Source organism: Sceloporus occidentalis, unplaced genomic scaffold (assembly GCF_023333645.1).
Source record: "Sceloporus occidentalis isolate IW3139 unplaced genomic scaffold, rSceOcc1.0.p SCAF_4, whole genome shotgun sequence".
NCBI classification, from domain to species: domain Eukaryota; kingdom Metazoa; phylum Chordata; class Lepidosauria; order Squamata; family Phrynosomatidae; genus Sceloporus; species Sceloporus occidentalis.
The window spans coordinates 118,941,975-119,084,572 of NW_028316984.1; the positions used below are offsets into that span (position 1 = coordinate 118,941,975).

The 142,598-nt window shown below is 40.5% G+C and overlaps 1 protein-coding gene across 4 annotated transcripts; it reads right to left on the bottom strand.

Moving 5' to 3' along the window:
- Positions 1-938: 938 nt before the first annotated feature.
- PRMT3 (protein arginine methyltransferase 3) lies at positions 939-81,790 on the bottom strand. Of its 4 annotated transcripts, none has more exons than XM_089521362.1 (15): positions 80,322-81,790; positions 77,693-77,775; positions 76,140-76,189; positions 73,893-73,995; positions 71,914-72,067; positions 69,860-70,001; positions 65,762-65,827; positions 59,606-59,727; positions 51,941-52,040; positions 40,709-40,787; positions 30,421-30,608; positions 26,601-26,687; positions 14,142-14,192; positions 13,859-13,946; positions 939-2,006 (listed from the first exon to the last, which is right to left on the bottom strand). In XM_089521362.1, exons 1-15 carry the CDS (start codon positions 80,363-80,365, stop codon positions 1,897-1,899), a joined length of 1,467 nt encoding a protein of 488 aa, XP_089377488.1. In that variant the 5' UTR covers positions 80,366-81,790; the 3' UTR covers positions 939-1,896. The 4 variants fall into 4 exon arrangements, with proteins under 4 accessions (XP_089377488.1, XP_089377489.1, XP_089377490.1 ...); XM_089521363.1 differs by having other exon boundaries at positions 79,603-81,789; XM_089521364.1 differs by lacking the exon at positions 80,322-81,790 and adding an exon at positions 79,004-79,571.
- Between the last annotated feature and the right edge of the window lie 60,808 nt (positions 81,791-142,598).

Here is a 142,598-nt window from a genome sequence, read left to right on the forward strand (position 1 = left end):
TGTTAGCATCATTTGTAAGAGTTTATTAAAAGAATCTCCTTTTATCATGGACTGACTGGGAAAGGGTTGGTAAAGATCTCTGATGGAAGGCAAGTTGTGAAAGTGGTATATGTAGCAACTGTTAGCCAGAAATCTCTAAGCGTCCTCTACCCCAAAAGAGCAACCCCTGAGGCACGTGAAAATATACTTTTTAAGCACTCTTGACAGAAGGTAAAATTATATATGATGACTGAAATGAAATGCAGAATTAACTACATTTTAAATTGTTAATTCCCAAAATACCTGAACAGCATCATGGAGATATGAAAGGGAGGAATAGTGCTCTGCCTATGAAAAAGTCAACTCAATCAGTTTTCAAAGATTGAGCTAATCAGCATAAAATCAGAGATACAATTGATAAGCAGTGGATCACTCTCCACTTATTTTTAATTTTCATTCTACTTTTAAAATTGTATTAACAGTTTCAGTAAATGAATTGTCTTGGTTCAGTTCACAATCATTACCTGCTCATCCTGAACAGATCCTGTGTACTATATTGTCTGTATTGTCAGAGGAAGAGGACATATAATATTGTAGGGAGCTTTGAAGAACACAGAATCAATAGAAATAATACAAAACAGCTCAACTGAATGCCCTGAAACTCAGAAAATTAAAGAAAAGGAGAAAGTGATAGGTGGTTGGCTGGGTGAAAGAACTGGCCCATCATCAGATGGGCCAGGGACAGACATATCTTGTAATGGAACTGGCTCCAGGTCCTAAATACTGAATTGGATCTAGTGAAAAATCTATGCTGTTCCATTTCCCTAATGTACCTCATTGACTGAGGGACTCAACTGAACAGGATCGGCTGATCCAATTTTGGGACATTCTCCCACATGCACCTCAACTCTCTATGATACTATCTAGCACATTCAGCATGTCCCCATGACCACTAGATAAGGATTTTCCAATTATATTTAATTGTTTACAGTTTTAAAGTACAACCATCTTCAGAGTCAATTTTGCTTAGTATATAAAGGATATATAACATCAACATTCTCTGTTTTTAACATCATGTGTGAAAAATTAGAGGACAATCGCCAGCTGAAGGCTCAATGATAATATGACAGTTTCAAAGTCAAGTGGCATACTAAATTCACTATGTCAAAATACAAATTCGTTGTACTTATAAAAATACATTAGGAAAAGCATACATTTTGCCCAGCAATAACTAAGGGCGATCAAACCCAAAGGTTTTATAACACATAAATCCATTAAGATTTCTTGTACTCTCAAGAGTAAAATCTAGAGTTTGCCTTCTGCAAATGGATAGGATCCTTTCACTGACAAGAACATTTCTGATCTAGTGGAAGAACTTCACTAGTGGAATAGGGCAAGAGGTGAATCTGATGCTCCCCACAAACCTTTGGCAAATGGAGAGCCCCCCCCCCCCCCGGAACGGTGGGGAACAGGGGACTGTATGGCACAAGGAGAAACTGATGAAAATCTCCTGTCACCTGCCTTGTTTCACAAGAAAACAAAAATTTTCAGTCACAGAATGCTACCATTAGCAGAAGCAAACTATGCATCCAACCCACTTTTCCTAAATACTTAGCTATTCTGAGTTGCAGAATTCATTAAAGCATTTTTAGAAGTTAGACTAGTATTACATAATGACTTCTACAAAATACTGTGCATATTTGATTAGATGTAATTCCGGCTCGTTCACTGGAGCATCTTCATTTTCTTCTCTGGCTGTAGGAAATAGCTGGACCATGAAGCAGAATAAACCCATCCAAGAGACTTATGAATACTATCATTTTCACAAAATTGAAGCAAATAACCATAATTTTTATACAGAGAGAGCAACCTGAAATTAATTTAAGAATTCATCTTAAAGCCAATCACGGAACATCTTCACTGAATACTGTATGTCTGTTTCACATTTTTAATTGAAAGTGTTACAATAAGTGAACGTGGATCTTTCCTGTTTTTGTGGAGTGTAATCCTTCCTTTCAGTTCTTCACCTACAAGAACACACAAATACAGGAATGGTTAGATATAGTTAGATTTGTATTCACATCAGCACCTTTTACAGTGAACCAACTTGCTATAACATATTTAAGAAATCATGACTCACAGACCATTTGTGAGTACTTTGCAATATTCTCTATCTCTTAAATGGGAAAAGTAGCAGGTAAGGTGAAAGCTGGCAGTGAAGAAAGCTGATAGGATGACTTTCAATTCATTTGAAATGTGGTGCTGAAGAAGAGTTGTACAGGTACCATGGACTGCTAAAAAGACAAATAAATAGGTCCTAGAGCAAATCAAATGAACTCCCCCTAGAAGCCAAGATGACTAAACTGGGAAAGTCATACTTTGGCTATATCATGAGAAGACATGACTCAGTAGAAAAGACAATGCTTGGTGAGGTAGAAGGCAGTAGGAAAGAGGAAGGCTGCATTACAAATGAATGGACACAATCAAGGAAGCCACAGCCCTGAGTCTGTAAGATCTAAGTGGGGCTATGGATGATAGGGTGACTTGGAGGTCTTTCATTCTCAGGGTAACTATAGGTCAAAGTCAGTTTGACAGCAGCTAACAGCAGTAAAAGGTGAATCACCAGAAAGTCTGGAGAAGTCATTCCACTTTCTGCTTTTCAGACTGAAATCCAGATTCAAATTGCTCCAAAAAGAAAAAAGATTCCCTCTAAAAGGGAATCCATACACTGATGCCAGGTTATAAGGTTGGTTAATTGTTGTCTAGGGCTTCCACTTGAAGCAATACCATTGTTTTGCTGGAAACACAGTAGATACTTCTTAGTTCTTAAAACAGTAAGCATAGTTGGCAAATTGCTACAATGATAAATGTAGAGGAATAGAAGACAAGTACAAAAAAGGGAAGAATGAGAGACCTATTCTACAAGATTCGAGAAATCAAGGGAAAGTTCAAACTAAGGACTGGGACGCTCTATGACAACAAAAATAATCCGGGAAGGAATAAAAAGACAATGTATGCAATACACAGAAGAGTTATATAAAAGCAATGACAATATGAAAGACACATGGAACGAAGAGCCATATGAAGATGAGCCTCAGATTCTAAAAGCTGGGGAGAAAGCTGCAATAAAGGAAATGGGGAAAAAACAGACTCCAGGAACAGATGATAGTACAATAGAACTGTTGCAATCCACATTGACAGAGTCAAATCTAGTGGTAACCAACATATGTAACAGATATGGAAAACAAAACGATGGCTAATAGATTGGAAGCAATTAATATACATCCCCATTCACAAAAAAAGAAATACAAGAGACTGCAGCAACTACAGAACCATAACACTAATCTCTCATGCAAGCAAAATCATGCTCAAAATTCTGCAACATAGGCTCTAACCATTCATGGAGAGAGAAATCCCAGAGGTCCAAGCAGGGGTCAGGAAAGGAAGAGGTACCAGGGATCACATTGAAAATATATGATGGCTAATGGAGCGTAGCATGGAGTTCCAGAAGAAAATCAGCATGTGCTTCATAGACTATAACAAAGCCTTTGACTGCATAGATCATGAAAGGCTATAGAACGCCCTTAAAGACATTGGAGTGCCAACACATCTGATAGTCCTAATGAGGAATCTGTACTCAGGACAAGAGGCTACTGTCAGGACAGAACACGGAGAAACAGAATGGTTCCCAAATGGCAAAGGAGTCAGACAAGGCTGCATTCTATCACCCTACCTATTCAACTTATATGCAGAACATATTGTAAGGAAAGCAGGCTTTGACATGGAAGAGGGAGGAGTGAAAGGAAGAAATATCAACAATCTGAGATATGCTGATGACACTATCAGAGAACCCCACAGACCTGGAACAACTACAAAGGAAGATCAAAGAAGAAAGTGCAAAGTAAGGCATACTGTAGAACATAAATAAAACAAAAATAATGATCACAGAGAACTTACACACATTCAGACTAGACAATGAGGAAATAGAAATAGTAAAAGAGTTCTCATATCTGGGATCAAACATCAGAACGGGGACTGCAGCCAGGAAATCCGAAGAAGAATAAGAATGGGGAGGGTGGCTATTAAAGAACTAGAAAAGATTCTAAAATGCAAAGACATACAACTAAGCACAAAAGTCAGAATTATATGAGCCATTGTATTCCCTATCACCATGTATGGATGTGAGAGCTGGACAGTCAAGAAAAATAGGTGGAAAACCAACTCATTTGAGATGTGGTGCTGTAGAAGAGTGCTGAGGATGACATGGATGGCCAAAAGGATCAACAAATGGGTCCTAGAGCAGATCAAGCCAGAAATATCCCTAGAAGCCAAGATGGCAAGACTTAGACTGTCATATTTTGGACACATCATGAGAAGGCATGAATCATTGGAAAAGACAATAATGTTAGGAAAGGTGGAGGGAAGTAAAAAGAGAAGAAGGCTACATGTTAGATGGATGGACTTTATTAAAGAGACCATAAATATGAGTGTGCAGGAGCTAGCAGAACTGTAGAGGACAGAGGGACCTGGAGATGTCTCATCCATAGAGACCCCAGCCATGGGTTGAGATCAACGTGAAGGCAGTTAACAACAAAAACAACAAAGTCTTAAAATAGAACAGACAGCTATAAAACTGTTTGGTATGCTCTCTCTCTCATTCTCTCTCTCTCTCTCTCTCTCTCTCTCTCTCTATATATATATATATATATGGTCACTCTATATCTGACAGTGGAAAAAAACCTTACTGGTGTAACAACCCAAATAAGATATATTTATGTCTCTAAAAAATTGCCCATGCAGATTACATTGAAGATTTATAATTGTATCTTGTTTAACTGCATGAAAATAAAAATGAAGTGAACTTCCTATCCAAACAGTCCTAGTGATAAATATCTTGAGGCTCCAAAAAAGAACATTTCTATATCTATCTACTACAGTTTTCATTAAGGACAGCCTTCAGTTATTTATAACCAAGTTAATTGCATTAAGCGAACCAGATAATCAGTTTAATTCATTGTCATGAGGCAGTTCTTTGCCTCTTTTTCAGCCCAATGGGCCACATTAAATCTTCTTTTGTGCACAGCCATTTCTGTAGCCAAAGTAAGGCAATGGCTGTGTGATCATATGAGAGAGAGAGAAGGATCAGACCAATTAATCAATGCCATGTAGATATAAAATGACTGATGTGCTTTCAACACCTCTCCTGCTCTCTATGATGCAGAGAACACTTCCCGTGGCTGAGCAGCATCAACTGATGCTCAATAAGATGAAAGCAAGGCACAAGTCAATGCCATGGTTTGATCAAGACTGAATTCATTATCATCCTTACTGCAGAATTGTTAGTCTTTCCTTGGATCTGTCCTTTCCTTGTTTTGCCTAGTAAAAAGTCAAGCGCAGAACATGCTGTTACTGTGGCAAAATGAAAAGGGTGCCAATTTCTAATTAGCAGCTGGGGGCAGGCGAGCAAGGAGGGTTGCCTTCAAAAGTAATGCTGTGTGACTGAGCACATTACATAGCATTTTTTGCTCATTTATTACTGAGCCTCTTGCTCAAACAGAAGTGTTTCACACAGTGCATGACTGCAGTGATAAAAGACAATTATTGGGAAAGAAAAAGAAAATAAAACTGCCTTTGTTGTAGTGTACTGTATCTATGATGCGACCACACTTGGAATACCATCTACAGCATTCTGGTCACTAGTGCTCAAAAAGATTCTTGTAGAGCTGGGAAAGGGGACGGAAAAGGGCAACTAAAAGGCTCAAGGGGCATGAACACCTCCCTTGTGAGGAGAGGAGACAATGTGTGGGGCTACAACGTAGCTTAAAGCAAAGGTAAGAACAGTGGGCTGAACAAAAAGAGGCATGATGTGGAAAAAAATGGTTAGGGTTAATTTTTCTTCCTTTGTCAACATTTTAGAGCCTGAGATCATCCAATGAAGCTGAGTGATGGAGAATTCAGGACAAATAAAGGAAAGCAGTTCTTCACAAAATGCATAGCTAAACTACTTAATTTCCTTCTATAAAATGTTGTGATGGTCACCAACTTGGGAAACTTTAAAAGGCAATTAGACAAATCCATGGGAAATCAGTTGGCTACTACCCAGAACAGCTACATATTACATTAACTTTCAGAGAAATGAGTTTCTATATACCGATTTCTGGAAAACACAAACAGGAATGTATTATTGTATTCGTGGCTGCTTGTGGGCTAACTACAGCGACTTAGCTGGTCATCATGAGAAAAGAAAGATAAATTAGTTACATCTTTGGACCAATATAGTACAGGACTCATGTCTATGGTGGCTTCATGGCAAACAATTATGTTGCTGACCAATGTTTACATTGCTAATAAGAAACATGAGAAGCTGTTCATATAAGAACGGGATACGCAAGATAGAACAAAATGGAACCATCAACAGCAATGATTTATTGTATCTAGACCAAACAAAAATAATTCATAAGAACTACTATGTATCTGAAAAGTCTACTCATGGGAGTACACAGCAGCCAACATTTTATAATATTGGAAATATTGTTAGGGATCTAAGAGAATCCCTACTGTCCTCTTGAAACAAATTGTTTCTCATGATGTCCTTTTCAAATGACAAATCCCTTGAACAAAAAGGGACTGTGGGAAAAACTGTTATGAAGCAGCAAAAGAATCAACCATCCAAAAACAAGCATCCATGAAAAGACAGAAATGATAATTCAATAACCTGATGTTAGGTCACGTGAACTGACCCTTCAGTTAATATCTTGAGACACTTTGTACTACTTGTACTTTTCAATACTGAACATCAGATTAAAAACTAGCTGCTCATTTCTAAACATATTATTACATTATTATTGTAAACATACAACAAGGCAGTAGCTTTCTAGAAAATCCCCCAAAACATTTGCCCCTTTAAAAATAACCTTAGTTGCACAGTTCTGCTCTGTACAACCTTGCAAGTCACTCTGGAAAACAATAAACATTTTATTTTCACTGCAAGGCATTATCAAGAACATAAAACACAACCATGTGCTGTTTTATTGCTAATGGGTTTTTCTTTGTGTGTAGATCTGTACTTCAACCTAATGCTTTTTTTCTCCTTTGGAGTAAGCCAGTATGAACTCTTTTTAAAAGATTATTTCTAGACAAGTAAGATTTATTTAACAATGAGCTGGAATCTCAATCTATTTGCAAACTCAGATGGTCATTAGCATGTCCTTTGTATTTACTGAACAAAAGAAAACAGAAAGCAAGATTCTTCAAGTGTGTACTAGACTTAAAATTTAAAGACAGTGCTTGAATTAGAAACCCACAGAGTATTCATGAAGCAGCTGTGGAAATCTCGGGCATGTCTGTGACTCAAAAAACATACAGTGGGCCCTTGGTGTCCATGGATGATCAAGTCCCACTTTCATAAAATGGTAAAATCAAGATTTGCTTTTTGGAACACACACACACACACACACACACACACACACACACACACAATATTTTCAAGCCATGGATGATTGAATTCATGGATAAAAAATCTGTGGATATGGGGGGAGGGGACCTGTATTCCCAAAATGCCTTTCAGCGTGGATGTTTTACTTTGTCCATTAAATAATAGCTGAATGTTTCCTCTGCCATTTAGTAATGCAGCAACGTATTACAGTACAAGTCAATGGAGCACAGACAGCATTCTGTTGTACCTCATTCTCCATCACTGTCCTATTTTGAAGCATCACTCATTCACATCAGTTACTATCACTCCAGTTAGAAGAATCTTCCTTTGTCAAATACAGGCCATATTAGTGCTTCAATTGAGTTCAATGGGATTTAACTTCCTAGTAAGTGCCATTATGATTAATCTTAATAAGTAGTCACTTTATTGCACAGTAAAGTCATCTTGCAGTAGCACAGTAATTATACTTTTGAGAGAGGAGTATTGTGGTTTGTTGTTGTGTACCTTCAAATTGCTTCCGACTTATGAAACTGAGAGTGTGTGACTTGCCCAAAAACCATCCAGTGGATTTCCATGGTCAAGTGGGGATTCCAACACTGATCTCCAGACTTGTAGTCCAATGCTCAAAGCACTACACCACACTGGCTCCACTTGAGGAGGGAAATATCCTCTTAAATTGAAAACATTGCATATTGGATTGTTCAGCATTGCAACTGATACCATATAAATAATGGATCAGAAAGTGTCAGATAACTATCTATCTATTTATTTATTTATTTATACTATAGCTTAAGAATAAAACCTTCGCAAGAGTTGCTATATTTTGAAATCCTGATGGAGAGTCCAGTTCTGAAGACTCTCTACATAATGAATTTGATCTAGAAAAACTTCTTTTTTTGTGAAGCTAAAGGGATCCATTCATTTATAGAAAAGCTCCTTCCATGCATGGAATGGGCTTTGATCCAATGGACACTGATCCTTCACAAAAGGAAGTGAGGCAGGTTTTCCTTTAGCGTTCCTTCAGCTTTCTGGAGGATTTGGCTGGGGCACAGGGAAATTGAGAAGTGAAATACAGTTTTCCTTCACTTCTGTTTATGATAATTCAGAACTCCCAGATGTACTCACAGACCTCTAAATCTAACACAGAATAAGTGAACAATGTTCCTTAACTTTGTAGAATGTCTGAACATTTCATTTTCAAAGAACTGTAAGTTAGAACAGACAAGAATTATTAAATATGTCAGTATATAATTTTGTCCAATTATACCATCTGTTACATGCAACAGCACTGGGAAGATTTCCTGAAATATTACTGGAATTCTCTGTAACTAATACTTTTCCTCTCTCTCCTACTGCAATTACCAATTTTTTATACTATCACACTTCTCTTGTATCAAATGACAACTGGAAGTTACTGATAACTCTCCATTTACTGCTATTATTTGGTAGCTGTCCAAGGAACTGAAGCTGTAATGAAAATAGTAAAAGGTAGTACTAATACTCCCTAAAGAATCTGTTCGCTACTACAGTAGAGAATGGAGATTACAAAAATATGTAAATTAGAATAAAATTCTGGATGATCTTACATTCTCAGTGTAAAGCCTACAGCTAAAAGAGGAGTTGTTTCCACCCCTCATACTGAGGTGTCCATTTATGCAAGTTTTTCCATGAAAAATAAATCTATACTTGTGGAAAGCTAGTACCTCAGAGAGGCTATGCCTGACAGGATAGCTTTCCATGTTCAGAATAAACATGACAATATTCAAACTTGTTTGATAAGCTGCTAAAGTGAAAATAAAACCAAATTATACTTGCCTAGAAATGACATCTCTTTGATCAGTTCTCAATTCCCTCTTTCTTCAGAAGGCTTCAACTTCACTTTGTGTCAGCCTTTCAGAAATATGTAATGTAATCTTCTACCCTCATGTTATTTTAAATCAAATTTGTAAGATAATAACAACATATTTGTAGTCCAACATTAAACCAGGACTGGGGAGTAGGAGTAAGAGGGTAAGAGAGTAAGAGGTTTTTACAGGAGTAGGACTAGGAATAACATTAAGAAAAAAGATCTTACTCCAGAGTAGGACAAGGACTAACCCCAAAATCACCACTACTCCCCAGTCTTGCATTAAACACTTCTCTTTCTTGGAAAACCTCTATGTATGTAGGACAGATAGATCCTTAACAGGAAACAGAAAGACCTAAATCTAACTACCAATCTCAACTAGAATGAACCCACTGAATCAATAAGATTTACATAGGTACTTATTTACCACTCAGAAATCAATTCAACAGGTCTATTAAATTTGGGACAAGCAACCTGCTTTAGGCTACAGCTGTCACCATTTTTAGTGAGCTCATTTTCTGCATCTAATTACTCCAATTACTATTTGATATATTTTTGTAACCACATTGCCAGATATTGAGAGCTGTTGGATTTCTATTGCAGTATATGGCATGGATTCCATGTAACTAGGCTTGCCATATCCCGCCTGGGGGCGGGACTTTCCCGGTTTGGGGCGGGTCCACATGGTCCCGCCCCGGTTTGGCCCCGCCCCCAGGACACCCCCCTCCCAGCGAGGACCTGGAGGCTGGGGCTTGGGAGAAACTGTCCCCAGGCCCCTTTGGAGGCCTTGGAAGTGGCTCCGCGATCGCGGAGCACTCCTCCAAGGCCTCTGGGGCTTGGGAGAAGCTCTCCCCAGGCCCCAGGGAGGCCTTGGAACCTTCTGCACGGTTCCCGCCCGCCTAGCTCTGCCCCCATTCAAGGTCCCGGTTTGGGCTCCCCTCAGGCCCTGCCTTCCTCTCCTGTGTGCTGGGAGGTGGTGGACTGCTCAGCTCCTCAGTCCCCATTGGCCAGATTCACAATAAGGGGGAGGAGCTGCAGCCTGCAGCAGTCTATTCAGGCCCCTGCAGCACTCGCGCGCACAATTTAAACCTAGGAGAGAGAAGGAGCGGGGAGTGAGAGACACAGAAGAAAGAAGGAGAGAGGAGCAGAGCAGCAGCAGAGGAAACAGGAGGACGGAGTGGAGGCAAGAGCAGAGGAGGCAGAAGAAAGAAAGAGCAGAGAAGATGGAGAGCAGAGAGGAGACGGAAGGAAGAAGGAGCAGAGAGAGGAGGAGACACAGAAGAAAGAAGGATTAGAGAATAAGGAGAGCCCAGAGCAGAGGAGGCAGAAGAAGGTGGGCTGGGCTGAGGGGTGGCTGGCCCTGGGTCTTGCTGCCACTCGGCAGCCTCTGTTGAGGGTAGGGGAGGGGCCCATTCCCACCGAGGAACGCCACCATTTCAGGCTTTCTAAGCCTCTGCTCAGACTAAATCAAGCTGTGGCAACGTGGAAAATCTGGTCTGGATGGGGCAGGGACTGTTGCTTTAAATGCTCATGGCTGCAGGGATGTGGGGAATCTGGTTTGGATGGGGCAGGGACTGTTGCTTTAAATGCTCATGGCTGCAGGGATGTGGGGAATCTGGTCTGGATGGGGCAGGGACTGTTGCTTTAAATGCTCATGGCTGCAGGGATGTGGGGAATCTGGTCTGGATGGGGCAGGGACTGTTGCTTTAAATGATGATACCTTTATAGCACCAACCAAAATGCACAAAACATATGATGCAAGCTTTCAAAGCGCCACTGACTTCTTCATCAGGCAAAAGTGTTAAAAATCCAACAGGAGAAACAAAGAAATGATGTTGTTGGAATCATAGGCCTATATTATGTGAAGATAATGTTAGTTGTTCTTAGTGTAGATGGTAGAGACAGAGGGATAGCCAGAGGCCTTTCCTCCTTTTTTGCTAAATCTGAAACTGAGAGCCAGTCCACTTCCACTACTTGTTAAATCACCTTGCTATGTTAAATATGCATAGCCATGTTAAACCATGTTAAGAGTTAAACCCAAAGAGTTTGGTTATGCAATAAGCTTCTGAAATATGCAAGAGGCCATGTTAAATAAAGCCATGTTCAATGCCCAAATGTGCTGTCGTGTGTGTTTTGGAATGGAGGTTGGGGGTGTTTGGCCAGAAAGGGAAGTACATTTCTGCTATCTGTCTAGAAATAATGCCAAAATGTCCTCCATTTTGATCATGCCTAAGAAACATGCATTTATAGTAAAAAAAAAAAAATTAAATCAGCAATTTTTTTCGCGTGTCCTCCATTATTAAAAATGTGCCCTACATTTGAAAATTTTGTCCTACATTTGTCCTACATTTGTCCCGGTTTGGAGGTCCTGACTTATGGCAACCCTACATGTAACTGACAGAACACTCTTTAAATTACCAGTCAAAGTACTCAATGTTCAGGCCTGAAAATATAATACACTACAATGTTACTCAAATGCCAGGGTCCCAGTAGGGAACCCACAATTAATATTCAACTGAGAAATTTTATCAGTTCAACACTTTGCCATGAAGAAACAGTCAAAGCACTTCCAAAAGAGGAAACCACCATGCTCCAAGGCACATCCCACTGTTGAACATCTCTTACTGTGAAGAAATTCTTCCTAATGTTCAAGTGGAAGTCTCTTTTCCTCCATGTTCTAGCTCTCGGAGCAGCAGAAAACAAGCTTAAACCATCTTCTACATGGCATCCATTCAAATATTTAAATGTGGCTATCATGTCCCCTCTTAACTTTCTTTTCCCCAGGCTAAACATATCCAGCTGTTACCATTTGGCCTGCACTTCTTTGGAATATTCAAGTTCATCTGTATCCTTCCTGAACTGTGGTGCCCAGAACTATACACAGTATTCCAGGTGAGGTCTGACCAAAGCAGAATAGAATGACACTATTACTTCCCCTAATGTAGACACTATACTACATCAGCCTGGAATCTCACGGCCCTTTTTTTAGCTGCCAGATCACACTGTAGAACAGACTCATGTTTAGCTTGTGGTCCACTAAGACTCCAAGATCCCTTTCATATCTACTGTTGTCAAGGAAGTGTCACCCATCTTATATTGTGCATTTCATTTTTTTCTGACAAAGCGTAGTGTCTTATATTTCTCCTTGCTGAAATTTACTTTGTTAAGTTTTGGCCCAATTCTCTACTCTGTTAAGCTCATTCTGATTTCAGATCCTGTCCTCAATAGTATTGGCAAACCCTCTTAATTTGGTGTCATTTGCAAATTCAATAAGCATACCCTCTATTCGTTTATGTAAGTCACTCATGAAAATGTTGAATAGCACTAGGCTCCGGACAAAATCCTGTGGCACCCCGCTAGTCACTACTCTTCAGGATGGAGGCACTGGTGAACATCCTTTGAGTTTGGTAGGTCAAGCAATTACAAATCCACCAAACTTACTGAAATCAAAATATGCTACATTATAATTTACATATTTTTACATTTTAATATTATAATTGTCATATTCACACTATCTCAGCCACCCATGTAGAATCAACCTATATTTGTCAGTTTGCTTTATAATATACTATATTGGTTTTTGCATTTCTACCTGGATAATTTGTTTTATATTTGCACTGCATTAATTTTACATTTGTATTGCTTTATATTTATATTACTCCTTCCTTGCCCTACATGTTTGAATACATGTATTTTAGACCATACACATTTGACAAAGTTGGCTATTTTTGGTTATTGTTTTATCATACACATCAGTGGTATAACAATAACTATAATAAATAATTTCAGCTAAAGCAGCCTTGGAAAAAGATTTTATTCAAATTTCTTTTTGCCTCAAAATGCCCTTTTGGGGTGTGGGGCATTTCTTCAGCATGAGGGGAGGGTGGGGTGGAACATTTTAGACCCAGGAGTAGCCTTTATTTTATTTTCATTTTGTTTTTAAAAAGCAACTAAACATGAAATCAATTCCTGTGGTTAAGAAAGAACTCTCCTGGGACTAAAATTTCCTGGGAGGCCTAAAATCATGGCAAATATGTCCCCCAAAGTTTATAGAGGGCTTGTGGTTTTGTTTTTTAGGGAGGAATGGCCTTGCATGGGATACTTGGAGGCTAATGTAAACCGATAGCCTCCTACAGTTGTCCACCCCGATTTACTCAATCAATAGCATTTTCTAGGCTATACACTTCAAGATGAGAAGTAGCTTAGAATATTTCTATGTAAGAAACCAGCACATGAGGGACACTTTTTAAAAAAGACATTGTTTTGAACACATCTGAACACATTGTTCTGCTTAACTATGGGCAGACGTAGATGGATGTAGGCAAAATGATACAAGAGGGTGAATGTTCAATCCTGCTTATGGTATAAAGGGGTAGAATCCTGTTAAGGTCATTGCATCAATTTTTTGAATATGGAGACAGTAATTTAAACCAAATTGGTATAGTCCAAAGAAGAAAAGAAATGCTGGTGATCAAAAGTATTTTTATCGTATATAGAAAATTCCAGGTATGTAGTTTTATCACTTGAAATAATTTTGAAGATATGTCTAGTGACAACTAGAAATACAGAAAATCTATTTATCTAAACAAATACTGTACCTTTTTCTACAGAAATGGGGTTTTCCAGAAAAAATGCTGTCTGTTTCCAGTGCGTTTTGGCACAAGAGGGACTAGTTGAAAACCATACCTGCAGTAACAGAATTCAGAAATCTGAGATGAAGTACAAGACGTAATAACATGCTACATTAATATACTAGACAAACACAAAGACATTAAATACCTGTAACAGCTGAAGTGGCTTATTCCCAAACACCTTAAGGCAAAAAGCTGACATAATACACTAGAACAATTAAGTAGAAGCATGTAACATTCAAGTACTCACTTGTTTGCTGCAATTCTTCTCAAAATATATATCAAAATATCCAGCAATTGCCTGGATTGAAAACAAAAACAGACAAAACCGGGAATGTCAGTAGTCTTCACACTTCCTGGCCAAGATAAGAGAAAGGTCTTTTGATCATCTGACAGGATTCCTCCCCCCCCCCCTTCATTCCCACAAGTCTCATCTGTGTCTTCCCTTGCCTCATCCTGCTAACAAAAGGCCCCATACAGACAGGCCAAAATAAAGCTGCTTCGGGCCACTTTGTAGGTATGCAGTTTAAATGGTGCATGCATCCTAAGAGGCCGGACACCATGCCAAAGTCACAATCCAGTCCTAAGGACTGGAGCGCAGCTTTGGTGCAGCTTCCGGACTTTTAGGACACATGCATCATTTAAACAGTATACCTCCAAAGTGGCCCGAAGCAGCTTTATTTTGGCCTGTCTGTATGGGGCCAAAAGTCACTCTTTTGGCAGAAAGGTCTACACCACTTAGTTCTATAACCCACGATCTAGGACATTTAAAATATTTTTGAGGTCATTGACATGAAAGTTGGAATAACCATTTAATTAGCACCACATATGGCATAATCAGATGTGTTCAAAACAAATAAAGACAATATTCCTATACCCTGTATATAAAGACTGAAGCAAATGTTCCTCAAGGACCAAAGAATACTCAGATTTAAAACAATAAATATTTTTTTCAGTTAAAGTAGGTGTTGGCAATGTGTGCCCCATGGGCCACATGTGGCCTCTATGACCCATAAGACTCTGGAGCCACTACTGCAAAGTGGAGAGAAACCTGATACTTTAAACAGCTAATTCAGCTTTCTGTGCCTTGGCCACAACAAGCCAAGCAGCAAATAAATGTTATGCAAATTCAATCCCTCTCCTTACATCTTCCTCACTCACTCCAGTCCCTGGTGGAAACACTCCCATACTCTTCTTCAATCACCCATTCCCCCTTCAGTCCTGGCTTAAAATCTCCATGGAAATGCTGCCAGTCCCATCCCCTCCTTCAATTTTCCCCATTCACTCCAATCCTGGCTTAAATTCTCATCCCTTGCTTGCAAACACTTTAGTCCTGGTTTAAAATCTCATACCACATTGGCAAGTGTTTTCCATCCCCCTCAGCCAGTCCTCATATAAATGAATGTCAAAATCTGTGGATGCTCAAGTCTCATTAAATACAATGGCATAGCAGAATGGTATCCTTTACATAAAATGGCAAAAAAACAAGGTTTGATTTTTGGAAATTATATTTTTAAAATTATTTTCAAGCCATGGATGGTTGAGTCCGTGTATAAAGAATCTATGGATATACATAGCTAACAGTGTGTGTGTGTGTGTGTGTGTGTGTGTGTGTCTGTGTGTGTGTAGTAAATTAAAGTTTTTTAAAAAAAGGTTTGGACCCCAAGTCGTTCCAGATGCTTCAACTTATATGCCTCCCACCTCATTGCAGTTACCCACCCCTGAATTAAGTAATGTCTTTGAATTCCTATTACTACCATGACAGTGATGTTCAATTAGTTTCAAAGTTATGAAAAACAGGAAGCTGCAATTCATATATTTTTCAGAACCAAAGCATAAAGAACATTTACAAAGCAAAAGAAAAATATTTGTTCAAGGCATGTTTGTCTACTTACTTCTAAGAACTTTCACCTCTAATACACAGAACTATACTGAAGCAAGCTATTTCAGAGCTGCCACACTGCTACCCTCACAAACTCCATAGCACAGTTGATGTGCATTCATGTGGCCTCTAGAATTTTTTTTCCTTGCATTCCTCCACCCAATGTCTCTAAAGACACCAGGCCAATTGTCTGAAACTGGAGAAAAGCCACTTCCGCAACAATGATGGATATGGTCAGAACATTGCCAACTCACTATCCTGACAAAGAAAAACTATTCCTTAGACTGGTTTTATTCTTAGGCACTTCTTGACTAATTTTGAGGCAACTTGTGGAGTCCACCAGGAGAGCACAGAAGGAAATTGGCTCATGTGCCCTCTGCAGTTGCCAAGCCCTAATGTATGTGTGTGTGCGCGCACATGCACACACACTAATCTTTCTTCAAAGAGTCATGACTAGAAGGCAACATAAGGCTGGTAGCCATGGCATAATACAGACATGGCTTTCATACAGAAACCAGCTTCTACATGAGAAGTGCATTTTCTTGGTCTTTCCCCATGAAAGAACATGTACAGAAGACTGCTTGTGAAGATGCATGTCAAGGTTCCTTTCCAATAAAAGGTCATCTGTGTTTTCTTATAAAAATTGAACTTTTGTTTCTTTCTTTTAAATATTTAACTCTCCTTCATCCAATAGATTCTACACACAGCAGCCATTAAAATTATTTAAACAAAACAGATTCAATAAATCAATATTGTTTACTATTTTTATAGACTGACAAACAACAAGAAACTACAAAGTTGCTTGTACTCCTTGAGCATAACTCTTAAAAATGTGAACGCAAATAGAAAAGTCTTTAGCCTGTATCTCAAAGTATTATAACATCATATGTAGCTCTTCAGGAGGACTCTTCAGAAAATGAGGTGAAGGGGGAGGGGTAGTTCACAAAAAGCCAGTTCATGTATGCCCACTTTGTTTTAGATACACTCCCTGTCACTCATAAATCATGGCAAGAAGAGTGATCTGGCTCTATCCATCAACTGAAGAAAGTTTTTGTTTGAATGCTTCCCCCCTCCCCTTTCCAGTCCTTTCTCCTTTTGTGTCATAAAAGTTCTATCTTTCAATATACGTACACTGAAATGCTTGCTATTTATTATTTATTCATCAATTTCATTCACACCCAGGTTTTCCTCCCATGAGAAGATGCTAGGTATGCATGGCTCACCTCTTTTTAATGTTATCCTTAACAAGAGATCTCTGCTGTATGCCAGGTTGAAAGAATGTGACTGGTCTAATGTCAGCTAGTGAGTTACATGACTAGTAATAACAACCACCCACTCTTATTAGAAATTGTTACCACTAGTGTAAGAATGTATGTGCTTTCAAGTCTCCTGTTGACACCAAGAACTTCATAGAGTTTTCTCTAAGATAAAATTGGATCTGGATCGTTAGGGTTTTAGGCCCTTATTCTAACCTAAATTGTAAAACTCTTGGAGAAGCAGCTGCATACTTATTAAATGATAAAAGGAAATGCTACAACAAAATTTTACTCACATGGGCCACTTGTATCACAGGTGGGGTGGAAACCTCCTCATTTGTTACATCCTCCCCACCCTCCTCCTTTTTCTCCTCACCATGTATTTCCAGGCTCTCTTTCCCCACTTCATAGTTTCTCTGTATCTAAATCCCTGCTCAACTCAGCCTTTTTGTAACAAATGTAGTTGGAGTTGGATGGGTGAAGGATAGGTGAACTTCTCATCCTCTCCAAACAGAATTAAGTTTGGAGAATTTTAAAAAAGAAATCCCAGCTTATGTTTCATATTTTACCAGCTAATGCCGGACAAGTATGCTTAACATAAGATGGATATCTCTTATAAAATTGCATGTGTTGCTTTAATAATGTGAGGCCAACTGTTTGAATCTGAAAGAAAAAAAATATTATGAGGCTATGTATCTTCACCTACTTTCACACTATATAACTGAATAAACATATCTTTCTCCTCTGTTTAATCATCTGGTTTTTAAAACTGATGAACACATATTTTCCTCTGTAAAAGTCAGGAGCAAAACACAGCAATAAATAAACAATGTAGAATTAACTTGAATAGTTTAACATAGGCAATATCTGATGGTTAATATAGTTTGCTTTGTGCTTTGTCAAGTTTCTGGCTGGAACAGTTAATGGTTTAGTAATTCAAAGTACTTTAACTAAAGACGCTGAGAAAAGCTTACAGGTTGATACATATAAATATAACAATCCTTTACAATGTCTTGCACAGCAATAGTTAAGTCCTATTAATAAGAAATATGCAAAAAAAAATCCCATACCTAAGAACTAATTTGAGAAGAACTATTTGTTACCATCCTGCTTAAAACTCAGGGAGCATAATGAACCACTGGCATATTCACATATGGATGACAGAAGCAGCTAGCTTGAAAGTGGCAATTTGGCTGACAGATTCCCAGCCTACACTGTGGGCAATCAAAGGCCATTTTAATCATGAGGAGTTCAAACTGTGCTCAGACACCAACCAGCCTCTTGTGCTTTGGGTGAATGAGAAACTCCTTGTGTAAAGAGACATAGGATATCTCCTTACGAAAACTTGTAAAAAGCACCACTGATAGTACATCTATACCGGTGTACTGCTCTAAAACAATCCTGACCATTATTTAAGGTAACCTGGCTTTAAAGGTGATAACTAGCACTTTAAATGTGGTTCAGAAATAAATTGGAGGTTTGGATGCCATCACCCATAAAGAGCTGATAAGATTATGAAAAGGGCACAAGTTCAATTGCTTTATTGTCCCAGTTCACAGACATTTAGGGCTGATCTCCCTTGACCTCTTTTAATGTTTTTTTAAAAGGTGGGCATCTATATATATTGCACGCAGTGTGCAATTTTATTTTAAGTTTATTTCTGTGAGTTTTATACTGAATTTAAATTTATTTGTTCCACTTTTGAAGAGAACTGGGAATCAGGAAAAAATATATACTTGTTCTCCCTAACTTCAAGTCAGTGAGTTGGCACACCTCACTGTGTGTTCAATGAACTGGGTAAACCCAAGGCAGGGAATTTTTTTTTTTGGGGGGGGGGGAGTCTGAATTGTGCTGGGTGTCAGACACCTGGAGAGGATATGATCACAGTCCAAATTGGATAGGAGCATCCCACTACTAGCATGCACTTCCCGTGACATATTTGCCAAGACACACTCAAGTTGACACCCTGAACCAGAATCCCTCATGTTTTGATTTTGGAAGCTGCTGCTTTAAGGTTTCAGGAGTGCTTTCCTTGTCTCTGTGTGCCAGCGATAAAAAGCAAAAGATTTGCCTACTTGGGAACTGAGGCACAGTACAGACCGCCAAGAAACGGCAGCCTGCCGGCACCTGTTTTTACTCCGGAGCAACGGTGCAGCCCCCAAACTGCGTGCTGTCACTCTGGAATAAAAAGAACCTGGAAAAACCAGGTTATTTTTGTGCTGCCATAGTTACATCGCAAGTGTGCCAATGGTGCATTCGTGACGTAACTGGCATGGCGTGTGGACGCTATGCATCCATTACGTCATAATGGCAGTGCCCGTATGGACAGGACGCCACAATTATGCCGCCACTGCATACTAGGGTTAGGGACCGCACAGTTGCCGCACGGTCCCTAACCCTATTATCGGTGCCGGTATGCTGCTTGTTGGCACTGTGTACAGGGCCTCAGTTTGCTAACCACAACATCTCAAACTAGGAAGGCTATGAAATGGGTAAAGACTGAGGGAAGTGTTATCTCAATGAGCAGCAACCCAATGAGCAGTCTTTGCTTTCCTAGACAAATAAAACTTAGGGGAAAACTTTCTTAGCTGCAGATCATCAATGAAGTGGCAAGGGCTTTCAAGGAGAGGTGTATAACTTCAATGGATGCATCTGTGGGTCAAGAGACAAAAAGTTTCCCCCCCCCCATCCCTGCCCTATACCACTGGAATCCTTACTTTCACAGTTTTTCTTAAAAAGCACCAAAACAAAATGTGAACAGCATTTTCAGTTCTTTACTGGAAAGGTAGGAAGTATATATTTTGAAATATATTAAAGTCTATGCTATATATTATATTCTGTATTGCCAATTACTTTCACATCCCAACTGTGTACAATTAAAATCTTGTTGTTGTTTTTTAAACGAACTTTCTGCTTTAATTTCAAAATATTTTGTAATCTCCCTTGAATCCTAGATATAAAATAAGGCAAACCATTTTAAAAAAATATGTCCATACACTATAAACTGCAATGCAATCTAGCATTCATTAAGAATAATATGGCTATTTAGATGGTTCTACAAAATATGATGTTGCAAAGTATGTTAACTTGGATTGTATAACTAATTCTTATTATCTCTTAGTAATTGTCATAATGTTAAATACATTACACCTATGTCAATTTATAAGAGCTGAACCTCAAAGGAAATAAAAATGATATAAAACTGAATGATATCAAACTGGAAAACAGTTGGCTTTCATGAATTCATATGGAGATTTCTTATTTTTGCATACAGGATACTTTGCTTGTTTTTTTCTATGCTTATGGCCTGTGCTTTTCTCCTTCACTATCCCATTTCCTGACAGCACATCTACAGATCCCCAGAGTCATCTTCGTGATGGACTCCAGCATTTCTGCTCCAGTCATTTGAACATGTCTCCCTGAACAGTACCTGTCAGGAAACTGAAAGTGAACACAATGGGAATGATCATATGCAACTGAAGCTCTGGCCTGATAGGCACACTGAGGGGGGTGGGCACTTATATTAAAAAACACACTGCGGCAGAGTAATTATTGTGCCTTCTGTTCTCATCATCTCATCAACAGACAAATCCAGTGTATATGTAGAAGGGAAAGGGTTCGTTTTGAAATGTAGGCAAATAAAAAACAGCCAATAGGTTAATGAGATGTGAACACACACACACACACAAATTTCCTTTGCTCATAAACCACGTTGGCTACACAAGAGGAAAAATGGGGAGCACCAGAGCTGCAAATGTGATCATTAAACCTTTATATGGTTCTGTGAAATCAATTCACAGACCAAGCTGAAGCTGAAATATATAGGCTAGGCTACTTGGCTCAATCTAGAAACCCGTCCAAGTCGATTACAGGGAACATGTACATAATCACCATCAGTAGGCACAACACTGCCAATTTAAGGAGCTACAAACAAAAGATCAGGACGGGGGGGGGGGGGGGATCAGTATTATTTCTTATACAAGTCAAATATTTGCTGCTTTGTGAAACAGATTCTACTGCTAAACAGTTCTACTGCTAAAAAGGACATCACAAAATTTAGCACTTGGGAAAAAAATTCACTGCAAAGCCATGCAGTTTACTCAATAGTTGTCCTGTATTGCAGGGTTATTTTTTTTAAAATGACAAACTGAAGCACTAGTCATATCTGCTTCCAAATTTACCTCTGCCTCCTCTTAAAGAAAACACTTCTGTCTAACATGGTAAATCCCCAACTGATTTATACAAATGCATGAAAACAGTTAAAAGGAATCTGACCAATTCACTTAAAAGAAAGGAAATTAAAAGTTACCATCATTGCTATCAGCTGCAGGGAGCAATTTATCATTTTTGTTTCTCGTCAGTATCATGTTCCAGCAGCATGCAGCTAGAACAGATACAATTAGGCAGCTGGCCACAAAAGTAGGAGGATAATGTGCTTTTGATGGAGTTTATCCAACCATGGAGATGAAATGCTTGTAAGCCACACAGCAGAGGGAGGGAGAGACAGACGATCACTATGTTCCTACAGCACAAATACTATTTCAATTTTTAAAATGGTATTTATTAAATGAAAATAATTTGGCAAATCCTTTCTTCTCATGGGGGTTCCAAAGAAAATTTACTTTGCTTGTAGCACAATGTGGATCATATTATTTGAAGTGTGTCTTCTGACTAAAATATAAATTGCATTTATTTTCAATTTATGCTGCTGCAATTCCTATGACTAATGCAAAGTTGTCTCTCATCAGCTAAAACAGATATGCTTTTCATTCTTGGGGCCAACACTTAACATTGCACTCACTTCATTTTTATTTGTTCCATACAAGGGCTTGCAAAGAATAATGGAGGTGCAATCATTGGGAAATTCCACTCACTGAAATGCCAAAAAATGTGTGAGACTGCTGAGCTCTGGAGCTGGGTGCTTATCTAGTGCTGAAGACTACTGGAGATATTACCCAACTGTCTGATAGCACCAACTTCAATAGTGGTGTTTCTCAACCTTTTAAACCCCAATCCCTTTTTGGTGACAACAAAAACCTCATGCCTTCTGTGGGACTTTTTTCACACAACAATTATATTTCACATTTGAAATATAGCAACCAAAAATAAAAGAGCATTGGCAAATTTAGGGGAGGAAAGTAAGGTCTGGTGCTGAAGGAACAGCAGGTTTGATGAGGGTGCAGTGGTATCATTCATACACAACAAATTTTACATAGCAGCACAACTCAGAGATAAAGATCAAATTATGGTCATCGATTTACAGCACATTATTTTGTTGCGTTGCTGTGTGCCTTCAAGTCTTTTCTAACTTATGGCAACCGTAAGGCAAACCCATCATGGGGTTTTCTTGGGTGCCTACCTATGCCTTCCTCTGAGACTGAAAGAAAGTAGGACGAGCCCAGGGTCACTCAGTACATTTCCATGGCCAAGTGGGGATTCAAACCCTATTATTCAGTTGTAGTCCAATGCTCAAACCACTATACCATGCTGGCTCCCATACACTGATACCATTTAATGCAATTAAATATGTCCTAAGAGAGTAATGGACATATTTTTTCCTATTTCACAAATTAACAAGTTTTTTTTTCCAAACTGCACATGCCTTCCCTGAAATCTTTGTATGACAAAATCTGGTGGGATGCAGTTCTCTACTCATGCTGTAAGTGAATAGGAGCCAAAGCTATGAATGAAAACAGCACAATGTAATGTAAGAGGGATATACTCACATCTCCTTTATTTTGGTGTTTGGAGAGAAAACAGTGGGCAGCAGAGTGAACATTCTGCCTTGGGCCAACCCCAATCCCCCCCCCCCCCATTAACTGTAGGTTTTGGAGACTTTCAAGCAAGTTACCATATATACTTGATTATAAATTGACATCATGTATACATTCAGCAGATTTGGGGGCCAAAATTATGGATTTTGATATGAGTCACAAATAAGTTGAGGGTAAAACCTAGAGACATGTAATGAAGGATCTAAAGAACGAAGCAAAGAAAAACAATGGCAAATAACTTACAAAATTCCAGTGGCCATTACTGTTTGTGCTCACCCTAAAGGCTAGATGGATAAGGGTGTGTGTGTGTGTCAATGCTTCCAAGACAGATTACATACTTGCCTTTCACTAGAGCAGTGGTTCCCAACCTATGGGTCGGGACCCCTTTGAGGTCGAATGATCCTTTCAGGGGGGTCGCCTAAGACAACTTGAAAACACCTATTTAATTATGAAGTAGCAACAAAAATAATTTCATGGGTCTGGGTCGCCACAACATGAGGAACTGTATTAAAGGGTCGCGGCATTAGGAAGGTTGGGAACCACTGCACTAGATGATGGTTCTTTTTTTTATATATAAGCGTTAAAGTACAGTACTTCGCTGACCCATGAGTAAATCAACTCAGGTTTTGGGGGTTAATTTTTTGACTAAAATGTATAGACTTACACATGAGTGGGTACAGTAATTTATTCTCTCTTTTTCTCTTCTTCCAACTGACCTGAGAGGCAGTGAGCAGGTAGTGTGTTTTGTATGTGTTTGCATGTCTTCCTTTTACAAAAATCTGTTCACAAACAGTAGAATCACCATTAGTTTCTACTGGACTTTTAAAGAGATTTTTTCCAAAAAAAATTACAGTTCAATCATTTTTTGTGGGTTTTTCAGGCTATGTGGCCATGTCCTAGAAGAGTTTATTCCTGATGTTTCGCCAGCATCTGTGGCTGGCATCTTCAGAGTTCTATCCCATTCTATTTATTTGAATGATAATTTCCTACATCTTTGAAAGTTGGTACTAGGTCTAGGAACACAACATGGAAAGTTACATAACATGTAACATGTTAGCTCACTGCTAACCTCAGGAATAAATAAATGAATAAATAACCTCATCAGTAATTTTTGCTTACCTTTTTGTCTGATGCTGCTAAAAAGTATTTTACTTATAAACAAACAGTTTAATTTATATATTGCTTCATACTGAACTAACAGTGTCTAAGCGGTTTACAACTATAAGCTAATTGCCTCCAATAATCTGGGTACTCACTTTAGCGACCTGAGAAGGATGCAAGCCTGAATCAAGCTTGAGCCCCCTTAGCTGGGATTGAACTCACAACCTTATGGTTTTGAGTGAGTGGCTGCAGTACAGGCATTTTTTCACCAGTACACGGTGGTTTTGTTCAGGGATTCCTTGCAGAACTTTAGTAGTTTAATTTATTCATCAGTTTTGTTAGCTTAATCTAACAAAATATGACACAATATGAATTCAATATTTTTTCAGAATTTAGGCTGTTTCCCATTCAAAGAAACAGAAAAGCCATACACACATACCAAACAACTGAATTATTTCAAAGCTGATGAGAATGTCATGAAGAAGTGGACTCTCAGTATTACATGACTTTACATCACAGCTATTAAGGCTTTATGTTCTTTTCCTTTTTTTAAAGGTCATCTTCTCTGTTTTGGTACTCTTCTTCTTGTTGTTGTTTGACTACTTTGTTATTATTCTTGGTAACATGTTTGTATATGGAGAATTCCACCTTTGAAATAAACTGGGCCTGATCAATGTCTGTTTATGCACTATACGCATAGTACTGCATAATCTTTCAGGAAAGAAAAGGAACAAAAAAAGTATCTGTGAAGTATCTAATAAGTGACCACTGATGATCATATTCAACTATGTTTGCACCAAACAGTGTGAATATGAAAATATTACTTCAGATCATCCCAAGTCTATTGTCGTAGCTTACTTTTAGACCCACCCGGAGCAAGGTGCACACAGACACAACAATATGTATATTATCTGGAAGTACATCCCACCAGGTTCAAATGACCTTACTTCCAAGTATCTTTTCATAAGACTGCAGCCTTGATGTGATTTCTGCATCAGAAACAAGCCTGCCACCCTTGCATTAACCCCTGAACATTAAAAGATAAATATAGGGTGTACTCTCCAGTTAGCATGGAGGTGAGAATTGTGTGTTAATCCTGATTTTATTGAATTACAACTCCTAGCAGCCCCAGCTGGCATAACAGTGGTGAAGGATGTTCAGAGTTGCAGTTTAACAACATCTGAAGGACCACATAATTCTCACTTCTGATTCAGCACAAGATGCTGTCTAAAGATTTTCTGTGTTGAGCCACTATTCCACTGCCACTCATCTACAGTGTACTGTAAATTGGTAAAACACTGCATCTGATAGTGGAAGGCTTGGATGACTACTGCTTAACAATAAAATGAAAGAGAAATTTTAAGTGTCCAGACTATACACTCTTATTAAGAGGTAAACCCCATTGAAAAAGTAGACATACAGTCGTCCTTTCCCTTACACAGGGGATCCGTTCTGGAACCACCACACTGTGTAAGGGAAAAAACGTGGATGCTCAAGCGGGAGCACGCACCATTGTTTCCTTCTGTCACTTGGCTCCTTTCTTTCCGTGCAGCTTCCAGCATATGGAAGCTGGAAGCAGCGTATAACATGGGTGCACTGTATTTCTCAGTAAATATTAATACACTTGAGCTGTCTTCACAAGTAAAATCCACTTGCTCATTCCAACTAGAGCAGATCCACTGAATCAATGGGATTTATGTATTTGATAGCTTACTACTCAGCAATAGGATTTAGACCATAGACTTTCTTGTTCACATGTAACTTTTATTAGCTGTATTTTGTTTCAGGAAGAAAAAGCGACAAGGCAACAAGCAAGCATATGGCCTCCTATCTTAAACCAAATCAAAAATTCATATTTAAAAAAGTCAAGAAAAAATATGGCCAACCAAAGCCTTACACCTTTAAACCATCTTCAAAATCCCCAATACTAATAATGGACTTTACTGTTCATTTACTGCAAGGTTAGGCAGCCTGATATGATGGATGGACTGTCAGGCTCTAACTAAACTGCCATACTCTATCATAAAAGGAGTGGAAATTCTGGTCACAGGATGTCAATAATCTTACATGATGAAGTGTGTAATATTTGGTGATGTGACTTTGTTTTTGCAAAACACTACAAATCTTTGACTAAAAATTAATAACACCCAACCAAACATTTCAGCTCTATCACTACATTTGAGATTAGAGAAGAGAGGCAAATACATTTATCAGTCTTAAAATGAAGATGCAATCCACACTCCTAAATCTCAACTAAACAGAAAAATGAAGTATGGTTTTATGTAAAGACACTCAACATAGGCAAACTGTTTTGTTAAAAGAGTAGGTAAACAGGGTATAACTCCTATCAAATAAGATAAACATTCTTTCATATATACTTGGTGAAAACTGTTCAAAGGCTAACAAACCCAAAGAGGAAAAAAAACTTGTAACAGGTCAAAAACAAGGATGGGTAAAACAAACAAGAGAGAGAGAAGTTCTCGTTAGAAATATTATATATTGGTCAAAGATTGGAAACACTGCTGAAATGGCTGTCGGAGGTCAACAGCTGAGGCAGTGTGCGTATGTATCAAATTGTAATCCTGCAAACTGATAAGTGGAATTCATTTGCAAAGAGAAAGAAGCTTTTTATCCTAGACCAAAAAATTCCAAACTGAAGCATTAATCCCTAGAAATACTCCAATAAACATCATTACCGTACAAACAGAAGTCTTTGTCATTTTCAGGGTGAAGTCTGATGAAAAATCCAGTTCTGAAACTGATGTAGCATGGCAATCTATCCGCTGCAAGACAATGGAGAAAATCTCATGTGAGTTTAGGAAGCAAACAATTACATGGAAGCTATAGTTATGTACAATACTGCTTTTACAAGTTCTGTATTACTGATTTAAGACTTTCTGCTTGGCTCAAAAGAGAAAGAAACTGCTCTCCTGACTGTATGGAGAAATCTGAAAGAGCTGCTATCACATTACCATACTGACCCATAAATACGTCAACCTGGGATTTAGGGGTCAATTTTTGGGCATACATTTCTCAACTTATAGATGAGTATATATGGTAGTTGCTTAGAGAATTCTAGTGGAAATGTGGGCAACACATTAACATATAATGTTAAACATAAAAAGAATACAATAGGCAAGATCAATTAGCATGAAATTTCTTCTGCTCACTGAAAAGGATTTTAATCACTGTCCTAGCAGAAGCCTCTGGCCTCCACCAACAGCTGGAACAAGAGATTTTCAAGAGAGATGAAGGCCTGCAGCAAGTGAGCAGGTATTGGTGACCCCACTGTCCCTGCACATTCTGCTTATATAATCTCAACCAGCCCACTGACAAAAAAGTGTGATAATCATAATATGAAAATGGAATATGACACAATGGCACCAAACAATTATTAACTGTATTTGCCAAGATACAAAAGGTTGCTTCTGAGATGTCAAATGGAATGTGTTCCATATGGGGCACTTGAGGGTAAAAATGTCAGCATTATTTCAAAGGAAGAGTGCTATTATGTTAAAAGATGTAGAAAGAACATCCTCTGAGATCTTACAGAAGAAATAAAACAATAATTCTCAACTAGACTAGCACCAGAAGTTTGAGGGCTAACATGCGGAGTCTCTTATGTTTTGCAGTGCTGGCTGGGCTGAGGTACCCCTATAGTTGAGAACAACTGGTCTGGAGAAAAACATGAACAGGAGGAGGAGAAAGTGTGTTATAGTTCATAATATTTAAAACAGTCAAGACCAAACAGCTAACAATTTAACCTACTACCTAGGCATAAAGCAATGGAGATCAGTTATAGATGTAGAGACAACATTTACAGTTCTAATATTTAGTGCATGAAGGGCTCGTAACTGGAACAAATAGCTAGGGATCTAAATCCTTCTTTAGATGTTATAAAAAAAACCTGACCAGATATCCAATGCAAAATATTTTGGGGCACTTAAGATATCCTGCCTAATACTTGGACTATGAGTTCTCTTATGTTCTTTCAAGTAGACATTCTACTATTGTACAGATTTAGTTGTGTTCAAATTATGATTAGTAATTGCTCAATTTAAAGTATGAAAGTTCTATGGCAAAGTCACTACTTCTCATTAAAAACCCAATTCAGAAGGAAACCAACATTCTTGGTCATTGTGTGATTAATTAGGTACATTTTTATAATTTCCTAAATATTTTAAAGCCATCCATTTTACAGAACAGGAATTGATTTTTGGTTGTTTAGTTGTAGCTCACATTTTTAGTCAATTCATTCATTTGATTGCATGTTGTACAGGAAAACAGCTTTGCTCAAATGATAAAGATGATTTAGAAGCTTGCCTACTGATACTACTCAAGTATCTTTTTATTTTTCCTCCTTTCACTCTCTACCAGCAGAATGTAAAGTAACTGCTTTACAGGCAGGTTTGTCACTTTTCATAACTCATAGGAGTTGAACAACTGGTCCTTTATTTTTTTCAGAGAAAGCAATTTGAGGCTGTTAAACTTTAAGTTTTACAGTATTTGGTGTGAAATCTTACAGAAACTATACTGAAGTATTTTCCATTTTGAGAACGAAATAGTATATTTTGATAGTGATCAAAACACAATAATAATAATAATAATAATAATAATAATAAATGATTTATTAATATCCCGCCCAATCACAAGGAATCTGGGTGGGTTACAGCAATAAAAATACATAAATATAAAATACATAAAAATAAAAATAAAAATAAAAATACACTCTTCTTCTTGAGGCTAGCCCTGATGGAAATGGGCCAGCCTTTTCACTCCCTCCCAGGGAACTGAAAAATATATAATTTAACACTGCAATATGCTATACAAATGGCAAACAGTATCTTGTATCTTCCCTACATCACCACAAAACTGAGCAGGAGAGGGCAGGACTCTTTTCAAACCTTTCAGCTATGCCCACATCTACGACAAATGACAGTATTTATTGAGTTTTCTCAAAACTCAAAAATATTCTGTTGCAGAAGTAGGCGGGATACAGACTGCCCATTTGGGGCAGCCTGCAGCCGCCCCTTTACACCACGTATTGTGGCCAGGGCAGCCACAGCGGCAGCCCAGAAGCCCCAATCTGGTGCTTTTCGGGACCAGGGAGAAGTGGCAAAATGCCACTTCTCCTTGATCCCGAAAAGGGGTGTCCTTGGGGCTTTATGCCCCAGGACGCCCCAGGAGCTGCAGCCAGAGGAGAAAGGGGCTGCTCAGCCCTTTCTCCCTGGCACCGTTCCTGTGGCAATCTAGTTGCCGTGGGAACAAGGCAACCTCTGGGAAGGAGGTCCATTTTGGAGCTCCTTCCAGCGCCGCTGTTAGGCCGCCACAAGCAGCCTGGCGCGGCGTGAACACGTCACGCCATGCCCGCACCACGCTGTTTGGAGGCGGTGTGGCCGTGATGTCATAATGAGGGTGCCCGTGTATCCAGGGTGCCGCCATTATGCCGCCACAGCTATGTGTTAGGGTTGTGGGGCGTCTGTAAAAAATGCCCCGAGGCAACCCTAGTACATATCCAGGCAAAGCGCTGGTCTGGATAGGACCTTTGTATGATACTAAGTGACTGTCCCAACACCTGTTTCAACTGAAAGTTGTTCAACTAGGATTTTTTTTTAATGCTACCACTCATTAAGTAGTCAGAGTTGGTAGAGTACCAAATGTTCAAATAGGAATATATGAAAAGTCAAGGACTTCTGAGAATAGTATAATTAATGTGTCTTCAAAGTCTGCAAACATATCAAACAACAATTTGGATTGTTAGGATAATTCTTTGTCCTGTATGAGAACTATATGTTAATCTTGACATACAGTCAAGAAATATCAAGTCGGCAGTAGTACATCTTATTGTTGTTGTTTTCATGAGGTTTTTTTCATGAAGAGAGTGGAAAGAAGGAGAGTTTTATAAACTATGAAAAGCACAGGCTGAAAGTAACTTGTTACAAATAGTTATTTGTAATTAGTTCATTTGCCAATAACAACAGTATCCCTGCATAAGCAAAGGTTAACTTCTTTCCTTTTGCAGTACACTAACAACTTCTTAATTAATTTTATGGTTCCAATGTATTTTCTCTCACTAAATGGTGGAAAAGGAATACCACATGGTTCAAATACTGCCTCATAGTGTGCTTTGTGCTCTGTTGTAGATGATGAAGCACAATTAGATACACAAGAAAATAATATGTTTTGTACTACAGTTCAGAGGTTTGCAGCATTAAAATCTCTTCCTCGAGTACAAATTTCGGTATTTTTAGACACATGAAAGTAAAGAGATATAACTAATGTAACTGAGATGTAACAATAACCTAACTACTTTTAAAAGTAACTTACACACTTTGATGAAAAGACTGCAAAATCCATACAGTTCAGGTCCAAGTTCCAAAAATGTTAAGTACCATAAACCACATATTGTTTTACAAAGCTAAACAGCTAATACTTGATTTTTCTCTATCTGAACATATAGCTGGAATGAACAATTATATATTCTTTTAAATAAGTTTACGTTAATTGTTAAAGTACCTTAATGACATAAGCTTCAGATATAAGTGTGCTGGAATCTAAGACTTCTATCACAGCTTCAGGAATTACAGCCGTCTTCATACAGGACATGCGGAAGCCATACACATCATCCCAGAAAGCTAATCTGTCAGCATGTTTACTGGGATCACCTACAGCCACCAGGCTAATGGTGCAGATATCAGGATACACTGCAAATAAATCATTTGAAAATAATGATTGTGCAGCAGAACACTGTTTCTCTCCAGTAAGAAAAACTCAGTCCAGACTTTACTATTAATCATATAGAAGACAAATATAACATTTAATTATGATTGCATTTTCATTTGCTGTGTCTGTGAAGTAAGATTCTTGAGGACTAGATACAAATAAATCTTAAGTATATAATGTAAAGAAATAAATGAAAGACCTTATGCTTTAACAGATAGCTACTATCTTATAGTATTCTCATTAATCCTCTTTCTTCCCTAGGGTAATAGATCTAACATAAAAGCATCACCCATTATCTTTCTATAATGATATCAAGCATTTAAGCCATTATATAATATTAAGCAATGTGAATTTTCTCCTTCTTTACCATCTTTCTAGTTACAACTATAAATCTGTTATATAATAAAACATCAATATAAACAATCTATTTTCCATAGTTCTATCAACTTGCACATTTATCCTGTAACCAGATTTGTTAACCCAATTTTAACCAGACACCATCCCTTCAATTTCATTTTAAATTTAACTCTTGCCTTTCTCTTCATCCATACAAATAATAGCCTACCAACACTATTAAATTCTCGCCCTCACACTGGTTGTTATATCAATCTCATTTCTATTCCACTGGAAGTAGTTTCCTGGGATATCACACATTCTGTTTTCATCTCAACTTCACCCTTCTTCTCGTTTTTATAGGCTGCTCACTCCATTAGGTCAACTTGTATTTGTTTTTCCATATATGTTTCCCATATATATCATTTTTATATTAGCCTCCCCCTCCCCTTCATTTACAATTTCCATTTCACAATCCAATATACAGTATCTTCAACCCTAGTCCAGTGCTCCAACCGCATTTTAGGTGGGGCTAAGTTTGAAATCAGCAGCTTTACTCAAAATAGACTTCTCATATAAACTAGTATTATAGCACTTTGCAACAGCCATATTTTAACCTTCATCCAGATAGGTAAGACAGGGGTTGGACTCAATGGCCCCTGTTGTCTCTTCCAGCTCTATGATTCTATTACTTGCTTGTTCATGTTACTAGAACATTTGCTGGTTTGTGCATTTTAAATCCTGAACTGGTACAGGTTTGTTTCAATTTTCAATATCATGTCATTGAATATCCAGCTCTTAAATGGGACATGAAACAGAAGGCTTGATGCAAAAACCAAAATGTAACAGATGAATAGAATAGACTAAATACATTGGTTTAGCATATGCACTTGGATTCCTTGATGTAACATGTTCAAATTTAAATAGAAGGTACTGAAAAGGAAACTGACAAATGATACATGTCTGTTGTGGCAAATGTGTTTCCAAATTACACAACCCAATGAAATATGAAGAGTGAAAAAACAGACCAGAATAATCATGCTCAAGGTCTGAGTAAGGATATGATGATCTGTACCCTTAATGCTCTCTTGTGCTTTGTGAACGAAGCATATTAGCCATAGTATTAGAGTCTGGGTTTTAAATAGGCTATGCATTCAGTTGAACAAGAACTAAATCTTATACATGCAAGCAACATACAGTATAAACAAAATCACTATGGAATTCTATGCAGTCATTTTACAAGAGGAAAGGGAGACATGGTTCAAGATTGACTTCATCAGTTAAAAAGCTGTGGGTACTCTTAGGGCCTTCTTCAGGGGACTAAATAAGAAATCCAAAAAGACAACCTTGTCATATTAAATCACTGTTACATTTGCACATTATCTCTGTCCTGTTCACAATGACTCAAAATCAAATCAGCAAAGTTATAAGATTTATCTTGTGGATTTCAGGACATACTCTCTAGTTTTTAGCCTTTTTGCATTTTCATATTAGCAAGCCTGATACACCATATATGTTCAAATATAAGTTGGCCTCATGTATACATCAAAGGCAGGTTTTGAGGCCAAAATTATGGATTGTTATGTGCTCCATCGATAAGGTGAAGTTTCTTGGTGTTCTTCTCAATGTAAGACTAGCACTGAAAGAAGCTCTGGTGTGACTCCTCTAACACTAGTACCAGAACTGCTCTTCAGCCAACTCATGTTGATCAAGACAGTTGACATTCAGAATTAAATTGACAATTGTGACTTATTATATTGGGGGTCACTATTTTGATGCTGAAAGAAATAATATGTTTCCATCTGTTATTGTTGTTGTGTCTTCAAGTCATTTACATGTCTCCAAGTAATCATGTCTAAATCACAGCTGTAGGGCAGAAAAGATCCAAAACAAGTACTGAAATTATTTCCTGCACTCAATTAGAAAATGGAACAGGAAAGGTTTGGGGCATTATTATTATTTTAATGATCCACATTAGTACTGGATCAGATTTTGATTCATAATCCTTGCTAAGAACAAGAGCAAAACAATTCCTACGTCAGAACATCTAATTCCCAATTCCTACATATTGTTGTCATTTTGTTTTTATCTGATTATTTCTCATCACAGGTAGTATTAAACTGCTGATCAGACATATCTCACTGCAGCATACTTTAGAAATTCATGGATTTGTCATCTGTGTCCTTCTCGACTCACTGCCCCCAAATCATCTGTCATTAGTAACAGCTCATACTGAGAGCAAAGTATGACAGGAAATCTTTAATCCCTTAGCAATGCCTCACAAATGTAAGGATTCAAAAAGGGTAATACTGTAGTAACTATAGGGTTAGAAGCATAGTTTTAATTCAATGAGCTGATGAAGACAGGAAACCAAGTATAACCAATTGTCCTCTCATTTATTTGTTTTCATTTGTATGGAAAGCCAAAATCCTGTTCACATGCTATATCACTTTTTCGTGCACTACACCACTTTTTCTAGAGTTGCGCAGCCAGCAGACAAATTCTCCTACTTCTCCAATGTCTTACTCTTTTCACCACCTCTGCACCTGCAACCCTCTTCTTTTCACTGCTACTACCTATACTGGTATAGTATATATAGTATAGTATATATTATGGTGGAATAAGGCATGAGTGCAATTAAGGCTGTAGCCTCTTTCTACAGATCACTGCTTGATATATTTTACAGATCATGGTTTAAAAAAATGTATAGAAGGATACACCATCCTCAGACCCAGGATGCCTTCACATGGCTTTCAGGCTACACCTGATAAATGCCTCACCAGGTTATGCTGGTTAGGGCTAATGTAAGGTACAGGCCAAAAACATCTTGACAGACACAGGTGGCCATTTCTGCCCTAGCATATGTTGTATGTTTGTGTGTGTGCATGTGCCTTGAAGTCATCTGTAAACTTATGGTGATCCCATGAATTTCATGGGTTTTCTTAAGGAAGGAATAATCAGAGTTGGTTTTGCCAGTTTCTCCCATGTTATAACTACATATAAATAATCAAATTCAAACAGAGCCACTACTTGAATAAATGAAAACATGTATAAAATATTAAAGTAGCTACAAAACAGAGGCTAGATGGCATCTGTCGGGGATGCTTTGATTGAGATTTCCTGCATGGCAGGGGTTTGGACTGGGTGGCCCTTGCAGTCTCTTCCAACTGTATGATTCTATGAAAACGAAAGCAGCAACAACAATGATAACAACAACAGCACGCAAGCAGGAATGGGTATTTGTAAAATTTGCATTTCTGCCACCCTAAGAAAGTCATACACATCCAATCACAGTGTTATAATAAAAAAAGCCAACTACTTTGGAAGGTAAATGAAACATGAAAACCAGTATTTACCAGGAAAAAAAAAAAAAGGGGGGGGGGCACACTCAGCCAGATACACTAATATAAAAACTGGCAAGCATTACACACATGAATAAAGGCAAAACATTTTTTCAATAAGACAACATTATAGCATCACATACCAACAGTGATAACTTGATTCCACTGACTGTTCTATATTCACTTTTTAATGTCCCCTTTGAACCTGCACTGTTATTCTCAGAACCTGTAGTCCTCAGTTTACACAAATGAAGTTCTGGCTCACAATGGTAACTTGAACATATATAAACTCAGTTCACAGACAGTGAAACCACAGGTACTGGTCCCATGAATACAGGGGCTGTAATATACTATACTGGCGTATGAAATATTAGCACAACTTCAAACTGTAAATCAAGTGTCCTCATGAAATTAAGTTTCAGAATCATTTATATTTTAACCTTCCTGGAAAGGAATGAAAATTATGAAGTTAGGTAGTCTGAACAATTGTTTCAAAATGGTTTGCAAAAGCTTGCAAGTTACAAACACCTGAAGGAAATGTTTCATTTAAAATCCTGTTATATGAGCTGCGCAATTCGGCTAGTGGCATTGTAATGAGCAATTTTTATCTTATAAAAATATGCAAATTTGACAGCTAGTTTATCTTGAGTACATACTTTTGTCCCACTTGCCCCTCAGGCAATAACAGTTTGGCAGACTTGCTACAAAGTTCATAATTTTAGAGGTTTCTGTAACTTATTTTTTCTATCTATCGCCTTGCTTTGAAGACAGTCTATTACAGTGATGGCGAACCCACTGCACGCGTACCGGAAGTGGCACTTTGGGCCATTTCCTCGGGCACGGGGCAAGGGAGAAGGCGGAAGAGGCATGAGCGTGCCCATTCCTACTCCTCCCTGCCTTTTCTTGGCCCGCAGGTGTCTCTCGGAGACAGCTGCAAGCCAGAAAAGGGAGCTCCGGAGAAGGAGCCAGAGGAGCGCGCCTCTGGCTCCTCCTCACAGCCTTTTCCCAGCCCCCAGCTGCCTCTTCAAGAGAGCTAGAGGCCAGGAAAAGGGCGGGGAGAGGAGGAGTGACCGGCGCACGCCAGTGCCTCCTCCTCAGGGAGCTTTGCCTGCCAGACAGCTGGAAGCAGGGAAAGCTCCGTGGGGAGGGAGGCAGGGGCCCTCCCCATCTCCCTCTTTCCTTCCCCACTTACCTTTCCCTGCCCTCCAAGTACCCCATTTGTGGCACTTGGAGGGCAGGGAAAGCTCCGTGGGAAGGGAGGCAGGGGCCCTCCCCATCTCCCTCCTTCCTTCCCAACTTACCTTTCCCTGCCTTCCAAGTGCCCCAAACGGGGCACCTAGAGGGCAGGGAAAGGTCCATGGGGAGGGAGGCAGGGGCCCTGCCATTCCTATTCTTCCCCTTTCTCCCTTCCTCGCCCCCAAACGGCTTTAGAGAGCCCTTTGGGGTGAAGAAAGGTCCGGGAAGAGGAGGACTGGGGCCGTGCCCATGGCTCCTCCCCCTCACGGGCCTTTGCTAACCTCCAGCTGTCTCTGAGAGACAGCTGGGGCCAGGGGAAGAGCCCCGCCCTGAGGGTGGAAGCTCCACCCATTGAGGGTGGAAGCCACACCCCTGGACCAGAAGCCCCGCCCCAGCATGCAGCCCCATCCCAGGGGACAGAAGCCCCACCCCCTGGCACGCGAACCTAAAAAGGTTCGCCATCACTGGTCTATTATGTCCTGTAGGAGGAAAATATATGTATGTACACAAAAAGACAGTGAAGAAAAGTAAGGAATTACATCAGTATATTTCTGTTACTCAAGATACACAGACATTGTGGCAAAAAGGTTTTGAATAAAACAGTATACACTATATCAACACATATTCATTATAAATTTTCACCCTCTCCTTAGTCAAGGAGGTTGCCAGACCTCTTGCTTAAGTCTTGAAAACATTCCAACTAAATATTAATGTAGCATATTTTTATCTCATTTGTGTGTGACAGAATCATCCATCTACTGCTACACTTAACAGAAAAAGAGCTTCATGTGCCATGAGTTCTTCTGCTGCTTTAACCCCACCTGCTGGCTGATTTATGGTGAAATGTAAGAAACCACCTACATTGGGTGCCATTAACCTTCTAAACTTACTGGCAGAAGTGCATCAGTTACAAATGCCTGAAGGCATAAGCAATCTATTCCAAAGGCCTCTAAATGAACTGAACAATCAAACTTGAGTACTATTAATGTTCTACTCTACTGGGAAAAGTTTAGAAGTTTCAGCTTCATCTGTTCTTCCTCTCATACTAAACAGTCATGTTCCAGCTAAATTTCAATGGCATTTCAATATCTCATTCCAAACAAGAACTATCTGCTTTCATTAATTAGCCTTAATTAATAGAGCTTTCAAGATTGTCATTCAGCAATAGGTAAAAATCCAGACTATGGCGGGATACTGACCGCCCCTTTGGGGCAGCCTGCATCCGTCCCTTTCCCCGACGGATCAGGGCCTGAGCTGCCACAGCTGCAGCACCAGAAGCCCGGATCCACCACTTTTCAAGGCCTCAGGGAAGCGGCAAAAAGCCGCTTCCCCGCGGCCTGGAAAGGGGTGTCCTTGGGGCTTCATGCCCCAAGGACACCCCAACAGCGGCGGGGAAAGAGAGAAAGGGGCCGCTTGGCCCCTTTCTCTTTTGTATCACTGGCACAGCCATGTAAAGGCTGCGCCAGTGATACAAGCAGAGGAAGGACCTCCATTTTGGAGCTCCTTCCGGGCCGCTAAAAGGGCGCCACAAGTGCCCTGCAGTGGCGTGCGAGCCTCATGCCCCGCCGTTCTGTTTGGAGGCGGCGGCGTCGTGACGTTGTAATGGCGGCGCCCATGTAGACAGGGTGCCGCCATTACCACACCGCAGTTACATGCTAGGGTTGAGGGGCGTCTATAAAGGATGCCCTGAAGCAACCCTAGCATATATCCAGGCCGGCGCAAAGTGCCGGTCTGGATACCGCCAAGATTCAACAGTTTGAGTCAACCTGAACCACATCTAGCAAAGCTTCCACATCAAGAAATTATACCCCCACTTGCCCCATTTTCTAACTTCCAAGCTTACCAAAAAAAGACAACTGACTTGTATTTTCATTTTCCCACTGGTTAGTTAGTGAGCTCTCAGGCAACATTTAAGAGTAGCTGGACTGCTTAATATTCTCCATTTGATTTCCCTAGGAATATTCTTCAGAAGACATTAACTGTTCAGCTGCTTGCGGAAAAGGACTATGATAAAGACAAAGGTGACAGAGTATGGCATATACAAATGCTGCATACCTAGAGCATCTATCCATACCCACCATCCACTACTGCATGCCTCTTGCTTCCTTTCTCTACTCCTCCACTGCTCCTTGAAACAGAACAGCAAAAAGATACAGGTCTTCCAAGTGATAACACTTTCAAGATGTCAGATTTGTTGAATCGATTGCCTAGTCCTGTTTTAGACAGGCAATTAAAATATTTACCTCCTGGGTGTACAGGTTTAGGCCTTTGCATCAAAAATCTGCAGATGGAAAATCTGAAATTACACAACTATACTACTTGCAAGGAGAACAAGAAGTGTTCTCAGCAAGCTTTCCAAAACCACATACTACACCCAAGGGGAAAAGCAAGCAGAAAATAATTCTATTCTGTTCGATCTCAAACTTTCTCTGTTGGGAAACTCAAATTACTACTCCCCCCCCCACCCAGATAATGATTTAAAAACAGAAAGATCTCAGTTTAAATAGGTATTTCTCCTGTAAATAACCTCCTATTGTTTTAGGTGCAATACAAATGATAAGTACATCTCTTACCGTAATTATTTTGGGCAAGAGTCAAGCAAAATACAAAACATGGCAATATTTGGCTTTATATTGTTATAATCCGACAAAGCCAACTTTCTCCGGGTGTTTTAAATTCTACAGTCTGTCTTGAAAATGTCCTACTTTCTCCCCTGGCTAAGCAGCTTTTTTAATTAAGCCACCCGGCTGTGCACATAGCTAGCAAGTGGATCAGTGAGCACAGACGACTCAGCACTTCCCATTACCAAACGTCAAAATTAGATGTTCCACAATCTAATTCTGTAAACAGTAAGGAGGAGTGAAAATACACTTGGGTAAACCAGTTACATTTAAACTGGATGGGAATGCAAGCTTCTTACTATAAATGAAATAATTTGTTCCCCCATTCAGCCTCAGGTGAATGACCAAACTAACTACAAAGGGAAAACTTGCAGTGCTTCGATGCTGACTTGTCACTTCCAAATAAACTCAAATCTGTAAGCCTAGAAACAGCCCTGCCTTATGATCCTGAATTGCAATGGGTCCAATTAGGAGCTCTGGTTCAGCTTTCCACTGATTAATTTTAGTTCCTTGTGCTAGTAAGAAAAACATGGCGGGTAGCGAAAGGCTTGCATGCATCAACTCAGCCAGGAATCACCAGATATTCAAACCTTGTGACCCTTATTTCCTATCACTTGTTCTTCTTGTTGTTATATACCATCAAATCAGCTTTAATTTTTGGCAACCCTATGAATGACAGACCTCCCAGATATCATGTTATTAACAATCCTACAAAGAGTCTTGAGAACTTAGGGTCATAACTTCCCTGACTGATTCCATCTGTATTGCACTCTTACTCTTTTCCTACTGCTGTCTATAATTAAGAGTAAGACAAACCTAGTCAAGGGTAAAAGGACACACAATATAACATATTATCCAGCCTCCTGTTTTGCAATATTCTCAACAATGTTCATGTTTTACATCAGCTCCTATGGTTTCTGAGTAGTCCCCCCAAAATTTTTTATTTATTTATTTAATACCCCACTTTTTCTGCAGGCAAGGACCCGAAAAAACCACAACTCAATGACATCCAGATTCCAATGTTATAAAGGCCTGTGTGTATTTAATATTAGGCACTGAAAAGAAGCCACTGTAAAGGAGTGATAATAAAATTCCAAAATTGTGAGGAAAGAAAGACACTAGAACATTCATAGGTGACTGCAGCAGTCAACAAGGATTAATTCCAGTGACACCAGATGTTCAAAGAGTTTGCCAGCATACTTCTTAAGAGATTTAAAACTAGATGTAAGTATTATGAATACAGTACATGTAAATAGCAATGGACACAACTCCTTTAAAGTAAGTAATACTGCATAATGAAGCATCTAATTTATGGAAACTGCAGCATTAAGGAAACCTCTAACGTTGACCTTACCATCTTTCCAAAGTTTTGCCAAGAATGCCATGTTATCATATGTCCAAGAAAATAAATCACAGAATTAGAATTATTTTTTTTTATTTTTTTTTTGTGCTAGGGTTTTCTTTCTTGATGCTAGGGTTGGGCATTTGGAAGGTCAAATCTAATTAAACAACAACAACAACACAGATGCTTCAGTGTTAGTGGAGAGCAGGGGACATTCCCCCCCCCCCACTACAGAATAATATACCTAGTTGTCTAGTTCCCAAAATTTAAGATTTTATAGTCCTTCTGATAATGAATTTAAAATAATACTAATATTCTATTATTAAAATTCTAATATTAATTTAAAATAATATTAGTATCTTTAAAATACAAACACATGGAGAAACCAGGAAATAATTCCACATGATTTCCTGCTCCAAGTTTAGTTCAAATGAACAACATAGTGAGATATGAGGTCTTGGTTCACAAACACAAAAAAGGTATCATAAAAGCATTTTACAACCATGACAAATGTTTCTGTTTTAGATTCTTCAAAAATGAATTCACCTAGCCCTCATGGTCTTTCATATCTTCATTCCATATAATGTTCATTGCTACTAAACTTTTAATGAACCTTTGGGCTGCAATTCAATTGTGTCCACACACCAATGGAATGACATCTGTCAATGGAAAAACACCCTGCAGTCAACAGACCCATGAAATCTATTCTGGAGGGTTGGGTGACCCACCAGAGCAGATCTGGGAGGGCAAATGAAGCTCAGGGTAAGGAAGGAGAAGGGATGTTCTGACTGTGAACAGAGATTTTGTCTCACTGGCTTTCACTCTTAGAAACTACCTAAACTAGTTAATTATCAGGTAGAGTTAGATCAGTCTTTTCAAAATCCTTTTATTAATGTTCTTTCCTCCTTCTTTTAGCAATGTTCTTTCCTCATGCCTTGTTATTAACTGAAAAAAGTTGGTATAATAACTTTCAAGGATTATTCTTCAATTATTTTTTAAAAGTCAACGTGTTCTTGAAAATGCTATTCGTTTAAAGCCCAAATATCCCATTAATGCTTCTGTATTACCCATACCATGAAACAAATGCCTTGGAGCTTCAAATGATGGAAACATTTTTCATTTCAGGTAAGAACTTCCTTAGTCATGCATAACAGAATCTAAATCTTTATTTCCCCTCAGAGCTGAACCATTTATTAAAGCAGACTAACCTGAGCCTTCTTTTGCCAGGTACTTGTCCCTTGCATAAATGACTGAATCCAGCATCGACTCAAAGAGAAGAAAATAGCCCTGTGAAGTGAGAGACAAAAGAAGACAATGTCATAAGCACACACTAGTGTTCTATTGTCAGGACACATTTTGCTCACTGTCAGGACTTCCTCAGATGCATAAGCTTTAATTGGCTTGGTTACAAAAGCTTATGCTACAACTTCTTTTGCTCACTTAGTCCCAAAGGTTCTACAAGATCCCTTTGCATCCAGTCTTTCCTTTCCTTACATGGGGGATCCGTTCTGGACCCCACTGTGTAAGGGGAAAATCATGTATGCTCGCGCCCCATTGAAAATAATGGACCATGTGTATGTGGATTGCACCATTCATTATATTGTGCTATGGCTTCAGCGTATGCTGAAAGCTGTGTATGGGAAGCCCGCATACGGCGCAGGCTCAGTGTAAGGATATTCCAGACTAACATGGTGATGTCTCTTGTTATGTAAAACCCTTAAATATTTTTAATACCCATGTAAACCATGAAGTGGACAAGCTCTTTGGAAGCGTAAGGAGGACGACGTGCTCTCTTGATCCTTGCCCATCGTGGCTGACTGCTCAGGCAGGCCGGGGGCGGGGGGGGGGGGGAATGCAACAAAAACTTTATGCATCCATAAAGGAAGGAGTATTTCCAACAAAACTAAAACAAGCAATAGTGAAACCACTTTTAAAGAAAGCCTCTCTAGATCCCCTGCTGAGAAACAACTACAGACCGGTCCCCTCATACCATTTTTGGGCAAAATGATCGAGAGGGCAGTGGTCCTCCAACTCTAAGCTGTCTTGGATGAAGCAGATTATCTGGACCCATTTCAAACCGGCTTCAGGGCAGGATACGGAATTGAGACGGCCATGGTCGCCTTAGTCGATGATCTCCGTCTGGGCATCGACAGGGGAAGGGTGACCTTGTTGGTGCTCTTGGACATCTCAGTGGCTTTTGATACCATCGACTATGGTATCCTTCTGGAACACGAGGGGGTTAGGTATCTGGGACACTGCGCTTCAGTAGTTCCGATCCTACCTCTCAGGTAGATCCCAGATGATGGAGCTGGGGGGCAGCTGCTCTGCAAAAAGAGAGCTGACATCTGTCATTCCACAGGGTGCCAGTCTGTCCCCCATGCTGTTTAACATTTACATGAAACCACTGGGAGAGATCATCCAGAGACATGGGGCACAGTGTTATCAGTATACTGATGACACCCAAATACACTTCTCTATGTCTCTGACTGATGAAGTGACTAAGGATGGCATCTCTCCCCTTGATGCCTGCCTTGGGTCAGTAATGGGCTCGATGAGGGAAAACAAACTCAAGTTGAATCCAGGAAAAACGGAGGTACTAGCGATAGGTTCCCCAAGTCCAGGGATGGGATTTGTCAACCTCTCCTGGACGGGATCACACTTCCCCTAAAGGATGAAGTACGCAGTTTAGAGGTACTTTTGGATCCATCTCTACAGTTATCATCTCAGGTAGATGCGATGGCCAAAAGTGCCTGGCATCAGCTTCGGCTAATATGCCAACTGTGTCCCTACCTGGACCGAAAGGACCTTGAAGCAGTGGTACTTGCACTGGTAATCTCTAGTCTTGATTTAGGCAACACGCTCTACATGGGGCTACCTTTGTACCAAGTTCGGAAGCTTCAGCTGGTTCAAAATGTGGCTGCTAGATTGGTCACCAGAACACCTAGATCTGACCATATAACACCTATATTAAAATCCCTTCACTGGTTGCCAATCAGCTTCCGGGCACAGTACAAAGTGTTGGTCATAACCTTTAAAGCCCTATGTGGCTTGGGCCTGAGTTACTTGAGGGAACGCTTCTCCCTACCTAATTCGCCCCGCACTCTCAGAACATCCGGGAAGAATCTTTTGGATTATCCAAATACCAGATTATTGTCAACTTCCCACAAAGCATTTACTGTCATGGCCCCTAAACTGTGGAATGCTTTACCGGTAGAGATCCGACTGATTACTACTCTAGAAGCTTTTAAGAAAGCTATTAAAACGGACCTTTTCCAGTGGACTTATCCCCCTGATCTTTTATAAAACTGAAGAACATCCCACTCTGAGTATGTGAATGATATGTTGATATATGAATTTTAATGTGCTGTCTTGATTTTAAGATGTATTTTACATATGGAAATTGGTGTTCCATTTTTATTATTGTAAGTCTGCCTCAGTCCGTAGGGAGAGGTGGGAAATATAAATGAACTATTATTATTATTATTATTATTATTATTATTATTATTGATACCCACAGAAGGGTGAAGGATACAAAATAAGCATGTATATGTTTTAAGTCTGCCATCAGCAGACACTGCTATAAGAGCCAATGTGAAACATTTCTGTAACTACTTAGGGTTAGTTTAACAGCCTATGGCCTAGAATAGCCCCAACTGGAGAAGACTCATTCAATCAATGATGCACATATGTGTTGACTTATCAGGTTGTCACACATTCAACGGGTCTATTCTAACAAGACCTAAACATCTGTATGATTAAGTAATTTCTTGCCTGTAATTTTAATGCACTGACACAGCAGGCACAACCTGAGACATGAACCATATCCTCCTAGACATTATAAACTGCTTGTTCATATATTTTAATAATTAGATATGTACCATGCTTCAAAAAATGTGAAGTATCAAGAGAAACTACATTTAAGCAAATGATTTGGGCCAGGACCACAATTTTTCTTTAAAATCTGGAGTGGACCATAACAACCATCATGTGGATCCTATGTTAAAGGACTTTATGGAAAGAATGCCTACATCTTTTTGAAAGAGAGCTCGGCCTACATCTTTTTGAAAGGTGATTTCCCAAGCCACCCTTTCCATAGTGTCATGGCTTTAAGGACTGCCTCAAAGGCCACTACTAAGCTGGATAGATCCAACCTCTATTTGGAAGAATATGCCAGGTGGCCATCCCTTTCTTTCTACATTCATCCTCATTGCTATTTGTACAGGCAGGTCTTGTTGCACAAGCAACAAAAATGTTGAACTGGTGGCATAAATAGGATTGCATCAATGTAGTGTCCTTACAGGATCCAGGCCATTTTCCAAATATTTAGAAAAAATAGAAAACACAGTTGGATATTAATGAAATGTGTGATGGCAGAAAAAACAACTTGTAAGAACAGGTGCACCAGGAGCAATAGTAGATATTTTCAAACAACTGAGGAGTAGAATGTCATTTTAAAAAATTAAGGGCCAAACTGCATATGACATTAGTCATGGTTTAAACGAAAAATGCTGAACTTAGCCAATTTTGTTTCACAGCAAATGCAATCATAGATGTGTGAACCAGACAGCTTGCTATCAAGAGACTTCACACTGCTTCCTGAAGAAAACTGCTACTATATGTCCTTGGAAGTACAGTTTACAGAAGGCACAGGCAATTGGACACAAGTTCACCTTTTACCCTGGCAATCCTTCTACAGGCATGTCATTTTATTCAGGAGCAGTGGAAGTGATGTGACATCACTTCAGATGCTATGTGGGTTGATTTTTGGCCCTTTTTTGTCATTTTAGGGGGTTTGAGAGGCTCTCTTGCAGCAGGAGAACCAAGCTGCCATTTGCGGCCAGTAAGAGGGCAGGTTTTGGTAACTTTCTGATTGTTCCTCCCCTTCAGGATCTGCCATGGGCCATATTCCCTCCAAATATATCCCAAAACCAGCACAAATTTTTAAATAGTCACCAGGGAAGCTTCATGGGCTGCAAAAGTGAGTTCACTTTCCCCATGTTCGGCTTATATCATTTTCTGGTACCTTCCAAACCTTAAAACAACAAGGATTGGTAACACTCAATGTAAGGGATGTAAAAATTGCAATTACCTTATGTATTTCGGCCTAGTAATATTTAATGGCCTTCTTCAGGGAATGTAACACCTTCAGGGATTAAAAAAAGAGTGTTTCCTGATCACTGCCAGGCATAAACTCAGAAAACACTCTCTTTGGAATCCCTGCAGGCAATTTTAAAGTTGCATCCGCTGAAGGCCATTAAATATTATTAGACCAAAACACAATGAGCTAATTGGAAGGATAAAATTGTCTTTTTCAATACCCTGAGACTTTGTCTCTTCTCTACATACCATCCAAATCGAAGCAGGCCACATCAGTAGGTTCAGCAGAAACCCGAAATGATGTTTCCAGCAATTGTAAGTCCATGCTGCTCTCTTTTAAATACTGTAGTATGAATTTGCTGGGGGGGAGGTGGTAGCATTCACCAACCAAACCATACCACATAGGGGATATCTTCCTCCACAAGCATGAATTCTTTGTCAATTTAATTTTTTTTTTAAAGTGGAACTGTAGGAGGAGCAATGGCCACACAGTTCTCACCACTGCCTTACAATGAACAGCACTTGTGCTAGCAAAACATAGTCAGATAGGCAAATTTCATCAGAGGACTGGGTCAGGTCCCTGATCCATTTCAAACAACACTAGATTTGGACCCATGGGTTATTTTTCTCCAATTAAGCACACTTGTTTAAGTACAATTTTTTCCATTAAGAACACTTGTTTGAATGCATGACTAATGTCACATACCATTTAGCCCTAAGGCTCTTCCTTTGTCTAGCTGAAAATTACCCATATTTTCAGAATAGCTACGAAGACAGTGTAGCTCTTCTTTTCCCTAAAGAACACAGCAGGCAATAATTTTTCGTATCCTTGCTGCTTACTGCAATACTGCAGTACTTTAAGTGCAGACTGTCTTTTTATGAAGCTTTACAAGACTGCATATTTTCTTGTTCTTTAAGCTACTGATAATACCTGACTGTGATTTTTGGCTTTTTCTCATGCAAGGCAAGCCTTCTGATTTTTGCCAGTCCACCCTAATCAGTGCACAGTACCAGCTGAAAAACTACTCCTGAAGGTTGGGAGATTCTCTAGAATGGACTTTCCATAACTGCATTAAACATGCAGTCAGCAGCTAGGAAACAAAATATGGCAAGGCAGCTATAGTAAAAATAGGGTATGCAGTCTTCCACTAGCAAAAGTATTTTCTGCTGGCCCTAACCACTAATGGATACAACCCACTGTTCCTATAGTTTTACACTGTCAGTTGACAAGGGGTTCCTGTTTATAAAAAGGCAGGCTGTGTTTCCCCCCCCCCGCCAAAATGCTACTGTTCAATAGCATCAACTACTCTCTCCCACTTCAGTTCTGCAGTTTTTACCCCAGATTTCCATTGTTCCTTATGCAATCACACATGTAAGGTACAGAAACTGTTCCTCTTACTGAATCAAGGCATTTATTACCAATCTGTGAATGCTTTGCTTTTTGTGTGGGGCTCGCTGCTCTTTGTGTGTGGTGCTCATTTCTGATGTAATTTAGAATGTAATTTCACAGGCTAGTGCATCACCTGTAGGTGTGCCATCTGGTGAGAGAATTATACCTGACATCTATTCTTGTGATACTCTAGGACTCTGCTGCTTCCCCACTGAAAAGGTTCAAATATTTGGGGGAAAACACACAAAAATCCTTGCATTAGCACCTTCAAAATTAATTACAGCAAAGGGTTCAGCACCGACTTGTGAGTAGAATATCAATGTTTTAGGCGAGGAACCAAACTAATACAAATTATATATTCACATAATTTGATGAGCTAGGGAAGGTGTTTTACTCCTTACAGAAGCATATTTACAAAGGCTGTATGAGGCACATTCCTTTGACTAGGTGGTGGAAATTGTTTTGTGCAGCAAAGAAACCGAAATCACCTCTAGCTAATGAACAAAATGTTGCTGGATCCAAGTTTATTTTTCAGTAGTACATTTTTAACCTCAAAAGCTAAACTGTCAAAAAGACACAAAGGCAAAGTAAACATTCATGCTGGAGATGCTGAGATGTTAAGGGACAAGGAAGGAAAAAACTGGGAAAATTCAGAAAGGAAAAGGGTTCTTTTTCATCCCCCCTAAAAAGCTCCCCCCCCAAAAAAACCTGGAAAAATGCATTAAGCAATTCATGTTTGTGAATTTGACTTTTGCCAGTTTGATTATTTATGGATTATTTGCTGCCATCTCTGTTTTGTTGTTGTTAGCTGCCCTTGAGTCGACCTCAACTCATGGTGACCCTGTGGATGAGACACTTCCAAGACCCCCTGTCCTCCACTGGTTTGCTCAGGTCCTGCAAGTTCAGGGCCATGGCCTCCCTGTCTAGCCATCTGGCATGCAGACTACCTCTCTTTCAGCTGCCTTATAACTTTCCTAGCATTAGTGACTTTTCTAATGAGTCATGCCTTCTCATGATGTGGCCAAAGTACAACAACCTCACCTCACTGTAGTCCTCTTGGCTTCCTGGAAGTTTGAGATTATTATTATTATTATTATTATTATTATTATTATTATTATTATTATTAGCTGTTCTAGGACTCATTTGTCTTTCTGGCTGTCCACAGTATCTCCAGCACTGTACTTCAGCACCACATCATAAATGAGTTGATTTTCTTTGTTGGCTTTCTTCACTGTCCAGTTCTCACATCCGTACATGGTGATGGGGAATACAACAGTTTGGATGATCCCAATTTTAGTATTCAGTGTTATGTCTTTGCATTTTAGGACCTTGTCTAGTTCTTTCATACCTGCTCTTCCATGGCCTAGTCTTCTTCTGTTTTCTTTAGCCTGTGCAATTTTTAATCAAGATTGAGAATGTGCAGAGAGCCTTGTAAATCACTATTAAATATGGCACAGGACAGCAGCAGAGGCAAACTCTGACAGCCCCCCTGCTTCTGTCTTGTGAAAGAAATCCACCACCTCGAAGGCATCCATAGTGAGTTGAATCTGCGGATTGTACTTTGCATGTGTGTTAAATATGGTTGGGTGGGTAGAGTTATTCACAGTTTTCCCACTTTCCACTTTCATGGAGTCCTGCATCCCTAACCCCAGCAAATATGGAGGGTTGGCTATATTTTCTTTTAGAATGATGAATAAAATGTTTAAGATAAGAGGTCTACATATTTGCAGCCCCAAAATCATTTCTAAAAACAACAACATGTAAGACAAAGATAGACACAGTAGCAGATCGTTACAATCCCTGGTCCTGGTTTCCTTTACTCAGTTTTGAGAAACGAGTGTGTTATGTCTGCTTTACACTATGGAGAACTAGTGAAGACAAAAAACAAAAACAAAAATCCAAAATCTGTTTTATTAATGTTGGTGATTTCCACTGTTTTGTTATGAATTTCTTTGCCTGCTCTTCATACTGGCAAAACCAAAGAGGTTCCTTATAGTTCAGATGTTACTTACAGTTCAGAACTTTGTAACTTTGTAACTCTGTTTGCAAATAATTTGTAATTAATTATTGTTGCTGTTGTTATAATTTAAAAATATTTGAAGTTCAATTTGTAAACTGAATATAATTTGTAATTTTGAATAACATCTAATTTCCATCTATTAAGCATGATTTAACGTCAAACCAAGTTATATATAATGTATTTTATATAGATAAAGGAACAAAGTGAGTTTCAATCTGCTAATAATTTCCCCCCCTAGAATTTTTTTTGCAATGACTTCAAAATATTCCAAAACAATTAGACCTCTAGAAAGTGCAATTTACAACAGTGCAAGGATGATGTTAATGTGTTCCTCCAACTGTTATTGAACTGCAACACCAGCATGCCTCACTATATGAATCTCACTCCTGATTTACAAGTAGTAAAATCTCTTAAATAAGCCAGTTATTTCCTACATAATAAAAGGGGAAAAACATCATTTTACAGCAACTGTATCAAAATCTACATATGAATAGCTTGCTGCTTAGGTCAAATATATCAGAACTACTTTTAACTCTGCCTTTAAAATACTGAATTTCCAGTTTTACTAATGTAGATAATATGGTAATACAAGTTTTGATTGAACATCATCACCTTGAAATCCAAACAAGTTAAGTGTGGTGTACAAATGAATCAAACAAATAGTTCTCATGCTGTTCCTGTTTCTTGACCCAGCAGATGTCACAAGAGGGAAATTTCCCTGCTATACATCTCTTAAGGATAACACAATGTGAAACAGATGGGAAAAATAAAGCAGTTTCCAACTGCTTTGAAGGTGGGGCGATTAGATGACACATGTCTCCAAAGTAGGTGGAAACCGGACTGAAGCCACACTCCAAGGCTAAAAACCAGAGCAAATAGAACCTGGGATAGTTCGACTTAGCACAAAAGATGCTCATCTTTGCTCCTGCATATAAGCAAGTGCGGGGCTGCCACAAAGCAAAGAAAGGAAAGTGCGACAAGTCCAATGGATTTAATTAGAACATACACAAACCAGACAGTCCAACGGGGGCCATGGGGCGAAAGAATGAAGGGAGCATGTAGTGTGGGCCTTCATGACTGTGTATTGCTCGCACATCAATGCTCCGATGTCCAGGTGGAGCGTTGCACATGAAACTGTGTGGCCATTCAAAGGAACAGCCATCCAATGGGATGGCACCTGGGCGGACGGAGGAGGTACCTGGGGGCCACTGATGGTGTGTTTGTGCGACAGTGCGCATATGGTGGGGAGGCAACAAAAAAATTACCCAGCAATGTGGACTGACACTGCACCATGCAGTCAGACTGTGCACATTTGGTCTGCCTTGGGAGTGGGCTGTGCAGACAGCAGAGGTTTGACCAACTTTGGGAAAAAGCAGGATAAAATGCTATTTTTTTCCCCTTCAGTTCCAGGCCATAATTTGTCAGTCAAGATCTAGTAGCGCTATGCCAACCCCCAACCTCCTAACCCATATGAACACCTTCCTTTTCTGTCTACTTTCTTTCTTCCAATAACAGGGTATTAGTCATGCTTCCCAATACTGTAGTATCATTCTACACACAGTTCACCCTGAACTACTTTGAGTTTTCTTTGAAATCTCCACCTTTCTCTTCTTCTTTTTCTTTCAGTTCTCCTTGTATCTTGATCCATTACTGGCCCAGCATCAGCACATACATGTTTGGCCAATGCCAAGGCTAATCGTGGCTTGTATGTACAGAACTCCTTCATACTCTAAATATAGAGCTGGGACCTGGCAAAAGAAGCAACAGACAAGGTGAAAGCTGTTACTTCCAATGCATCCTGGTCTCACCTCCAAACAAACACTATAAAGAGGTATTGTGGGAAAACAGAGCTGTAAATACTGCTGTAATCGTGGGTGTCCCCCTGCCCACAACAAGCTTCTCCTGTCTGCATCAGACTAAGGGGTAGAGGCCAGGGTGGATTTGTGTTGCCAGACAATACCAGCACCCAATGGCAAAGTTGCTTTGAGAGATCACAAGGATACTTTGTTCAGGGCTGTCCTCAAAGAGGTACTGGTCTTTTAGATGGTGCTGCAGTGGTTAAATGCCTGTACTGCAGCCACTCACTCACAAACCGCAAGATTGCAAGTTCAATACCAGTGAAGGGGGCTCAAGCTTGACTCAGGCTTGCATCCTCCTGACATTGCTAAAATGAATACCCAGCTTGTTGGGGGCAATCAGCTTACACATTGTAAACCACTTAGGGAGTTCTTAAGTGCACTGATAAGCGGTATAGAAATGTACTTGCTATTGCTATGTTTTAAGATTTGACAAGAAATACAGAAACATTTCCTTGTAATGAATTTGCAATCCGTTCTTGATTACTGAAAATATAACAATTCTTCTGAAGGCAATTATTTTGTCTCTTCAAATGGGGCTGATAAAGAGAAAGGTAGTTTCAAACACAAGATGATAAAGATAGTCTAGAAAGTAGAAGAATAATTCTGCTCATTCTCAAGAGCAGGGTTTTTCACTCAGAGAACCCTGGAACTCAAGGGTTTCAATAGAGGTCACTAGGGGTTCCACAAGAGATAATGACTGGAAAAAAATACTATTTTTAAAGCTGTAGATGTAATTTTTTTTTCAAGATTTCTCTGAGACATGTAATTTTTTTTGCAGGAATTCCTGCAACTATTTCAAGGGTTCCTGAGGGTAAGAAAGTTGAGAAAAGCTTTTCTAGATTAGTGTGCTTTTCTTGCCATCTGCCATCTCTCATTCTTGTAGGAACACCTAAAGAATCCAGACATAAAAAAATGTGGCAAAGTACTTCATCCCAAGTATATTTACACACTAAATTATTTCCCTCTACAGGGGAAAAAAAGAATGTTCTCGAAAACTAGCAACACCACAGTGCATAACTGCTCTCATTTCACAGTTAACTACTGAATGTAAAATTACTCTAATTACTGTAAAACATCATTACCTCTTAAAATTCTGTACCTCAAGGGAACAGAAGCACAATTCTGCCTACATACAAAGCAATCTTGTTCACAAAGCATGCTCGCTTAGATATATAGCACATCTCTGTAGCAACACAATACCCAAGACACATTTCTCAGCTTCCAGCTGGCAACAAATATGCAAACAAGCAAATACATGGACATGTAAAAGACACAGAGTTTCTTAGATCTTTTAAATCCTACTTGCTGGCAAGTGTACTTAAACTGTGTAATACTTGTATTACCTTAAATGCAAGATTGAAATTTTACTATTGCTACTGTATTTTAATTAATGCAATTTCATATCTGTCTTCCCATTTCCAAACAAGTAACAGCTGTGATGGCAAGATACTCGCCTTCAGAGAACTAAAGGAAAAAGGTATTTGAGTGATTAAAGTGCATACATGTTTATTGTCAGTTTTCCAATATAGACACTTAACAGTGTAATCATATGTGCACATGTCAGTTTTACTTAGCTTCATGGGACATTGTCCCAAATAGATGCACACAGGATTTCAACCTGAGAGGTTAATGCTGTATATGTTCTCAGAAGAGATAACACTAGTAGAGTGTCAACAATATATGCTTCAATATAAACTCTTCTTCTCATTGTGAAGAATTTACCAGATTGCTAGGGAAATCTAGAATCTGATTTTGCATGTGATCTCACACATTCTTATCTTCTTGACATCTTTATTATACATATTTTGCATCAGGCTCTTGGGATAATTCTACAGGTCAAATCTAAACACATGAATAAACAATTTACTTGTCAGCCACTCTGAGATCTTTTTGTTATGTAAGGTGATGTAGAAATATTTTAATAAATCCATTAATAAATAAAAATCTTGATTTTTCCTTTCCATGCATATGAAACAGTTTTAATATAATGACAGAGCTCACAAATTTCATATCATGTTTTTTTGATAAAAGTCTGGTTCATTTTCATTAATACATCAAGTATTCATGCCCTTACCATCCATTCAGATATGACTACATCCACTTTTTCAACAGGCAAATCAACTTCTTCAATTCTTCCTTTGACCAGCGAAATAGTATCTTCAAGTCCATTGAGCCTGCAAAACACAGTGGTAAGGAAGTATTATGCACATCTTAGGTATGAGTTACACTTAGGTATTCCAATACAAATTCAGTCCCCCTTTCTCCAAAATGCTTGGGAACAGAAGCATTTTGGATTTCTTATTTGGGAGAGGGGGAGGTTAGAATACATGTATTTGCATAAAAGTACATAATGAGATTTCTTGGATATGGGACCAGGGACGTAGCCAAGAGGGGGGGTTCTTGGGGTCCGGACCCCCCCCCTTCCATTAGAAAAATGAATGGTGTGTGCTGCTGCGCTGCCGCACTCAAGCCGCATTATAATGGTGGCACTTAGTCTGGACCCCCCACCTTCCTAAAATCCTAGGTACATCCCTGATGGGACCCAAGTCTAAACACAAAATTCATGTATGTTTCATGCACACCTTATACATATAGCCAGAAGATAATTTTACACAATATTATAAAACAATTTTGTACAGGAAACAAACTTTGTGTAACTGAACCATCAGAAGGTAAAAATGTCACTATCTCAGCCACTCAAGTGGATAATTTTGGGTTCTGGATATTTTGGATTTTGGAATTCCAAATAGAGGAAACCCGTTAGTATCATTAATGAAATATTTCATACCATGAGTTCTTCATGAGACTAGTTTGACACTATATATAGCTTTGCCATTACAGCCTGTAGATGGGGTAAATGATATGTGGAAGGAGTGCTAGCAGCATAAAGTTCTGTGCAATCAGGACAACTAGGAGCAGTGTTTAGTTACTTTTGGGGACTATAATTACTACCAGTTGGGTGATTCTAGGCACCATAGTCCAAAACACTAACTATTACATGCTCTGAATTTACAACTGCATTAATCCCTGAATAGCTGTTTTTAAAGAAAGCTTGTAGCATGACATTCAAGGTATTTATTTTATAAATGTGAATAAAAGAAAATCAAGCAGACTGATATTTATAAATGTTCAGATATCATGATCTCATTATATTCTTGCTTTCTCACTGGATTTCCATTTTACACAGCATACCAATTACAGGCTTGCTAAAATGGTCACATACATGCCAGTCCAAGATTACTGTTCCCTAAGAAACGTTCATTTTTATTAATGCACCATCTATTCACAGAACCATAAAATATAGTAGTTCAAGCACTGGACTACAACTCTGGAGACCAGGGCCTGAATCACTGGTCAGCCATGGAAACCCACTGGGTCTCCTTCAGGAAGTCACACTCTCTCAGCCTCAGAGGAAAGTAAAGGTAAAAATTCTCTGAACAAATCTTGTCAAGATAATCCTGTGATATGTTTATCTTAGTAAGTAAGAAATTACTTGGATGCACACAACAACAATAAATGTTTGTGCTATGTGTAGTTATGTGATTAAAAACAAACATTTTTAAGATGACTGCCAAACCTTCAGAATTTAGGGGGATGTCTTTCCACTTTATCTGTTTTTTCTTGTAAGACATACAGTCTTGTGATAATACTCAAGTCATACAACGCATAACTTCCAACAAAACTATTTTGTGATAATAACACATCATTTAATGAATTTTTTTTGTCAAGTTAGTAAATGTTTTCCTCACATAACACAACTATGGCTGAAAGAAATAATTTATTCAGTAGCACTTCTCATGACACTCTCCTCTGATATTAACTGCATTATTTTGGCTCAAAGACAACCTATCTTTCCATTTTTTAAAAAAATATCCAGCACTTCCATTTAATATACAAACCTGAGATCAAGTTTTAATGGCATTTACTTTCTCTGAAGCACACCAAATCAATCTTTGTTTCATGTGCCATTATAATGACAGCTAATGTTAGAGAGGACAGAGTAATTATTCACACTGCTGGAATTTATTTCTCGACCACAGTTGTTATCTGTGCCCTTTCTTCAACATTTGCTATTCCTACAATCTCCCTACATCTGACTTCCAACACAACCCAGTAATCTCATTAAAATTTTAATATCTCAGAGGACAATCAGTATTGCAAAAGCAAGATATGGGTGAAAAGCTTCATGAACTCACCAGTTCCATATTTAACAAGAGGGATGTTCTGATAATACTTAGAATTACTTACCACTCAGAATTATTTAGCAACCAAGAATACTTAGAAGTACTAGCACTCTTCAAAAATATCAAGGAATGAAATGATCTGAACATGGTGGCTAGCTCAAATAAACACAGTGAACATTACCAAAGGTGAACAAAAATAAATTCTCCGCTAAGAATCCTAGGGCATCAGAACTTGTATAAATAAGCACTGGTGGCACATATGAATAGCACAACATTTGCTATATGGTTATTTATAGCATAGCATGCATATATAATTGTCTGCTAGAAGAAACATTTGGGAACCCAACGCTTCATAAGGCAGGATGGGAAACAGAACTTTCCCTTTCAATTGATAGTAAGACCTGGGAAAATATATGGACTCATTTACCATTTAAAACTAGGTCCATTGCTATTAAAGAGAATACTATCAATCACTGGGGTGAGGTACTATCAATGGTACCTCACCCCAGTCAAATTGGCTCGTATGTCTACCAATGCTAATCCAAAATGTTGGAGGGGTTGTGAAGGTAGGGGAACCTTTGTACATATGTGGCTGGATTGTCCCTTAGTGCATGAGTATTAGACAGAAATTTTACAACTGATCTCCAAGATCACTAAACAAAGTATACAATTATTTCCACTCCTGCTCCTGTTCTCCATTTTTATGAATGAAAATAAAGCCCTGCAGCATAAAGAACTTATTACTTTGCTTCTGGCTGTTGCCAGGCTTAAGATAGCCAAGAACTGGAAAACTGGAAAGTTGAATATTGCAGGATGGTGGACTAGACTCTGGGACTTGTGGTTAATAGATAAAATGGCAGATAATAACAACAGAGTGAGAGGCTTACACTCTGGATTGACCTTTCATAAGATTTGGCACCCATTTGTTGAATATATCCAACATGATTTTGTCTCTAGACACCCCCCAATTTTAGCTACCATAAATTTTAATGGAAAGATGTCTTTCAGGATCCCTGAACACACCTTTTATCTATAACTTTCAGGGCCTTACCTGGGTTATTGCCTATATCTATTGTTGATTTGGTGTATTGTTTGTTTTGTTTTAGAATGTATTAATAAAATTTTAATTAAAAAAATGAATAGCACAGCATATGGGAAGAAGCACCATTCTTAAGCAGCCGTTGTGTGGTAGCCAACCTAACAAACAGCAATCCTCAAACTCACACAAAATGTCATAGAATAAAAGACCAAAAAAAAAAAAAAAAAAAACCTAAGGAGTTATTATGTAGCTTGGATAAAAAAATAATATGGCTTGAAAGTTTTCATATTCTGTGTCACTGTTGTATTTTTAAAACCAAGCCGGTTCAACGAGATAAGACATCTTGTAGTTCTCAAGGACCATATTAGGAGCTAACAATGCTTGGAAGCCAGTTCTATTTGAATTGTCATATTCATATCCAGGAGTTAAGTATGTGTGTGTATTTTCTCCAGCCTATCTACCTATGCAGGAAACCTGTTTAAATGGTACTATTTACCACAGAGGATAAAGTCATGCAGCCATGCCATTTCCAGGTTTAACATGTACTATTTTTGTATGGAGGTCAAATTTGGGAGGTTATAAGGCCCAAAGGATTTTGCTCTTCCTTTTTACCTCTCTTCCTTTTCACCTCTCAGGTTATGCAATGCTCCAAAACTGTTGTGTAAGACCGGTTGTTCCGTAAGTCACCCAGTTCCCATTATAGTGAAGAATTTCCTTTACTCTTAATGAAGGAATTTAAAAAAAAAATCAATTCAACAGTTTCCTAATGCAACAGCTGTAGTGCAAACACAAATGAAACCAAGGTCTCTTTAGCAAGTGCTGTTTTGTGACAGAATTACAATTGTTTCGGGTTGGCTGTAATTGTTTATTCTGGCTGTAAACTTGATATTTTGATAACATATGTTATCAATATATTCCATTACAGCTTTATATTTGAGCAATTTCTCAGGACCTCCAAAATACTGATAGAAAAAATATGAAAGAGGATGTTGAAATCTAATTGCTGTTTCACCACACAACAGCTGCTTATGAAAGGCAGCTAGTCTTACTACTTTAAGCGTAAATTATCATACTGTTTTCTGGCCAATGTTTATTCAAAAGAGGTTTCCTACTCCTTTTCTATTACGTTGAGTGTGTGTGACATCACCAAGCTCATCCAGTTGGTTTCCACAGCTGAGTGGAAATTTCAACTTCGGTTTCTCCAAGTCCAAGCACTCAAACTACTACAACACACCTGCACTGTTTGCTTATTCCCACTAACAATAAATACTAGAAATTTGTGAACAGTGTTCAGTGATCTGGATCCATTGAATTGTTGCCTTTGATTTATCAGTGACTTGAAACAAAGGCTTTAATGACAGTACAGAAAAGGAACTAACTATATTGTTCTCAAAAAAGACAGGAAAGACACAAAGGACAATTAGTACTACCTTATACATACTCTAAAATGGGTCAAATTCAGTAAGCACAGAAAAGTAGAGGACAATGATGTCTCACGAAGTATGTAGAGATCTTGTAGCACCTTTGAGACTAACTGAAAGAAAGAAGTTGGCAGCATGAGCTTTTGTAAACTTCAGTCTACTTTCTCACATGCATTTGATGGAGTGGAAACCAGAACAGACATATATATATATGCTATTGTTATGTGAGAATGTCAATTCAAATTCAAAATCCTTTCTGTATGGAAATGAAGTAACAATTCCAGTTTTAACAATGGTCACTAGTAACAAAGGCATTGGGAACTAACCACTTTTTTTCCATACACAAAGGCTAGTTCCCAATGCCTTTGTTCACTAATGAATATTGTTAAAACTAGACTTGCTACTTCATTATCATACACAAGGAATTATAATCATAGAGTTGGAAGAGACCACAAGGCCATCCAGTCCAACCCCCGGCCATGCAGGAAATCACAATTATAGCATCCCCGACAGATGGCCATCCAGCCTCTGATTAAAGACCTCCAAGGAAGGAGACTTCACTACACTCTGAGGAAGAGTGTTCCACTGTCGAACAGTCCTTACTGTCAGGAAGTTCCTAGTATTGTTGATGTGGAATCTCTTTTCCTGTAGTTTGCATTCATTGTTCTGGGTCCTGTTTTCTGGAGCAGCAGAAAACATGCTTGCTCCCTCCTCAATATGACATCCCTTCAAATATTTAAACAGGGCTATTATATCATCTCTTAACCTTCTCTTCTCCAGGCTAAACATCTCCAGCTCCCTAAGTCATTCCTCATAGGGCATGGTTTCCAGATTCTTCACCATTTTAGTTGCCCTCCTTTGGACATGTTCCAGTTTCTTAATATCCTTTTTGAATTGTGGTGCCCAGAACTGGACAATATTCCAGGTGGGGTCTGACCAAAGCAGAATAGAGTGGCACTATTACTTCCCTTGATCTAGACACCATACTTTTATTGATGCAGCCTAAAATTGCATTGGCCTTTTTAGCTGCCGCATCGCACTGTTGATTTATGTTCAACTTGTGGTCTACTTGGACTCCTAGATCCCTTTCACACGTAGTTTCATTCAGCCAGTTATCCCCCATCCTATATCTGTGCATTTCATTTTACCGCCCTAAGTGCAGTACCTTACGTTTTTCCCTGTTGAAGTTCATTTTGAATCCAAATTGACATGCTCACCAGTAGTGTCACTGGGGGTGTGGGGGTGCAGAGTGCACCAGGTGACACCCAGGGAGGGATGATGCTCGGCTGGAGCCCCCCCCGCCCCGCCCCACCCCTCCTCGCCATGGTTCGGTTTTCCTTGGGAGAACCAGGCTGCAGCAAGGAGCTGGGCCAAGTGCACGTGCGCACGCCCCTCCTTGCCACTTATTGCGGCTTGGTTTGCCTTGGAAGAAAAGGGCCACAACAAGGATCTAGGCTGAATGCACAAGTGAGTGTAACCTGCCCAAGGAAAACTGAGCAGCAGCAAGGGGGAGAACCAGGCCACGGCAAGGAGGGTTGGGAGGTGAGCACACAGCTCCATTCTCCCACAGAAAACCAAGCAATGACAAAGAGGGGTAGGGCCACTTCCTCAGTGGAAGCCCGGCCCTTCCGGTTGGAAGCTCCAACCCTGCCCTTCCTGGTTACCCCCCCCCCCCACACCCCAACCCATTCCAGATGACACTATAGCCTGGGAGACCACTCATTCTCGTATACCAATGGCATATATATGTCTGTCCCTGGTTTCCACTCCACCAAATGCATCTGAGGAAGTAGACTTAAGTCTACGAAAGCTCATGCTCCAACTTCTTTCTTTCAGTTAGTTTCAAAGGTGCTACAAGTTCTCTCTACATACTGATTCCACAGAATAACATGGCTCTATATTTAAATTCTATCACTCATGAAGAACACTGAAGAATCCTTTAATGGAAACACTGTTGCAGTATACATCCCCAAAATATATTAAATGAGCAACACAACACAATAAAATATCATTATTCTAAGATTGTCCTACAAATGTTCAAGCGACAGCATACATCTGTGTGAGGTACAAATCCACAACAATCCATACTTCCTGATTCTAGGATGATTTGTATAGCAAAATCACCAGCCCTGTATCTCATGTTGAGTAGAGACATACAACAATGGGACAAGAAACCAAGGAGACGCTCTGGGTCAAGAGAATTGGCCAAAACTCAGTTTGTCGTTGTTGTAGTGTGCCTTCAAGTCGTTTCTGACTTATGGCAACTTATCCAGAGATTTTCTGAGGCTGAAAGTGTGGGACTTGCCCAAAGCTACCCAATGGGTTTCTATGGCTGAGCAGAGAATCAAACCCTGATCTCAAGTTGGAGTCCATGCTGACTCAATTGTTGGCCTTAAATCTTGATTTCAGTTCTTATAATAGGGGGAGCTACTGAAATCTAAAAAAACCTGTGACTTACATTCATACCTATGAGATGCTGAGTCCATGCAGTGCTCCACAGGCAAACAGTTAGATATTTGTATCTTTCATCCTGCTCAGATTTCAACACTGCATTTTGCCAAGTATTTAGAAAGAATACGTTTTACAAACTAATTGTGGTGTGCCTTAAACTTCTTACACATAAGTGAATTGAAACTGCAATGGATCTGTTAGTAATAAAAACTAGTTATTTTAAAAGAATAATGAAATCTGCAGGAGCTTAACAAAACATACACAACATGAAGACTGAGGGTGGGCATCCCTTTTTCTAAACCAGGAAGTGAACACTAAGTGCCTTTCTATATTAAAACACACCTCTTCTGGGCCTAAAATGGCTCAAAGTATCCTACACCCTAGAAGGTATTAGGGGACAATTTTAAATATAAATATGTTTGAAGGGTGTGCAGCATCCCAAGGACTCTCAAAAGGCTAATGTGACTCCTTAGCCTTCCAAAGTTGCCCACCTGGACAATACAGGTTGTAGAATATAAGTTATAGTGCATATAAGTTCTTCCTATCTCTGCCAATCTAAGGTCAGCACTATGCATAATCATAGGCAATCAGTGCTTACTCCCGCTACTGTTACAACTTTAAAACGATCTATGACAATCTCCTACCTAACAATGTCCATAGCCTGATAGATAATTTCAGACTGGTCCACCCCTATCACCTTTCTTGCACCTGCTTTGGCAGCAAACATGGAGAGGATTCCAGTTCCACAACCAACATCTAGGACAACCTAGCAAAAAGAAAATTGAGCAGTTATAATAGCAAATTTAGCTGATGCAATGTAACGTTACAACCGAACCCTCAACCATCTTATAAAAAATCAATGTAAATCTTTCCCAGAAAAAAGGAGCAAGGAAACATAATGCAAAAATTCTAAAGTGGACAAAGTATACATCTTACAAGTCTACATACACACACACACAGCTCTTGAAATGTCAAATGAAGGGATGATTGAAGAGGGAGCAAGCTTGTTTTCTGTAGGTCCAGAGAACAGGACCCGGAGCAATGGATGCAAGCTGCAGGAAAAGAGATTCCACCTAAACATTAGGAGGAACTTCCTGACAGTAAGGGCTGTTCAACAGTGGAACACACTCCCTCGGAGAGTGGTGGTGTCTCCTTCTTTGGAGGTCTTTAAGCAGAGGCTGGATGGCCATCTGTCAGGTATGCTTTGATTGGGATTTCCTGCATGGCAGGGGGTTGGACTGGATGGCCCTTGTGGTCTCTTCCAAATCTACGATTCTATGATTAATATTTTTTCCAATGTTCTGCAATCTATCCTGAAAACATTGAGGTTATTATTAGCTCAGGGCCAAAGGGTTGGGAAAATCCTGACAAAAGTCAGTATGTGCTTCTGAAACCAATCAGCAACTGTGCAAAATCTACAGCCAGAATTCTTCAGGATTCCTGTTTTGTCACTGTCCTGATTTTCTGAGGGAGCACCCCCTGGCACCATCCAAAGATTACTGCACTGCCTAGGAAGAAGCAGCTGCCACCATCCAGACTCACACTCCATCGGCACTAAACAGGATTTGGGCCAATGTCATCTGTGTTATTAGCCCTTTACCTTCATTCTGTCTGAGAGGTTGTCTACCACTTACTAAACTGCCTCCTCTTGCATTCAGAGGCTTTTGCACAGTCTTATAGACTTAAAGATATAATTTTTGGCTGCTGAGCAGTGCTGTGACACAGTTTATGGACATTTGGACTTTGACTACAAACCCGCAAGGGCAACTGCACTGCTAGGATAATACAATAAACCTTATTCCTTGAGTCCTATGACAAATTGAAGCCTTGTAGGCCAAACTGATAATCTACTAATGAATCAATGTCACTGAACATGCACATTGCTGTTCTTTTGGACCTTCAGGTTGTTTCCAACTTATGGTGATCTTTCATGATATTTTCTTGATGAGCCTTGGTATTGCCTCTTGTGGCTGGGAGAGTATAATTTGCCCAAGGTCACCAACGGGTTTCCATGGATGAGCTAAGATTTGAACACTGGTCTCCCAATGTCTTAGTCCAAGACTCAGACCATTACATCACACTGGCACACAAACACTTTTTATTTGCAACCTCTACATATAATTATTTATGTAAAGGTAAGGTGATAAGTATGAAGAAAGGGGGGGGGGGGGAGGCCAAAAAACTGGAAACAAGGGTTCAAGCATACGGCAATTATTCAGACTGGCAACATCTAATGGAAGACTCTCATTTTATTCCACTGGTATTATTTATGTTTCTGTAATTAAATGCCTATTAGCTTTTTACATTATGGATCTTTCAGTGATTTTTCTTTGCACTGCAGGAATTTGTTTCAAGTGCAAGCATAACATAGCAAAGTCTGTAACTGGACTTTTTTTTAAATCCACAAGAAGAAAAGCAAAGAGAGAAAAATAAGTTGGCTTAGTGACAATAGCATACTTTTAAGTGTAGGCTTACAATCTGAAAAAAGACTGAAAAATATGCTAGTACCTAAACATTTACATTAGTTATTATGACTACTGCATTCATAAATGTCCCAGCTGGTTTAGTTCTCTGACAGTGTATTTGTTTTATGTTTTTCTCACACCACTATAAATACATATAAATAGGACTGCTGTCTCTTGCTGTTTGAGGTTACAGATTCCCAGCAAGCACTTCTGCATCAAGTATCATAATGTAAAACTGTATTTCTAACTTGATAACATCACCACGCAAAAGTCAAATAAACCCTTTCACTCAACCATCTGTTATGTAAGGTCAACACAACTATATGTGGAAAGTGGAAGAAATGGCATGGATTACTTCTACTGTGCTCAAGGATGAACAGAAAAAACAAAATAGAGTGTATGTTTGAGACTGCATGACAAAATGACTGGTAGCGATACAATTAGCTCAGGGCTATAATTCACTGTAGCCCTGGGCCACAGTTCAGTGGTTGAAAACACATTCTGCATGGAGAAGACATCGGGTTCAATCCATGGCACCTCCAAACAAGTGTAGGTGCTCCTGGTCAGCCCTAAGGCAGATCAGGGAATAGGGATTCAGCCTGTGCTGGATGGTGTTACACTCCCCTTAAAATCTCAGGTTTGCAGTTTGGGCATGCTCCTGGCCTCCACTCTGAGCCTGGATGTCCAGGTTTCAAGCAGTGGCCAGGAGTGCATTTGCACAGCTAAAACTTGTGCTCCAGCTGCGTCCATTTCTTGAAATGCCAGATCTGGCTATGGTGATACATGCCTTGATTACATCCTGTTTGGACTACTACGATGCACTCTATGTAGGGCTGCCTTTGGAAAGTGTTCAGAAATTTCAGTGAGTCCATAATGCTGCAGCCAGAACACTGAACTGGAGCCAGTTACAGGGAGCATATAACTTCCTTGTTGGAACAACTTCACTGGCTACCGGTTCGTTTCCAGGCACAACTCAAAGTGCTGGTCATGATCTATAAAGCCCTATATGGCTTAGGTCCAAATTATTTGAAGAACTGTATCTCCCCATATGAACCTGCCAGAACACTAAGATTGTTGGGGGAAGGCTTTCTCTTGATCCCATCACCATCCCAGACTCACTTGGTGAGGACACAAGAGAAAGCCTTTTCAGTGGCTGCTCCCACTCTTTGGAACTCCCTTCTACAGGAGGTTAGGCTGGCCCCCTCCCTGCTGGCCTTTTAATGGCAGGCCAAGACGTTTTTAATTAAGCAAGTATTCAAAATATAAGCATGCCACAGTGGTTTTTATACTGAGCATGTGCATTACTTTTTAACTTCCATTATATTTTTAATATAGTTTTATATTATTTTAGGCGATTTTAACTGTTTGAAATTTTATTGTAATATTTTTTAAATCTTCAACTGCCTTTGGGGAGAAAGGTGGCATATAAAATAAAATAAAGTAACAGCAAAGAATTAAGCCTAAAATGCTGCAGAGCCACTGCTAGTCAATAAAGACAACAGACAATAGCTAGGAGGGAAATTGCTAAATAGCTAAAATGACTTTGTGTAATGCAAAAAAGCAAAACTCTTTCCCATACCAGTAACTTTTCTTCTCCATCTTAACTCGCACTTGCTAGAACACCAAACTGTGTTACTTATCAGAAAGAGTAAAAATAATGAAGGGGTGTCACAGGATCATTAAGAAACAACTATGCTCAAGTCTTGCATATCTTCAACAACATCTGTTCAATACATAATGAAGTAGATGTTTTCCTGGACACTACATTTCAGTAACAGAGAATTTGATAGGTACCACAGGCAGATATACAATAAAATGAACAGGGAGAGGTTCCTACAGCACAAAAAGAGCAGTTCAACATGTTGAAGCACACCTTTTACTCAGAACTAATAATATGCACATGTGAAATGAAAAGGGAAAAAACAGGTTAGGGAAGTCTTGCATAAATAAACAAAAATTCTGAACTTTCCAGAGACTACTTGAAAGCTTTTTCTAAGATGAATGTAAGGATGACTTCCTTTCAACAGCCTCCGCTTTTCTTATGATTTCCATTTTTGCAGTCAAACTTACAGATCTATTAATTTAAAATATATACTGGGGGTATTTGGTGAAGAAGACTTGTCTGCTCTCCTCTTTTTGCTTGTTTGCTCTTCATGCATACTCAGTAAGGGATGCTGGAGAGAGTGCTGTTTAACTTGCCTGTTGTAGGCAACTACAGCAAGATAGGCTAGAAGAAAATACCATTCTTTCCCAAATTACGTTTTACTGATTGTACTTTTTACTGAAGACATGTCACTGCAACACCCAGCCAAAGGCTGTATTCTGCAGTTCTCCTTCACGATCCCCACAATGCTAATGTCACTAAAAACTTCCTGCTAGATGGAGGATAAAGATGAGAAGGGGGGTAGGCAGATGTGAAAAAGAGCTTAATCTCAAAGGCTCTGTTAACTAAAGTATGTCTGTATTTGGACTGACTGTTTACTACAAGGAAATATTTGCCATAAATCCTTTCTTCTTCTGTTTGTTCATCAACAATTGAGATATAATGCTATGCAGTGTGGTGGTAGTGGTTTGAGCACTGGACTACAACTCTGGAGAATAGAGTTCAAATACCTGCTTGACCATGGAAACCCAGTGGGTGACGTTGGGCAAGTCTCAAACAATTTCAGCCTCAGAGGAAAGGAAAGGCAAGCCAGCTCTGAACAAATCTGACCAAGAAAACCCTGTGATAAGTTCATCTTAGGGTCACCCTAAGCTGGAAAAGGCTTGAAGGCACACAATAAGAACTGTGCCAGATCTTCATAGCAGAAAAGTAGGGCATCACAGTTTCTTCAAGAATGTTTAAATTTTTATTTTAAAAAATAAATCTGTCCATTTTTGTATGAAAATCAAAAAGTTACAAAATAATACAAGCCAACAAGGCTATTAGTTCAGTTTTCAAAGTTATTCCTAGTGCTGACTTGAATCAGGGCAATTTAAAAATAATTAGACAAATGCAAATCGCAGCAAAGATGTTTTGCTTGCAAAATGTGGAATTGAAGAGAAGCCCACAAAAAACAAATTTTAAATTTCACTGAACGTGGTTTTATTTAAAATGTTAGCCAATGATTCTTATACTCATTTGAATACATTGCAGAACAATTGAGAAGCAAACCAAAAACAATTTCCCTCATATTAAGCCAAACCCATAACTACACAGGAACAAGCAAATTGGTGTAGCATTCCTGGAACTGTATCTCCACAAACTAGGATGTCTGATTATGCACATTCCACTAAATTTAACTGCAAACCGCATGCATCAATAGGCCCCAATCATCAGCTGTGAATCTAGTTTTAATCTAGTTTCTGTATTCCTCTCATACACAGTTGGTACTTTTCAGACTTCATACGCACAGCAACTGTGTCTTCCTAAACTTTATTACAAAATCTATTATTTGTTTTATTCCACCACCACCACCACCACCACCCCACTTCTCAAATGTCAAAAACTAAGATACATATGGTGCAGCAGTCTGACATAGCCTTTTTAGTACAGGGTATACTCACAATTTTCTTATACAAACCCAAGGTTTTTATATTTTGAAATTTAATAAATATACCAAGTAGTGTAATTTTAGCTGGTAACTAAGCTATTCATGGTGCAATTTATGTTGCTGAAGCAGTAAAATAAATCTAAGTTTAATATGAAAATAAATAATGAATATATTTCATTTTTCCTAATAAAAAAACCCTAGAGGGATTAAAAATTCTAAATTTCCAGAAATACATCATCTCTAAATATAACAGTAGAATATAGTGCCCAGTACAAATAAATTACCCCAAAAAGTGGTGTTTTGTTTTGTTTTTTTGTAAAATAAACTGTTGGAAATGTTCAATATATACGGGCATCAGTGAAAACAAGACGATGGTATTTGACATCTTTCCCGGAGGCAACTGCATTTGAATCTAATTCTTCATGAAGCATTTATCACACAATGAAAAGGTTAGGAAATAATGTAAATTATTGTAAATAAGTGTCCACACCTCTACATCAGCTGCTGTGTAAGAAAAGGAGACAAGAGAAGGTTCTATAAAACCATGCCATCATAATTAATGAACACTCAAGATAGCACACTGCACAGTGGCAATGCTGATCAGCTTTTCCCTTATCAGTACTCTGCACTCTCCAGCAGCTGCATAATGTTCTCTGTGCAATAGGACTCCAGTACATTCAATCAAAGCTTGTCAAAACATTATTCTTCCAGTTCTAGAAAAGAAGCCCTGTTCCAAGAAGCTTTTATTACCTTGGGTCACAAACTATAAGAACATCAAGAGTTTAAAAGTGTGCCTACTTACCTTATCTCTGAAGATGTGGGGATTTTCATATATGAAATCACGATAACTTTCTGTGCGTACTTTATCCTAATGAAAAAATGTTCAACATGAGTTATTTTAGTTACCACTGAAAAAATTCCCATCCCATTTCTTAAAATGATTTTCCAAGCATGATCACTTCCCAGAGTAAAGATTTTGTTCAGGAAGTGGTGAATTAACTTCCTATATAGTCTATTAGTCAGCATTAGCAAAATTAGTGAGTATAAATAATTTGTAATACTGTACATTTAAGATTATTTTTTCTCCTGTCAGTTCAAAAGCAAAGGGTTAACTGTTAACACTGATTTTATGTTGTCCCTTATTTCAAGCACCATATCAGCAAAATGTTTCAAGATAGATTCAACAGCATTCTTCTTTTATCTAGGTTGCAGATATAACTGTGGTATAATAACTACTGCTCTCACTTTTATGACTATAACATGTCTACAGAACAAGATAAGCTGCTCAGTTTCTTGGACATGAATGAAGACTGCATGAGCCTCCCCAGATGTTGCTGTACTGCATACTCATCATTCCTCACCGCTGGCTAAGCCCCTTCAGTCCAGCAACATCTGTACGCCCACACATTCCCCATGCCTATCCTAGGACAAGCTTTATTGGTAGCTAGCACATAAACACTTGGAAAGATGCAAAGCCAGGTATCTTCAATGAAGGTTTGTTAGCCACCATACAAAATACTAGTATTCAGAAAAAGTCTTCAGTGCTGAGTGTGCCAAGAAAGGTACTTGTGGTTTTCCCATTTGCACACATGAACAGATGTAGTATATTTATACGTGAGTTGGCTGAGCAACCAACATCATTCCTTTAATACCCGCAGGCAGGGAGACAAACTGTCAGCAAGCCATATGCTTGACTATTCCCGCAAAACAGCTAGAGAACCAATCAGCAAAGCTAAGGAAGCCAGTACTCATGACTTTATTTTTAGCTCTTCATGACACTGGTAAAAAAAGGATAGAGCACAAAGAGAACAACTTCTTTAAAAAGTAAGAATTTCTGCTTGCATACAAACTAGACACTGCACCAGCTAGGACAATTTTATGCAACAGCTAGCACTGTAAAACCTAAGGGCATAAACATAAAGTCACAATGAAAGCTACATAACCATGTAAATCTACTGGGTGACCCTGGGCAAGTCACACTCTTTCAGCCTCAGAGGATGGCAATGGCAAACTCCCTCTGAAGAAATTCACCAAGAAAACACAATACCTTAGGGTTGCCATATTTAAAATTTAAAAAACAGAAATTGATAAATCAACCTGAAATGAGTATTCAAGGCAGGGGGTTGGACTGGATTGCCCTTGTGGCCTCTTCCAATTCTATGATTTTACAAATTTCAACATTCAACATTTCAACCATCAGAAAACTCTGTTATGCTGCCTTCTGCCCTATGAGGCACAGAAAACAGCAACACGGGGGGGGGGGGGTCTGCCTTTCCATCAGCAATGTCAAGATTATACAATGCCTTTTCCTGGGAGATCCAGCTATCCACCTCACTGGACATGTCCAGATGGCCATTTTAAATATCTCAGCTTGGATGTGCAGTTGCAGCATTATTCTTCAGGCACTTTAGATTTTAAGTTGATAGGCCTTGTTCCAACTTAGACCAACTGTCTAGCTAGTTCAATGGCCCAGCTAAAGCTCTCTCAGGCTTCCAAGAGGACTTTTTTCAGTGTACATCAAATAGCCAGGGATCAAACTTGGAACCTCTTGCATACAACCCTCTTAACATTTCACCATAGTCTTTATCAATTTTAATTATTTAATTATTGTTGCATTATACTAAATGAAAGCCACCCTTTGGAGCCAACCTGGGTAGGTGATATAAACATTTAATTAGATTTAAGAGTCATGATATTGCTCAATGAAAAGATTAATGGGAGGTACCTTTTTGTTAAATATGCAGTAATCTAATATTAAAAGTCTCTCTGTTAGTCACAAAAGCAGTCAGCTGCAAAGCATTCAGACTTCTGTCGTCACACTTTTTGGTGCCTTAACTTAACAGATTTTCAACTGCTGTCTTCAGTCTATGCACGGTTGCTCAGGAAAATGCCAGTCATTTCAACCCTTCAACATCAGTGCACTCTCTATTTCAACACAGTGCTAACAGACAAACACTGTCTGCTAGGCAGTGCTAGGAAAACTGAATATAAATGAAGAGCTGTTATTCTTTTAATAAGCAATCTATTTCAATACTGTAACAACTTAATTTTATTTTAATGTACCATTTTTCTATGTTTTTAATTATATTGATCTTTTAAAACTGTGAGCCACTCTGGTTCCCAGTTCTGGGAAAAGAGCAGGATACAAATAATAATAATAATAATTATTATTATTATTATTATTATTATTATTATTATTATTTGGTATCTGCAGTACTCTCCTCCAGCACCACGCAGCCCAGTTTTATTTATTTACTGAAATTATATATCCAGCCTTGGAGATGAAATTCACAGCGGAAATATTGTAGTGCAAATGATGCTGATTTTGGTATGTATGCCAAGGTTCCCCCCACCAAAGATTTCAATGCTCACTCAGGGGCTGAACAGACCACTCCTTTCAGCACCGGATCAGGGCCACGGCAACTACATGTTGCAGTCCTGACCTGGCCTTTCCACAGTGCAAAAAGGGGTTCCTTTTTGCACCACAGGAAGGGTACCATAGCTGCCGGCGCCGTGGCTTTTTCACTCTGTGTCATCTGGATGCAGCGCTAGAGGAACACCGTGACACCCGCCAGATGGTGGGTCACATGGCATCACATCGGTATGGGGGTGGAGTCGGGCCGTGCGTCGTGTGGACGCCATGCCCCCACTCCGCCCTGATGACAGCCTTTCTCTGCCTTGATGCCGCCCTCTGTACATGAGGCTATGTAACCATGAATTCTTGTTCAGTTTTGTTCCTTATATATCAAGGCACAACTCAATACCCCAAAAGATCTCACCTGCAAAAGAAATAGTTTGGTTCCAAGTACCTCCCCACACCAGTGCTTGACTTCCCGCTTTTAAAAAAAGACCTCTTGGTTATTCACCCAGAGACAACAAGTCTTGAGGGAAGCAACAAGAAACAATGCCTTAGGTTGGTGCAGGAAGTGCTTAAGCTTTCTTAAGGCATTGCTTCTTGTTACTTCCACCAAGAATCGTTGAGTGCATGAGTGATTAGATTAACCAAGTAAACTGATGTCACAAAGCAAATATTATGACCAGTCTATTCCTATAGGAAGTACAACGTCTTCAGTCACTTGCCTCAGGAATGCAGGACTAACCTAAACTAACCAAATCTAATATCAAAGCATTTTAAATATAATGCTGTCTAGAATTTGCCCTTCCGTCATGTCTGTAACTAAAGTCAAAAGACAAAACTACACAATGTACCATTCATAAATATAACAGATGGACTATAGTCCACAAACAAGATCAAAATGAGAGAAAATATATTTTAATTGTTAATGTCTAGGTAGTGCTGACCATTGCACATGTGCAAACTGGATAAAATCAATTAGGGCCTCAAAGGATTTGATAAAAAGTGATGTTTTGACTTGGCATCCGAACCACACACTACCATCTGTGCCAATCTTGCAAGGTTTTAAAAAGCTGGCAGGAGACCACACTCTGAAACATTTTTTTAAATCCAGAAAAGCCTGAACAGCAGCTAGGAGTGGCAAACTTTTACTTCCAGGTGCCCAAAGCTGTGGATATGATAGCATGTTATGGCTCTTCAAAGAAGCTCAAATTGAGGCAAACCCACTCCATTTCAGGCTCCACAGCTAGCCCATCCCATCTGTAGGACTAGGATCACACATGGCTGTCTGTGAACCTTTAACTATCCAAAAATTGGAAGGTAATGCCAGACAGAGCATGACCCTTTGAATCCTAGTCAAGGTATTTATTCTTGTGTATCATTTTTTTTCTCACTGTTTGTCTTGTGTCTCTTATGAAAGCTTTCATCAAAGTAACTACCAAGCACAGACAGGGTTAAAAATGCAGCTACACTGCAGCACATATAGCAGATAGCTTTGCTGCCATCTTTACAGATAGAAAGACATACTTCTCTTCATTTTCTAACCTTTATCATCTCTTCATGGATACCATAGTGCCCATATGAGCTGAAGTAAACATCCTCCTCATCCTCCCGTAGGTCCGCAATGCTGCTGACTGATGAGCCACTTCTGACTTCTGTGTTCATCACAAAATCCTGGGCAAATTGCCTGCAATCAGTTTGAAACATACCCTTGAGATACAGGGATGGGACCATTAAAAAGGCAGGAGAACGTGTGGAGACAAAGCACTGGTTTCATAGAATAATCTTCTGCCTAAAGCATGCTGAAGCTCCCTCTGCTGGCTGCTGAGCAGAAACCTAGTACTTAAAACTTTGGTATTGGGTAGCTCAATATCAGTTACTTTTCTATCATTCAGATTGTACAGAACTTGGACTGGGAATTCTGACTAGCTGTTTTTATGAGCAATCTTCAAGATAAAGGCCTTCAAGATAAAGTTTCCACTCGTGGACACTTTCTTCAATCACAGAAATTGCAACCATACTGAAGATGTAAAAAATGATTTTGAAAGGTGCTTTTAGAAGACATGTAAACAGCTGGGAAGCAAGGGATGGAGATATCAAATTGTTCAACTCCTTTATGAAGTAATAACTTTTGAAATAATGCTTTTTAAGAATCAGAAGGATAGCATATAGACTACTGATTTGTAACACTCTTACATCATTTCTGGGGGTTTTTGTCTCTAAAGAAACTGGAAAAATACTACATAGCTGCTGTATTTTTGATACACTTCCATCATATGTTACATAAAGAGTACCAAAGTCCAGACTATCTGAAAAAAATTGTCTCTTTTATATGAGCTAATCCGCGTTTTAAGATCCTGAGGGGAGGGTTTTCTCTCAGTTCCATCACCATCATAGCTATTCTTGATGAGGACAGAGGACAGTCTTCTTAGTGACTGTTCCCAGAATATGGAATTCCCTTCTATGGGTAATTACGCTGGTCCCTCTCTGCCCTCTTTCCACCAATAAAAGCAAGCCTTTTTTTATTTAGGCAAGCCTTCAGATGTTAACTGATTGCTGCAGAAGGATCTTTTAATGGGGGGGTGCTCTATTTTTATCTTCATTATGTTTTAATTCTTTTAAACTATTTTAAACTAGTGTTTTTTTAATCGGGCAGCATATTATTTTTTAAATTTTTTTATAATGCATGTAGTTTTATCTGTACTTTAAAAAAAACTGTTGCTGTAAACTGGACCATTCTGGGAGAAAGGGGGAATATAAATTAAATAAACAATTAAGTGTATGGTGGACAGAGTCATGCTCAGTCCCTTCACTGCAACTTAGCACAGCTTATCGTTTATGTACGTTTAGGACCAAGACACTCCTGGTACCAGATTTAGCCAACACACACACACACACACACACACACACACACAGGGTTAATAAAACTGCCTATGACTGCTCTTACAGTCCAGTGAATAAAACCTTTTTGCTTATTTTCATTTGGCTTATTTAAGTCCACAAATGGTTCTAAATAAGCATGGGCTAAGCTTAAAGCAACATAGTAAATTTGATAAACAATATAATGTCAGCAACTATTGTTATTTTAAAACTTCACTTTTCCAAATACAGTGGTACCCCGGGATACGAATGCGCCGCCTTACGAAATTTCCGGGTTACGAAAAAAATCTACTTAAAAAAACTGTTCCGCGTTACGAAAGTTTTTTCGGGTTACGAAAAAACTTTTGGTGCTTTTCGGCGCTATTTCGCACCAAATCGCGGCTTTTCCCCATTAGCGCCTATGGCTTTTCGGCTTGCGAAAGCCTTTCGGGTTACGAAAGCGGCGGCGGAACGAATTATTTTCGTAACCCGGGGTACCACTGTAGTAAACTCTCCCTATTACCTTACAAAATGTGATTTGGCAGTAAATTAATGGCAAGTCATGTATTTGAATTTTATAGAAAGCCTACTATCTTCTCCCTAATCTATTCAGTGAAATTAATACATTGATGAACTTCTAGTAAACTTTTCAACACTACCATCAACCTAGCTTAATATTATACATTCAAAATTGTTTCTAAGATTATGAAAGAGAAAAAAATACTCAGTAAAATCAATACCTCATTTTTTGAAGATCCTCTTGGGCGCTGGCCAATGCATCTTCTGCCTGTTCAGCTCTTTGCTCTGCTTGTTTCAAAAGTTCAGGGAGAGATGAAGCTTCAGTTAGACCATTAGGGTAAGACACACTGGTGGAATGAAGAAGATCATCTATATCTGAAAAAGAACCAATAAAATTTACCACACAATATACAAATATTAAGATTTATGGGAGCTTGAGGATCTAAAGAACTGTATGATTTCTGTATGCCTAAGGGAACTCTGAACTATGTTTATAAATGCTCAAGTCCTACTCATGCTTTTGTATTATATTTGATTTTGCTGTTACCCTCCTCAATCCTCAAAAGGGAGAGGCGGGATACAAATAATAATAATAATTATTATTATTATTATTCATGAACCAAGAGAAAGTAACATGAAAAAACCCCTCTGGCAGGAGCAGTCATTACTACATGTAGAGCCTGCCAAAGGCTGAGAAGAAGAAATTTTTCCATGCTACTTTTTCCAAGATTCTGTCCCAATCCTCAACCTGCACAAGTCAAACATATTAAATGAAAGAATATTCCACATTAAGTGACCCCACCCTCAAATTACCTTTCTCCTGTTCAGCAAAAATACAAGGAGAAAAATGGGACCAGATGAATGTGTGCTACACACCCATGATTGCCACAAACATCTGAGTCATCAACAAAAGGAGTGTCTCGACTTGGATGCTGAAGTGCCCCAAAACAAGGTATTTCAGTCTCACCCAAGAGCAATTCAGATAGCTCATACAGTGGCCCCTTGTTATCTGCTGGGGTTTGATTCCAGGATCCCCCATGGATAACAAAATCCATGGATGCCCAAGTCCCATTAAATGCAAAGCATACCAAAATGGTGTCCCTTATATAAAATGGCAAAATCAAGATTTGCTATTTGGAATTTATACTTTTTTTTAATATTTTCAAGTCATGGATGCTTGAATCTGTGGATAAAATAATCTGTGGATAAGGAGCGCCAACTATATAGGAAAACAGTGGGGAGATGCAGAAGAAAATCAGCAGGATCTTTATCCTCTCTGTTGAACATAAATGAGGGCCAGAACAGATCAGCATAAAAAGCCAACTTGGAAGTATGGCGTACACATGATGCACACCTCCAAGATTCCCAGAAGCTGGCTTCACACCACCTGACTGCCCAAATGTGGCGCGGCATTTAGACACCACATGCCGCCAGAGCACCTTAAAACTGCTTTCAGCTGTGGCAGGACCAAAAAGCTGGCTTTATCCCTGGATAATGTAATTAGGATCTCTACTACATTTGCCAGAATGCCATGTTTATCCAAAACCAGCTCCTGGATAACAGATATTTTAACAGATCTAGCTTCCAGCAGAACTTTCAAACCACATCTGTGCCAGCCACAGATGGTGGCGAAACATCAGGAATAAATTCTTCCAGAACATGGTCACATAGCCCAAAAAACCCACAAAAAACTATGGATGCCGGCCATGAAAGCCTTCGACTTCACAAAGATTCATGTTATTTTCCATTTTGCTTTTTCAACAAACAAGGCACTCATGGTGGCTAGAAATAATATTCAAATAAAAAACAAACATAACAAAATTAAACACAATTAAAACATATCACTCAAAAGAAAAGAAAAAAGTCCTGCGCTTGCAGGGAGCTCCAGAACTTGGGAAGAGTAATAGAATCTCATTTATATCTCCATCAAACATGCCTCTGAAGGCTGTGGGACCAAGAAAAAGGCCTCCTCAAAAGATCTTAAAATCCAGGGAGGTTTGAAATGGAAATTATGTCCTTTAAGCAGATTCACCAACCCACATTCTTGTTATAGTTTTGTAAGTTACAGAACTCTATTATGTACGTCTATTCTGTCTACCTTATTCAGAAAGAACAAACCAATACTTTAACCCTCATCCATATGGAAATTGCTTATTTTGCTTAAGATGCCACTTGAATGTGAAGTTAAATGATACCCTACCAAACTGAAGTAAGAGGTCATCTTCCAACACAGGCTTCAAATATTTATCTTCTTCCCAAGGAAGTGGAAAATTCACAGAACTAAAATACCCCGCTGTTGGTTTCTGGAACAGAAAATGGACATGAACATTCTCAGCATTTTTAATCTACTCAGTATGCTAAAGCATCCTTATAGAGACCACTGAATAGGACTAGACAAGACAATGTTAACTCAAAGCAGTGCTATCATGAGAGTTGGTCACATTGCTTTAGAAAAGAGTTCTGTAAAAAGCTGTGTCTGTACTATTGCTATTTGTACATTAACTACAAATTAGAATACTGGCAGTCCTGCAGAGTGGACAACACTAATTTATATTAATTGTAAGAAAGTAGAAAGCTATTAAAATTTAAGATGACATGCAAATATAATATGAATTGCATGCAGAAACCACCTGTGACTGGGTTGTATCCAGGCCATACTGAAACAGTGAATTTAATCTTACCATAGCCAAGTTCCTAGTTGCTTTTCCAGTTTGTTTAAGCCTGGTAATTTTTGTGACAGTACATTTTCCCTCCTAGTGCCAAACCACAGTAACTGCCCTTTGAATTTCCAAGACAACCATTCCCATCTCATGATTAGTAAATTCAACATCTTTAAGGAACACTGGCATGTACAATTACAAAAAAAAAAAAAAAAAAACACCAAACTACTAACTTAGTAACTGTGTAGCAAATTCAAACAATAAGCTTATCCATGATCCTGAGTAGTACATTTCAACACACTCTTATAGTAATTTATTCTGCAAAAGCATGATCTTTATGAACTCTGCACAAACTGCAGGCTGTTCTATCTTTCCCCTTTCTTGCAGGAGTTGTTTTATACTAGCCACCATGACATGCTTACTGATATGCTTCCATAGCATATCAGTAATAGTGGATGCTCTTGTACATTCTTCAACAGCTTCTGAATTTAATTTTGAATGAATGAATGAATGCCTTTATTTCAGTTATAGGCAGTATAAAAGCAAATCATCAACAACAGCAACAAATTAAATAACAGAAAGAGTAGTACATACACAGCATATAAATGAACATGTAAAATACATTATAACAGGGGGTTTGCTAATAGACTCGCCACTTCATAGTCCAACCCACCCCAATTTTCTATAAGTGTTTGAGCCAGGAGAGGACATCACTACTCCCCTTTATAACACATGACTTTACAAACCTTTATAGCAGAGAAAATACTTTGAGATTTCCTCTCTGATCAAAGCTTAACTTTGTGGCAAGCAGCTAAGAGAATAACTATGGACAGGTTTCATAATGCACACGCAAACTTAATAAATGGTATGTACAGTGGGGCCTCATTATCTAGGGGCTTGTAATCCATAGATTTCAGCATCCATGGAAGGCAAGCACCCATTTTCACCAATGGTGGCATGTGCACATGGCAGCGCCACCATTAACTACCAATTGCAACACTAACTACCAATCCCAGCTCCATCACCACCCCCTCGGGCAGCTGAGGGGGCTCCCGCTGGGCCACAGTGCAACTGACCAAGAACAGCAAGTCCCACTTCTAGAAAGCCAAATTCTACCTGGTGATGTTGTCACTGCTATCTTCCTCCTCCTATTCATCCTCCTCCTATTTATCCTCCTCGTAATTTTCTTCCTCCTTCTCCTCCTTGCAATTGCTCCTGCCACCTGAGAAGAGCTGTTTCTGCTGGTGGCAGCACAGCCCTTCGAGCACTCGCCTTGATCCAGCAGAAGCTGCTTTTCTCAGGTGGTAGGAGTGATTGCAAGGAAGAAAAGAACGATGACAAGGAGGACTACTAGGAAGAAGAGGAGGAGGAAGAGAGCAATGGTGGCAGCTGCAAGAGCAGCAGGTTGGACGTGGCTTTCTACTTCATGAAGTCCCACTGTCCCCAATGGCAGTGCAAACGTGCGCACGTGCCACCATGGGGGCCAAAAGGGACTTGAACATCCACAGATTTTGGTATCCGGGGGTGGGGGGGGCACTTCAGAATGGATTCCCCGCAGACACCAAGGTCCCACTGTATATACATTTTGTAAAGTATATGTCACAAGTCTGAGAGACAGGGAATCTTATGGTATATTTAAAATGAGTATATGCTGTAATTTCTCAGGAAACTACAGTATTACTAAATCCCAGACAAATTCTCCAGTCCATAATTCTGAGAATACAGTACAGTTTTAATACAAGTCTTGTTAATAAACTTGAGGTTTTCAAGAATATTTGAGTACTTACTTCCGCCCTAATAAAGTTTATTAGCTTGATGTAATTGTAGAAGTCAAGTCCTGAAAGAGGAGAGAAGGAAAAGAACAGAACTGCATTTAAACAAGTTGATTAACTTTTTTCTATATTTGCTATTTGTATCTGGACATCTTATTGTTGAACTATTTCATCACATACTTTAAAAGTAGTTGCAGATAAATTCTATGCAAAAATATGCACAAACCTAAAGCTACTGAGGCTTGGTAAGCTTACATCTGCATTTATTGATTGATATAATTGATTTACACCTCACATTTCACATTTATTGATTGGTTTTATTAATATTCTTCCTTTACGAATTTGAAATATCTTGATAGCAGTAAATAAAAAATTAAACTTCAGAATTTTGGCAAATCCATCAAAACAATAAGTGGACAGGTTACAGGGCTGGTTCTCTGCAAGGTATGGGAGATCCACATCCTATTGTTTCTCTTCTGAAAAACCTATTGGAGATGTTTGTAGCAAATGCACATGGGGGGGGGGCAATTTCACCATGGTTTTTGCCTTCTCTGAGCCATTTTAGCCCAAAGAGATTTTTTTTTCCCAAAAAAAAAAAAAAAAAAAGCAGTGATCAGGAAATTACCTTCCAGGTGACCTCTTGTTGACAGAGCCTAAAACTGCTTGGGGGGGGGGGGGGGGATAAAAAATGCCTACCAAGACAGCATTGGAGACAAAAATGTTTGTCCAAAAATACTGGGAGGCACACAGAGCCCACACTTTCTTTAACCTTTACTGAAACCCTTGTTCACAGGAAGAAGTCAGTTGCCAAAGATTTGCATGAATACACAAGTCTTTGCATGCTGGTGAAAAGAGTTGTTGTTGTGGGGAGGGGTCATTCAGCTGCCTTCAGTGTGGGCGGTCATTGAGAAAGCACTCTCACATGACACCAAATGCTCTTCTGAATTTCAAGTAATGCTCTATTTTCAACAGAGCATTTACGTATTTTTGTGCAATAAATTATAGATTGCACTAGAATGCATCTAATAATTTTTTGGAATCTGAGATTAAGTCCCAATGTTAGTCCCAACTAACACAGACCCACCTACAAGGTGTGTATGTATATACAGACATGCCTCTATCTTCTTGGGTTTTTTAAAGGTCCAGAATAAAGTAATTTAGGCCTGTTACAGACAGCCAAAATAAAGCTGCTTCGAGTCACAGTGGAGGTATGGTGTTTCAATGATGCATGCTTCCTAAGAGTCCAGAAGTCGCACCAAAGCCATGCTCCAGCCCTAAGGACTGGAGCGTGGCTTTGGTGTGGCTTCTGGACTCTTAGGACGCATGCATCATTGAAACACCATACCTCCACTGTGACTCAAAGCAGCTTTATTTTGGCTGTCTGTAACAGGTCTTAATATCCCTTTATGGTCTCTTTTTGTATCAATAAACAATATTTCAAATACTGTCGGGAAAAGTAGGCCACCATACATTTTATGATGTTCAACTTAAGCTTTGATCTTTAAAATGCAAACTTGTGGGGAACTAACCAGATACTGGAACTACATAAAGTACAGAGGTATACTTACTGTGTTTATGAACCACCGTTCCAATACTGAACCCATGGTCTAACATACAGTGGCCAAAAACATCTTCTGCTGAACAGAAAGACCTTGAAAAAACAAGTAGAAAGATTTTAATATATACACTGCTAATATGCCAATACGGTTTTAAAATAGTTTCTAACTGCATCACGAAATAGAAAGTCAACAAGCCCCTATAAGCCTAAATCCAGTTGCTACTCCCAATTACAGCAGACCCACTGCATCAACAGAGTAATTCTTACTGATTCAATGGTTACTCTAGCTGGAACAAGCAACTAGATTTAGGGCAAAACTTCCATGTGAGAAGAAAGTATTTGGACAATTATGGAACAACACACAGCACTAACTTCAGGAGTATGCAAAGGAAACAGATGAAAATCTGGAATCAGGAGCACCGCTCAGCACAATAGTGAAGAACAAACTTTGCCACATAAGAGAAAAATCAGGGGGAATGAAAAGAGAAGTACTGGTTGACACATAAGTTCAAAAAGAACCAAGGATGCCAAATCCCCTTCGCTGGCTGTACTCTTCACTTCGTGTAAAGAACCCTGCTGCAAAGTTCATCACCACTGTTTATGGTCATCCCTATTTATCGCTATGCACAGACTCTGACAGATCCACTTAACACAGGTGCGATGAACAGCCAGCAATTCCCCAAGTTTTAAAGCTGCAAAGATGCCCCATGATTATCTGCACAATAATCCCTGACACCTCCTTACTACTAAAGGTGAGATGCCTGAGAGTTGATTGAAAACTGAATGGCTCAGACAGGCGAACTTCTATTGGCCTTTCCCAACCCATAGCAAGAAGGGCTTAGTGTAAAAAAAACAACTCTTGAGTACTGAGTGTTCAGCTAAGTGTTAAAAAAACATGTACAAGAAATGGAAAAATTGGGAAAGTGACAAAGAGGAATTCAAATATATAGCCATTATATAGTATGTAGGGGAAAAGTAAGAAAAGCTAAAGCACAGAATGAACTTAAGTCTTGCCAGACAGATTAATAGCAATAAAAGGGGTTTTCTAGTTACGTCTGCAGCAAAAGGAAGAACAAGGCAATAATAGGGTCGCTGTGTGGAGAAGATGGCCAAGTACTAACCGGGGATAGAGAAAAGGCAAAACCACTCAACACCTTCTCTGCCTGAGTTTTCTCTAAAAAGGAAAATAGTGCACACCCTGAGGAATGAAGATCGGGGGCGTAGTGGGGGAAATGCAGCACAGAATAAGTAAAGAATTAGTACAGGAATTCAAGTCTCCAGGGCCAGATGAGCTACATTCAAGGATATTAAAAGAACTCACAGAAGTAATTTCAAAACCACTGACAATAATCCTTGAGAATTCTTGGAGAAGAGGAGAAATCCCCACAGACTGCAGGAGGGTAAATGTTGTCACGTCTTCAAAAAGGGGAAAAAAGAGGACTCAAATAATTATCACCCACCCAGCTTGACATCAGTATCTGGAAACACTCTAGAGCAGATCATTTAACAGACGATTTATAATTACATAGAAAACAATGCTGTCATTATTAAGACTCAACACAGGTTTCTCAAAAACAAATCATGCCAGACTAAAATCTCTCAAATAAGAGTCAACCTGGATGGTGATATTACTGTAGAGGCTATGAGTGAGGTGTTCAGCAACTCCGTGAACAGGATTACACTGGATCAGTTTGAGTCTGAGTACTGAGGACATGGACAAGCTCCTTGGAAGTGTGAAGAAGACAACTTGCCCACTCGATCCCTGCCCTTCATGGCTGGTCGTCCAAGGAAAAGATGCACTTAGGAGTCACTTAAGACATATCATAAATGCATCTCTTGTCTAAAAGAAGCGGTGGTACAGCCACTTCTGAAAAAACCCTCCCTAGATCCCTTGGACATGAATAATTACAGACTATTCACCTCCTGTTTTTAAGCAAGGTGATCGAGAAGGTTGTTCCTCTTCAACTCCAGTCATGGATGATTTTAAAAAGCTTGTTTTGATGGTCCATAAATGAACAGCCAGTGTGGCGTAGTGGTTTTAGTGTTGGATTCTGGACACAAGGGTTCATATCCCTGCTCTGCCACGGAAACCCTCTAGATGACCTCAGACAAGTCAGTCTCAGAGGAATGCAATGGTAAACCCACTCTGATTAAATACCAAGAAAAACCCATGATAGGTTCACCTGAGGATTGCAATAGGTCAGAAACACAACAAAACCAACAGCAAATTAATCTGTCAATATCATCTTACTTAAAAAGAACTTTGTTGGTTTTAAAATGCTTTTGGATATTTTATGTTGCCAGTTCCTGACACTGTAAAATATTTCTTCTGATTTAAATACTTTCTTAAGAGTTTTAAAAATTATAAACATGCATATAGCCCTGAATCCTGTTTAACTTCAGTAAACTCACCGAATCAATGGAATTTACTGATGTGTTGACTTACCATTCATCAAATTGACTGAATGGGGCTACTCACTCAAGAGTAACCAACAGGGTCCCAACCAAATTTCCTGGCCTTTATTATAGATGTGACACAAGAAATAATAACACCAGCACTGGACAGTGGAGCAGAAGCAGCTGCTCTTAAACCCAAAACCGGCCTCTGAAGATGCGGACTAGAGTCCAAAAAGGCACACCTCCCAACTGTCCCAATTAATCTTCTGTCATCCCGCGTTTTCATCTGCTCTTAAAATGTTCTGGTTTCTCTCTCTTCCTCCCACTTTCCCCCTTCATTTTGGCTTACTTCAACTTCAGCAAAACTGAGTTCAAAGTGCAAGAGCAGTGTGCCCTCGGTTAACTCCGAAGCGGGGAGAGATCAAGGAATGGAAACTCGCACGTCCCAGTTGTTCCTGTATGCCTTGAAATCATTTCTGAGTTATGGAGATCCTAAGACAAAGCTATCACGGGGTTTTCATGGCTCGACTTGTTTGGTGGGAACAGAGGAGTTTCCATGGCTGAGAGAGAGTGCCTTGCCCAATGTCGCCTTGTGGGTTTCCATGGCCAAGCAGCGATTCAGATCCTGGTCTCCCAAGTCGTAGTCCAACATCTAAATACTAGGCTCAGGTAAAAGCAAACTTCTGCAGCCTCTCTTATCTTCCAAGATAACAGAATAGTTACTTTTTTGGAACAGGATTCCCAGAGTCCCTAAACAGCACGTCCATTAAATGGCTGGGTTATTCTGGGATTTAGACCCCACAAGTATCTTATTGAAGGTCTGCTTCTCTCCAGATATCCCCACACAGCTTTCTAGACCCAGGGCAAGCCAGAAGCATAGATGTACATGTGCTATTAATGATAAATGAATGAATAGATGGACAAAAACAGAACATTACTTATGCTCAGGAGCTGGGGATTTCAGTGCTGAAATGTGCAATGCACCTGAGCAAAAGCTGTTGTTCTAGGTCACGTCAAATGTTCTGCTTTGGGATGGAAACAACTCCGAATGGCTCCAGGTTTTAAGCTGCCGTCCCAAATAAAAGGAAGTACTGCATATCAACAGTCTGAGGACAGTTGAACAAAACCCAGAGATAAAAGAAGGATTGATGGCTGAGAGATGTATGTTAGGGCTTCCAATGAATACACAGGAGTGGGAATGTTTAATTCAGTGTAACCCAGGAAAGTGTGATTTGTAGGGGTTTTTTGTTCAAGACACTATAAAACCTTGGTTTATTTTAGGATCAAGGTCCCAGTGATTTGGAAGAATTTCCTGCTGGAAAAGAACCTGTTTCCTCTGAGCTCCTTGGTCTCCTGCTGGTTTCTGGGTAACATTCTGGGCTTCAGGTAATCGATAACAGACTGGCTCTAAAGATGTGAGGAAGGGGTGCCTCCAGAAGGCCCTTTGGAGGACTGGCGAACGGAAGGGCGCCTTGGTCCTCGCTGCGGAGCGGAAGGGGCTGCGGGCGCTGCGGCGCAGACCGTCCCTCCTCCTTCCTCCCGAGAGACACAAGCGGGGTCTGCCCAGTGCCCTGCCCTTCCACTCCGCCCCCACTGCCACGGCTGAGTGCTGTGGGATTCTGGGACCTCTAGTCCTGTGAGACGCTCTAGCCTTCTCTCTCGGGGGTCACAGCTATCTGCAATCCCAGGATTCCACAGCACTGAGCCATGGACGGAGTCCCCAGAAAGCTCTCTCCTGCGAACCTGGGGCAGAAAAGGCAGGGCGCCCCGTGGGCGGATCCCTCCGGCCCCTCGCCTCTCTCCTCCTCCTCCCAGGCCTCCTCCTCCTCCCAGGCCTCCTCCTCCTCCTCCTCCTCCTCCTCCTCGCCGCCGCTGTCGGACGCTCCAGGCTCCGCTTCCCAACCGGGGACGAAGGAGGAAGAGCCAGGCCCAAGCGCCGCCATCGCCGCCGCCGAGGAGGAGCCCACGTGCCCAGCGCCCCACGTGACCAGCCCCTTCTCGCTTCCGGGTGACGCTTCCCGGCTCCGACCAATCAGAGAAAGAGAGTGGCGGAAGAAGAAGGCGCGTCTGTACGGCGAAGGGAGCGGGACAAACTTCGTAAGAAGGACGGCCCTTCGAGAGAGCGCAGTGGAGGGTTCATAGCAGGATTTCTCATCTCTGCTTTCCTCCGAAAGGGCGCCCCGAGGCCTGTCTTTGGAATGGCCATGAGCAGTTCACCTGATGAGGGCACTTGAAGTGGGTGCATTCCTGCATGGCCCAATGGGACTCGCCTGGGTGGCCCTTGTGGGTCACTTCCAGCTCTAGGGTTCTGTGGTTAAGGCTGCATCCTGAATCTGTGACCAAGGCGCCACAGGCATCTGATAGTCCTCATAAAGAACAAGAGAAAACTGTTAGAACAGAACAGGGCAAGAGGAAACTGTTATTATTATTATTATTGGTGGCATTATCATGGTGTCACCCCCCCCCCCTTTTGATCTCCTAACATGTCACACCACACCGAATCCTTAGTAATGCTTTTTTGTACTAATGTTACTCGTAAATCATAATTCCCATATACCCCTGAATGTAATTTTAATAGTTCTGACATAAACAACTAGCAAAATTAAAATTCTACCATCAAATTACAATATCATATGCACAACCGTCCTAAATGTATTTACAAATACACAATGAAGATTTGGTTTAAATGTGAGGTTAAAGGAAATTTAAAAAGAATAAACATTTCAAAATTTTCATTTTTTAAAACAAATTAAAATTTTGAAATTTTGAAATTTGAAAAATTCTGGGACCACTCCTTTCTCTCCCCAGTGAGCTTTCCCTCTCTCCCACCATCTCTTAAAGCATTTCAAAGGGAAGCAGATGAATGCCACAGCCTGTTCCTGCCAAAATGTAGGTGACAGGAGCAGTGGTGTTACCCCACCCGCCTTTTAGGGTGTTGCCTGGTGTGGTCCGCACACACACACACACACACACCCCAGTGACACCACTGTTCCCCATTACCATGTATTGATGTGAGAGCTGGACAGTTAAGAAAATGGAGAAACACAGAATAAATTCATTTGAGATGCGGTGCTGCAGGAGAGTGCTGAGGATACTGTCGATAGGAAAAAGAACAAATAAATGGGTCCTAGAACAGATCAAGTCGGAAGTTTCCCTGGAGGCAAAGATACTAAACTGAGGCTGTCGTATTTTGAGAAGGTATGACTCATTATAAAAGACAACTATGGCCTGATACAGACAGGTCAAAATAAAGCTGCTTCGAGTCACTTTGGAGGTATGCTGTTTAAATGATACTGCACCTAAGGACTGGAGTGCAGCTTTGTTGCAGCTTCCAGACTCTTAGGACGCGTGCATCATTGAAACACCATACCTCCAAAGTGACTTGAAGCAGCTTTATTTTGGCCGGTGTGTACAGGGCCTATGTTAGGAAAGATAGAGGGAAATAGAGAGGAAGACCACATGCGAGATGGATGGGCTCAATTAAGGAAGTCACAGGTATGAATCTGCAAGAACTTAGAAGAATAGTGGAGGATAGGGAGATGTCTCAGAGATGTCTCATCCACAGGATCACCATGAGCTGAGATTGACTTGAGGATGGTTAACAACAACAAAATGTTGCCTGCCACTTTTCTTTGTATTTGTAATTGCTTGGGTGAAATCTAAAAGTACTGTAAAGCTATAAATTTGTGGAATGAAGGATATTTTGATTGCTGATGACAGAATTCTTATTGGAGGGGGAAATAGCCTTATTTTGTCCCAGCTGACCACAGCTATACCTTTAGTTCTATCCTGCAGAGTCCTGAGGTTTAGCATTGTTAGTGTTTTCATAATTTGGGGTGGTTCATAATTTGAGGAGTGTGATAAGACTTCCTTTAAAACTTAGGCCAGGTACATATGGGCCCTTTGAGACGCCCTCGTCACGTGCGAGGGTTGCCTGGGGGGCAGAATGCCCACACGCCCTGCAACCCTCGCACATGACGAGGGCATAACAATGGCGGCACCCTGTATACATGGGCACCGCCACTGTTACGTAAGCACCACGCGGCGTTCGCAAGGCACCGCACGGCACTTACGTAACCAGTGCGGCAGTGGCTCACTCGTGCTGCTGCCGCGGCTTTAAAAAAACTGCTTTTTGCAGGTTCTTTTTCCGCTGGCGGGAAGCCACACAGTTTAGTGACTGCGGCTTCCCTCTGGTGGAAAAACAGGCGCCGGGAGTCCGCCCTTTTGGGGCGGTGTGTTCCGCGCCTTAGGGCCCAAACAGACAGGCCAAAATAAAGCTGCTTCAAGTCACTTTGGAAGTGTGATGTTTAAATGACGCATGCGTCCTAAGAGGCCGGAAGTTGCGCCAAAGCAGCTTCTGACCTCTTAAGATTGTGTGTCATTTAAATAGCATACCTCCAAAGTGACCCGAAGCAGCTTTATTTTGGCCTGTCTGTTTGGGCCCTTAGGTTGATTCCACCTTCCAACCTCAGATGGTACCGAGTCACTAACACTTTGCCCTACTTTCACCTTGTAATTAACTCAGCAGGAAAAAGAGGGGGGATAAAATCTTGACTTCTCAGTAGCCTCAGGCAAAGCAAGCTGCTGCAACATCTTCTGTTGAATGTCCTTCCTCATTAGTAACTTTTGCGGTCTGGATGACCCTTGATGTTCCTTGGCCTCACACATTCTAGTTTTCATCTGTGAAATGTTGGAGGGTGTGTAATGCCATTGAAGTAAATTATGATGCATTATATAGCATCTAGAACAGTGAAGGTAAACCTTTTAGAGACCAAGTGCCCAAACTCAGTGGCGTTCTTGCACTGGGTATCACCCAGTGCTGGGGGAGGATACTTCCAGGGGTGGGACTTCCAGAAGTGGGACTTCTGGGGGGGGGGGGAACCCAAGGAACACTCTCTCAGCCTTAGGCTAGCAATAGCAAACCCCTCTCCTGACAAAACTCACCAGGAAAATGTCCATGATAGTCATAGAATCATAGAATCCTAGAGTTGGAAGAGACCACAAGGGCCATCCAGTCCAACCCCCTGCCATGCAGGAAAGCTAAATCAAAGCATCCCCGATATATGGCCATCCAGCCTCTGTTTGAAGCCCTCTAAGGAAGGAGACTCCACTCCACTTCGAGGGAATTTGTTCCACTGTCGAACAGCCCTCACTGTCAGGAAGTTCCTCCTAATGTTGAGGTGGAATCTCTTTTCCTGCAGTTTGCATGCATTCACCTTAGGGTTGCCATAAGTCAGAAACAACTTGAAGGCACTACACACACATCATGCTCTTCCAGCCTTAGAGGATAGCAATAGAAGTCCCCCTCTGATGAAGCTTGCTCCATGATAGTTTCACTTTAGGATTGGCAGGAACAACCTGAAGGAGCACACATTCACACACGCACACCGAAGGCACACTCTCTCAGCCTCATGCTAGCAATAGCAACCCCCCTCTGATGCCAACAAAACTCACCTTCAGGGCTGCCTTCATAGAAATGGAGGCAAATTATAAGAGCCAAAAGGGCATGCCCCTTGCTGCCGCACATCATTCTACTTACAAGTAAACTGGTGCTCAGGTGGGAGGCTGCTCCCAGGCACCTTCCCTCCATCCTGACTAGCATTTTACTCAGGAGGGAAGGAGGATGCTCTGGGCACCCTGCCTCCTTTCTGCATACTGGTTTACTCATGATAAAAATGGTGCACAGCAGCAAGTTGAGGGGTCCCCTGCAAGCCTGGCACATGTGCCCACAGAGAGGGCTCTGCATGCCAGCTCAGGAATACATGCCATGAGTCCGCCATGATGACTGATCTAGAATTATCCAACCACTGTACTGATAGTGAAATATAAGACAGCTAAAACTGTTGTAGAAGAAACTGCCAACACGCTGCAGGTTCTCACACCTTCCTCACAACAAGCCTCGGTCTGACAGAATCAGATAGGAGGGGACCAAAGATGAATTTGCCAAACACAGATTTATTTAAGACAGCTGTCACCCTGGGAGGAATTCACATTCCAGCAAAGTTCCCAGGGCCTGGAACAAGGAAAAATGGCTTCTTTATATAGCATTGAAACAAAGAACTCCAATTGGCATATCCCATTGGACATGGCAAAAGTTAACATATAGGATTTTCATACAATCAGATTGCAGATACATGAATACATTAAAAGTACATTTTGGTCACGTTCCCCTAGCCATTTGCCTTATCTTTAGCCTCATCTGTCCTTGCAGAGCTATCTCTTCTCCAGGGTTTATGGCCCTCTGTTTATGGCCCACAAACTCCAGATCTCCGGTTAGAGCCCTTGGTCACTTTTGATCTCTCAGGCCTGAAGTCTTTACTCTTTTGTTTACATTCCTGGGCCTCTCAAATTCCTTTCAATGCATGTCATGTACCTTTATTTCTACAAACTACATTTATATGCATACTAAATATGAAACTTTAAAATCTTCTACCTCACTACAAGTAGGCTCACAAACCGAAAAAGAAAATAAAGGGTAGAAGATGGCACTGTAGTAGTAGTTCCTTCTCTAACCAATGGATGGGGCTCAAGCACAAAATAAACCCCTACAGCTACTGCTTCTGGTGGATATAAGGTGCCAGGATAGTCGCTTCTTTGCCACAGTGTTGCCTCTTGGAAGCAGTAGGCCCATCCTCCCAGTGATCATTTGTCCCCTGACTGATGAATGAGACCAGAGACTTGTGATGTTTAGTCTCCATTTCCAAGCAACTATCATGAATACCTTATATTTCAAGGGTAAATGCATTCAATTATTTAAGTATTTTACCTTGGTCTGAAGACCCATTTTACAAATATTATTTATTTACACTTGCCTCGGAGACAAATAGTTGTACAATTTATATGTAACTATAAACTGGCCTACTTTGGGATACCAGTTTAAAGTTGTGTGGGTTTTTTTCTTCCTTCTACTCCTTACCTATTATGTATACCTATTAAAACATAGTATGCTAATAAAATACCAACATAAAGATGTCATAGAGATATTGGTAATAGAAAATTTTGTATAAATGATGTCTTAGATTGCAAAGCATGGACAGCAGCCAAGAAGTAAGCAGCACTGAATACAATCAGTCTTACAGCTGAGTAAACATGTATAGGATTGCACTGATACTAATATCTCATTAAAATGGGTCTTAGGCATAGAATGAATTCATCATCATGACACAGAACTTAATGGTATAGTAAATAGAACTATGAAAAGATGGGCAGCTTTGAATTTTGATATTTTTCCTTAAGAATAAAAGTATAATTTGTAAGTGAATGAACCACCTGTAAAAGAAAAAAGTTTTTCCAAACTGTAGCACAATCCTGGGACTGTGGCAGCCTTTGGAGACCTTTTTGATTGATTTAATGAATAGCTGTTGCCTGATGCCAAATGTAATGAAAAGCACCACTTCTTACAAAAGTGGGAGAAGCTGCATTTTAAGCTCATTTAATTCAACTAAATTGAATTAATTCAAGTAAATTATACTAAAAAGACAGTTGAAGCCTCTCTCCTTACAATAAATACTAATTCTCCTTACACATGCATTATTTCCAGTTTTTAAAAGGGAAAGAAGGGGGCTGTTTGAAGTATTATATGTAGTAGTTGTGTGTAAAATCTCTCATTCTTCATATTGGCTTCTAAAAAATTAGCCAGCCAATCATAAGTCCCTAGACCGACGCTGTCTCTCTGAGTTAATCCAGGGCCAGTAAAAGGATAATTTGATTAAACTGAGACCCTAATTTATTTAGCTTTAGTTCTGGATCAAGCTTTCCTTAATAGAGTGCTGTCGTCTTCGATTGTTTGAGGCAAATTAAAGTGACATAAATACCATGGGACTTTTTCAATCTGATTAGTCAGCTAACTTGCCTCAATACTACCCCAGCCATCAGATGCTGGCGTCCTTCCTTTCATTAGCTTTACTAACAACTGACAAGTTCTCCTTGAAGAATGGGCACCCACGCTGCCACGCCGACCCCCACACTTAACCCATCATCCTTCTTCAATGGGTCCTGTTTGACAAGGTGCCTACACCTTTTACCACTGCTATTCCCCAGACAAAGCTAAATATTGTTTTATTAGCTATCAATAGCCTGTTAATCCCAAACAATTTCGCAAATCCACTGAGTCCTCAAACTGATTATAAACATTTGGTCCTTTAAGATGCTAAGTTTCTGCTGGTTTATTTCCTCACCATACGATACCCAGAGCATTTAGCTGGGGAGAAAGCTTCAAATACCAAAGGTAGCTGTGTTCTTTAATGTTACATTTCACTAGTCAACAAGGGGAGGGGGGAGTTATTTCTTTGAAGACGGCTGCTGAATCCTTATCTTAAAGACTTAGGCAGATTTTCTTTTTTAAAATAATAATAATAATAATCTTTTCAAAGACCAGAACAGTGAGATTTTGTTTGTGAGCATTTTTGGCAGAATCTAAACAACTGGAAAAAGAGTTGTCCCATAAATATTTTAATAGAGTGTGAAGTGCTGAAATTCTTTACTGTGTAGATCCTTAGTATTAGCAGTAAGTACATGGCAAGGCTACTACATAACAGATGAATGTCTGAAAATATGTTTTATATGTATGACTAACTGGAGAAAAGCACTGCAAAAAAAAAAGGGGGGGGGAATACACACTAAATTGTTGTGTGCCTTATGGCTACCCTAAGGCAAACCTATCGCAGGGTTTTCTTGGCAACATATGTTTGAGGAGGTTTGCTTTTGCTTTCTTCAGGGAAAGGGAGGGTGACTTGCCGAAGATCACCCAGTGAGTTTCCACAGCCAAGCAAAATTTCAAACAGAGTTGTAGTCCAACAATAAAACCACTATACCACACTTGCTCTCTACATACTAAATACAACCACATTTATATGAGAAAGCAGTACAGAACTCTTTAATGTCAGATTTTTACTAATTTATCAACATCAGGTAAAGATGTTATCATATTTAGAATATGAGAATTATCAGGGATCAGGGATGGCCCATAGCTAAGTGGGAAAACATGTCCTTTGCATGCAAAAGATTTCCAGGTAGGGCTGACAAAAGCCCTCTCCTTAGAGAGTATTATATGATGATCTTAAAAGCTTCATATCATTGACTTCAAAGAAATTTTCAAAGGTGGAAAAACTGTCTGACTAATATAGTTCTTCCTTGTTGCAGGGACGTAGCCAAGGGGGGGTTCTTGGGGTCCGGACCCCCCCTTCCATTAGAAAAATGAATGGTGTGTGCTGCTGCGCTGCTGCACCCAAGCCCCATTATAATGGTGGCACTTAGTCTGGACCCCCCCCCTTCCTAAAATCCTGGCTACGTCCCTGCTTGTTGTATTGAAAGAAGATGTTAAAGCCAAGGCAATCAAGACAAAAGCTGAGCCCACACATATTGAAATAAGAAGTTTTATTGTCAGAGGTCAGCCTAAATGATACAGAATTACAGTGTGCCCTTGGTGTCTGCTATGGTTTGGGTCCATGATTCCCATGGATACCAAAACCCATGGAAGTTCAAGTTTCATTAAATACAATGGATAGTAAAATGGTGTCCCTTATTTAAAATGGCAAAATCAAGCTTTGCTGTTTAGAATTTATATTTTTAGACGTATTTTCTAGCTGTGGCTGCTGGAATACTTGGATACAGAGGGCTAATTGTAGCTTAGGCAGGATACCTGGATTAAACAATTTCTATATCATTTAACTGTTGAACTATCCTAACCCATCTTTATTAAAATATAATATTCAAAATCTAATACAGTGTACCTGTAACATATGCGGGCTGGCCATATGTGGATTTGAGGTTACGTGGATGGCAAGCCCTAATATGGCGAATGGAGCACGCACCGTGGGGGCGCACCCCAGTCAAATTAATGGGGCTTCATCATATACGGGATTTGCCTTAAGCAGGGTGTGTGTCCAGAACGGATCCCCCGCGTTAGGCAAGGGCGCACTGTAATCTTAATATTTGGAAAGCCTCAAAATATTTTTTCTAGTCAGGGAAGTCCCCATTTTTCTTGATGAGTACAAAATAATGTATTGGAAATCCTACTTTTCTCTTTCCTTGAAATTCTTTTATTTTCCCAACCCTAATTTCTTAATATCTTTGTTGGTATTTCTTCTGGAATAGTTTGGAAAAAGAACAGTACTTTAGGAAGAATCATCATCTTTAATGCCCTAATCTGTGCTAGGGTATTCCCTTATTTAATTTCCCATTTACTTACTTGTTTATCTTCTTCCATAACTGGCTATAATTCCCTTGAACCACGATTTTTATATTTAGCATTATATTTACTCCAAGATGTAACACTTTAATCCTATTATTTTCTAGATTTTCTTTTGCTTCTCACAACTTGTGTTTTTAAGCATTGTTTCTGATTTTGCTACATCAATTTTAAGCAGCGTTGGACTAAGCTATTTCATTACTATTAAAGTCTTATGGGATGGAGTACTAGGTGTGCTAGTAGAAGAGATGCAGCCCTGCTGCTTGCGAGGCCTTTAAGGCACTTCTCTCTGCAGGTAGCAGCCAATCTCTGCACAGCACAGCCGTTGCCATGGTCTCCTCCAACAACTTTGTTCCTATTGGCGCATTTGAAATCATGTTTCCTTAGGCAGGAGCATTGGTGCAGCTCTGGTGGGGAAGGGAGGGTGGGATGAGGATTTTCTTCCAGTCATTTCTAGCACTGTAGTTACTTAAAACGTATTTGAGCACTTAAAAATACAGTTCGGGCATCCAAAGAAAAGGGGTAGGCAAAGTGGCTGAGGGAATGCAAACACAGCAAATACTGTATAAACTTGTAGGTGTAAATAATTTTCACTGTCTCACTCCCTACAATGCTAAAAATTTGGGGGCTAAAGAAAAATGGCATTAGGGGACTGGATTCTTATTTTCTGGGGCAAAATCCACATTTCGTCCCTTTTGAAGCTAATTCAGCGGGCTGTTGTTGTGTGCCTACAAGTCATTTCTGACTTACAGCGACCCTAAAGCAAACCTATCATGGGGTTTTCTTGGCAGGTTTCTTCACAGGGGGAGTTGCCCTTGCCATCCTCTGAGGCTGAGAGAGTGTGACTTGCCCACAGTCACCCAGAGGGTGTCCATGGCTCATACACCAACTCTCAAACCACTATTCCACCCTGGGTTCTCAGTGGATAGGAGCATAATAAGTAAAAGATATTGGAAGGCACAAGATGCACTTCTGTATTTCAAACCAGACTGTGGGCTTATGTTTTCAATCAATTTAAGTGTAAACAGGGCATGTTAAGTGGTCCATAGATCTTTCTTGAAGTATTTTATTTATGTGGCTTGAAAAGATTGCAAAATCTTGTACTTGCGTGGCATATCATTTGTTCATTTGTTTGTTTCATTTATATGCCACCTTTCTCCCAGAACTGGTCCCAAGATTGCTGGCAAAGATAATTAATTTAAAAAAAAAACCTTAATCTTAATCATAGCAATTTAAAAACAACTGCAGATCCCCACATTTAACAAGAGAATTTCATTTAAAAACCATACAAGAGTTACAAAATAAATAAAGCACATCCAAATAAGAAAAAAGCCTGTTTAAACAAAAAAGGTCTTTGCCTGCCAAGAAAAGGAAAGCAAGGAAGGGGACCAGCCTAGCCTTCCACAGAAGTGAGTCCCAGAGGGTGGGAGTGCCACTGAGAACTGTTTTCACCAGGTAAGCCTGTGTGGTTAGTAGGACCAAGAGAAAGCCTTGCTGTGTAGATCTTAAGAGTTCTGATAGGTTTGTATGGGTAGATAGTCTGGACCTAAGCCATTACTGCTGCCTCTAACCCAGAAGCCAAGACCCAAGTTGCTATTGCAAGCATTTACAGCTTCACTGAAAAAAATGCACCCCTAATATGGTGAATTCTTTTGTATTAGAATCAACTGAAGCATGAAAACATAACAAAGACTGAAGAAAAACAGGCAGATATACCCATAAAACTTTTTATTATTCATCTATGAATAGGTTCCTCTGGACAGTAGCTGTGAATTGGAGTGAGTGTGGGAGACTTTTTGTTTAAGCAGGATTTTAATGTATAAGCAGGAAAGCTTTTTTATTGGGATGCTTTGTCTAGCTTTTAAACTTTGTATGTCTTAAATAATTTTATATTATTTTACGTGGTGATTTTAATTGCTTTTAAAATGTTTGTCATTCTTTTTTTTTTAATGACTCTTTCTGAAGGCTTCCTTGAATCCCACTTTGGAAGAATGGCATCATACAAATGAAATAAATAAATAAATAAAACCAGGATGGAGGGATTGCATTGGCATCCAACAGCTTAGAGCAGGGATGGGAATCATGTATCCCACCATATGTTGGACTAAAACTCCCAGCAGCCCTAGCCAATATAACATATCCTCTAACATTTCACAAAGGAAAACTGGACCATGTGTGGCTGAACAACATCTGAGGGTAATCAGGATGGTGTGGCCATGGAACAAGGGGGCAAAGGTTATTTGTGAGGAAGAACATCCAACATTAAAATCTTAAGCAAAAAACACCTGGAGTGTGAGATTACAATGAGCCTTATCACATGGAGGTTTTTGCAGCTTTTTGCAGCTCATTTCCGATGTGACTGCGGGTCCAACGATGCGAATTCATGCGATAACGTGATGTGTTATCAGACGCTATTCCTTTCTATTGGGGCTCCTTCTGTGGCACTTCCACAATGATTCCAAAGTGACTCCTCATTTTGATGAATTCGGAAAAAAGTGAATTAACAGAATTCGCTTCCAAGCTCACTTCGATTTCACTTTGAATTGGTCTGGTGTGGAATGCAACTTTGCTTCTGCTCTGGTACACCACCGCAAACCCCCCGGGTTGCAAATTTCCCATGATGCAGTGCTGCAATTTCCCCTCATTTCCTTTCGGTGGTCCTTTCACTTTCAGGGCAGCTTTCAGGGCAACTCATTTTTTTTTTTGGAATATATACATGTGTGTTTGTGTGTGAATGTGAATATACAGATATGTATGTATATCTGTCTATCTATCTATATAGGTGTGTGTTGAAATTGCTGAAATGGAAGGGAAAATAAAAAAAGAGGATGAAGACACAGAAATATTCAGAAGGCAAATATTCACGCAATCACCCAATTATGTGAAACAGGGAACAAGAACTTGCGCCCCTTTTCACCCTGGAAACGTACAATGTCACGATGTATTCAGACCCCCACTGAGCATGCACAAAGGTGCTGATTCAAATCGTTGAATCCACATGGTATGCATCGGTGTGGTAATACAACTTGCACTCACTCCGCTTTGCGTGAATCCGCATCACGTGACTTGCCTTGGATTTGATTCCCCCTTGATTCGGAAGGGCAATGGAAGGGAAAGCAGGTGTGATAAAACACTCACATTATAACGTGAATTCACATAGCTGAACTAGGAGATGCAAAAACCTCCGTGTGATAAACATCAAGAAGAAGGAGGAGGAGGAGGAGGAGGAGGAGGAGAAAACTGAGAATAAGAGGGCAGTTGCACTGAACCTAATAAATTGACAGTTATGCTATGCATTGTTGCCCTTTTTAGTGGAGGCTATATGCCTGTCCGTCTGTCTTTCTGTGTCTGTCATCTCCACAATACAGTCATGAGTTCTTGCAACTGCTGGTCTTTTCTTTGATTTTTCTAATGCTTCCTTCTTTTTAGAAGAGCAAAAGAATGAAAGCGAGACGAAGAACAGTGTGAAGAATGGAGAATTAAAGAAAGAATTTTGGGGAGGAAGGAGGAAAAAAGCATCAGTTTACAAGCAGGAAGGTCTGCAACATAACAGAAAAAAAATGACTCTGGATCATGTTCTCAGTTACAGGGATGATCATTGCAAAGCCTTTATGGGTTCAAGCACAGCTTAGCAAAGTGAATGTTTGGGGAATCCTCCAGCCAGCATGAGCAATTGTTACCCTCCTAAGTTAACAATTCTGATTTCCAGCTCATTCCCAGAACGTGCTTCCAACACAAGACTGGAGTGATTGGAGTGAAATCTGAATCTCATTGTCACACTCTGTAACCATAGTCTGCCTTCTCACATTCTGAACTTCTGGCATAGGTTCCAGGAAGAGTGAACTTTAAAAGTTAAGCAGTCTGTATGACAAACCTATGTTTCTTAAGTTTCAATTAGGGTATCTTTCTTTTGTATTGTTTGGATGTAATTCCCACTAAAACCACGAGAGGACAGTACAGCTCTAACCTCATGGGAAGAATTATGCTTTCTGGAAGGAAGAAAAAAAAGTTATACTCAGAAGCAAGTCTCAGTAGACCAAAAGTTTCTCCTCAGTAAACAAGTTACGATGGGACACCAGTCATAGTTACAATGACTGGGTTGGAGAGAAGAAAAGGATTGTTCTCAAATCACATTAAAATCAATGGACTGAAGGCTGATCCTTTTTTATCTTTCTAATGCTTCCTTGCTTCTTTTTAAAAGAGTAAAAATAAAAACAACATACATCATATCTACACAGCTTTATTCTAATGGTGCAACCCTTGAGCCTAAGGATGGAATTTAGACTGAAACACAATGAGCCCAATCTGGAGCGGGCCCCTAGTATAAAGAACTGTGTACTGCATATTAACATAGCAGCCAGAAAAAGTTTCACACGGAAGAAAAGTAGTCATTCTGTCGATTTAAATACAGTGAGCATATATAACAATTAAGGCAGGTTATTTATAGCTAGTCTCCAGTTTTGCACAAATTTGTTAAGTCACACTGAAGACAGTGAGAGTTGCTTACAAATAAACATGCTTTGGGTGAGGCTGCACAGCTAATCAAATTCACTGAAATCAATGGAAGCATGCATTTTGAAGATGTCCCTGTTTTTGTTTGTGTAAAGCATTATATTCTGCAAACCAAGCTATAAATGCAAATAGCAAAGTCACTGTTTTTAAAAAACAGAAAAAATGTAAAGCAATTTAAATGGCTACTTTAAAGGATTAAAGATACACACACACACACACACACCTATTTATATACTGTCGCTCCTTGGCCTAGAACCAATATGATTTTAGCAAAGTAAAAAAAAACCCACTTGCGAATTTGCACTGAATTTAAGGATTGAACAAGCAGTGAGGCAAGAGACAGCAAACACAATATGCTTTGTGCTAGTTTGTGTGCAGCCAGTTGCACAGTGGATAACTGTGCCAGGCCCGTCCCTTTTACCTACCCTAGAAATTGCTATCCAGCAGTGAAATGGATAGTGAAATACTCCGTTCTGGTAGTCAAGGTCTGCTGTCCTAGCCCAGGATTTCCTCTGCCCCATCTCGGATTCGCTCCTTTTCACTCACTGCCCCTCACTCCTGGAACCTTCTTCCCCCACAAGCAAGAGCCATCACTTCTTTAACCAGCTTCAAAACGGAGTTGAAGACCATCCTGTTCAGGGAAGCGTTCCCAGGCATTGCATAATTGTCACTTGCTATTTGATGTTCTTTTGTTGCCTGTTTTATTGAATCATTTCCTATATTGCTATGTATTTTATATGTATTATCCTACTAGAAAGGCCCCTTCCCCACCACCACTCCCTTTGTGTCGTGTCTTTTTAGATTGTAAGCCTGAGGGCAGGGAACCATCCAATTAAAAAGATTGTATGTACAGCTCTGTGTAAATTTACAGTGCTTTACAAATAAAGGTTAATAATAATAATGATGATGATGAAATGGACCTTGAATGAGCACAATGATTATTTATTTGCTTAGTTAATTTTAAAGAAGCACCATAAGATTCTTTGCTTTTTTAAAAAAATGTATATTCTGGGTGTCAGTTAAAAATTCTAAGGCAACTTGCCATCATATTAAATTATTAAAATGATTACAATCGGTTTTATAACATGCAAATAGTAGGTATATGTCTGTGTAGGTGTTAAATGCAGAGGTACTCTTCCATAAGCAGCCAGGCTTTTGCTGAATTAGTGTATATTTCTAACATGAGAAAAGAGAATGGAAATCCAGAGTGTATTTGTGGTAGTGCAACATCTTGCCAACGTGTACAGTTCCAAATGATATTTGTGATTGTCAATTGCTTTTGATAAGTCTTCCACTAGAACCTCTGCAATATGTTTTCAAATAGCATCACCACTACACTTTGTTTTGCTTCTTCATATGGTTTCAGTCTATCCTCAATTTCCTTAAGCTGGGACTCAGTTTCTTACTTGTTGTCAATCTAATTCTACTTCTTAGCCAATGGAGATATATAAGTACAATCACTTTCCAAAGTGTTATATTCTTGCATCTCAATTCTATTGTTTACTGAGAAATAAATCTTCCTCAGTTTTAATAGAACTTTTTCCTTAGTAAATGTGCCTTTAATTAATTTAAAGGTCTGTTTCAGATCCTCATATATTCTATTGATCACACTGGAAGTACATTATTAAAGAATTTTGTTTTTAGTTCAGGCATTCATATTTCATATGGTATTTCATGGAAGTTCATACCTAATCAGATCAGATGTAGGGATGGACAAATCTGTCAAACTGGACTTCATTTTTTTCACCATCAAGTTGGTTCTGTCCTATTTCTATTTGATCTTCAAAAGCCCATCCTCCCTTGTGTACACATTTTTGTATTCCAGCAACTGTTGACCAGTTTGCATGCCTTTTATTATTACTCTCCGCCTTTTAAAAAACTCCAAATTGTGTACATGTAGTCAAACATATTTTTTCTCTTTCTACCTACAAGTTGTTCTTTTGATCCACATGTGGTTTCAGGAGGTACATAGTTTAGGAGGTTTAAACCCTTAGTACAAAAACAAAGCAGCCAAGAAAATATTTCAGCTTTTCATCAGTTGTGGATGTCCTCAATTTCAACAGAAAGTGTTTTTCTTTTCTTGCAGTGCAAATGTGAAGGCATCATTCCATATGCTGTCTGTGTCCACAGTGTGCACTTGCAACATGCTTGAAATGTCCACTGAAACAAAATGGATTAGGAATATAGGCAGCCCACCTGATTCCAAACTCAGAGTCTTCAACCCAGGAGGGGGAAAACAGCAGAAGGGACTCATTTCCTCCCCATTATGTAATAGTGTTTAAGGACATTTCAGTGCCATTAAAATCTCACAAAGAGTCATAAGCAGCTGGATGTGGGTTTTGTGTTGTTGTTTTTCTAAAAAGTTGCACAACATTATTCATATCCCCAGAGGTTCATCCTTAAGCTCTTGAATGACAGGCATCAAGAAGATCCTACCTTTTCTGCAAATTTCAAGATTGTTCGTGTGTGTGCGCACACTCACACACGTGTGTGCAATATATATATATATATATATAGAGAGAGAGAGAGAGAGAGAGAGAGCAGCTGAACCAAACTTCACAAAGCAAATCAAAAGAATGGGTAAAAGGTTAGGATAGATGGACTGTTTCCAAATTGGAATACTAATGATGATCTTTAATGAAGCCTGACAGTACAATCTGTTTCTTATTGTTCCCTAAGTGCTGGCTACTGATCATGTTCACTTGTGTGAGGTGATGGGGAGAGGTAAGGACGAGTGGCCCCCGCTGGCAAGCAGGACTGAGAACAGCTGATCTTTCAGCAAGGATTAAATTAATTAAAATGATTTCTGCATCTGAAGAATCAATCTTTGTATTTGTTATCATCATACTGTTTATTAATATTGAATGGTGGCTAATTGGGGCACTGCTGTTTGGGTCATCTGGCTGAGTAATCTTCTTACAGAAAACAGTCACCAGTGCCCAATTTGAGTAGGGAATTGGGAGAAGAGATTTCCCCAAATTCTTGATTATGGAAAGAAGTGGTGAGAGAAGAATGACAGTTTACAGCTCCTGGACAGGGCAAAACATTGTGTTCTGACCACTAACAGAAAGTAGAGCTGTTATAATTTCCACCTAGAATTCCTTATTTTTTAATCATTTAATTTAATTTCTAAGCAAGCAGACCCAAGCTACATTAGCGATTCTTGGGTTTTATGAATAAATGACTGAGTTCTTTGTATTGCTTGCTACAGCTTCAACATTATAGATGCTAATTTGCCTTATGCAAGATGATGTATTAAGGGTGAAGTATTGTTAGTGAGGATAAACATAAGAAAAGAAGAGTAAAAACCCCCTTATTCATATGTTATTGTCCTTGGCAGATATTGGATTATGCAAAAAGGAAAAAAAACCTGAATTATTTATTTTGGCAAATTAAAGGGATCGTAGTGGGATGCCCCACATCTCCTGAAGCACTGAATTTTTATAAGGGCAATTTTAAAGAAATGGCTGCAATTCTAAGTGCACTTTCTGAAAAGTAAATTCAATTCAATGTAATGAGATTTACTTCTGAGTAGAATGCGGAGGATTAGGCGAAAGAGCACACAGCTATACCCAGATATAGGAAGTCTGTGACAAAGTGATTAAAATTTTGTTAATCACTAAAATGCATTTTAACATGTTATGACATTTGCATTGAAAGGGGGATTTTTATAGTATTTGCTTTATTTTGTATTGTTCTTTAAATGTGTCTTATTTGCAATACTATAAATTTTATATATGAAGTTGAATGTGAAGAATGTAGTTGAAAAATTCCATCCATGAAATGACTCCTTTTTAATACCTTAGAGAAGGTTTGAGAGAGGATACAGCTGCATATATTTTTGAAAATGCCATTTTTCATCCCCCACTGAAAGACAATAAGTGTTGTTAAAAATAAATGCACACACATGAATAATGCAGAAAACACAAAGTTTTACCCATATTTTAAAAATTCTAACTTTTCACAAAAGCCACTCCCACCTCACTCCATTAACAATACCCAAGAATCAAAATTATCAGAAATGTCAAAAGTTAATATCACATACAAAGCCATGCCCTTTTCTCTCCCTGCTCAATGCTTCTATCTTCCACTCTTTTCAGATCCTTCTATTATCTCTACGACTTCTTCTGTTGACCCCATATATCTCACCAATACTGTCCATTTCCATTGTTCTGTTTTCCAAATTTGTTCTTGTTTGTCCACTTTGCATTTTCCTCTTAGATTGTTTTCTTTCTCTGTGGGCTCATCCATCTTTACACTTCTTTACCTTTTCCCTCTTTTGCTGTGTATCCTGCCTCTTCTTCTGTTTCTCATCTCCATTCAATCTTCCTTTTCCTTTCCCACCATATCCTCCTCATCCTCCTTCTCTTCTATAGTAGTCTCAAAGTTCCTCCTTCCCATAATCTCATACATCATGCCATTCTCACCCGATTGTGCTGTCTTCCTTTCCCGAGTGCCTCTGCATCTCCACAGCAGCACCATAGACACCTTCCTGCTCCTCCTTCCTTCTCTCTTGTAATTTCCCTCAAATTTATACATAAAATTACTGTAAAGTTATACCATGATTCTAAGTGCATTCACTCAAAAATAAATTGCCTGGTTGTACATTAGGAAATATTATTTTTGGACTACCTTTCCCCGAATCTTAGCGCCAACATGGCCAGTGATTGTTCATTCACTCCCTGTTTTGAAATAAAGTTTGTAGATCCCCTCCTCACCATGCATCAAAATGGCTAATTGCTTCCCCAGAGCATACACACATACACACAAATGAGGAGCAAGTATGGTGTAATGGTTTGAGTGTTGGACTAGGATGCCTGGAGCAGGCTTCAAATCCCCACTTAGCCAAGGGAACCCACTGAGTAACCTTGGGCAAGTTACCCTCCTCAACCTCATAGGATGGCAAGCTTTCTATGCTCCTCCAGGACAGAAATATTTTGGGAAGAGAAAGAGGAAGGAGGGGATAAGGGCCTTCAAGTCTAATGCCCCCCCCCATACCCTAGAGCAGCAGTTCTGAACTTGTGGGTCGCGACTCCTTTGGGGGTCGAACGATCCTTTCACAGGGGTCACCTAAGACCATTGGAAAACACATATTTCCGATGGTCTTAGGAACCAATTTTATGGTGGGGGGGGGGGGTCACCAAAACATGAGGAACTGTATTAAAGGATCTTGGCATTAGGAAGGTTGAGAACCACTGCCCTAGAGGTTCTACCCCACTGGAATAAGGATTTTATTAGATGGAACAAGAGTGACATCTTCAATGTCATCTAAAACCTATTTCTGTGTATAAAATGACAAACGTAATTCATAGGATGAGTTCTATTGCATTCCAACAACACAATTATTTATGGTGTGAGTGTTGGGTTACGACTCTGGAAACCAGGGTTCATATTCCCACACAGCCATGGGAACTCATTGAGTAACCTTGAGCAATTTACCCTCTCTCAGCCTGAGTGAAAGGCAATGCCAAATTCCTCTGAATAAATCTTCCCAAGACAGCTCTGTGATAGAAGTGACTTGAAAGCACATAACAACAAAAACTCTATTATTTGCTCTCTTTTATTTACAAATGCTGAAATTTATTCATTTGGTATTTTTTTATATATCTTATCTTTCACCTGTCAGAGGTGATGGCGATGTTTATTGTTTTTTCCTGAAGCCTTGTTGACATGATTTGATCAGACTTTACATTATATTCTTTGACTGATTTTCCTATGTCTTTCCCCACTATTCATGCCACCCCAATTCTTCTCATCAATTCATTTCCCGAGTAGAATACTGTGTAGTTATCTGACTCAAAAATGTCCACTGTCCACTTAAGCTCACCCATTCCTAGTATTGCTATGTTTATAGCTCCATTTCCTTTTATACTATGGCTAGCCTCCCTTGACTCATGCTTTTCACATTCCATATAACATTCACATATAACAACAAAAAAAGTTAAACACTAAGTTATGTACTGAGAAGTGAGTCTCATTGGTTTCAGCTCCCACCAGTGTAGGCATAGTATAACAATAGCAATGTTCCTTTTCATCAGTATAAAATATGATCAAGGTCCCCTCTAAAGCTATGATTTTGTGATCAGGATAGAGTATGGTTGTCAGTTCTTGTGAAAATTCTATCATAGGCGGGATACAAACCGCCAAATAGTACGTCATCAATACGTACTAGGGTTAGGAAGGGGCGGTGCTTCCGCACCCCCCTAACCCTCATACGTATTGAATACGTACAAGATGGCGGTGCCCTGTTCATACGGGCGCAGCCATCTTGACGTATCGGACGCTGAGCGTCCGTACGCGTCGCATCCTTTGTGACGTAGTGAGTGCGCCCCTGGCGCCTTGCTACGTCGCAAACGCGACTCCGAAAGAAGCTCCATTTTGGAGCTTCTTTTTTGCTCCGCGCGGGAGCTGCACGGTTTGGCTGCTGCAGCTCCCGCGTGGAGCAAACGGCAGCGGCGGGGAAGCGCCGCAAAGCGGCGGTTTGTATCCCGCCATAGACATGAAAAATGTGATGCAGCATTTCTGGAGATGAATGGTTCTTCTTTCATAGCAGTTGGCAGCTATGACAACAAGATCAATAACTTAAAAGTTTGACAGGCCCTCCCTAATCCTGCTGTGCATTACTCATATGATATGTGACACCACCATGATCACAAATGTGAATTATTTATGGGTGCCCAGCCTTAGTCAAACATGTGCCAATATCAGAATACTTACTGATTACTTGATTAAAATCCAGCCTCAAAGTATGACCAAGAAAGAAAGAGAAAGAAGTGCTTAAATTATTTGTCAAATATCAGAATAATCTATCTATGTTTGGTCAGTCCTTGAATACTGTTTACCTTTTAAACATTTCCTGTATCTCTTGCTTAGAGATCTGCTTGACTGCTAAGACTAGAATTCTAGACTTTCGATACGCTTGCTATGTTTTGTTCCTAACTGGCATTTTGTGACTGCATAGTGGGATCTGTTATGTCTATTTGATGGTGCCTTGTGTGTGGAATTGTATAATTATTTTTATTGCAAGAACCATGGGTTGTGTGCATTATTATGTTGGTTTTATTTGCTTTCTTTTTTACCCCATTCTGAATGTTTTGTTGTTGTTAAGTGCCATCAAGTCAACTTCAACTTATGGCAATCCCATTAATGAAAGACCTCCAAGTCACCCTGTCAAGTCTCACAGACTCTGTGGCTTCCTTGTTCGAGTCTATCCATCTGTAATGCAGTCTTCCAATTTTCCTACTGCCTTCTACCTTACCAAGCATTATTGTCTTTTCTACTGAGTTATGTCTTCTCATGATGTGTTCAAAGTATGACAGTCTCAGTTTTGTCATCTTGGGATCAAGGGAGAGTTCAGGTTTGATTTGCTCTGAGACCCACTGATTTGTCTTTTTAGCAGTCCATGGTATCCATAGACTCTTCTTTAGTACTACATTTCAAATGAACTGATTTTCTTCCTCTCTGGATGTTTACTAACCTTGTAATCAAATGCAGTAAAAAAATTACAGCTGGAGAACTTTCCTGAAGAGATCACTGTTTTAATTCAGAATTTATATGAGCTCTTTTACTTCATATCAGGAGATCGCTAATAATTTCTAAGGCAGGACATTTTTAAAGAAATTGTTGCAGGATGTCCATTTTCTTATTCAGAAGTTTCACAACTAGAAGCTTCTTCACTACATTCAGATTCTCTCTGATTTTTTTTAAAAAGGAAGTCAATACAGAGGTGCAAATATAATGACACATGTCCTAGAAATTTTTAATTATCTTGCCCATTACCAGAAAATGCCCAAATTAAAAATGAGAAAAATCCTTAAAACTCTTATTAAAGTTTAGAAAAATTAGGAAAAATTAAGAAAAAATGTTTAAAAATACAGCTGATCTAGATTTGCAAAAGATTAGTGTTGTGGGATTATTTTAGTTTGCAGTAACTTGTAAAAGACGTTGAAATGTGTTACCAAAAATGCCAGGGTCCCAAAAGGGCACCCACAATCAATATTTAATAGGTGAATATCTGAGAGGGCGTGGAGGGAGGCTTGGAGTAACAAACAGGACTTTTTGTTGTGCAGTTAACTGAATCAAATGTGTCCATTTGTTTCCAATTGGTCTCCAAAATCCAGTACTGGGTGTCCATTTGAACACACAGCTATTAGTTTCAAAATGCCATGGAGGTTAAAATTGTCCATTTTTATTCTTTCCATCCTCTGTGGCTACCACAAAGCCAACTCTCAAAATACATTTAACACATTTGAAGAGTTATATTGGATCTCTTTACACATACTAACCTAAAACAGATCACAGCAAGAAAACCAATAACAATAACTTCCTTCTGCTCTTGCTTCCCAGTCAGAAGATGATATATACAGGCTTAATTTGTCTGACAGTGGCAAACTAATTGGTCTGATATATGTTCATCATGACTAGTGGACAGGGATACCTCAAACTTCCATGTGTTTGTGCACTTCTCTTTTAAAGATGTACATTGTAATTCCCGAGGTTAACTATGAACTGTGGGAAATACTTCCTTTTATTTTCCCTGGAATTTATCAGACAAGGGGAATTGGAAGTATAATCCAATGGCAATCTGAACACAATCATGGGGTTTAACGTTATTGCGTGATAACCCACTACACACCTGTCATGAATCTCCAGTTTGAATTGATGATGCAGCTTCTGATATTATGAGAGAGGAAAAGAATGTTCCCTCTGCTTCTCCTAAGTACATGCATAATTTTATGTACTTCTGTCATGACTCTGTTGCTCATCTTTTTTTCTATTTATTAATCTTTCTATTTGTTGTTTTTGTGTGCCTTCAAGTTATTTCTAACTTAAGGTGAACCTATCATGAGGTTTTCTTGAAATCTGCAGCCAAAAAGAAAGAGAGGCCTTTCACCCTAAGGTGAAACTGTTAAGGACAGACAAGCAGCAAAAGTAAAAGGTGGCAGAAATAAGATCTGGGCAAGATTTGTTCAGAGGAGGTTTGCCATAGCCTTCCCCTGAGACTCAGAGCATGTGACTTGCTCAAGATCACCCCGTGGCTTTCATGGCCAAGCAGGAAACCAAACCCTGGTCTGCAGAGTCACAGTCCAACACTCAAACTACACACTACACTGGCTCTGGTCTTTCTCTACTGCTTCTCATTTGTACAAATCCCATAATGCTTACAAAATGGAGCTCAAAAACCCTACCTGGAATAATGTTTTTGCTTCCTCCTTGCAGCATACTTGCAGCCCGGTACCTCACAAGCTGGAAAAATAATTGTTTTAATGTCATTCTAGGTAGGGAAGGTAAATGGCAAAAAGAAAAAAGAAAAAGAAAAAGAAAAAAAAACCTAACAGAAAAGTGTCCTACTTTTGAATGCTTATTTAACAAAAATGTAAAAACCTATTAAACTCATAAAAATTGCATGTGTTTACTAGAATAGTACAATTTAAACATCCAGTGGAATGATGGAACTATATAAACCATCTAGAAAGTGATCATACAGCAAAAATATTGAAAAGTATCCCATCTCTAGCACTTAAAAAAATCAGTGGAACAATCAGAAATGGATAAGATAGTGTCCACAATTCAAATATAAGTCCATTTTAAAAAGATATAAAATTCATGTAGTTTATGATGTAAACTTTGCAGAACTTGAAGTCTGAAGTTCGTATGGCTTGAAAAAATCTTGGAAATAAAAGTTAGAACATTAGGTTTAGAAACCTGTGACTTCAAGGAACCTGAAGAGACGGTTCTGGAATCTTTTAAAACCATTTCAAGAGGTCTTCATCAGTCTATGTTTTTATGCTTGGTTTACATTACTCATGTTCAATCCTGAAATATTTTAATACATCTATGAAATATTTCACATATTACAAAAGGTGTTAGTAAGTAACCAAGAATAAATAAAAGAAATACAAAAAAGTATAAAGTGCTCTTTATATAGGATAAGTGAAATAACATTTACTATAGAAAACTTGACAAAAATGTCCACCAGTCAACTGATATCCATCATTTACTCATCCCTTCTCAGAAAAGGTTTGTGGAATGGCCCTTGTAAATAACACAATAAAATTATCTCTTTAACAGCACTAAAGCAGGACAAAATATGGATGCAACATAATTCCTGGAAGAAAGAAAGGCCAAAAAAAAAAAAAAACCACACAAGTTGGATATCCCATAGAGTTGTTTTATTAAAACTTGGTTTGTGGAGAGTCCATCTTCATGTTCATTAATCTTCCGTCTGTAAAAGATCAGTTTTCTCACATTTTGTTTTTGTTTTAGAAAAGCAAAGAGATATCTCCATACACTAATGGTGCCTTTCAGTTTATATGATTGAAAAGATTAAACCATATTGTTCACTTTTATCCCCAAATTCCTTTCCCCCTCTTCTAAATACATTTCCATATTGTGAAATGTATCTATAAGTCCTCCAGCAAATATCCTAAGTATTTAGAAATATTTAAGTACTCTTAAGTATTTAGATTAGTTCACCCTTGACCTTTTATATCACTATCTGGGAGGGATTCTGCTTAAAAATCTCCTTGTGGTCAGCATGCAAAAAGTGGGCTTCAGGGTTTTCTAAAGACAGCTGTTTACATTGTCACTTCCCTCCCCTACTACTTGTTTCAGCTAGCACCCTAAACAGTGGTTTAACAACAATGCCTTTGTGAGGCTAGTTTCATCCATCCTGAGCTGAAACATGGGGAAATCTCATCTCTTAACAGTAGCAAATCAGAGAACAAGAGTTAGTGGTCAGCTTTGGGATATATATTTTAAAATATTGGAGAATCTGAGTAATATTAGTGTATCTTGGAAGCAGAATAAATAGTATTCATGAGCAGAAGGCGAGCAACAACTAGTCCTACACCACCACAATTCACCCACACAGGGTCTAGCAGAGGAATAAAACAGGCATAGTCTTTTTCATGAAAACATATGAATTGTTTTTATTTGCAAATACTACTGGTTTCATGACATCTCACAGCTCTGTAACATGTGTTTTTCAAAAATGGAGGTGAGTGATTGAGGTGCAGATTACAAAATGGAAAATGAACAAACTAAAACCAACAAACAGAAAATAACGTGAAAGAGTTTCTTAAACATTTAGAGATGAATGCATAGTAGCAACTACTGAGTATATGTATGCTAAGATCTACATTTAATAAAATAAAAACGGTCTGGGATCTCAAAGACTGACAAATTCTGACACAAACATTTGAGGATTACTTCAACCTCTACTCCCTGATGCCCATGTGTTGAACATGGTCATCTAACAAGACAGTGTCAGGTGCACTGGAATCCTCTATAATCAGAGTTCCAGCTCCCACAGAGGTTTGCATGCAAGGGTGTCCCCTACATTGACATCATCCATATTCAAAAGTGCAGTGACGTATGTAGCAGGGATGATGCTTAATTTCAGGAACAAGGACAACAAGGGAAACTCTTGCTACCCTTTTAATTACAGAGAACCCCTTCATATGATTATTGCATGAAAAAGACTTGGTAACTAGAGATCTGTTAATTATCAAAATATATAATTATTTTCTTCACCATTCTTTACCAGAGAGCTCAGCTTTAAAAGGGCTATATTTTCCCATACAAACCTGTTAATGCTTTAAGATCTTCCAGGGAGGCATTTCTCTCTGTTCCACCACTCTCACAGGTACATCTGGTGGGAACAAGGGAGAAGAGAGCCTTTTGAGTGGCTTTTTCAAACTATGGGACTACTTTCCCAAAGAGGTTAGACTAGCACCCTCCTTGCTATCTTTCTGTAGGCAGGTAGAGGGGGGGGGGGGGGTTGGTTTAATAATTTTAATAATAATTTGTTTTATTTATATACCGCTATTCCAAAGATCATAGCGGTGAACAGCAAGTAAGCTAATTAGCAAGTAAGCTAATTGTTTTTTGTTTCAGCAGACCTTGAAAGATTGACTGCTCAAGCGGAACGTACCTTGCATAATGTGCTGGGTTTTCTATTTACTGTTTTTATATTAATGGTTTATATTTCGAACAAGTTTCAGTGTTAAATAGATTAAGTACACTTTTAACCTTTTTTATGTTTTGAATTTTTAACTATGTATGTTTTAGCTGTTGTTAAACTCCTTGTGAGTCCTGAATGGGGAAAAAGTGGGATATAAATAAATATGATACATAATAAAATAAACAAAACATTTTCAGGCTCCTGAAGGGGTAATGTCTATTGCATGGATTTACTGTAAACACCTGAATATTGCTCCAAATTTTTAACACCTAACTGAGCAAGGGTAGGGAACATCACCCTCCAGATCTTGCTAGATTGCATGTCCATTGGCCGTAAGCAGCATAGTCATTAGTGAGGGATGTTGGGAATTGTAGTCGACATCTAGAAAGCCCTGCATTCCCTAACCCTGTTTTAAGTCATTATCAACTATTTTTGATATCAAACATGAAAACTAGTTTCTAGTACACTAGTCTCACCTTATTAATGGGGAATATGTTCCAAGACCCTCATGGATGCCTAAAACCATATATAGTACCAAACCTTATATCAGCAATGTTTCTGGACCATGAGTGACCGTGGGTAACTGAAACCACAGAGAGCAAAACCACAGCTAAAGGTGGACTACTGTACCAAAGGAATGCATTTATTTTCTTTGATACATATGTTTCTCTCACTTATTCTGTTCAACTGTAGCTACTGCTGTTTTTTTATGTGACATTTTAATTTTATTTTTGTAATGATGGACTTTCCTTTTTTATTGATTCCTATTATAAATGTGTCTATATTGTAGGCTGCTCTGTGTACCTTTATGATTGAAGTATGTGGTAATCTCTACTAAACAAACACATTTTCATGATGTATCACAACGACATTGATTGCCAACATTTTATTAGGCAGCAGTTAATATCTTAAGTCAGTTTTGATATATGTCATTCTACATGTCTTCCTTGTTTGAAACATTTAGTTCTGTAGCGAATTTTGATTAGTCCCAGCTAGAGTAGACCTATTTAATCAATTGTTGAATGGTGAGTCAATTTGCAGGTAATTCCTGCTGAGTGAATGGGTCTAAACAACAAGATTTAGGCCTTGGAATGTTTTTCAATAGTCATTTGTAGAGTATCTCATTTTTTTCATTCAGTGACAACATTCAATCTTCCTCCTGTTTTCTTTAAAGCAATGTCAGTGTGATGGTGTTCCACAGCTCAAATAGCCATCAAGCTTTATTATGTGTTACTAATTTTTAATTATTCTCCTTAATACAAATGTTGTTATATGTTGCTTTTCATCTGTTTCCCAAGGCACCATATTCCATTGTGCCAGAGAACTAAAAATTGGATCCTTGTGATTGAACAAAAATGGAGGTTAAAGGGATCATTACACCAGTTCACCTTCTACCCCAATAAGTTAAAAAAAAATCAATATAAAGGATAAGTAACATTTAATTAAATTCCCCTTTGACTTATCCTTGACAATTTCCCAGGCAAAGCAAGAGGGCACAAAGAAACATCATAAATATCAAACTGATGGGATTTATTAACATCATATCTGACAAAGATTCATGTCAGACCCACCACAGTAGTAATTGACCTCCTGCTGGACCACAAACATTGGTACAAATGATGGGGCTGAAAACATAATCGCAACATGAATGAGTCTAAATTAGTTGGGGCCGAATGACCAGTTTACTAACACCTGTATTAGTACTGTATCACTGTGGGGAAGACTGCTGTTAGACAAGCCATAATCCCATAAGCTTGTCATTTGCATATCCCTCATTAGCTGATTAAAACCTGGAGGAGGCAGGTTTTTGCAGCTGGTGGGTCCATTCCAACACTCAGTCTGCTTGGGTGGCTTGGTAATGAAGCAATGTGGGTGAATGTGAGGTTTATATGTATGGAAGGGATTAAGAGTATTAGAATTTGTGTGAACTGATGTTGCCATATTCTCTCTACTGGATCACAGTAATTGGATGGGAGGAGCAAAGGGGGATCCATTAGTTTTGTCTGTTTGCTCAGGAGCTGGGTGCTAGAGATTCAATTTTGTTTCCTTTTGCTTCTTTGCTTTTGTGAAGCATGCCTGCTTTGTCTTGGATAGTCCTTAGCACCTCTGTACACTAGCCCCACTAAGGCGATTCAGCTACAAAGCAGCAGCCCGGGAGAATGTGAAACCAGCATCAAATGCAGCCTAGACTCAAGTAGTACTTGAGAGCCCAACGCATTCCGACCTAGTCCAAGCCTGGGATAGAAAAGCAAGAGATAATTGAAGTCTATAAAACACCTCTGGAGTCTTTTTATTATTTTATTAGTTCTCCACATTTAAGATTATCCAACTTCCACATCAAAAGAAGCTTGGAGTTCCTTACAAGGAAACTGAATGGTTTAAATTTCAGTGACTTAAGAACCAATTGTTACGAGCATTTGCTGAGCATGCATAATTTTAACTCTGAGGGAAAAATCCATTGCTGTGCTATTTGTACAGCTGGAGTAATCACGATGTGTGACTTGATGATTAAAAAAGTTACATTATTTCTCCCATGCATTCAACAGTCCAAATTCTGGGAATGTTGCTAAGAAAACCTCCTCTGCCATTCAGAAAAGCTGAAAGCCAAATCTGGTTGTTCACAGCGTAGCAAATGACACAAAACACATTCAGCTGAAACTTGATGTTACTGATATAAAAAATCACAAGAGACCTTTGAACAAGGTTTATGACTGATCTTAAGAGCTTGTGAACTGTTTAGTTTTGAATATTATATCCATTCCCTCATTTTCAGTTGGTTATATAAAAATCATCATTTTACAAACATATTACTTACATGGCTGCATTGTATCAAAACTCCTTCTTCATTATTTGCTTATTAAAGCTAAACCATTTTTTAAAAATAAAATAGAACAAAAAGAGGCACTAGGGAAAACAGGTTTGAATAGCTATCCTTTCTTTCTTGTTTGTTACTTTGCTTTTACAAAGCAAAACAAAACAAAATCCCCACAGTCAATGACATTAATCCTGGTTATACTTACTCATCAATTCTCCATTTAGGATTGGGCCTAATGCATTTTTATCTAAATACTGTAATGAAATGAGTACACTTCAATTCTGAACATATTTACTTGTTTATTGGATTTCAGCAGTATTGGGATGATGTGAATGAAACAACCACCATATGTAGGCAGTGGCATCCCTAGAGTAGATGTCACCCTGTGCGGTAACTCATGGTGTCTCTCTCTCTCTCACACACACACACTCCATTGCCCTCCTCCTATTTCACACCAATCCTTAGCAATGCTTTTTTGGACTGATATTATAAATTGTTATTCCCATATACCACCGAGTGTAAATGCTAACTGTTGTGACATAAACAACTAGCAAAATTAAAAGTATACCTTCAAATCACAATATCATATGCACAATCTAAATGTATAGTGAAGATTTGTTTAAAATGTGATGTTTTTAAATAAAATTTTGAAAGAATATATTTATTTAAAAATCAACATTTTAAAAAAATAAAAAAATAAAATTTTGAAATCTGAAATTTAAAAAATTCTGGGATCTCTTCTTTCTCCTCCCACTGAGATTGAACCTGCTCCCATAGGGTTGCCATAATTCCCTTTCAAAAAACCAGGACAAAACGTGGGACACAATGTAGCACAAAATGTAGCGTTATAGATAACTCTCAATTTGATAATAAAACCATGGGAACCTAGGAAGCTGGGGCCTTCTCTCACAAAGCCTCAGGTCCATGACGAAACCAGGAATTGGCAAAGGACCCAGAAAGTTGAAAATTCAAAGTTATATTCTTTAAACTGGCAAAGAATAATGTCCTCAGTGGATTTCAAGATTCCAAACCTGAGAGCCCAGAAAAATACAAAATGGCTCTTTTTATACTGTTTTAGACAAAGAAGCTTCTTCAATATACTTGATTGGCTAATGACAATTTAAACATACAGAATTCTTACAATCAGGACAGAGATACATGCATACACTAAAACTGCATTTCTTACTCTTTACTCCTCCCTTAGGAATGCAGCAGCCTTCAACAGTCTCCCCTTTGAACATCAGCAATGTCTCCTTATCTTAAATTGTGTATATTATGTCTTCCTTGCTGGTGCAAACTTCCCTTACAGGTCATGATGCACTTTTATGACTTTGAGTTTTCTAGTTTTCAAACCTCAATTTAAAAAACTAATTTTCTCTTAAGCCTAGTGACTCCATCTTTCTAAGGCTTTTTATTATAACAGGAAAATTCCACCACTGCAGTAGGACAAAATGTAGGGCAGATTGTAGGACGTTTAAGAAAAATGGAGGACAAAAACATTAATAAAAAACAATATAAATTCATGCTTCTCACTCATGCTCAAAATGGAGGACATTTTGACATTCTTCCTGGATAGAAGTTTGGGATGTCGCTTTGTGTGGTTTGTGTGTTGGACTAGGACTCTGGAGATCAGGGTTCACTTCCCTGCCTATTGGGTGACCTAAAGCAAGTCCGACTGTCAGCGGAAAGCCATGGCAAACCTCCTCTGACCAAATCTTGCCAAGCAAATCCCAGGATAGGTTTGCTTTAAAGTCTCTATATGGTGAAAAACAACTTGAAGGTACACAACAACAAAGAATAACTGAGTACTGTACCTTTAAGTGCAGTGGAGGGTTCAGCATGGTGTAGTGGCCTAGGACAATGGGAGACCAGGCTTCAAATCCCAGCTTGGCCATAGAAACCCACTGGGTGACTTTGGGCAGCAAGTCACACTCTCAGGGGAAGGTAAAGGTAACCCCTTGCCCCCCCCCCCCCCCCCGGCCCTGAAGAAACTTGCCAAAGAAATTCTGCAGGGTTGCCATAAGTCAGAAAGTTGCTGAAGGCAAACAACAACAGCAGAGGAGGAAGGAGGGGGGAGGAGAAAAAAGAAGGAGAAAGAAGATAAAAATAAGAGGAGGAGGAGGAAGAGGGGAAGAAGAAGAGGAGGAGAAAGAAAAAGAAGAAGAGGAGGAGAAGAAAAAGAAGAAGAGGAGGAGAAGAAAAAGTAGGAGAAGAAAAAGAAGAGGAGGAGGAGAAAGAAGAAGAGGAAAAGAAAAAGAAGATGAGGAGAAATAAGAAATAAGAAGGGCCCAGCTAGCCCCAACCTTCCCCCAGCCCAGACCCCCCTGAAGCAGCAGAGAGAGGCCTAGAAGGCCTCTTGCCTCCTGCCACCGCCGTGCCAAAAGTGCAGCAAACGATGGCGGAGCCCTCAATCCCCCCCACCAGCGGAGAGAGTCGCCTCCCACAGCCACCACACCAAAAGCTGGAAGCCAACTAGAAGCTAAGATGATTAAACTGAGGCTGTCATACTTTGGCCATATCATGTCTTGTCAGTAGAAAAGACAATAATCATTGGTAAAGTAGAAGACAGTAGGGGGGGGGGGGGGGAAGGAAGACCACATTACAGATGGATAGACTCAATCTAGGAAGACATCACCTGAGTTTGCAAGACTCAAACAGGGCTACTGATTATAGGGTGGCTTAGAGGTCTCATTCATAGAATCCTATAAACTGGATAGCAATAGCAATAGCAAGTGCATTTTTACACCAATTATTGATGCACTTAAGCACTCCCTAAGCAGTTTACAACTGTAAACTAATTGCCCCCTACAAGCTGGGTACTAATTTTAGCGAGCTATGGAAGGATGCCAAGCTGAGTCAACCCTGAGCCCCTGGCTGACATTGAACTCCCAACCTTGTGGCTTATGAGTGAATGGCTGCAGTACAGGCTTAAATGCACTGCACAACCAGGGCTCTAAGTTGAATTTGACTTGACGTCAGTTAACAACCACAAAAGAAAGTTACAGATCCTCTTTAAAATCCCATGATCTGCAGGAGCAAAGCTGAGTTAACAGGCAGGCAGCAACTGTCCCTAACCCATCTTTGTCCCTGCAGATACCAGGGGGTGGTGCTTTAGTTTCCTTCCCATTCTGGTATCATTAAAAAAAAAACCAACCATTGAGTGAGGAGAGAGTTTGAAACTACCTACTAACCCAGCTTTGCTCCTGGATATCTATAACTTTTCTCCAGACACTGGTTCACTTTCCTTGTGACAGGGAAGAGCAAGATTACATCCATTTCTATCCAAACACAGATTACTCCCTGCAAAATAACTTTGTCCTTTGAGTTCAGAGTCTGAATCGATTGAACTAAATGAGCAATGGAAGGGCATGGAGACAGTGGGATATTTTAAAAGCATCTGAGAAAAGGATATGTTACTATGACTGCCCTGCATGAATCGGGACAGTTGGGAAGTATGCATTACAATTGGGGGGGGGGGGAACTATATTTGTTCAAGAAATTTTTATTGTACCCAGCAATATTTAGATAAATAATCATCTCAGTTCCAAATACAATAGCACTATGTACAAGTTCCTGAAACAGAAAACGGAAAGACAAATTGAGAGGTTACTTTTTAAATTAACTAGCTTCAGTTATAGTTCTAAAGCCCTCAAAAGTAGTCCATTGCTATTATATTATCATTTTTTAAAAGTAACTTTTAATATTCTCCACAAACTCTTCTCCCATCAATTTCACTATCAGCATGCAAAGCAATAGAAATGTTAGCAGAATGACCTTACCAAAAACCCAGATGACAACTCTGGCCACACATTTATTCAGGAAATGTCATCTCAGAGCCTAATGACATCACCCATAATATTAGAGGAACTTTCACTTGTTCATCCTTAAATGTGATATATGCTATCCCCTGTCAGAAATGCCCCTCAGCACTCTACACTGGACAAATAAGTCAGTCTCTGCACCAGAGGATAAATAAACATAAACCAGACATTAGAATCATAGTCGGAAGAAACCTCAACGACCATCAAGTCCAACCCCCTGCCATGCAGGAACTCACAATCAAAGCAACTCTGCCAGATGGCCATCCAGCCTCTGTTTAAAAACCTCCAAAGAAGGCGACTCCACCACATTCCCAGGGAGTGTGTTCCACTGTCAAACAACAATTATTGTCAGGAAATTTTTCTTAATGTTGAGGTGGAATCTCTTTTCCCATAGTTTATATCCATTGCTCTGAGTCCTATTTTCTATAGCAGCAGAAAACAAATTTGCTCCATCCTCAATATGACACTCCTTCAAATATTTAAACAGGGCTGTGATGTCCTGCCAGGACTGTTTGAATCTTCCCCTGCATTTTCTTTTGTGTTGGTTCAGGCCATAGAATATTCTAGTGTAGGAAAGTTCATTGTATTAGTTGTGGGAGGAGCTGTAGGATCCCCTGCATTTTTCCAGGTTTGGTTTGCCCTTTCTCAGCATGCTCTGTTTTTTGCTAGAGGCTTTTAGTTTGGAGCAGTCTTTGCTGTGAGCAGGCAGAGAGCTGTCTTTTGGTGGCAAACAGGCCCAGGCAGCCGGAAAGGGCATTTCTTACACCTTAGCCATTTTAGTTACCAACAGCAAGTGAATAAAGGAATTCAGGAGCTGAAAGACCCTGCACCAGCTCCATTGAGAGAGGAGATCAAACCAAGATGATGACACCCTGAAGATTGCTGAAAGTCTGTAAAGTATCTTTTATCTAGAGCTGGGGAGGAGAAAACTCTTTATTTTTGTTCTTTAAATTAAACTTCCCCTTTTTTGAACTTTACATTCAGCTTCAGAGCCTTTTTGGGTAGAAGAGTTTGATCTCACCAGGGTACCAGTGTTGCACACCCAAATCTGCCACCACCTTTAGTTGGGTGTGTCTTCACAAGGGCTATCAAAGCACACTTAACCTTCGCTTCTCCATTCTAAACATATCACACACACCCATGCCTGGGCTGTAGGCATCCTGTACCCAATCCCAGCATCAACTGGATTCTCTAAAAGGTGCAGGAGAAACCTAGGAGTTTATTGCATGGGCCCTGGAGAACGGAAATGGCGTGGGATGGAAAGGAGCCGGAACGGAATGGAACAGGGCAATCAGGCATATCACTGCATGGGAAAACACCGCCGATACTGCCAGAAGTCCCCAATTCATTCTGCATCCATCCCACAGAGGCTGATTTTCAAGAATGATTCTGAATGGTACTTGTAAATCAGCCTCTGTGGGATGAATGGGGAATGGATTGGGGACTTCCAGCGACATGGGAGGCGTTCACCCGTGCTGTAATATGTGTGATCTCCTCGTTCCATTCCCTTCCCACTCCTTTCCGTTCCATGCCATTTCTGTTCCCTGGGGCCCGTGCGATAGACTCCCTAGATTGGGTGCAGGATGCCTACTGCCTGGGCATGGGAGTGTGCAATAAAACCCACCTATTTAAGTTTACATGCCACATCTAGCATGGGAGGAAAGGTGGTGCGATAATCTCCTTAGCATGCCTCCTTCTCAGTATATGAGAGAGCCACTGTAATCTATTACAATGCTACTGAAAGTGGTAGTGACTGAACCATTGTTGGTTCATGAGTCCTCAGCTGTCAGACCATGTAGAGCAGGGGTAGGCAACCTTTTTGAGCCGGGGGCTGGGTTTCTGTCCCTCAGACAACTGGGGGGGCCGAAGCTGGGGGGGAGCTTCCACTCTCCAGGGGTGGGGCCACATGTTGGGGGTGGAGCTTCCACCCTCCAGGGGCAGTGCCGCACACCGGGGGTGGAGCTTCCACCCTCCAGGGGCGGGGCCAGCGCTGGAGGCCTTGCCTTCTTTCCGGGCCCCTGACGGGGCCCCAGGCCTCATCAGAGGCTGGCAAAAAAGCCAACGGGGGTGCCAGCACTAGAGGCCTTGCCCTCTTTGCCAGCCCCTCACGGGGCCCCAGGCCCTGTCAGACGCTGGCAAAAAAGCCGACGGGGGAGCCAGCGCTGGAGGCCTCCCCCTCTTTGTCAGCCCTGCCGGCCCCCCATCTCACATTCATTCTCTTTTCTTCCTCCCTTTTCCTTATTCCATCTCCTTTTCTCATTCTCCCACTTCCTTCCCTCCCTCCCACTCTTTTTCCTTCCATCCATCTCTCATTTCCTCCCTTTTCCTTATTCCTCCCTTTCTATTTCCCTTTCACCTTCTTACTACCCTTCCATGCCTTTCTTCCTCCATTTCCTTTATTCCCCCTCTCTCACTCTCCCTTTTACTCTTTCTTTCCTTCCATTCATCTCTTTCTTCCTTCCTTTCCTTTATTTCCCCTTTCTTCCTTCCTTCCCTCCCTTCCACCTCTTCCTTTATTTCCCTCTCCCTTTCTCATCCTCCTTCCTTCTTCCTTCCCTCCCTCCTATCTTCCTAGCTCCCTTCCCTTCTCCCCATCTCTCCCTCCACACCTCTTTCCTTCCTTCCTTCCCTTCCTGCTGGAGGCAGAGGTCCATCCCTTCTTCCTTCCCATCTCCCCTTCTTTTTCTCCTTCCTTCCTTCTCTATGTCTCCCTTCACATCCTTCTTTCCCTCATGTCTCTCTTCCTCCCTCCCTCCATCTCTCCCTTCACACCTCTTTCAATCCCTCTCTCCTTCATTTCCCCCTTCCTTTCTTCTTCCTTCCTGGCTCTCTTCTCTTCATCTCTACCTCCACACTGCTCTTTCTTTCTTTCTTTCTTTCTTTCTTTCTTTCTTTCTTTCCATCCCTTCCACTCTCTCTCCTTCCTTTCATCTCTTTCCTTCTTTCCACCCATCTCTCTCTTCCTTTTCCTTCCTCCCCCTCCCTTTCTCATTCTCTCTCTTCCCCTTTCCCCATCTCTACCTCCCTCCACCTCTCTTCCTTCCTTCCTTCCTTCCTTCCTTCCTTCCTTTCCTTCCATCCATCTCTCTCTTCCTTTTCCTCCCACCCTTCCTTTCTCATTCCCCCTTCTCCTTCTTCCTCCCCATCTCTCCCTCCATACCTTCCTTCCTTCTCTCTTTCTTTTCCTCCCTCCCTTTCTCACTCTCCCCTTGCCTTCCTTCCCTGTCTCTCCATCCACACCCCTTTTTCTTTCTTTCTTTCTTTCTTTCTTTCTTTCTTTCTTTCCTTCCTTCCTTCCTTCCTTCCTTCCTTCCTTCCTTCCTTCCTCCCCTCTCTTCCTTTTCCTTCCTCCCTTTCTCATTCTCCCTTCTCCCCATCTCTCCCTCCACACCTCTTTCTTTCCTGCCCTCCTTTCCACTCTCCTTCCTTCCATCTCTTCTTTTTTCCCTATCTTTCTCCACTCCTCTTTCTTTCTTTCTTTCTTTCTTTCTTTCTTTCTTTCTTTCTTTCTCTTCCTTCCACTCTCTCTCCTTCCTTTCCTCTCTTCCCTCTTTCCTTCACTCACCTGCTGGAGGCAGAGGTCCAGGAGGGAGGAGGCCGGCTGCCCTCCAAAGGCCCTGCCCGCTCACACGAGAGACCTTTGGCCTCTCGCACGAGCGAGTGGGGCCTTTGGTCTCTCGCGCGAGCAGCTGCTCATGCAAGATGGAGGAGGCCAGTGGCCCCCCCCAAAGGCCCCACGCGAAGGGCCTGGTGCTGCTGCCGATTGCCGCCGGCACAGGGCCTTTGGTAATCGGCGGCAGCACCAGGCTCGGGCTGGTTCTCTGGCCTTGGCGGGCTGCATGCGGCCCGCGGGCCGGGGGTTCTAGATTCTAGATTCTAGGAAAGGAAAAAACAGTTTTAATCAATGAACACAAATATTGTACAGCTGCCTGGCACATGTGGTGGGGGAATTGTTGGTCCCTCATGCCAGGCAGCCTTATGGGCACTAGTCTAGTTGTTATTTGGGGACGTATTTATCTGCTAGAGAGTGTAGAAGATTGAACAGCAAGTCACAACCTCAAAGAATGGATGTTTTACTTTTGAAATTGCATGTCTCAGTATCCCGCCTGCCCTTATGGCCACCTGCAGGAATTGGACCTTCCAATCAGCACACAAATTAATAGATGACACTAGGGCCCAGAAGAGATGGACCGAATGAAGTGGCTTCCAGCCACTTTGGAGGTATGCTGGTTACATGACGCACACCTCCAAAGTGGCTGGAAGCTGTGCTGAAGTGTACAGAGCAAAAAAGAGCTGGGGAAAGCTGACTCCTTGCCAGCAACAGCTGAGCTCTGCATTTGCAGCCCATCTTAGGAGGTGGCCATGCAGTCGGCGTAGTTCAAATGGATTTCTGGCCAGATTGGACCAGGGCTCATCCTTTGAGCCCATCTTTTCTACCCCTTCAATAAGAATGTAGTTTTCTTTCGGCTTCCTTTGTGAGCATGTTGTAGAGCTGAACTATTTTCAGTGGTAAGATCGAGCCCTAGAACTGCTAAAGCCCTGGAAAGGTTATGTCTTTGAACTACAACTACCCAAAACCTCAGCCCACATGTGGAAACATTTTTCAGGGTTATTGCTGATTTATTTTATTTTTCTTCCATGCTGTTTTTGAAATAGTGCCTTTTGAATCTCCTTAACAGTGGATCTAATAATCTCCAATATGTGATTAACTAGTGTGGTTTACAATATCATTTGTTTTGTCTGTTTATATTGTCATATCAGCAGAGCAATAATTATTATGTTACATTACCATGATGTTTCTCACCCACAAGACAGTTAAATAAATGCTTATATAAATCCTTGCTCTACTGAGATATTAATGTGCTTTAAAAGAAATCTATCCAATGAATCACAGTCATAGTGGTGAATTCCAAAACACACCCTAATATCCTCCAGTTGTTTATCTGATTCATTTTATGACTATCTGCCCATTAAGATGATCCACCAAGGCTAATGTACCATGCCTTACACAGAACTAGAATGATACAATATCTCATCAAAGCAAACAGTTTTATTGTTGAGCTAAAATGGCCCTCTCTCAGAGGACGCCAGCCCCAAGACCAGCTGGGCGCGCTCACGCGTGCTGGGAGGACTCCTTGCCACCAAGCAGGCAGCGTTCGAGGGAGGGAGGAGTGGCCGGTGGGAGCGGCTTACTCCTCAAAAGTCGGCCCGCCGGCTCCCCAACCGAGGACGCCAGCCCCAAGACCAGCTGGGCGCGCTCACGCGTGCTGGGAGGACTCCTTGCCACCAAGCAGGCAGCGTTCGAGGGAGGGAGGAGTGGCCGGTGGGAGCGGCTTACTCCTCAAAAGTCGGCCCGCCGGCTCCCCAACCGAGGACGCCAGCCCCAAGACCAGCTGGGCGCGCTCACGCGTGCTGGGAGGACTCCTTGCCACCAAGCAGGCAGCGTTCGAGGGAGGGAGGAGTGGCCGGTGGGAGCGGCTTACTCCTCAAAAGTCGGCCCGCCGGCTCCCCAACCGAGGACGCCAGCCCCAAGACCAGCTGGGCGCGCTCACGCGTGCTGGGAGGACTCCTTGCCACCAAGCAGGCAGCGTTCGAGGGAGGGAGGAGTGGCCGGTGGGAGCGGCTTACTCCTCAAAAGTCGGCCCGCCGGCTCCCCAACCGAGGACGCCAGCCCCAAGACCAGCTGGGCGCGCTCACGCGTGCTGGGAGGACTCCTTGCCACCAAGCAGGCAGCGTTCGAGGGAGGGAGGAGTGGCCGGTGGGAGCGGCTTACTCCTCAAAAGTCGGCCCGCCGGCTCCCCAACCGAGGACGCCAGCCCCAAGACCAGCTGGGCGCGCAAATGTATTTCGCTTAAGGTTTTTTTTTTTTTTTTTTTTTTTTTTTTTTTTTTTTTGCGAAGTACAGGCGTTCCTTCTAGGAACAGGAATTAATTTGCTCGCCTGATTGTATTCGGCTGAGCAGGGGTTTCGTAACTAGGGTAATTTGGATAGTTTGTATTTTAGGAATGACATTTTTTTCTGTCTTCCGTAGCTGTTGTGGGGTCTTTTTGTTACTACTGGGTTTGGGGGGGGATATGAGATGCGGGAGGCCAGCTGTGGTGGCAGATGCACTTGGAATGGGAGCCTCAATAGAGGTTGTGTGGGGCAAGGGGAGGTATGGCGGTAGGAAAGTGGATTTGTGTCAAAAAGGAAGGCGAGATAGATGCGTAACATCTATCTCTCCTTCCTTCCACTTTCCTAACCAAAGAGGCCTGAGGGTCAGCCCAGTCGTACCACAAACCCTGTCTCTGCTCCTGTGTAACGCCAGGTCCATAAAAAATAAGTCCCACATCATATACGATCTTATTCAGGATAACAACTGCGACCTGGCGTGCATCACTGAGACCTGGCTTGGGCCTGAGAGTGAGGCAGTGTGGGCACAGGCCCTCCCAGCCGGGTTCTCAGTTAAGGACCAGATCAGGTTAGGTGGGCGGGGGGGCGGTGTTGCCTTGGTCCATAAAAACACCCTTTCCTTAACCAGGATCCCAGTCCGGAAAACAGATCACATCGAATGTATTTACCTGTCCCTGAAGGCCAGAGACAGCCTGGGGATTTTGTTGGTCTACCGGCCACCCCGTGCGCTAACAGACTCCCTGGCCGAGCTGACACAGCTGGTCTCAGAACTGGTGTTGGAGTCCCCTAGGCTTCTTGTCCTGGGGGACCTCAACATCCCTTTCGGGGCCAGCGATATTCCAACTGGTGCAGCTCGGGAGTTCATGACTACCATGACAGCCATGGGCCTGTCTCAGTTGGTCTCAGGGCCAACGCATTGCGCTGGTAATACCCTTGATGTGATCTTCAGTACGGACTTGGAGGCTCCGTGGGTAGAGATCTCTAACATCTCTCCCCTGTCATGGACGGATCATTTCTTGGTTGAGGCTCGAATCAAGGCTTCTACCTTAAGTCCCCCCGGGGGTGGCGGACCTATTAGGATGGTCCACCCTCGAAGGCTGATGGAACCCAAAAGGTTCCAAGAAGCCCTAGAGGAGTATACGACTGGCACTGACGGCGATTCTGTTGATGCCCTGGCCAACATCTGGGATTCTAATCTTTCCAGGGCTATACACAGTGTCGCTCCCAAGCGTCCTTACCGGCCTGCTTCCAACAAACAACCTTGGTATACGGAAGATCTCAGGGTAAGGAAGCGGGCTGCGCAACGACTAGAGCGTAACTGGCGAAGACATCAGCGCTTATCCGACAGGACACTCCTTCGCTCTCACTTGAAGGCCTATGGAGTGGCAATAGGTGCAGCAAAGAACTCGTTCTATGCTGCACGTATTGCGTCCGCAGAGTCGCGTCCAGCAGAGCTGTTCAGGGTTGTGAGGGAGCTAACTCAGCTCCCTCCCTCCCTGAGCCCTATTTTGGTACCATCTAAAGCCTGCTGTGACGATTTTAACAACTTCTTTGCGGATAAAATCTCTCGGATTAGGGCTGATCTTGACGCCGGTATTGATGCAGATCCTGTAAGAGAGGCGTCCGAAGCGTCCGTGGCCCCGGTTTTACTGGATCACTTTGAGTTTGTTAGTACCGATGAAGTGGACAAGATCCTTCGAAGCGTTAGGAAGACGACGTGCTCTCTTGATCCCTGTCCCTCATGGTTGGCAGCTCAGGGGGGTGATGTGGTGTTGACTATGTTGCACCGCATCGTTAACACATCTCTAAGAGAGGGTCAGTTTCCATCTAAACTGAAAGTAGCAGTGGTTAAACCCTTGCTTAAGAATCCCTCCTTAGACCCCCTGATACACAACAATTATCGGCCCATCTCGCTGCTACCTTTTTTGGGGAAGGTGATCGAGAGAGCAGTCGCCTTCCAGCTTCAATCGATCTTGGATGATACCGACTTTCTGGACCCATTTCAAACCGGCTTCCGGGCGGGCTATGGAGTTGAGACTGCCATGGTCGCCTTAGTTGATGATCTCCGTCTGGGCATGGACAGGGGAAGCGTGTCCCTGTTAGTGCTTTTGGACATCTCAGCGGCTTTCGATACCATCGATCATGGTATCCTTCTGGGACGCCTGGGGGAGTTGGGTATCGGGGGCACTGCCCTGCAGTGGTTCCGGTCCTACCTCTCGGGCAGATCCCAGATGGTGGAGCTGGGGGACTGTCGCTCCGACATGAGGGCCCTTACATCTGGTGTCCCTCAAGGAGCGATTTTGTCCCCTATGCTATTCAACATTTACATGAAACCGCTGGGAGAGATCATCCGGAGACACGGGGCGCGGTGTTATCAGTATGCTGATGACACCCAAATAGTCTTCTCTGTGTCTCCGACTGATGCAGTAACTAAGGATGGCATCTCTCCTCTAGATGCCTGCTTGGCGTCGGTAATGGGCTGGATGAGGGAGAACAAACTCAGTGTGAATCCAGGGAAAACGGAAGTACTGGTGATAGGTTCCCCGGCTCCGGGTGATGAGATTTGTCATCCGGTCCTGAACGGGGTCACGCTCCCCTTGAAGGACTCGGTGCGCAGCTTGGGGGTGCTCCTTGACTCGTCGCTCCAGCTAACACCTCAGGTGGATGCGACGGTCAGGAGTGCTTGCTATCAGCTCCGGCTGATACGCCAGCTGCGCCCTTACCTGGACCGTAGGAACCTTGAAACTGTTGTACATGCTTTAGTAACCTCTCGATTGGATTTCTGCAATGCGCTCTACATGGGGCAACCCTTGTACCAAACCCGGAAGCTGCAAATTGTACAGAATATGGCAGCTAGACTGGTCGCTGGTATTTCCAGGTCGGACCATATAACACCTATTTTAAAAGATCTTCACTGGCTGCCTATTCGCTTCCGAGCTCAATACAAGGTGTTGGTTTTAACCTATAAAGCCCTAAATGGCTTGGGCCCAGGGTACTTGGAGGACCGCCTCTCCCCACATAATCCGCCCCGCACACTTAGATCATCCGGGACAAACCTGTTAGAGGTTCCTAGAGCACATCTTGTAAGGACCTCACAGAGGGCTTTTACCATCGTTGCCCCATCTTCCTGGAATAAGCTCCCCTTAGAGCTTCGCTCTGCCGCCTCATTAGATTCTTTTAAGAAGAATTTAAAAACATACTTATTTAGATTGGCCTTCCCTCTTTAGTTTAATTGATTTTTCTCTGCCCTTGTTTTCTTCCTTTGACTCCGAAATATTTGTGATTGATTGTTTGTACCCTGATATGTGTATTTTTTGACTCCTGTTCCTATTCTTTGTAGTAATGTTTTAACTTTTATATTGTAATTTAATTTGTATTGTAAATCCTATTGTAACTGTTTTTAACATTTGTAAGCCGCCTTGATCATTTTTTTGGAAAGGCGGGGTATAAATAAAATTTATTATTATTATTATTATTATTATTATTATATAATTACTCACAGGATTTATTAAGGCTAAACTATGTTTCATATACAGAGTTCTCAGGGATTGATCCAAGTCATGCTGATGAAGTCAATATTAATTTCAGGGTTGTCAATAGCTTGCAGGAATTGGATTTGGCAATCATCAGTCCTGTTCATAGATCATAGTAAGCAAGCAATGCAATTTCCTTTGGGCTTCCTTTGAAAGAGGATTTAGGAACAATTAGATGTTTTCATTGGTAAGGCCCACCTTAAAAAGTTTAAAGCAGGACTCAGAAAAGATACTTTTTGGACTATAGTTCCCAGACTACTTTTTCCAGCATGGCCTGTGGCCATGCTGACTGGGGAATTCTGGAGGCTACAGTTCAAAAAGTAACTATTACAAACTCTGACTTAAAATACTTAAAATGTTCACATTTTGTTTACTTTGTCCTGCACAGTGCTGGTCTCTGATGACACATTTTGCCCATTCCCCTTTTCTCCCACTTTAGGCCTCCTTTGAGGGTTTGCCTGCACACAGTTTGGAGGAATTCATATTTTTTGCCAGGAGTAGAGGTGTTTCCATAAACTCTGCTGAAAAAGGATTTGTGGTTGTTACCAGGGTAAAATGGAAATCACTTGAAGACACAAAACAACAATCCATGAACATTTCAGAAGGATGCACATGGATTTGCATGGATTCACAGGGCTGCCCATTTTCAGCACATGGAGGGTGGATAGATGTGACTTTGCAGAGGAAAATGAAGACAATCATTGATCCAAATGTGTGAAAATCAACAGCAATTTGCACAATACTCTTTTGTATAGACTAGCCCTGAACCACACTTTTCCTCTATGAGGAAAAATATATACATTGTATGTTTTCACTACTTTATAGGTCTAAGTATATCTGATTAGGTATTAGGTATTTGTTTATAAATATGCATCTATGTGAAATATATTTAATTCTTCCCAAGCTTATTGACAATATTTCTTCCTATTCAAGACAAGTAAAGGAACTCAAACAGGGAATTGTGATCAATGTATCAAAAGCACAGAAGTCAAGGGTGGTGAGTACTCAATCTTTCTAGGTTTAGTTCTGATGTTGGGACAGAAACAAATGTAATGATTGGGAACCAGAGAGATTCTGTTCACTTTTGGTATATATCTAGCCTGTGACTTGGAGGTACCATTTTACAGTGGCTCTACTGCTACATGTTTATATGTTCCCAGAATATGGCATCGGGACTGTTCCATTCTCTGGCCATTTTCCATTTGGTCACTCAGGGTTCCATTCCCTTTTCTATGCTGTTTGACATTTACAGTGTAAGTTTGACACAAAATAATTAGAAACGTTACCCATGTTTCAGGGTCTGGATGCCATCAAAATGCTTATGATACTGAACTTTCTCATTTTGAAAAGGAGATCTTATCCCATCTGGGCTCATTGAAGGTTGAATGTGGACTAACAAGATGAAGACAGAGACATATTATACTGAATAAATTTTAGTAGTACTGCCTTTTGATTTGCACTTTTCTGGATGAGGCTGTATACCCCCCAAAGGTCTACATTTGCACTTAGAAGGAGCTCTTAGATCCATTGTTGTTCCTGAATGTCCAGGTGATTGCTATAGCTAGGACTGCCTTTGCCAGATAGATTGGGAAGCCATCTAACTTATGTCTCATTTGATGCTAATGGGAAAATTTTGTTTTTCCCTAGGCCTGATTGCAACATATGAGGAGAAAAAGATTGTAATAAGTGGAAAAGGGAAAACCTCCCTTATCTACCGTACATTTTGTAGTCCTGGTGAAAATAAAGAACAGGTGGACCTCTGAATCAAAAGAGAAAAAAACAACAGGACTACAAAGTATTAGATAGCATAATATAGTACACTATATTGGCAGATATTCCTGCTTTAAAGTTTTAGGTGTGCATTTGGAAAAATCTTTTTGTACTCCTATGAAATGTAATGTGTGGCATCTCTTAGCAACAGAGGATTTCTTTAGAGGTGGTATCAGCTGCCTGTAAACTGGCCAAAGATGCCTTGTCAGTTCTAGAACAGAATTATTTTCTAAATACAATCTCCCTCCTTTATCAAAACCTCAGCTCCACTTCTCCACACTCAGACATTTTCATTTATTGGAAGTTAAGCTGCCTGTCTCCAAATATATGACTCTCTCTGCTTTGTGCATGTTGACTGAACAGTCCAGCAAGAATCAGACATTTTGTCTGTCTGCACACTTTGCTTTATAGCAGAAGAACACATGCCATCAATAGGAGAAAAAATAGTTCCTTTAAATATAATATGGATTTGGAACACTGAATCCAGCTACTGTTTGCATTATTAAACTCACGTTTGCCCCCTTGTTTTGTCTGACCTGTCCCTACCATTTTACTGCTCCCCTTATCTTTATTGATCACTTAATTTATCTTTTCTTAACTTGCCCCTCAAACCGTCTGGTGTCCTGTGTCTATGGCATTGAAGCTAAACACCCGTCTGTCCATATTGCCATGACTGGTTTGCCTTTGAAATAATAGGGGGAGCAGGTGGTGTGACTAAGTAGCTCCCTCAACAGAATAGGGACACCACTGCTGTAGCCTGCCCCAACCTGCCACTGATTCCCCCACCCTCCCAACTGTTCTGCATTAACGCAGTCAACTGTGGCTTTTACAGTTCAAGTTTTACACAACTGTTTTACAGACCAGGAAGAATTTCTTTTGTGAAGAAGCTTTTGTTAGGCAGCAGAGAAGGGCTGGGAGATGGGGAGGGGAGGGGGAAAGGAGGGAGAAGGCAAATGCCCAATCCTGGGACTGCAGAAACCAAACATATGTGTATCTAGACACTGGGCAGAGAGAACAGATAGCTGTTTATTTCATAATCTTGCTTTACGGATGCTGCTTTCTATAATATGCATACAATATTTAAACACCTCCCCACCACACACACACCCATCCACATCCTGTTTAGCATCCTATTTTACAGGTTTTTCTAGATGATGAAACCAAAACAGATTTTACTCCTGATGTTAAGCTTTGTTACTTACTAGTTCCAAACCATAGTGTCACAGACTTGTAGTATGCTTCTTCTTTTTATTTAATCGTGTGTGTGTGTGTGTGTGTGTGTATCTTTTAAAAAGGAAAATGCAGTGGCAGAAAGGGCAGGCATGGATGGTTAGCTACAGGAGGGGGCAAAATGAAGACATTGTACCACACATAAGAATTCCAGTTTCTCCCCATGAAATATTTCCTTTAGTCTCCAAATTTCTAGCATTGAAGAAAGTGAGACACAGAAAATGGCTCTTATATTTGCTGAATTCTCATTCTCTTGGTTATTTTGTCTGTCACTTTTCTTTGGATGCCTAAACTGGAAAGGTGCATTGAGCATGTATTTCATGGCAACCCTGCAATGTAGTCCAGTTTTGTTCCCAACATGCTTGTGAATGCTAGATTTTTTTAAAAAAGGAAATGTCATTCGGCATACCTTCCCTCAGTACAGAAGCAAGCAAAATGTGAGAAGAGACATTAATTGTGCTAGCAGTATGGATCTCGAAGAGTTAATTGTATTCTAGTGGGGTTTGGATGGGGTAATAGGGAAGTGTTTGTGTTGATCCTGATCTCAAAACTAGGCCAAAGTGAAAGAGTTTATCCTCCCATAGTTGCTTCCACAATCAATACCACAGTTCCTGCATGTTCTTAAACTAACAAACCTGAAATAACCATGCATGGCTTAAATGCTTCAAAATGCCCCAGTTGATATTTGTCACCACCACTGCTTTCCATATCATCTGTTCCATTTCTGACTATGACTGACTTGGTTTTTCCACAAAATGTACCCTACCCCCCATAAAACAAACAAAAAACAAAAAACAAAAAACAAAAACACTTCAGGTCACACCAATGATCAGTTTAGGCCAACAGCCTCCCTTCAAACTCCTTTTCAGTCTAATCCAGCACTCACATTGAAGGCTCATGCTCCACTGACCAACATGTAGCCACAGACACATAGCACTTTTTGCCCCAGTAGATGACCACATTGAATCAATCCTCATGCTGCACACTGAGCACTGTGGCACTCTTGGCTTTCTTCATTTCTACAGTGATAATTTTCTTTATTTCTACCAGAGAAAATTAGAGAATGCAAGAAGTTAAATTGCTAAAACTGTACATTATCTGTAAATTCTGTATTATTTGCTGCTGTTGTTATAAACTGCCCTAGAGTCTGACTCCTGGCGATCCTGTGAATGAGTTATTGCCAGGCCCCCCTGTCTTCCACTCTTCTGCTTAGTCCTGTGACCTCCCTGATTATCCATCTGGCATGTGGTCTTTTTCTTTTTCTGCTATCCTCTACCTTTCCCAGCATTATTGACTTTTCTAATGACTCATGCCTTCTTCTGATGTGGCCAAAGTAAGAGAGCTTGGTAGCATCTTGGCTACCAGAGAGATCTCAGGGCTGATCTGTTCAAGAACCCATTTATTTGTCTTTTTTGCAGTCCACAGTATCCTTAGCACTCTTTTTCAGTTGAATTTCTTGTTATCCCATTTTTTTCACTGTCCAGCTCTCACATCCACACATGTTGATGAGGAATACAATGGCTTGGATGATTCTAACTTTAGTGCTCAGTTGTGTATCTCCACACTTTAGAATCTTGTTGAGTTCTTTCACAGATCCCCTTCCCGTTCCAGTCTTTTCTGATTTCTTGGCTGCAGTCTCTGTTCTGATCAATGTTTGATCCAAAGTATGGGAGCAATTTAACTAATTCAATTTCCTCACTGTCTAGGCTGAATTTATGCATATCCTCCATGGTCATTATTTTTATTTTCTTTATGTTAGGCATTAAACTTTTGCACTTTCTTCTTTGACATTCCTTAATACTTTTTTCGAATCTGTGATTTTTTTGCTAGTAGAATGGTGTCATCTGCATATCTTAGATTGTTGATATCTCTTTCTCCTATCTCCACTCCTCCTTCTTCTGAGTTGAAACCTGCTCTTTGTATGATATTTTCTGCATACAAGTTGAACAAGCAGGGAGATAAAATGCAGCCTTGCCTGACCCCTTTGCCAATTAGGAACCATTCTGTTTTTCCACATTATGTTCTAACCATAGCCTCTTGTCCTAAGTACAGATTTCTCATCAGGACTATCAAATGTAGTGGCACTTCCATGTCTCATCTGCCTTCAGTTTGGCTCCAATGCATGGAAACTCATGGGGTTTTCTTGGCAAAATTTCTTCAAAAGATGTTTGCAGTTGCCTTACTCTCAGGCTGAGGGAGCATGACTTCCTAAGGTCACCCAATGGGTTTCCATGGTTGAGCAAGGAAACCTGGTCTCCCAGAATCTTCCTCCAATACTCAAGCCACTATGCCATGATGACTATGTTTAAATGTTTGTTAAATCTTTATATTGTACTTTATGTATTATGTATTGTGGGGGTCACAGAGTGGCATACAAGTAAAACTGGTTTCACAGTTAAATCCAGTTAAAATTTAAAGTACAAAAATAATTTGAACAGATTAAAAATACATTCAACAATTTAACAAGTGTAAACATTTTAAAAGATTAAGCATGGATTTTGCACTTTAGCATTTTTTCTTTAACAATAATTAATTTAACAGTAATTAATTGTTAGTGGTTTATGGCTCGGGATTCTCAGAGGAAAGATATAATAAATAAACTGTGGACAAAAGCTGTGTAGTGTTTTTAGCTGCTTTCACATGCAGCTTAACTTAAAGTATGAACCAACCCTATTTTTTTATTATTGAAAGATCTCAAATCTTACTTCCTTTCTTCTGACTAGTAAATGTGCATTGCACTTATTGACGATAAATCTTTGTTTCATCCCAGCCCATTAGCCTAAAGGAGAACATGTCATTGCATCAATTTTACAAAATATAAATGTGCTGTGCCAAAAATATATGCTATCTTGCAATGATAGATGCTCAGAAACACCACCAAAATAAATAAACAATCTAAAGCAGAAAAATGGAAACAACTTTCACGAGGAAGAAAATTTGGGGGAAAATTGGAGGAAAACTTTTTCTGTTTTGGAGGCCCTGGGGAAGATGCTGAATCCCAAAGAACTGAGCCAGAATGAGAAAAATTGTGAGATGGATACTAGATTGAAGTTAAAAAATTGCAATTGTTCTATTATTTCTTCTCACCACTTGTGAAATGATTTTTTGTTTGTTTGTTTGTTTGTTTGTTTGGACAAAGCTATACATTACCACGGTGTATGAATGCCACACAGATGACAAAAATTGTTCTTTCTTTTCTTTCCAAACAATAATTATCAAGGCTTTCATTTTTCAATTTTCCATTCCAATGTATAACAGGATTTATTGTTGAAAGTTCCAGTTCCATTGTTTTGATGTTACAGTGGCTAATGTTTTGCTGCATTTCAGACTCTTTTTTTTAAAGAAAAAAGTGATGAGAGGGCCAAAGCATACAGCCCAGAAGGAGCAAAACAAACAAACAAATAGCTTCATTTATATACTGCTTCATACTGAACTAGCAATGTCTAAGTGGTTTACAACTGTAAGCTAATTGCTCCCAACAAGCTGGATAATCATTTTAGTGACATCGAAAGGATGCAAGCCTGAGTCAGGCTTGAACCCTGGCTAGTATTGAGCTTGCAACTTTATGGTTTTCAGTGAGTGGCTGCAGTAAAGGCATATAACTACTGTGCCACGAGGGCCCAACCAGCCCAGGACAATGGCGACTGGATGTCCCACTTCTGAAGCAGAGTGCCACTACAGTGCCAAATGGGCTACTGGAAGAAGCAGATTTAACCTACTTATTTTGCCAGTGCCTTTAGACCACCTTGCCAGTCTCAGAGTGGCTTCTGGCTGCTTTGGGGCAGAGGAGCATGTATCATATAACCCCACAACTTCAAAGCAGTTGGAAGCCACTCTATTTGGCCCGTCTGTTTCAGGCCAGAGCTTTCATTTTCTTACCATTCCCTAGTAACTGAAGGCTATTTTCAAACATTTTGCCAACATTTTCGTCACATTTTCTTATTTCTTTTTTTCTTTCTTTTGTGGTTGTAACCATCTCTCTCCTACAACATGCAATTCCTTGGAATTATGTGAAGTTCAAAGTGTTGCGAAGTAAGAAAAATAGTGACTAGGGTGCTAAACTTAGAACCTTACCACACAGGAGCTCCACAGAATGGGATGAGAATGGAAGGACCCAGGAACGAGTGGGGAACGAGTGGGGGACGCATTTTACTGCACACAGAAGTCCCTCACTCATTCCGTTCCCTTCCATTCCCAATCCGTCCCAGTGGATGCAATTTTTGAGAACTGTTCAGAACAGTTCTCAAAAATCACCTCCTCTGGGATGGATTGGGAACGGAAGGAAAGGGAACGGAACAAGTGAGGGACTTCTTGCAACAGACGGGTTGCATCTCACGCCAGTTGGAAGAAATGTTTTTGCCAACAGTCTCAAGAACTTGATCAGGAGAGCTTTAAACTGAGTTCTGAGGGGAAGGGAGACAATATTAAGGAAGGCGAAAGGGATGGTGAAAATAGTCAAACTGACACAGAGGAAACAAGGCAAACAGTGCAAGGACCCAACAGTGGGAGGCAAAAAAACTTGCACAGGCAGCAAGTAAAAGGGAACCATGGTCTGCGATGTCTCTACACTAATGCACAGAGCATGGGAAATAAGCAGGATGAACTCGAACTCCTAGTACAACAAAGCAAATATGATATAATAGGCATCACTGAAACCTGGTGGGATGAGTCTCATGATTGGAATGTGGAAATAGAGGGGTATAACCTTTTTAAGAGAAATAGGCCAAACAAGAAAGGAGGAGGAATAGCACTATATGTCAGAGATATTTACACCAGTGAAGAGATCCTGGACATCAATCATGGAAGCCAGGTGGAGAGCATCTGGATAAGAATCAAAGGGGAGGGAAACAACAAGGATGTTACGGTGGGAGTCTACTACAGACCCCCAAGTCAGACTGAGGAATTGGATGATGCCTTTCTAGAACAGATGACCACACACTCAGAAAGGAGAGATGTAGTAGTGATGGGCGACTTCAACTACCCTGATATTTGCTGGAAGTCAAACTCAGCAAAATCCTCAAGGTCTAGCAAATTCCTCACTTGCCTGGAAGACAATTTCATGGTCCAAAAGGTGGAAGAGGCAACAAGGGGGTCAGCTATTTTAGATCTGATCCTAACCAACAAGGATGACTTGGTTAATGGGGTGCAAGTGGTGGGATCATTAGGTGGAAGTGACCATGTTCTCCTGGAGTTTGTAATACAGTGGAAAGGAGAAGCCAGGCATAGTCAGACACGCATCCTAGACTTTAGGAGAGCGAATTTCAGTAAACTTAGAGAAGTATTGAGGGCGATTCCATGGTCAGAAATACTAAAAGATAAAGGAGTTCAGGATGGATGGGAGTTTCTCAAAAGAGAGATACTGAAGGCACAATTTCAAACAGTTCCAGTGAGAAAGAAAAACAGGAGGTGTCTCAAGAAACCAGGATGGATGACTAAGGAACTTTCAACTGAGCTAAGTTTGAAACGGAACATGTATAAGAAATGGAAAAAGGGGGAAATCACAAAAAAGGAATTCAAAGAAATAGCAGGCATGTGTAGGGGTAAAGTCAGAAAAGCTAAAGCGCAGAATGAACTCAGGCTTGCTAGAGAGGTTAAGAACAATAAAAAGGGCTTTTTTGGATATGTCCGCAGCAAAAGGAAGAAGAAGGAAACGGTAGGGTCACTGCGTGGAGAAGATGGCAAAATGCTAACAGAAGACAGAGAAAAGGCAGAATTACTCAACACCTTCTTTGCCTCAGTCTTCTCAGAAAAGGCAAAGGGTGCTCAACCTGAAGATAATGGAGCAGAGGACAGAATAGGGGAATTTCAGCACAGAATAAGTAAAGAGATAGTAGAGGAACACCTTATTAATCTAAATGAATTTAAGTCTCCGGGACCAGATGAACTCCATCCAAGGGTATTAAAAGAACTGGCAAATGTAATATCGGAGCCATTGGCAGTCATTGGCACATCACAGTGTGATGTGGCAGCTAAAAAGGCCAATGCTATTTTAGGCTGCATCAATAGAAGTATAGTGTCTAGATCAAGAGAAGTAATAGTGCCACTGTATTCTGCTCTGGTCAGGCCCCACCTAGAATATTGTGTCCAGTTCTGGGCACCACAATTCAGAAAGGACATTGATAAACTGGAGCGTGTCCAAAGGAGGGTGACAAAAATGGTGAAGGGTCTGGAAACCATGCCCTATGAGGAACGACTTAGGGAGCTGGGGATGTTTAGCCTGGAGAAAAGAAGGTTAAGAGGTGATATGATAGCCCTGTTTAAATATTTGAAAGGATGTCATATTGAGGAGGGAGCAAGCTTATTTTCTGCTGCTCCAGAGAACAGGACCCGGAACAATGGATGCAAGCTACAGGAAAAGAGATTCCACCTGAACATTAGGAGGAACTTCCTGACAGTAAGGGCTGTTCGACAGTGGAATGCACTCCCTCGGAGGGTGATAGAGTCTCCCTCCTTGGAGGTTTTTAAACAGAGGCTGGATGGCCATCTGTCAGGGATGCTTTGAACTGGATTTCCTGCATGGCAGGGGGTTGGACTGGATGGCCCTAGTGGTCTCTTCCAACTCTATGATTCTATGATTCTATGATTCTATGATTCTGTGTGCAGTAAAATGTATCCCCCACTCGTTCCATTCCCTTCCAAGCTGCTTTTGGACCGTTCTCGTCCCGTGCCAAGAGCCCTGTGCAGTAAGGTCCTTAGTTGCTGTTGTTGCCATTTGCTGTGAGGAGAAACCAAAAAGCCATCATGAAAAAAGGGAAAAGTTGTGATGTAATTACAGCTAATGGTGACGCAAGCCTGAGAAACTGTTGGACAATTTCTATAGTACATGGAGACTGTCCTACATGGCAACATGATCGTCAGAGAATGTGAGAGACAGTAATATATCTCCCAAACAGAGTGATCAGTATTCACAAGCAGAACATGAGCAACAACCAATCCCATCAGCCACCCCCCTACACACAGATCATAGCAGAGAAAATAAAGCAGGCATAGACATCTTTGTAAGTCAAAAGTCAGTTCATGGGAAAGGGATTCAGCCTGTGCTGGATGGGTGTACTTTGATGTATTTCAGAACTCAGCCCTGAGGCTGGATGCTACAGTTTTAGAAGTAGCCAGGAATTTATCTGCACAATTAAAACTAGCATGCTAGTTGCATCTGTTCCTAGAGATGTTAGATATGGCTATTCAGACATGTGCCTTGACTAAGGATTACTGAAACACACTCTGCATGGCTGCCTTTGCAAACTGAAGCAAATTCAAAATGCTATGGCCAGAATGCTGACCAAGGTCAGTTAGAGGGAAGATATAACACACTTGCTGAAACAACTTCATTTCCTATACGTTTGTTTCCAGGCACAATGTATTCATTATGACCTTTATACCCCTAGATGGCACAGATCAAGAGCCAATATGGTATAGTGGTTTGAGTGTCAGACTATTGAAATTATTGCATGCAAAAAAAGTGACTTACCCCTGCTGGGATACAGTTGCTTACAGGATGCAGCTGGGAATTATCATACAAAAAATACTACTAAGTGACTGCATCCCAGCTGCATCCCAGCTCCAAGCCAAAAAAGCTCCCATGTTTGCAAATTGGCCAGCTGAGCACAGCTGGGAACTGGGATGTGGCTGAGATGCCGCTGCCCAGCGGCATCAGCAGCACTTCCCATGCGATAATTCCCAGCTGTATCCCGTAAGCGACTGTATCTCAGCAGAGGTAAGTTACCCTTTTTTTTTTTTTTTTTGCATGTGATAATGTCCTATGACTCAGGAGGTCAGGGTTCAATTTCCCACTCAGCCATAGAAACCCACTGGGAGACCTTGGCTGAGTCACACACTCCTCATAGAATCATAGGAGTTTATCACACAGGGGAGAAAGTGTCATGCTCCCAGTTTTTTTCTGTTACCATTGCACAATGAAACAGTAGTGGGAGATGATCACACCTAAACCAAAAACAGTGCAGTTCCACTTTAATTACAGAAGAATAGCGCTTTTAGTGTATATATCTGAAGCCTTATGGCTCCATTTTTGTAGTCTCTGCACAGGCACAAAAGACATATATCCTGGCAGTTCTCCCCTCCCCCCCCCCAACTGTCATTGCTGTTATTTTGAATAGCAAGCTGGTAATGAAACCGCAATTGCAGACATGCGCAATTTCACAATTATAATGCTTTGTAAGTACACACTTGTGTTATTAACATTTAGATTGCACTTTTGAGATGTTATTAATGATTTAAATAATTAATACAATCTGACGGGAACATGACACTTTGATAACTTGTGGGCAACGTGATCATCCCGATGTCACATGATCATCTTCTTCACAATTGCGCAATGGTAACAGAAAAAAAACGGGAGCATGACGCTTTCTCTCCCATGTGATAAACTCCATAGAGTTGGAAGAGACTGCAAGGGCCATCCAGTCCAACCCCCTGCCATGCAGGAAATCACAATCAAAGCATCCTTGACAGATGGCCATCCCACCTCTGTTTAAAGACCTCCAAGGAAGGAGGCTCCGCTACGCTCGGAGGGTGTTTGTTCCACTGTCGAACAGCCCTTACTGTCAGGAAGTTCCTCCTAATGTTGAGGTGGAATCTCTTTTCCTACAGCTTGCATCCATTGCTCCAGGTCCTGTTCTCTGAAACTACAGAAAACAACAACAACAACAATAATAAGATTTATTTATATGCCTCCCAATCACTGGGAATCCGGGTGGCTTACAACAGAGGGGATAATAGACGGTTCCCTGCCCTCAGGCTTACAATCTAAAAAGATACGACACAAAAGGAGAAGGGAATGGTGAGGGGGGGGAGGGGATCAGGTCCAGCAGTTTTTCTCTCCCTCTGAGGCCTGGACCAAGGCAGATGGACCAGAGGGAGGGCTCTTCTTCTTCAGTTAGCTCCCTCCTCAATATGACATCCCGTCCAGTATTTAAACAGGGCTATCATATCACCCCTTAAGCCTTTCTTCTCCAGGCTAAACATCCCCAGCCCCCTAAGTCGTTCCTCATAGGGCATGGTTTCTAGAGCCTTCACCATTTTAGTTTCTGAAAACCCAGTGGCAGGGTCACCTGATGGTTGCAATAACTAAAAAACTCAAGGTGGAAAAAAAACCTTTTAAAATGTCAATTACTACTCCTAGGAGCCACCAGGATTAACTTGAAACATCTCCACAATCCTTCCCCATCCCAGCCCCAAAATTCTTAGAAAAATCACAACTGGAAGTCATTTTCAGACAGAATTTTTAAGTTATTTTCAGCCAAAAATGAGCAGTGGAGCTTGCTGCAGGGATGAAAACTGCCCCCTCATGCATTTGCCCATCTCAAATCAGCACGACTAATTAGGATCAGTGGCTGGAGGCTAACAGCTGAGATGTTCTTATTGTTGTTGTGTGCCTCCAAGTCATTTTTGGCATACATTGACCTAAGGCAAACCTAGCATAGGTTTTTTTGTTAGGTTTCTTCATAGGGGGTTTGCCATTGCAATCCTCTGAGGCTAAGACAGTATGATTTGTCCAAGGTCAACCAGAAGGTTTTTTATGCTTGGTTGGGGAATCAAACTCGCATCTCTAAAGTCGTAGTCCAACACTGAAACGACTACATCATGCTGGCACCCAATAGCTGAGATACAACAAATTACTGTCAAATAACTAGACCTGATCTGGGATTCTTCCGTTTTTATCAGGCCCAATTGAGAGATCTTAGAATCCTCTTTTTACTATACCACACCATGATTCTGTGATCTGAACATCCAGCCTTAAATCCATTTGTTAGCCACAATTAGAGAAGATCTACTGTGTTAGTAGGAACTTGATAAATCATCAGTTACATAAGACCAATTGATTTATGGGGCTACTCTTTTTACAAGTCCAATGGACTTAGGCCACATTGCCAAAGTTAATTAAGACAGGGTCCACCTGCATATCATAAGAGTCCCCTTAACCAAATTTAATTTAGAGAGATTGTGTGAATGTGAGAGAAAAGAGAGTAAGAAATAAAAACAAAAAGAGAAAAAGGAAAGCATGTGTAGCAGTAAGATAAGACAGAAAGAGAGAAAGGAGTCTATTATATCGTTTTAAAAGGGCGGTAATCTTAAATTAGATTAGAAAAAGACTGAGTTCTGTATGTGGATGTTGACTTTATTTGTTGGAAGGCACCTTAAAGAGGAGAAGACCTTTTAACCAAAAGGCAGATAAAAAATATAATAAATAGCAAATGTGGAATATGTTTTACTATAGTTTTGGGATTACCCCACTGTGAATCTAAACTGACCATAAATTGTTTTTAGAATAATTCAATTCACTTCTTTAACAACCCACAAATTATCATCTGACAACACAAAATAATAGGGCTTTTTGTTAAAATCAGAAAGCATGTGGAGATCAAAAGGTTAAACAGGTCTTTCATCATGATAAATCACTGGTTAATGAAGCCACTATTTGTGGGTATTATCCTTGCTCACTTTAACGCCATTACCTTCTGCTTGTAAAGCTGACACTACTAATGATCTTCATTCTTTGAACTTTTCCACAATATTGACTGGTTGCTCTGAGCAGATGTTACTTGGATTTGACAGCAGAAGGAACAATTCTTCTGGTGGCTGAAAACAGTTTTGAAAGAAATTGCATCTCATTCAGCTGTGCTCATATCTAGTAAGACAAAAAGAAATACTTCCTGATACACAGTGAATGAGCTGGAGTTGTTACACAGAACAAATAAGGGAGGGAAATGTTGGCATTCTGTCTTTACCCAATGATTTCAAATTATAAAACTTTAATAAAACATTAATTTCTGTTTCAGTATTATTGCATTGACTAATTGCCTGCATAGAATTAATATCTTTTTAAAAACAACAACTACTTACCTGCTGTGACAGATGCAACTATCCCTCAAATCTCATTTTATGTGATGTTACAAGTATGTAATGAGTTTACAGGTGCAGCTATTCTGATGCATGTACAGACTACCTACACCTCTAGGGCTGCTGTTCTCATTTTAGTGGAGGCAGCAGATTCACATCTGCAAAGACACACACTCATTTGACTGCCTTAATTTCTTGTCTCTTTTCCTTTAAAGCTCATTCTCCACTTTGAAGTGTACATGGACCTGTGCATCAGGATGTAAGGGAGGGGGGAACCCAATAGAGTAAGAAAACATTCAGGGCTAGCTGTGTTGGCCATATAACAAATACAAACAAAAATTTATCAATGATACCTTTACTGGCCAACTGAAATGCACAATATACTTGGCTATGACTCCATCCTACAGAATCCTGAGATTTGTAATAAATAATAATAATAATAATAATAGATTTATTTCTAGCCCGCCCTATCATGGAGAATCCGGGCGGATTACAACAGTAAAATGCATCAAGGTACAATCAAATAATAAAAAATATCAATGCCTATGCCCACCCCCCAATCCCAATGCTAAAACAGGATTAAACAGTCATAATATAAAAACAGTAGAACAATAAAAACATTCAATTAAAATTTGAAGGAAAATAGGCAGATGAGGAGGCATTTTCATGGTCGTGATCATGTTCACGTCAAGTTCATATCCAGATCTCTATTTCCATATCTCTATATCTCAATATCTCAATATCTGGGGAGGGGTAACTAAGGCAGGATACAGACTGCCCAAAAAGGGCAGTCTGCTGCCGCCTCCTTTTCTGCCGGCGGGATAAACCACATGGCTTCCCGCCGGCGGAAAAAGAACCCGCAAAAAGCAGGTTCTTTTTCCATTGCGTTTGCGACGCCTGAGTGTGCAAATTGCACACTTGTGACGTCGCAAACATGATGCAACGTGCGGACGCTATGCATCTGTCACGTCGTAATGGCGGTGCCCATGTAGACAGGGTGCCACCATTTTGACACTGCCGCGATGTGCTAGGGTTGCGGGGCATGCGGTGGCGCTGCCCTCGCACAACCCTAACACGAATCCAGGCCAGTCTGAATAGCACCTTAGTTGGAAAGGCCTACCGGAAGAGATGTGTCTTGAGTGCTTTCTTAAAAGCTGTCAGAGTGGAAATGTGGTGGATCTCATCCAGCAGGTCGTTCCATAGCTTTGGAGCAGCAGTAGAAAATGCCCTCTGGGAAACTGATGTGAGCCTAGATCTTTTTGGCTGTAATAAATTCTTCCCCGAGGATCTTAGTGTGCGGTATGGACAGTAGGGAAGAAGGCATTCCTTCAAGTATTCTGGACCCAAGCCATGTAAGGCTTTAAAGTTAATCACCTTTAAAGTGATTATGTAGGGCTTTAAAAGTAATCACCTTGTACCTTGCCTAGAAACTAATTGGCAGCCAGTGGAGGGACTTCAAGACCGGTGTTATATGATCATTTTCAAAATTCTCTGCAATCAACCTGGCTGCCATGCTTTGTATCAATTGAAGTTTACGAACTTGAACTTGGCATGAGGGTAGCCTCAAGTAGAACGCATTACAGAAGTCCAATTGAGAGGTTATGAGTGCATGTACTACTGTCTCAAGGTCTCCTGGTTCCAGGAAGAGGCATAGTTGGCATATCAGCCAATGCTCTTGACTGTCGCATCCACCTGAACAGTCAAGTGAAGCAACGAGTCAAACTACGGACAGAGTCCTTCAGGGAAAGTGTGACCCCATCCAGAACTGGCTGGCATAACTCCATTTCCGGATTCTGGTTCCTATGACAAGTACCTCTGTCTTACCTGGATTCAGCTTGAGTCGGTTTTCCCTCCTCCAGTCCATTGCCGCCCCAAGACAGGCATTCAGAGAGGAGATGCCATCCTTAGTCACTGCGTCAGTCCAAGATATAGAGAAATATATTTGGGTGTCATCAGCGTACTGATAACATCCCGACCCATGTCTCCAGATGATCTCGCCCTCCTGGCCGAACAACTGTCCCCAAGCGACACCATCTGGAACCTACCCGAGAGGTAGGACCGGAACCACTGCATTGCCACTGATACCCAACTCTCTCAGGAGTTCCAGAAGGATACCATGGTGAATGGTATCGAAGGCCACTGAGAGGTCCAAGAGCACCAACAGGGTCACACTTCCCCTGTCGATGCCCAGACAGAGATCATCGACTAAGGCGACCATGGCAGTCTCAGCTCCGTATCCTGCCCTGAATTTGGTTTGAAATGGATCCAGAAAATCTGTTTCCTCCAAGACTGCCTGTAGTTGATTGGCAACTGCCCTCTTGATCACCTTGCTCAAGAATTGTAACAACGAGACTGGCCTACAGTTATTTCTATCCAGGAGATGCAGGGAGGGCATTTTTAAGAGTGGTCTGACCACTGCCTCCTTAAGACAAGAAGGTAGGGTACCCTCCCTGAAGGATGCCTTGATTATATTTTTCACCATCAGCTTGATTGTATCACCCCCCTGAACAACCAGCCAGGATGGGCAAGGGTCGAGAGAGCAAGTCGTATTTTTCAAACTACTAAGAAGCTTGTCCACGTCCTCAGTACTTACCGACTCAAATTGTTCCAGTCTAACAGTAATGTCGGAGGCGCTGGATGCCTCTCTAGTCACTTCTGTCCCAAAGTTGGCATCCAGATCAGCTCTTATCCAAGAGATTTTATCTGTGAAATGGTCATTAAAAGCGTCACAGCAGGATTTAGAAGAATCTAATAAAGGGTTCTGGGTAGTTCCTCACTACCTTGAACAGCTCAGCTGGACAAGATTTCACAGATGTGATAGAAGGATTTCTTAGTTGTAGAGTTGAAGGATTTCTTAGCTGCATTTATGGCTGTTTACAGACCGCCCAAAAAGGGCGGTCTGCCACCGCCTCCATTTCCGCCGCTGGGAAGCCTCAGCCTCCAAACGGGGAGGTTTCCCAGCGGTGGAAAAAGAAGCCGCAAAAAGCGGCTTCTTTTTGCGTCATGCTTGTGACACATGAGTGTGCAAATGGTGCACTCGTGACATCACAAGCGCAGGGGGACGTGAGGACGCTAAGTGTTTGGCACGTAAAAATGGTGGTGCCAATGTGTATAGGGCACTGCCATTTTTACACCCCCATCACATGCTAGGGGTGAGGCCGGTATGGAAGCTAGGTCCTCAGCCAACCCCTAGCACGTGATGGGGGCGTATTAAAGGCCCATCTAGAATGGGCCTATCTCACCTTAATAGGACCTAAGAAAGGTCCAATGAAGTGTCTTATCGGATAGAAATTGAGATTTCAGCCACTGTTGCTCTAGTCATTGTCCAACCTGCTTCATTTGTCTGAGATCTGTATACCAAGGGTTACATTTTTTTACCAGGTTGGAAAGGATGCTTGGGAGCGATCATGTCAATAGATCTGGTAAAGTTGTTGTTCCACATATTAACCAGAGCTTCGACAGAGTTGTCGGCATTGCCAACCATAAATCCCCCTAGGGCCTCTTGGAACCTAGTGGGTTTCATCAGCCTTTGTGGGTGGACCATTCTAATAGGTCCTCTGGCCCCGGAGAGAGGGATAGTGGTCTTCAGTCCAACCTTAACCAGGAAATGATCCATCCATGACAAAGCGGAGATACTAATTATCTTCGCCTATGGATATGCCTGCTCAGTGCAGAAGACCACATCGAGGTCATGACCTAAGCAATGCGTGGGCTCTGAGACTAATTGGGAGAGGCCCATGTTTGTCATGGAAACCATGAACTCCCGAGCTGTGCCAGTAAGATTGGTCAGCCCAATCTCGAGGGGGATGTTGAGGTTGCCCAGGACTAGCAGCCTCAGCGACTCCAGCACCAGATCCGAGACTAGTTGTGTCACCTCAACTAGAGAATCTGTTAAGTTACAGGGTGGATGGTAAACCAACAGAATCCCCAAACTCTCCCTGGTCTTCAGGCTGAGGTAAATGCACTCAGTGTGGTGTAATGCATGGATAGGTATCCTAATTAAGGTGAAGTTGTTTTTGTGAAACATGGCCACGCCCCCTCCTCATCCATTTCCCCATATCTGCTTGTTGACTGAGTACCCAGCTGGAAGGGCCTGAGCCCAAGTTACAGAACTATCTGCTCCAGGTTTGTAGTTTGGTGAGGCACTAGCATTCTTTGATAGAGAAGACTAAAGACTATAAAACTACAAATCCTAGGATTCCATAGGATGGAACAACAATTCAAAAATGATATTGAGAAACTGGTGCATATCCAAAGGAGGGTGACTAAAATGGTGAAGGATCTGGAAACCATGCCCTATGAGGAATGGCTTAGGGAGCTGGGGATGTTTAGTCTGAAGAAGAGAAGGATAAGAGGTGATATGATAGCCCTGTTTAAATACTTGAAAGGATGTCATATTGAGGAGGAAGCAAGTTTGATTTCTGCTGCTCCAGTGAACAGGACCCGGAACAATGAATGCAAGCTACAGAAAAAGAGATTCCACCTCAACATTAGGAGGATCTTCCTGACAGTAAGGGCTGTTCGACAGTGGAACACACTCCCTCGGAGTGTGCTGGAGTCTCCTTCCTTGGTGGTCTTTAAACAGAGGTGGGATGGCCATCTGTTGGGTATGCTTTGATTGAGATTTCCTGCATGGCAGAGGGTTGGACTGGATGACCCTTGTGGTCTCTTCCAACTCTATGATTCTATGATATTGCGCAGATTCCATAATTAACCTGTCCAGGAAATTGGAAGGATGGCAGTCGCGGAAAAGACTTTCAGATGACATTGCGCAAATTCCTTAACCTGTCATTAAAGCGACATTGGTCAGCATTTTTCATTAACAGACATTCATCTGGCATCCCTTTAAGTACTTAAACAGGGCTATCATATCACCTATTAACCTTCTTTTTTCTAGGCTAAACATCCCCAGCTCCCTAAGTTGTTCCTCATAGGGCATGGTTTCCAGACCCTTCACCATTTTAGTCACCCTCCTTTGGACATGCTCCAGTTTCTCCACATCCTTTTTTGAATTGTGGTGCCCAGAATTGGACAGGGTATTCCAGGTGGATCCTGACCAAAGCAGAATAGAGTGGCATTATTACTTCCCTTGATCTGGACACTATATGTCTATTGATGCAGCCTAAAATTGCATTGACATTTTTAGCTGCTGCATCGCACTGTTGACTCAAGTTCAACTTGTGGTCTTCTTGGACAGAGAGTATGTCATCTCAGAGTCATTCCAACAATCTCATGGGAAGGATGGGACAGGAATGGGACAAGGACAGGATAACCCCCATGTGATCATTGCCATAGAATTTAAGTGTTGGTTCCTGCAGCGTGTCTGCAGTGAACAGTACAATAAAGCTTCAACTGGGGAAGAATGGGATTCTCCTTTACCTGATCCTATTGTATCTGTGTGTGCCTGCCAACAACAGGCAAGGTAAACAGCACTGTTTCCAGGGTCCCTTACTAAGATGCAGGGACACCAAAATAGAGACAAAGGAAGAAAGCAGCTCCACCCATCAGGATAAAAAAAAAAAGCATAGATCTATAAGTTTGCCTTCCCCTGTAAGAAGGGGAAGCTGGTGAAAGAATAAATTATCCCTAAATGCATTTTGGAAGAAACTTTCAAGTGCCCTCTTGAAGGTTCAAAGTGTTTTTCTTTACTTGTAGAAAATTTATCTGATATGGTTGTTGCATTTCACCTGTGCATATTGTTTATGCACTTCTTTTGGGGCAGGGATGTAGGAACCTATGCCTATTCATTCCATCCTTTTCTGCCTCTAGTATCAAATCTTCTGTTAAAGAACTAATGCCTAGAAATACAGTTAACTGAGGTGTACCTGTAACGCCATTCCATGTTATCCCATCCCATTTGTTTGCCAGGGAAATGCACAGGGAGAGATGGGCAGAGTTTTATTGGGTAGCATCTGAAGCACGTATGTTATTCTAT

Bases quoted from the DNA above. Each gene is read 5' to 3' on its own strand.
- PRMT3 (XM_089521362.1), bottom strand. From the start codon at position 80,365: ATGAAAACGCGGGATGACAGAAGATTAATTGGGACAGTTGGGAG. The intron at 73,996-76,139 runs GTAAGTACTCAA...TTTCTGTTCCAG, and splicing joins TAAACTTTATTAGGGCGGAA to AAACCAACAGCGGGGTATTT. The intron at 52,041-59,605 runs GTAGGAGATTGT...TGTGTTTTGCAG, and splicing joins CAGGCTATGGACATTGTTAG to GCTCAATGGACTTGAAGATA.